Below are 121,896 nucleotides of genomic sequence, written 5' to 3'. Positions count from 1 at the left end.
CCTCTGTGGGGCAGCTGGGCCCCATCAGAGCTTGCGACCTCATCTCCTGAACAACATGTGTGAACCCAGTCTTTATGAAGAGAAGGCATGTGCAATATTCAAGGAAGACCCCACCTTCTTGAGGAGGCCAGTCACTACTCCACACAGAGATAGGTGTGGGGTAGGTACGGCCTTTGTGTTCTGAGACTAGGAGCAATGATCCTGTGAGTCTGTAAGCTCTGCTCTCCTCTTCACCAGTTCATTCTCTTGTTTTGTTAGCAATAATGAATGACCAGAAAACTCCACGAGAAAAGCAGGGCTGGCTCCAATTTGCTGATAGCAACTGCAGACCTGAAAATCCACTGGGACTAGGCTCCAGGTGAACCCAGGGAAATTCTGGGCTGGTTTCTGGAAGAGAGATGCAATTTCCAGCTCTGTGGTTCTCAGACTTATCGATCTTACCAGAAAAATTACACAGTAAATTTGGAGGATTAAGATGTAAATCTTCCAGATAACTCCACCCCCTCCTCACAATTATCCCATGGTTTCATAAAAGCTTAGACTTTTAATCTCAGAAAAGAGGGAAGGCACAGCCTCAATATAGTATTATCCCTTAAAATGGATCAAATTCAGCTTTATGTCTAGTTTATTAAATTATTCTCAGCAGAGACACAAGTGAAAAAAAAATCCAGTGAGAATTGTGAAGAGACAAACTCAAAGCTGTTTGCTTAGAAAACAAGTTTGAAGAATATCCTTATTCAGAAACAGCCAAATAGCATCTTTGGGTTAGGAAAGCTTTTCTTAAACTCTTCCAGGTTCCTCATGGTGATGGCCTGCCTTACACTCACACATGGGATGGGATCTGTTGGCATTCATTGTTTATGTACCTCTAAGCAACTTTGTTAGTTTGTGGGATTATTTGTCACAGGGTCAACTGGATGAAAGATTAATAATTAGCTGCCTACCTACCAATTACCTATCACATTGGTAGAATTTGAGTCCTCAAAGATCTGGGTAGAAAAGTCTCCCTCAATTCTGGAAAGAAAGACTAAACCACAATTTGACTCTAATACTCCTGGTGGCAAGTTTGATTGAGGAAAGGATATCTAGATGCAATTACATTTGTTTGGTGAAGAAGTGAGATACAGTTCACTTGTCTTGTACAAGGCTGAGTGTTTAGTGTGGTTATAATAAAGTCAGTGGTGTCTGATTAACAGCAGTTAAGCCTTCACTCTGGCAAGACCATCCTTTGACTGAATTGATCTCAGTGAATTGTTGGCATATAATAATTCACTGTGTGGAGACCAAGAGGCAGATTATATAATAGAATGACCCATGGCTTGATAGTCAGAGCTGAATTGAGCAGAGCCAGGAATGGGAAGAAATGGCAGTCAGACCGGGGGTGTCACTTCTTGTTGATGGAGTGGCTGAACAAGATTCTAACTGAGTGATTGTGGAAGGCAGATGTTGTCTGGAAGAGCTTCAGATTTTCATGGTGTCACAGGAGCATGGAACAGGAAGGGGACTTGTGTCAGAAACTGTCAACCTTATGGTTATAAGGGGCCTGATACAGACCAGAAGAGCCTATAGAAGCAGGTGAGCCATATGTAGTCATTCACTCATTCACTTAGCAAATCTATAGTTCAAATGACAGGTGCTGGATAAACTGTGGGAAGTGAGTGGTTGAGAGGGGGCAGGCCTCCCTGGGGAGAGATAGTGAGGCTGAGACCTATAGATCTGAGTTGGACTGGCATGTGGGGTCAGGAGAAAATTGTTTTAAAGATGGAGGGTTCTAGTATGTATTTTCATGTTCATGGGAGCTATCTAGTGGAGAGGGACAGAGTACGTGTGTGGGCAGGAGCATCCCTGAAGGAGCAGAGTCCCCGAGAAGGTAAGGTGGCAGTGGGGTGTGGGGTCCAGCTCACAGGAGAAGGGACTGGACAAAATAGATCTGGGGACGCTGCTTCCACTGCATCAGGAAAGAAAGGAAGGGGAGAGGCTGCAGAGGCCGACAGCTTTGTAGATCCAGCCGTGGGAACATTAGAAAGCTCCTAATTAGTGGCTTCTTTTTCATAGTGAAGCATGAGTCAAGGTCCTCTGCACAAAGTGGAAGTGGTAATAAGTAAGAAGGTTGAGGAGTGAGGAACCCAGCCCTTGGGGAGGAAAGAGAGAAACGCAGCATGATGGCTGGGGTCCCACTGGAGGGTGAGGATCTTGAACTTACAGCGGCTCTCTCCTGGGTGACTGGCAAATTTGCTCCAATAATCCTTGTTTTTAGATGCAGGTTCAGGGAAGGTGAAGAATGGGGATCATTTAGAGTTCTAGGGTTGTTTGGGGGAATGTGATAGAGGGTAGAGAGGGTGAGGGGGCCAAGGGCAGTGACAAGAGAAGGATGTTTGTGGAGGGCCATGGAGCCTGAAAGCAGGAGAGAAGAAAATGAAGACAGGAGGGGAAGATGGCAAAGAGGAAATGGTGGAGAGCTGTGGATGAGAGGCTGAGGGACCTGAGGCCTTTTTTTCCAAAAAGCATCTAAGCAAGGGAGCTAGAGCTGTAGTCGGAGTAGGATTCTCAATTCTTGATTTTGGAGACAGGTTTCTGGTGAATTCAAAATCCATGTATGAGGAAGGAGATTCTGATACAGACTACGTGAATGAACATTGAGGACATTATGTTGAGTGAAATAAGCTAGACACAAAAGGATGACCACTGTATGGTTCCTCCTACATTAAGTATTTAGAATAGCCAAGTTCACAGAGACAGAAGGTAGAAGGCTGGTTGTCAGGGCCTGGGGGAGGGCAGGGGAGAGAATGCTTTCTGGGACTGAGTTTTGGTTTGAGGTAGTGAAGGTCCTGGGAATGATTGAAGGGGTGGGCTGCACAGCAATGCGAATGTGCCTAATGCCACTGACCTGGGCACACTTAAAAATGGTTAAAATGGTAAATTTTATATGTGTATTTTACCCCATTAAAAACCCCCAGGTGTGACCTCAGGCTGGGTGGCTGAGGAAAAGGACCTCAGCTATGAGGAGGTGAAGGAAAAATTCAGAGATGGAGGCTCTGAGAATGAGGGGAGAGTGGGGTGGAGAGTGGGAGAGGCTTCAGTCCATGAGTAAGGGGTATGATTGGGAGGCTGGTAGAAACAGCCAGGAAGGAGGGAGTGGTATGGTCAGCTGGGGCGGCTGGGGTGGTTAGTGGTCTGGACAGGACATTGAGGTGGGGGGTGAGGAGGACTCCCACCCCATCTTGGCTCTGAGATGTGTAGCTGGTGAGAGAAGGAACAGTACCAGTTGAGAAGCAGTGGGAGAAAGTCTTGGGGAAAGCCAAGTTGCAGTTCAGGCCAGGAGGCCGAGGGAGCTAAGAGGAGACTGGGAATATGGGGACATCCTAGGACTCATTGGGAAAAAAGGGGTGGTGGGGGTTGTAGAGCAATCGCTTCAATAGGGAGTTCCAGTTTAGGAGACATGCAGGGCATTAGCCCCCACCTCCTAGGGCTGAAGCATGGAGTCGAGAGTTTGCAGCATGATAAGGTCCTGTAAGTAGGGTACGTGCCCTTCCCTACTTGGCTTAGATAAGAACTTGGACACAACACAGATTCCTAGGGAGCCTAACCAAGAATCTATTTACCAGCCCTGACTTAGACCAACCTGCTCATTTTATGGACAAGGAAACTGAGGTTAAGAGAGGACAGATGATTTTCTCAGACCAGTCTCAGGCTGAAAATTCAGATTTCCTGTCTTCCACTACGCTGTGAAATGTCAGTGATCTCAAAGGCTCTCATGAGAAGGACTAAAAGCACACTGAGAGCTGCCCTACGGGGTTGGTAGTAAAGAAGGTGCGGCAGGGAAACAATTGGTGAAAGGAGAAGGGTGGGAATGAGCTGGGGAGCTGAAGAATGGGAGATGAGTGAGAGGCCCAGGGAATCCCAGGCTGGATCAGTGGCCTCTAATTGGCACTTGAGGCTGTGGAACAGGTCAAAAGCTCTGTTCCATTTCCAGTACCAGGGCTCTTTGAAAGTAAAGCAACCCTGTCCTGTTACTATTGCAGAAAGCTCCAAGGCCAACCAGCAAAAGCCAGCTCCTTTCCCTCCTGGTAAGAATCCAGAAACATCAATGTGCTGTTATATGCATAGCAATGCTATTTACAATAGCCAAGTGCTAGAAACAGCCTAAGTGCTCATCAGTAGATAAGTGGATCAAAAAAATGGTGGTACATCTACACAATGGAATACTACGCAGCAGAAAGAACTCTTACCTTTTAGAGACAGCATGGAAAGAACTGGAGAATATTATGCTAAGTGAAATATGTCAGTTGGTGAAAGACAAATATCATATGATCTTACTTATAAGAGGGCTCTAATGAACAAAATAAACTAACCAGCAAAACAGAATTAGGGATGTGGAAACATGGAACAAACTGACAGCTGCCAGAGGGGAGGGAAAAGGAGGATAATGGTGGAAAGAAGGGGAAGGGGACTAGTCTAAGAACATGTATGAATGACCCATGACATGGACAACAGTGTGGGGATTGACTTTGGGAGCAGGGGATGGGCTGGGTGGAGGAGAGCAAAAGGGAAAAAATTGGGGCAACTGTAGTAGAATAACAATAAAAAAAAGAAAAGAAAGAAAAGCCCATGAAGTGAAATATAAGGAAACCTCTCTAGGCGTGTCTTCAGCAGTGGAAGAGAGTATTTAGGACAGGGATACTGGGGAACTATATATATTGCTAAAAAAAGAGACTGCTTTAGGCAATCATGATATGCATATCCTATGCATGGTTGAAAATAAACAGGGCCATATTTGAGACAGATTTTTATAGTCTTTTATGCCATCCAACTCTAAGCAGCTTCTGCAATACTTGGATTTATGAAATATCTTGGTCACTGGTCAGAAACAGCCCTTGGTTTATGTAGTTTAATCCAGGTCCTAAAGAACTCACCCCAAGGGTGGAGGGCCACAGGGAGACACCCCAACCCCTGATCCCAGGGGTGAGCTGGACCAGGGCTCCTCCCCCATCCTCTGTCTTTATTCCATTTGTTTTCCAATTCTGTATGAGTAATCTGAAGAAATCTGGGGGAAAGCTGTAAAGACTCTTCAGGATACAGAGTTGGGATACAGGTACTCTGGATTTTTTGTTGCTCATCTGGCAAATACTAAATACTCCCCATCCAGTGGGGATACCTTCCTTCCAAGGGGCTAGATATGTCCTGTGTCATCCCCTGGTCATGTGTTGTGAGTTGAATTGTTTCTCTTCCAACACCCCAACTCATAAATTAAAGTCCTAACCCTTATCTCAGAATATGACTGTATTTGGAAACAGGGTCTTTAAAGAGATAATTAAGGTAAAATAAGGTCATTAGGGTGGTTCCTCACCCAATGTGATTGATGTTCTTATAAGAAGGGGAGAATAGGGCAAAGGCATGTACAGAGGGAAGACCGTATGAGGACACAGGGAGAAGAGGCTGTCTGTAAGCCAAGGAGAGAGGCCACAGAGGAGACCAACCCTACTGACACCTTGATCTTGGACTTCCACCCTCCATAACTGTGAGAAAATAAATTCTTATTGTTTAAGCTGTGGAAAGTTGACATAAGTTGAGGCCATTTAAAAATAGAACTAGGGAAGCCTTGCATGCCTTACCCCTCCATATTTTGGAGTGTTTGAACTGGGAAAAATAGTTTTTGTACAGGGCCAAGCCAACGTTGTGCTTTGAACAACTGTTTGCAAGCTAATAGGAAGGCAGGCATACTGACTAGTGGACTGAGAAGTAAAGACGTCCTTTAGAATTAGCACCACCAAGCTGAAGGGCAACTTGGCCTATTTGTGCCTTCAGAAATTCCTTCCTTCATTTGTATAATTATTCCCTTTCCCTTTTTTCATAAAACCCCTCACCTACAGCCCCTAATCAAAAAATGACTTGGGCTTGAAGGGGTTCAGAACAGGCCTCCCCAAGATGTGCCACTTTTGCATGTGAATTACTTTGAGCTAAAGGCAAAGGACATGGAGACCCTGTGGTCTCATGAGAAATTCTTACCCCTCCCTTAAAGAATTTAAATGTGTGTCCTTGCCCATAATTACAGCTGCCACCAGGCAACTTTATGATCTATCCATAGGGCAGGGCAAACATCTGATACTGAACATATGCTCTTATTGTTCCCCTGTGAATGACCTTCTCCCCTCTGAAGCCCCAAGGTGCTCTGCCCCATCCTTAGCTCAGAATGCCACATATATAATTTTGTCTTTTTGTCTCTGAACCTTCCATGTATGTGAGGTCTCAGACTCTCCCATGTAGGCAGGGTTCCCATATATATGTATGTAGTTAAATTTGGTTATTTTCTCTTGTTTATTTCATGTCATTTTGGATATTAGACCAGCTGGAAGAATCTAGAATGGCAGAGAAACTTTTCTTCCTCCCCCACAGGTTTCTGTCTGAGTCAGTGTTTCCCAAATAGCTATTCTTTTTGATCTCACACAAATACTTGTTGCCTATCTATTTGGCCCTTTATTTTTAGGTTAACAAAACAAACCAGTCAGTGTATTTTGTTCTGGAAGGTCAAGCAAACTCAAACACCGTGTCTAGAAATACCTTATTAAGTGGGCAAACCGGCTGTTTCCTGGCATATACCCCTCTTTAGGAACCTAGGGCAGGGCGGGTGGCCTGGGAGGGTTGTCTGAATGGAGCTGCCTGAGGAAGGAGACGAGATCTTCGCTGACCCTCCTGATCCACACTAAATGTCCACTTGAAGCCTGTCTCCTGGGACGTGCAAGAAGATGATATGGAAAAGTCAGATTCAGAAACATGTGTTTTGTTCCTAAGCTGCCTCGAGTCCAGTTCTACCAGAGGGGAATGCAGGAATGGCTGCCCTATGGCTGAAATCCTTATATTTGTATCTTTTAAAAAAACGAAAACAAGAAATTTGGCCTTTCAAACCATGTGAAGGCTCTTTACAGCAGAGCTCAGGGATCTCGAGTCCTTCCCGGAGCCACCAGCCACAGACACACAGGGTTTTCCACTAAGCCTACGGGGGACGAATGACTCACACAGGAATGGAGTTTCGGACCCGACCTGAGGAGAGGCCTGAGCCTGCGGGGACACGTCCCTAGCTGAGTCCAGAGCAGCAGTAATCTCGAGGCCTGCCGTCAGTCACCGCAGCTGGCCCACGTCCAGGCGCTGGGCGGAGCGGTGACTAACGGAGCTGCCTCCCGGAGGGAGGAAGCAGGGAAGTCCGGGCGGCTGCAGTCGTCTGGGCGTGGCTGTCCCAGCCGGCGTGGGCTGCGCAGGTCCGGGCCCGGCCGAGGAGCAGAGGAAGGACGGCTGAGCAGGCAGAGCCTTCCAGATGGCTGAGCTAGACCTAATGGCTCCAGGGCCACTGCCCGGGGTCCCCGCTCACTCGCTGGTCACTCTCAGTCCAGACTCTGGGTCCGACAGCCCAGCAGAGGCCGAGGACCGGGGCTCCCTGGAGAGCCCCCCGGGGGAGCCCGAGGGTCTGGGCACCGGCTCTGGCGGCGAGGGGGAGGAGGAGATCCTTTGTGACTTCTGCCTTGGGGCCAGTAGGGTGAGGGCGGTGAAGTCCTGCCTGACCTGCATGGTGAATTACTGCGAGGAGCACCTAAGGCCACACCAGGAGAACAGCAAACTGCACAGCCACCAGCTGGCGGAGCCGGTGAAGGACCGGGACCTGCGCACCTGCCCAACCCACCACAGCCCGCCGGTCGCCTTCTGCTGCACCGACCGCCAGTGTATCTGCCAGGAGTGTGGCCAGGGCGAGCACAAGGGCCACGCCTCAGTCCCCCTGGATGTCGCCCGTAGGGACAAGGAGGCGAGTGCTGGGGCCGCTCTGGGAGAGGAAGGTGGGGAGGTGGTGTGCCCAGGGAGAGGCTGCGCGGTTGCCGCAGCCCCGGGGCTCTTGCCTGCTCTTCTGTACTCCGATTCACCTGAGGGGAACTTTACCCTGGCACCCGGCTCTTTTTCCAGCGTAAATATCCAGTTCCTTTGGCTTGGAAACCTGAAGTAGGTCGCTCTGCCTTATCTCGACCCACTGCCCCTGCGCCATCTCCAGTCGTGTCTGCCTCTCCTCCTGCGGGTAGTTTCCTGCTTTTTCTCCTGCAGCTTTTGGCGATTGTTAGGAGGTCAGGCCTGGGGGCAGAATCCAGGACGGGGCTGAGAGCAGGGATACTTCCCTCTGCCTGGATCTGTGTGGCAATTAATGACGTGTAAACCTTGGCAGAAATTCAAGGGAAAAGAATCAGACCATCCCCCTAATTTCTTTTCTTTCCTCTACCCCCAACAAGAGACCACCAGAAAGTGTGGATTTCGGGGTGAAATCCAAGAGCTTGAAAGGACTAAGATTACATAGAGTTGGAAACCTAGCTCCAGGTACAATGTCAAGGACAGCAAACTAGGGAAAAATAAAAGTTCTTTATCAGATAGTGGTATAAGGAGAGACTGAAAAAAAAACCCCACCATGTGCATAGCCTGTAATATTATTCCCATCAGATAGGGAAGTTGTGTCTAGAACAACTAGCCCTACAGTTGAGAACCCAGAGTTCTTGGGAATGAATTTAGCAGCTCTATATGCTTTGTTTCTCATACTTCAACTTTCCTAGAGCACTTGTTTTATTCTCAGTGCAAACTGCAGGTGACTTTTGTCCCACATTCCTTAGAGTCACACTCCTGGCAGGTCTCCATTTGCATTGTGCATGGGGCATGCAGTCCCACCCTTGGCCCAGGCTTCCTGGGCAGCAAACAGAAGAGGCTTCTGGGAAGGGCAGTTGGCTTGCCAGGGCCCCACCCCCATGTTCCTCCTCAGGCATGGATTTTACCCCATGCTAGTGGGAATTATTTTGGAAAGCTGTGTAGTCCAGATGAGTCCAGTGAGTCATTGTTTCCAACTCTGGAAACCACTTGCTAACTGTTTCTAGGGATTCCAGAGTCAGGGAATACCTCTCCTTTCCCTACTTCTGTTAACCGTGAAGGGGCTCTGCACTAACAAGTAGGCAGATCAAAGGAAAAGTTCTGCATGATTGAGAAAATTGGTCTTCGTTGAGCATTGCTATGTGTTAAATATTTCCCATGGCTTTTCCGTCCCCAGATAACTCCATGAGGTTATGATCTTTTATCTCTACCACGTTTGTCCAAACTCATACACAGGAGTCATGCAGAGAGGAATGAAGGGCTCCAGGAAGCTACCTGCTGGAGGGACACAAGGGAAGGACCCCAAGATCACAGTGTTAGAACTTTACCTTTTTTATTTTTGGCACTAAAAACCTACCAAATGTATAATAGAAATATTAAGGCAAAGTGTACTGCTTTTCCCTTTGGGTATAATATTTGAATTCCATTATACTTAACTGGAAAAGGGATGCATCTACTTGTTGGAAAACAATCTGCACCAGATTATACCAGAAAAAGTTCTCCCTCCCACCTGGATCCCTCATCTTCCCTCCTTGGAGGCAATCACCATCTTCTACACTGTCTCCTGTTTTCTTTAAGAAATGTTCTATGCTTGTAGCAGCATAGAAACACTACAAATTTCAAACACAGCATAAACGGATGCATTACAGAGACTTAGGGTTATTGTGATTCTGAGCAGGAAGACTTGTGCACAGCATGTGTGGAACCCCAGATTCAGTCATCCTAAGAGAGAACTGATAAGGTAAAATCAGGACACCTGGATAAGGGTTCTAGGGTAGTTTTTAGTGCTGAAAAGTGATCATGGTTATACATCTAGTGTGATAGCCCCAGACCCCAGAGTTTTGGAGATGGCCCCAGTTCATGACCTCTGCTTTCTGGTCTGCCTAAGAGTGTCCTTGCCCTTTCCACCCTGGGTTTTTGTTTTCAGCTCAGATGTTAAGTTTACCGTATAAGTGGCAGCCACACTCTAGGTGGCTCTGCCAAATCTTAGGAGCCAAAAAATTTCTTGCCAGGAGCCCAAGAGGATTAGCCCAGCAGACTCAGTGCCCTGATGAGGCTACAGCTGCTACTGGGGTCATTTTGAAAGTTTCGTTAGATACAATGAAGGCTCTAGAAGTCCAGTGTTCCCTTTAGGTGGCCCAGGTCTGCTGGTGTTACTTGATGAAGGTCGCTTTGGATCATGTTAAGGGCTAATTACTCAGGCTGGCACGTGGTGCCTAGAAAACTGCAAATGGCAGGGTCAGCCACAAGGACACCAGGTGGCCAAGATCCTGCACTGGGTCCACAGAGTAACTTATTTCTCAGTTAGCCAAGTGAGCCTTTTCTGGAACTCCCATGGTCTCTAGCTGCGTCAGGGGCAAAAACTCTGAGTTTTGGGAGTTCTGGGTGTTCTTTGATTATTTTTTCTATTCTGTTTGACCCTTCCCAATGGGGAACTCAGCATGTCCCTTTGCTCCAAACCTGCTTCCCAAGCCCCCTTTGTTTCTAAGAGCAGCTGGCCTTGACTTCTCTCACTTCCTCTGAATCTCAGGCTGGCCACTGCCGTGGAAATGGGCCCATGTGTATGCATGTGTTGTAAAACTGGTGCTCCTTCGGACTGCCTTCCCCTTTGTTCTGACTCTCGAAATGCACATGACTCTTGTTTTTCCTCAAGTTTATCAAATATTGTGGAGTGCTTCCTAAGGGCTAAGTGTGAGGCTACAGTGTCTATCCTCAGGGAGCGTGGAGTCTAATCAGGAGCCAAGGCACATTCCATGGCCCTTGGAACACCAAATGGCTGGAGTAACACACTGCCACAGGTCAGAGGCAGGTGCAGTTGTGGTGAGGGGTGAGGTCAGGGCAGGATTTGTGCAGGAGGGAGAGTGATCTGGGCCCTGTCTCTGATCCTGAAGTTCATTAGTGACACGCCATTGCAGTCAACATCAGCATTGGTTCCAGAAGCTTCAGAGCTGAGTGCTGCCCACCAACAGAGTCCCCTTATAGAACAGGAGCCAAGTTCCTGGGAGCCACAGGTGTTTGTGCATCTCAGGGGAGCAGTCAGCCAGCATTGCTTGCAGCCTATTTGCTGGTGTCCAGAAGGTAGGTGATTCAAGGCCACTCAGGAAAAGAATTTCTTATAGAAATTTTGAGAGTGGCCCTGGACTCAGTGTTATGTAATTTGTTTTTTCTTAAACATTCTACCAGGCTGTATGTCTTTCGAGATCATAGAGGATGTCTTATTGTACTGGACTGGCATGTAGTAGGTTCTGACCAACTGAGCAAAGAAGTCAGATGTAAACCAAAGGCAAACACTCGAGAAGGACCGACATCTCATGGTTGGAAATATAAAGGAACTAACACCATCTGGAATTTTCTTCTCTTATCCATGCCTTATGCTCTTCATATGTGCATCTCTAACCTGGTTCCTGGCCACCATACTCTGGGTTGCCACCTTTGCCCTGTAGATAGAAGCAGGGACAATTCTGTTGACAACTGTTGCAGCCCTATGCCAGTTGAGGTGCCAGATGATTTGATAAAGATTGTATAGCCAACGATAGCAGGTCTTCAGGCCCCAAATATGGAGCCTTTTGCACATTTGGCACTCCCCACTGAAGTCAGCAGGACTCCCTGTGCCCATCATCATGGGGCCATCTGTGCTCTTTGATGCCACTGTCCTGCTCGCCCCTGGCCTGAGATTTACGTGGCTGGCCTCTTGGGAAAGCCTGAAGCCAGAGTCGGAGCCACCCTATCATTTCCTAGGAGGAGGAATAACTGGAGATACTGGTTTCCCAAAGTGGCCCCACCTTTTGTGGGAAGCAGGAGTGACTTCCTCTGGGGTGACTCCCTCAGAGAGGTCTCCATTAGACACTTAGGAGCCACCTTCTCCTTTTATGGCAGTTTGCAGAGCTTGGAGAGAAGTCTCTCACTGGAGACTCTCTGGGTGTCCCCCTGTGGCTCAGGATCCTACGAGGGCTGACTGTGTCACCACTTTGTCACATCTGTGCCCATGGTGTGTTGCTGGGGCTGCCTCCACCTTTAAACAAGCAGTTTGTGTTTCCTTCTGCCTCCTCTGGGGCAGGTCACTGTGTAAGCCTTTTAGATTAGGAGTCCACAGTTGTCCTCAAATGGGACCGGCCCTCTCCGCTTCCACTCCCCCTCCTCACTCTGGGCAGCAGGTCTCAAGTGTCAGGGCTGGGAGGCCACTGGGGTTCCATCAGCTCTAGTCAGTGCCCAAGAGCCTGTGCCAACATTACCTGCATTCTGAGAGTGTCCATGTGAGGTGAGTCCCCTGCCTGCCAAGGCTGCCCTCCCTGGGAGGCCCGGAATTCCCTGAATTTTGGTTTCAGTGGGAGAAAAGAGGGACACTCATTTATAACCTCTGAGTTCCATTAGGGCATAATGACTCACAGCTATGAATGCAGACATAACCTATTAAAAGTCATTAGAGCCATTCTTTTTCTTTTTTGCTGTCTCATGCCTTTGTGGAAGGAGGAAAGTGACATGGTCGCTGAAGTTTTCAAAGGCTTAAGTTTCATGTCTCGGGGCACTTTTTGGCAGAAAGTGCTAGGGAGTCCCAGGAGGCAAGAGTGGAGAGGAGTCATAGGGTCATAGTGGGTGCCCACCTTGGCTGGTCCGCTCTGCGGCCCCGGGGTGGACAGGAACATGCGATGGAAAGCAGCCATGCAGCAGTGGGAGTAAGGACAAGGACACAGTGATGGCGATGATGGCATCAATGACATCGATGCAGTACTTCCAGTGCAGCAGTGAAGTTTCTGTTAACACAGTTACCCTACAAATGAGGCACTTTGGTTGTCCCCATTCCACAGGTGAAGAAAAGGAGGTCTGGGTGGAGGAGGTAAGTAGATTTTTCCAAAGTCTCAGCAGCTAAGTAGAAAACCTGGGATCCCCACCATCAGCTCCAAGCCCATGTTCCTTCTTAGCTGATTTTAGGTCAGATGGCCTGGGCTCAACTCCACTGTTGAATGTGTGTGACCTTGGATTAGGTGACTCATTGTATCACCTGTAAAATGGAGATAATGACCTTTACCTAACATGAATGTGGTCAGGACGATAGGAGGTAATTCACATGAATGCTAAAAATGATGACAAGCACAGCACGGTGTATGTGCTCTCCATATTTCAGCCAATTCATGCTGAGTTCAGCTCCAGGAGGTGCAGGAGGTGACCCTTTGCGCCTCCCTTTAGGGTGCTCTCGGCTGCTTCTGAGAGCAGCTTCTGAGGTCGAACTGTCCTTCCCATGGAAGTAAGTGGAGCGTGCTATTGCTCCTGTGAGCATTGGACTCCTCCTCTTAACACTGTCCTTTCCTTTTCTTAGGCTGAGCTTCGGAGCACCCAGTTGGACCTGGAGCGGAAACTCAAGTTGAATGAAAACGCCATTGCCAGGCTCCAAGCTAACCATAAATCCGTTTTGGTAAGACTGGTTTGGGTCACCTGTCAGGCTTTAGGGCTCCTGGGACCTACTGCAGGCTCAGCGTGGCCCAGCAAGGTTTTAAGACATAGGGCTGCAGCCTCCATGTCCACGAGCTACTTGGGGTCCCTCGGCAAATGAGAATTATGGGCGCAGATAGAGTTGGCTACACCATTGGGTGGCCTAAACTTCCCGATGGGATTTGCTATGAAATAAGGTTAAGGTTCAAAATTGGCAAGTGAATTACTTTTTCATACTATAGAATAGAAGCAGACCAGTCCTATAATAACAGCATTCTTATTTTCACATTTGTGTGTGCTTTCTCGACCAGGAGAAAGGGTGCGGGGAAACGAGGGGGGTTAAGATAGAGCGCCCAGAATTATACACAGTCTTGGGTTGCCCAGCTGCATGTGGATGTCACCAGTCGTATGTCCTGGCAGCCAGGAGAGAGTTGAGGACTGCTGGATTTGCAGATAGTGCTGTCGAGGCCAATGGTGTGCCTGGCTACCTAGTTTTAGTCCCTCTGATTTTATGACCACTTTCCACATAAACTCTATGTATACCCCAACAGTCCCACAAATGCTTTTCATTAGTGGCAAACCAATAACCACCACTCAGCGTAGAATGCCATCCACCTACCCCATGGTCGTAAATCAATCAGCAGCATCATTCTTTGCATATCAGGAATGTTTCTGTCCCATCCGTCTGTCCATCCATCCATCCGCCCACCTACCCATATGTAATGCATATATTCATTTCAACTTAAAAATTTTCTCCTTCTTAGTGTTTATTACTAACTAGCTACTGAAGGTTAAATACCTCTTTCTTATATAATCTTATAAAAATAAGAAAAACAGTTACCCATTTAAAGCTTTATAAACCTTCACAGATTGTTGATTTCCAGGCTCAACATAATCTGGTGAATCACACTCAGCACCTTGCCTTTTCCCAGTTCTTTCCTTTTCAGGCACTTTGATCCCTGTGCAGCTCTGTACGTAATTGCATGGTGACTACGGGAGGTAGTTATCACACTGCCACCTGCAGTCAAGGGACGTGTGTACGAGGGACATGAAGACAGAGGGAGGTGATGAGCCTGGGATTGTTGCACCCTTGACCTGAGAGTGACTCAGTACATTGACAGACATGTATACCATCCTCTTTAAACCATTATGGTTGGTACTTGGGTATGTTTGTGGCCATCCTCCCCTTAGTATCTATTTGTCCTCATCTGGGCAGTAAATTATACCCTTTATACACCCTATTTACATGCAAAGAAGAAGTGTTTCTCCCTGGGAAGGCTGAGGAATGAGTGGCTCCACACAGCAGTAGAAGGCCGCCTGTCTACCCCTCTCCCTCAGGAGGACCTCGGGGCAGGGGGAGGGGAGGCATTGGGACCCTGAGTTTTGTCTTTAATCTCTGAGCTTCACGGCATTGTTCTTCTCTGAGGAACCTACATGCCATCAGTACAGGGCGTAAGTGGATTCTGCTTCTTTCTCACAACACCCCTGGCCAAACCAACGTTGCCTTACACACCAGTGTTTGCAAAGCTACCAGACAGCAAACCTCCTAAAACAAGGACTGATGGTTATGGATTCTCTTTCTGAAGACTGAATCAGAAACCAGCCATGTACAGCTAAAGAGTAACTAAGCTTATTAGTACCAATAGAAATTTATTTTTCTTTTATTTATGCAATTATTCCCTTCCTTTCCTCACACAGACCCCTTGCCTTCATTCTGTACTTGGGACACTATTTGGGTTTCTCTCTGAGCTGCAGTTCTTTTTGATTCCAAATAAATGTTTGTTAAAGATAAAGGATATATAAAATGAAGTCTCTTTCAACAAGCTTCTAAAATTATTAACATTTTGAAAGCTGAAGCATGAGGAAATACTGTATTCTTATCTTAAATATCCCGGTAACTTAAATTTTTTTGAACTTTCCACTCCTGTGTCAATGCCTGGACACACATCTAGACACACACCAGACCTCCACATATCCCTCTGATCGCCCCTTGGGGGACTTGCATGTCCAGGCCACCTGGCATCCACGTGACATCTGTTATCCAGATCACTGAATGTCCCAGACTTCCTGGGACTCACCCTCTAGAGCACCTGGCATTCACCATACAGACTAACTAATTTCTGACTGATGACCTTTTTGGACCTATTGTAGGGCTAAGAGCACAACACTAATTATTTGCAAGAATGCAATATTTCTACTGTATTTCAAGAACTCTTAACTACAGTAAAAAAGAAATTTTTACTCTAAGAACTGTCAGCATCAGTACTTAAGAACTACCAAGGAGAAGAGGAAGTCATTTAAAACTTGGACTGATGCTGTAAATATACTCTTGGCTGAACGCATTTACAAAGAATGTTCACCCTGTGAGAGGACAGGGTCCCATGTGCATGAGTGCCATCATGTAAATCCTTAACGTTTTCCATATTGAGTTGTTTTATGTTTTATTTGACTGGAGCATTCCATTCTGTCCAGGTGTGCTCATCCTGCAATGTATGGGTACTGTGGTCACCCACACATACCCTGAACATTTTGTGCCTGGTTGGACTCCATAAACTTACATGTGCTTTTGTCTCTGATGGCCTCAATGGGCAGTTTAACCAGACATAATGACATGCTAAAGAAGCTAATTCATGCTTTGAATTATATGAGGAAGCCAAATTATTAATTGACCACAATAAATATAAGTATCAAGTAGACGGAATACTTGAATTGCCCTAGTAGAAAACTTGGTTTGAGAACCGTAAATAGCACCCCAGCTGTCAGATCTGGAAGGGGTCTCAGACATATACAATGCATTCTCTCATCCAGCGGATGTGAGACTAAGTTAAAGATGGGTAAGTAGCCCTGGCTGGTGTGGCTCAGTGGATTGAGTGTCAGCCTGCAAACCGAAAAGTTGCTGGTTTGATTCCCAGTCAGGGCACATGCCTAGGTTGTGGGCCAGGTTCTCAGTTGAGGGTGTGGGAAAAGCAATTGATCCATGTTTCTCATCATTGATGTTTCTCTTCCTTCCTTCCTTCTCATCTCTCTAAAAATAAATAAGATCTTTAAAGAAAAGATGGGTAAATAAATACTAGCATGCTGGGGAGTCAATATTTTTTCCCAAGAACCCTGGATTCAGATGAGAATAAAAGCTTTCTTTTGTAGTAGAAAATTGCTCCTTAATTTACAGGTTTATCAAGTTTACATTTCTGTGTGTTGAGTTTTGATAAAGTTGGACACCTTGCTAACAGGTTCTTCCTGTGTCCCCCTTACTCCCACCCACCCTGGTGCACCAGGTGTCAGTGTCAGAGGTGAAGATGGTGGCTGAGGAGCAGTTTGGGGAACTCCTTGCTGCTGTGAGGAAGGCCCAGGCTGATGTGATGCTGTTCTTGGAGGAGAAGGAACAAGCCGCCCTGAGCCAGGCCAATGGCATCAAGGCACACCTGGAGCACAGGAGTGCAGAGATGGAGAAGAGCCAGCAGGAGCTGGGGAGGATTGTGGCTATCAGCAACACTGTCCTGTTCCTGGAGGTACGGGTTTCGGGGCAGGGTGGAGGTGCCCATGAAGCTAAGGGCAGGGACCTAACCGGCAGATGCAGGACTAGAACTGCTTTTTGATAGATGGGGTGTATAGGGGGCCTTCTGGACAGAGGGAGCAGGTGTTGATTCCGCAAAGGCAGGAGCACTGGAAGGGTAGGAAAGCCTTCCCAGAATGGCAAGCTGGAGCCAGCTCAGGGCAGATGAGTAATATTAAAAGAGAAGTGTGCTCCAGGAGAGGTTTGAGAGAGCACAACTCATTGGAGGGACTGTGTGCCTTCCCAAGTGATGGGAGATGGGACTGGCCAGGACAGACTGCCTTCTGACGGTGGTAGAAGTTTGCTCTTCATCAGGAAGTCACAGAAGCCAAGGGAGGACTTCTGATGGGGGAGGGGTGAGTTCAGATCCATGTGCTTTGGAAACCACTCTTGACAGCGGGAAGGAGGCTGACCTGGCAAGGTGAAACTGGACACCTGTCCCATGTGGGGGGTTGAGTGAGCAAGGCCCAGCAGAGGAGACAGGACTTCTCATTGCAAGGTACCCTGATGCACTAAGGCACATGCTATTAGGGCTGGGCCAGAGCACATGTAAGGGAAGGACACTGACTTGGGCATTAATCCTGTCATCTTGGATCTGTCTCTAACTAGCTCTGTAGTTTTTAGCAAGTCACTAAACTTCTCTGGGTCTCAAATTCCTCATTTATCAAACAGTCAGGTCAGAGTAAGTAATTAGTTCCTTCAGGCCTAATATTCCTAAATACAGATAATTTTCTTAATAGCATTTTTTTAAAAATTTCCTTCCAGTTACAATGGACATAAATGTTTACTGTGGAAAAACCAGACAGGTATGAAGGAAAACAGTCATGCACCCTCCCACCACAGTTGTAATGAGGGAGAGAGAGAAGCAGAGACAAAATACCGATGGGATGGCTTTCTACCAGTTCCTTGCTTTTCAGTATCAAAATGTGAAGAAAATATGAATAAAAATTGGCTTCCCATGTCATGAGTTCCCCCAGAGTATATAAATAATTTTTCTGTTTTTGTTTTTCCTTTTATAACTTTAACATAAAAACTTTAATATGTACCAAATCTGTTTTAGTATAAGTTAACTTATTTATTTCGGTTAAAGATATCTTCCTTTCCCTGCACTTAGCCAGTTGAAACAACATATATTGGATAATCTATCCGTTCTCCCACTGATTTAAGATGCTTTCATCATGTATAGTACAGAATCTATACAGAGTTTTAAAATGTTTCTCTCTCTCTCTCCCAACAATCTGGTTTGGACTTTTTCTCCCCTCTGCTGATCTGTCTCACCATATTGGTACCACAGTTTTCATCACTAAGTTTTACATGTATCCAGTCTGCTGTTCAGTGCTTCAGTTGCGTTTCAGTCTTGATAATAATGTGTTACATCTGAAAGTAACCTTTTCTGGTCATCACATTGCTTTGAAGTACAATTGGCTTACTGTGATTATCTATGTGGAAACACATTTTGAACTCTAAGTCACAGTAGAAGAATTAGAGAGAGCTGTGATTGACAAGGAAAAGGCAGCAAGTGCTCCTGTCTGAGGACTTGTGTTTAAATTATTTTTTTAAAAAAGTCCTGAGGGTATGCATAGCAGGAATGTTACCTCCATTTGGGCTATTGGCACAGAATGTTTTTGATTTTTGGTCCAGTCTGGGCTGTGTATTGGAGCTGTTCATGGACATCTAGTGTCTCTTGATTTTTAAAAACCCCCTTTCCCAGTTTAAAGAATAAATGTTTTTTATGATGTTAGACCCAGAGCTGGACACATGACATACTTTCTTTGGGAAGTACACATCACACCAACCCATTTTACAGCTGCAGAGAGTGAGTAAAGAGGGCAGCCCAGTTTAGGAGATACAGAAACCAGGGCGGGTGCTGCCATGTTCCCTTCCCTGCAGGAGTACTGCAAGTTTAAGAACACTGAGGACAGCGTCTTCCCTAGTGTTTACATTGGACTCAAGGACAAGCTCTCCGGTATTCGCAAGGTCATCATGGACTCCACTGTGCACCTGGTGCAGTTGCTGCACAACTACAGGAACAAGCTGGAGGAGTTTGCAAGGGAAGGTGAGAAGCCTCCTGTGGGCTGTACTATGTGTGCCTCTCCAAGTGGTCCACGGGGAAGGTGAGAGAAAGAGCCAGGGGAGGAGGGCGAAATCAGGGGCACTTCTCATTTTCAAAGCCATCCTCAGCTAGACTATGTTACTAATGGGCACATCTTGATTTCACTTTATGATTGAGACCCAGGTAGGGTGAGTTAGTCTGGTCTTGCAATTGGCTAGCATTTCTATGTTTGGCTTCTCAGATTGCTAATGCACATACTTTTAAGTGAAATCCAAGTTAGTCTGGGATCTTTTTCAGCCTATTTTGCTTTATCCATGAGAGAAATGCAGCCCAGTGAGCATGGTTCCCTGAGGAGTGACTAGGTTCCAGCCCCACCTTCCTCCAGGAGATCCGGGGAAGCGTGGCTGTGAAGACCCGCTTCTTATGTTCTCCTGACCACCTGAGCAGGTATGCATTCACACCTCTCTGATTTTCTAGAGGAGTATGACATCAGAACTCAAGTGTCAGCTGTTGTTGAACGCAAATATTGGACCTCAAAACCTGAGCCCAGCACCAGGCAACAGTTCCTCCAATGTAAGTTGTGAACAGCTCTCCCTTCTTTAGTTACTGATGTCAGTGTAATGCTTTGCGGAAGCAAGAATACCATCTCGCAGATAGGGTTCAGGTTCTTGCAATCTTGGTCTATCCCTACATGGTACATTTTAAAAAATTTAATTGCAAAAATGTTTAACTTTTCACTTGAAACAATTTCAAACTTACAAAAACATTGCAAAAATAGGACAAAGAATTCCTATGTACTTTTCATCCAACTTCTCTAAATGTTAACACTTTACATAATTACAGCATATTCAGCAAAACCAAGAAATACATGTTGTTGCTACAGTGCTATTAACTAATCTACAGAATTTCACCCAGTGTTCCAACCAATGTCCTTTTTTGGGGCTAAAGTCCGTTCCAGGGTCACAGATATTTCCATGCCTCCTTACTGTCCCCTGTCTGGGCATAGTCCCTGAGTCCCTCTTTGTCTTCCATGACCTTGGCACTTTTGTAGAGCCTGGGAAGTTACCAAATCATTCCCTGCTAAGTCTGGCTTGGGCAGAATTGCATAGCCCATCTTCTTGTCATTATGTGGCATTGAGCTGGTCTGTTAGCATTATTAAAAACACTGTATTTCCAATCGGTACTTCACTATGGTTAACAAGCCAGGGAGATTTCATCTGCCAGTAGGGGAAGGACTGCATCTGTACATTCAAGGCTCATTTTTTATGGCATTTGGCAAGTTCATCTTTTTGGGACATGCATTGCATAATGCTTCTAATTGTTTCTGGAGGTGACTGGTGACTGACAAACCCCGAGGCCACCTTTCCTCTGGTTATTCCATGCAGCCTCAGGTTCTGATGCCAATCTGCTGTTCCTACCACAGCCCTGACTTTCCCAGGACCTCTTGATTTCCAGAGTTTCCATTATTTATTCTTCCCCTCTTCCTGACAGAAGAACATCTATATATCACAAACAGATATAATTAGTACAAGAACACACTTTATTCTTAACATCAAATAAAAATGACATGATATCCTATTATAATCTATTCTTTTTTGAATGATAACTATCTTTTTGTGTATACAGTATTCACTTCTTCTCCTTGAGCATTGTCCTGAAGCTTTAACTTTTTATAGACTCAGATTTTTTCCCTTTTCAACGTTCTGGGGCTCAAATCCCCAACTTGACCAGCTCAGCTGCTTGCTTGTACACTGTCCTCTTTCTCCTTCAAACATTGACATTCTACCCTTGACATCCCTAAAAGTATCATTGCTTGCTGGAATAAACCGAATGTCCCAGACACATCCTGTTTTTTTTTGTTGTTGTTGTTCGAAAACATGGAATCACCTGCCCCCCGGGGAGTCCTGGGTCTCCTGAGTTGAGAGGAATATTATTGCTCAATATCTGCTGCTAAGGATTGCTGCAGGAGCTGGTGGTGGGCGTGGGCACTGTTGGGGCCACTTTTAGTGGTAGCTGCAGGTGGTCCTCCATTTATACTCACTTCTCCTTTTAAATTCTTGGACTGCCTTGTCCTTGTTTTCTTCCAGGATGTGGTCTCATTGACTGCTAAGAATTTCTCTTACCAAAAGAATTTGGAAAGCTCCTGGGTGAATTAAGTTAATTTTTTTAAATTAATGGATTTTGAAACAGCCTTTAATATGCTAATTCATTTGGCAAGGATATTTTGTGCATCTTCTCTGGACTGGAACCCCAGGATAGAGTCCCACATAAATTGTGCATCTTCCAAATAAGAAGGAGGAAAAGCATGAAACAAACACACAAGTAGCTCATTGCAATGCTTTAAAAAGCCAGGGTGCTCAGTGGGAGTGACTCAGATCAGGAAGCCACTCTGAGGACACTGGCTTCCAGCTGCAGCCTCAAAGGACCAGTAGGAACCACCAGGCTCAGGCTGGAACAATGTCGACATTGCAGAGGGAATGGTCTGTGCCAAAGTCCTGAGGTGGGTTCAGTGTTGGGTGGGTCTGAAGTCAGGGTGCTGGAGTGTGGTGATCAAAGGGGAGAGGGCAGGAGACAGGGCTAGCGACACAGGCCATATAGGCCAGGGCGAGGGGTCATTGCTTCATCCTAAGAGCAAGGGGCACCATCAAAGAGCTGTAAGCTGAGTGACATGATTCACCTTCACCTACACCCTGAAACAAGCAACATAGGCTCTGTCATGGGGAAGGTACAAAAGGGGAGCATGGGAGAGCAACATAATCAGTATGGAGCCTATTGCCCTAGTCTGGGTGAGATTGGAGGCGCCTTCTGTGGGAGGTGAAGCAGTGCCCTGGAGAGAAGTGAGTGGAACCTACGGGGCTTGCTGCTGCCTGCGTGTGTGAGGGGGGAAAAGGCAGGGGTGAGGCTGTGGGAAAGAGAAATGTCAAAAGTGGCTTTAGTGAGATTTGAGCAGCTGGGTGCATGGTAGTGCTACTGTTTTCCAGGACAGGGAAGAGAAGATGTGTGGGGATGACTTCAGAGTTCACCTGGCTAAATATTGGTCAGTTTTTAAAGTGGATTAAACATGAGCACATGAAGGCTTGTTCCCCCAAACGCTTGCCAGCACCGGTAGAATGGTGCCTTGTCAGCACGTACTTGTTAAATGAATGAAACAGTGAATCAATAGATTTTATTCCTTGATTCAGTTCAAGAAATAATACAGGAAGTGCCAAACAATTTGATCTTCAGAAAGAAAGGAAGTGAAATGACTTGTTAAAAAGGGAGGAGGTGATTGGGACAACTGTAATAGAATAACAATAAAATATTTAATTAAAGAAAAGGGTCTGGGACCACTTTTAGCATGTGTGGGGGGTTTCCCCAACAAGCAATCCTCCACGGCACCAGCTGGGTGTCCCACAGTTTAACGCAATTCTGCCACTGCCCACAGTTAAGGCCTCGGTCCCAGGAGACTGCCCCACACTTCAGATGCCAGTCACAAGGAGTAGGTTCATCACAACTTCTGTCCAACTCAGCTACACATCAGAGGTTCTCATGACCCCATCCTCGATCACATTAATTTGTTAGAGCAGCTCACAGAACTCATGGATATGTTTACTTATGTTTACCGGTTCATTAAAGGTTATGATAAAGGACACAGGTGAACAGTCAGATGTAAGGATACATAGGGCAAGGTCTGAGAGGGTCTTGAACTCAGGAACTTCTGTCCCTATGGAGTTAGGGTATGTCACTTCCCAAGGTGGATGTATTTACTCACCTGGAAGCTCTTAGAACCCCTTACAAATGGGATTTTTTAATGGAGCTTCTTCATGCAGGCATGATCAGTTAACTCCATTTCCCTCTCCCCTCTCTGGAGAAGTGGGAAGGGGAGGGGCATGGATGGCGCTGAAAACCCCAAGTCTCTAATCAGGGTTTGGTCTTTCTGGTGACCAGCCTGTCCAGAAACCCACCCAGAGTCTGCTCATTAGAACAAAAGACCTTTCTATCACATAGGAAATTACAAAGGTTTTAGGAGTCCTGTGTCAGGAACTAGAGTCAAAGGCCATAGATTATTAGAATAAAGATATTCCTAGCATCTTATCACTTAGGAAATTACAAAGGTTTCAGGAGCTCTGTACCAGGAAGGGGAGGGGGTTAGGGACCAAGTATGTATTTTTCATTATAACTCACAGTATCACATTCGTGTTCCCTGTTTTCTGGTTGTCACCAACCTGGGAAAACTGAGAACAGAAACACGGATATTTTCTTGTACTTTGGAGGCTGGTCAGGTTTGACCTACTCTCTCTGACTCGTGTATCTCCTCAGATGCAAGTGACATCGAGTTTGACCCTGACACAGCACACAGGTACCTCCGGCTGCAGGAGGACAATCGCAAAGTCACCAACACTACGCCCTGGGAGCATCCCTACCCGGACCTCCCCAGCAGGTTCGTGCACTGGCGGCAGGTGCTTTCCCAACAGAGCCTGTACCTGCACAGGTACTACTTCGAGGTTGAGATCTCTGGGGCAGGCACCTACATTGGCCTGACCTGCAAAGGCATTGACCGGAAAGGGAAGGAGCGTAACAGCTGCATTTCTGGAAACAACTTCTCCTGGAGCCTCCACTGGAATGGGAAGGAGTTCTCAGCCTGGCACAGTGACACAGAGACCCCACTCAAAGCCAGCCCCTTCCGGAGGCTGGGGATCTATGTCAACTTCCAGGGAGGGGTCCTCTCCTTCTATGGTGTGGAGCCTGACACCATGACTCTGATTCACACATTTGACTGCAAGTTTTCAGAGCCGGTCTACCCTGCCTTCTGGCTTTCCAAGAAGGAAGACACTGTGCGGATTGTGGATCTGGGAGAGGAGCCTGAGAAGCCAGCATTGACCTCAGGGGAGGCTGCTTCCTAGACTCTGGGATCCACATTCCAAGCTTCGCTAACCACGAGGCAGTGAGTTGCCTTCTGAGGGTGACCTGAGGGCAGAACTCTCTACCAGGGTTCACTGGTTTAGAAATCCTGGGGGTCTGTGAATAAGGAGATGAGCCTCTGGCTTCCTTTGCCTCCATGCTGTGCTGTTCCCCATGTTTGTAGTCATCTTCAGGTGAAGGCCCTCTTGCGTGATGCTTGAGACTCCCATCTTTGATATTCTCCTGTCTGCTCTGGTGAACAGCAGTGCATTGGGCTCAGAATTGCTAACCAGGAATCTTCAGAGATCAAAAAGATCACAGATTAATCATAATAAATTGCTAACTTTATGCATTTCCTACGTCCCAGACACTGTTTTGAGTGCTTCCTGTGAATCTCCCAACCTGACCCTCACACAGTCCCATGGGCTGGTGTTCGTATCAGCCCCAATTTGCAGATGGGGAAACTGTGGCCCAGGGGGGAAGTTAACTTGCTCAAGGTCACTGGAGTCACATGGTGAGTAAGTGACAGAGCTGGGGTTCAAACTTGGAGGCCTGAACTTTTGAACTTGGTGGTCTGACAGTGGACTTTTCACCACTGTACCATGCTGCCTTCCTCATTAGATTGTGGGTGTTGTGTGTGAGGGAATAAACTACATGTTGAACTATTCATGTGGAAGTAGAGCCTCCTCAACTGTCCTCTCAGAGTTTGACAATCTCTCTGCACCCCCCACACCTGATGGGGCGGTGCAGCTGTGCAGCAGCGGAGAGCTCATGCCTCCATTTGGGGGACAGCGAGGATTATAAGAAACGTGCTAGTGCCGTCCAAGTCTTAGTCCTCATGACCTCTGGGAAGGGCCTCATTCCTCTCTTCTGAGGTCACTGGAGTAGATGAGCTTGTCCGATTTCTTGTTCAAAGACCAGTTCTTCGAGTATTGAAGGGCAGTTCTCACAACACATCCTCCTAGGACGTTTTTCACATGGTATTTTCCACTTTTCTTGTTTACACACTGTCTCCCACTTTCCAGATCTCTCACTCTTCTGGTCATTTCATCCTCCTTTCCACAGATGTGCTCCATAAAGTTTGCGGTGAGCATTCAGCTAGCCTTTAGGCAAATGACAAACTGTCTTTAAATTACTTTCTGAGAACATAGCCTGAAGCTCCTGTAGGAAATACAGCTTCTGGTTCTGTGTCAAGGCAAATCTGTTTACCCAGGCCACTGTTCCCCTGGAAAAGGGAAGAATGAGACCCAGAAAGCACAAGTGTGGTATTGTGATTTATAATAAGATATACATCGTTGGTTCCTGCCCCACCCCCTCAAGTTCCTGGCACAGAACTCCTGAAACCTTTGAAATTTCCTAAGTGATAAGAGCACTAGGAGCATCTTTTGTTCTAACACTTGTCTTGCCTTGACCAGTCAGATGTTCCTATCTCCAGAGCCCATTACTTCAGCACTGCTAGATCTAGGCAGGCCTAGGAGGAATGAAAATCATCAGATAAGAAAATGGCACCGTGGGAAGCTGCCTACAGACCCTACCCAGGAAGTTTAGGCTCCGGGGTCGGCTTATCCGGCATAACAGGATGCAGCTTTCACCCAGCAACCAGCTCTAGCCAATCAGACTCTAATACCCCAAACGCAGGTTTTTGCGTTTAAAAACCCTGACCTAAGAACAAGCGAGCAAGTCCCAATATCCTTTGGTTGGCCCCACTTTCCTTTTAACTTCCAGTGGTTGGCTTCACTTTCCCTTTTATTACCTGCTAACAAACCCTGCTCTTGTTAGCTCGCTGCTTCTGTCTGGTTTCTTGAGTGACTCCGACATAACAAGCACCGCTTGAATTGTTGCCAGAGGCCCGTGCTATTATTTGTATGTGAGGATATATGTGGTGTAGGATTTGAACTTCTTACTGAATTTTTTAAAATTTGAGTTTTATTGAATTCATTTTTTGCTTGAATTTTAAATTTTATTACATTATTGCTACTTGCTTAGATAGGGTTTTTTTTTTCATGATTCTATTTCCAATGTATTAGCTGTCCTTCTTGGCCTAGAGTCACCTCCAGAATTGTTAAACTTTTCTGTTTAAGTCTTGATCTTGTTGATATATATATATATTTTTAAAGATTTTATTTATTTATTTTTTTAGAAGGAGAGAAGGGAGGGAGATAGAGAAACATCAATGTGTGGTTGCTGGGGGTCATGGCCAGTAACCCAGGCATGTACCCTGACTGGGAATCAAACCTGCGATACTTTGGTTTGCAGCCTGCGCTCAAACCACTGAGCTACACCAGCCAGGGCTGATATATATATATTGTTTAGGGGAGGGCCAAATATGGAATCTTGCAGCACACACAGCCGGCTGTGGGTTTAATTATTCAGTAAGCTCTGCATCCGTAGAACCGGATAATGAGGTGGCTCCTCTTTTGCCCCTCATCCACTGGACCAGAAGAGGGCCTTTGCAATGGTGAAGATGAAGATCAGCTATGGTTGCTCTCCATTGCTGCCCTGTCTGACAGTGCTCTCCAAAGAGAGAACGAGGGAGGCGTGACCTGCTTGTTTTTATTGAACCCCTGTGGGTTGTTGATGTTCGTCACTTTCTTTTCTAAATACTCACAAAATATTTGATAAACCGTTTTAGAATTCTGCTGTGGGTTAACATCAAGTTTACTAGTCTGTTTTTTTTTCCAGAATCTACCTTCTTTTTCTTTTTAAAAATCAAAACAATTTTCCTGTCCCCATCTACCATTCTCCTCAATTTTCCAAAGAGGAATGCCTGGTGTTTAATCACACTGGTAAATTGTGTCAGTCATGAGATGTCATTTCTTAGACCAGAATATTTGACTCATATAAAAGGACCACTTTGGGTGTCTCCTTGCCTGTTCTGAGCTTTGTTTCCCTGTCAGCTCTTTTGTCTCTTTTCAGTTTCAAGACTTTTCTTCTTGATATAAAAGATCAAAGCAAAATTGAGAGTTAAGAATATTTGCTTTCTTTCTGTCATTGCCTCAACAGATAGGCATAGTTTTTTTTCTTTTTCTTGGCCCACTAACTGAAAATTGCCTAAAATAAAAAGATGTTTAAAGAGAACAGAGGCTGATTTTATACTTTCTGTCACTTCCCCCTGCTCTGTGTCAGCCTTCTGTATTGACCCACATCTTTTCCCTCTTTCATTATGTGGAATCATTTTGGAAAAAAATAATCTGAAGTCATCAAGACCTCCTTTTGGTGCCAGATTATTTTGTTCCATTGCCAGATTATTATTTGTGATTGGAGAGGCAGAATGCAGTTTTAGCTACTACATAAATTTATTCTTGTCAAATTTTTTCTTTTTAAAATCATTTAAATTTTTTTCAATTATAGTTGACATACAATATTATATTCATTTCAGGTATACAACCCAGTAATATAAATGTCAGGTGACATTTATATAGCTTACAAAGGGATCGATCGCTCTGATAAATCTAGAACCCATCTGGCACCATACGTAGTTATTACAATATTATTGACTATATTCCCTATGCTGCACTTTACATCCCCATGAGTATTCTGTAACTAACATTTTGTACTTTTTAATTCCTTTATCTTTTTCACTCATCCCTAAACCTCCTCTCATCTAGCAACCGTCAAAATGTTCTGCTTATTTGTTTATTTTGTTTTTTAGATTCCACATAGAAGTGAATTCACCTGCTGTTTGTCTTTCTCTGCCTGAATTATGTCACTCAGCACAATACTTTCTAGGTCCATCCATGTTGTTGCAGACAGCAAGATTTTATTTGTTTTTTTAGTGGCTCAGTCATATTCCATTGTATATATGTAGTCTGCAGGTGGCTGTTACTTGTACTTTACTCTTTTTTCTCCATCTTCTCTTCTACCATCCTTTCTATTATTCTTTTCTTTGTCCTTTCTCATTTCTTCCATTTATGCTGTTTTAATCTGCTCCTCAAACTGGCCACTGTAACTTTGGGTTTTTTGGGGCCCCATCTCAAGGAAGTGAACTTCCAGCTTTGCCCCAGTCCATTAAGTCCTATTTCCACTGAAATGTATTATTTGTCACACTAGTTTTCATCGTTGTGGCTTTCAGCTTGGGCATTCTACCAGTGGTATTTGGCTGTCTCAAGCATTCTGGGCTTCAGTTTCCCCACATATCAAATGGCAGCGTTAGACTCCCCACATATCTCTTAAAGTCATCCATCCCTAAAAGTTGGCCGTTTTCTTTAATTTTTTAAATTTTTATTGAACTTATTGGGGTGACACTGGTTAATAAAATTATATAGGTTTTAGGTATATAATTCTATAATACATTATCTGTCTGTTGCATCGTGTGTTCACCAACCAAAGTTAAGTCTCCTTCCATCAATATCTTCTTCCCTTTACATTCTCCTACTTTCCCCACCCCACTTTCTCTATGGTAATCACTATACTTTTGTCTGTGTCAAAATCACAGACACTTCATGAATTTCTGTCACTTTTGTGCAGGGGCCATGTTAGTCATCTCTGTACCATTACGATTTCAGTGTATGTGCATCTGAAGCAAGCACAGCCTGGTCCTTTTCTTAGTCACAGAACATCAGTGGCCACTTTTGCACCCTTAGCCAATACATCATATTCAAGTTACTGTGGCATGATTTTTAGGGCCTTTATGAACAAACTAGATGACTGGCACACAGAGGCCCTCACTATCCCTGGCAGCTCCCAAATACAAATAAAAACATGTAAGAGCATATTGAGTTGGTCAGAAATACCAGAGATTCTGGGTCCTGTTTTTCTCTTCAAATCTATCCCTGGCTATTACGTTCCTGTGCTGAAGTTTTGTTGAGGTCCTTAGGTATCCTCTCAAAAGCTTAGATTGTTTTTTAAAGATTAATGAGAAGTAGAAATGGCTTTAGACTTTGGAATAACATGTTTGGATACTATTTCTCACTTTTATCTCATTCAGTCTTTGCAGCCTTGTGAGATAGATAATATTTTCTCTATTTCATGGAATGCAGCATGGAATGGTGACTCAGCAAGGTTAAATAACTCAGTCAAGGACACTCAATAAAAAGTTTTGAAAGAATTAAGCCTTATATTTATTTCTAAAGTGAAGTCATATTTTACAGATACTGAAACACAAGCATAACCTCTCTCTGTGGTTCTCAAAAGTGTGGTTTCCTAACCAGCAGCATCAGCACCACCAGAGAAGTTACTGAAATGCAAATTCTTGGGCTTCATCTAGGATGTACAGACTCAGATGGGGCGCAACCCTGTTTTCATAAAGCCTCCACTGAGGTCCACTTAGGTTTGAGAGTCACTGGTTACATTTAGTCTCTGTCTCCTGTTCTGCTTGTCAACTACCAATAGCAGGTGCCTGCGACTTTTAGTACAAACAGGAAGTTTTTGACTGCCCTAGGGGTACACAGTCTTCTTGGGTTTTTCAACCTTTTTTTTTTTAGCTAGGCTGAGAACTTTTCTGTGTTGTCTTGGTTCTCCCTGTTCATTTCTAGCCAATGCCCTCTTTCCCATGTGCTTCTTTTTCTTCTTTTTTTTTTAAAAAAAATTATTTATTTATTTATTCTTATTTATTTATTTTTAGAGAGAGGGGAAGGGAAGGAAGGGAGGGAAGGAGAGAAGCACCAATGTGTAATTGCCCCTATTGGGGACCTGGCCCACAACCCAGGCATGTGCCCTGACTGAGAATGGAGGAGGCAACCCTTTGATTTGAGCGCTGGAGCTCAATCCACTGAGCCATACCAGCCAGGGCTCCCACGTACTTCTTGCTGTGGACAAAGGACAAACTGGCAACCTGGAAATTCACTGATTTCTCATGGACACAGACTTTTCTCACTTAACTTGGTCATCTAGTATAATATCACATGATCTATGGTTTTGCTTTTTGAAGTTTGTTACCTGCAGTCATCCATAATCCAAAAACATTAAATGGAAATTTCCAGAAATGAGCGATTCATAAGTTATAAATTGGGCATCAATTTGAGTAAAATGATGAAATCTCATGCTGTCCTGCTGCTTCCTGCCTGAGACGTAAATCTTTTACCCAGAATCTTCACATGGTACCCACTCCCTGCCTGTTAGTGACTTAGTCAATTAGTAGCTATCTTGGTTATTGGATCAGTTATCAGCTGCTTTGAGAGACAGAGATCACATAACTTTTTTTCAGTATATTGTTATAATTGTTCTATTTTATTATTATTTATTGTCGTTAACTTATTACTGTGCCTAACTTATAAATTAAACTTTGTCACAGGTATACATGTATAGGGAAATACATGCTAATACAAAGTTCGGCACTATCCAAGATTTTAGGTGTTCACTTGGGGTCTTGGAACTGTACCTCCCACCGATAAGGGGAGACTAATTTTCTTGTATAGGTCTTCACACATTATAAAGTGCTTTTTCTAAAACATCCATTCATTTGACCCTGACACCTGCCTGTGACCTGGGTTGAATTATAATTTCCACCTTACCGAAGGGGAGCAGGCTGAGAATAGAAAGTGTGTTATCCTGTTCTGTAGTGCAGCCTGGTTTCATTCCACAAGCTCCTCCTCTGGACTTTGAGCTCTTCTTGACCTCCTACTGGCTGACCCAGGGCAGGTAGCTTTGGGGGAGAGCCAGAAGAACCTGGGTGCTGTGATAGGCAGGACAGCACAGCAGGGGGTGGGGGGAGCAGCTGTCCTTGCAGGTTTCTCTAAACCACTTGGGAGGGTAGGAAAAGGAATTAGAGATTTGGGGCCATAAGGCAAGAGGATTCAGTCAAAATCGTAAACAAGGAATAACAGAAGGCAGAAAGGAAAGGTAGGGGATGCGTCTTCTGGCTGCTGGTAGCCTGGATATTTGAGAAATATCTACTTCTCAGCCCCAAAGCCTTCTTCTTAGAAAAATGTTTTCCTGTCTGATGAGACCTCTTTGCCTGCCTGCTTGCCTCTTTGAGGATCATAGATGCCACTCTTCTACCCTGGCTTATCCCATCTGGTCATCTAGTTCTGCCCTTCACCAAGGCCACTTTGTAAACTCTACTGCCAGATCCCAAATGGCTTCAACTTTCCTGCTGGAGTGAGATGAGAGGCAGTGTGTGCACACCTGTGTGCGTGCAGAGGTGGGGAGTGGAGTGGAGTAACTATCACACTCATCTACTTGGTTACATTACAACATCGCACAGGCAGGGAGGATCATATGCATCTACAGATAAGGAAATGGGGCCTCAGAGAGGCTGGAGTAACTTGATCATCACCACACTGCTAGTAGGAAGCAGCAGTGGGATTCCACCTAGCCTCTGATTCTCAAGTTTGTGCCCCCCACTGGGCCTCTAAGTGTGAAATAAAGGCTGAACTGGGTTGGCAAGGCTGCTTCCTTGATGTATGTCAGCCTCACAGATTAAAATCCTGATTTATTTGGATCTTTAAAAACAAGCTACTTTTAGTTTGTAGCACCTCTGGGGGTTATATGTCCTTCTCGTTAAGGTACCCAAGCCTCTGCTTTGGGCCTCCCTCCTCCTGGCCACCCTCCTTTGTTCTGCCTCTCTGATGGATTAGATGCTGATCTGCTCTTGCCTTTCAGATACCTCTTCAGAGAGAACAGGCTGCACTGTGAGAACTCTTCTCCTCTCAAGCCTGAGTCTTGTCCCCGACCTGACTCTTGGATGAGCCTGCCATTGCAAACCAACGCTGGCAATGATTTCCAATGCCTTTTTTTAACTGGGCCAGGCCTCCAGATGTGGGTGCTAGAAATGCTCATGACATTTAAACCTTTTGGTTTAATCCGGAGTAATAACAATAATAACAACAGTAGCAGTGACACCGGTCTCACACATTTGATATAATCCTAGAAGGTGTCTCTAATTTTTATTATCCACCTTCACCTCTGCCATCCTCATCAGTAGGGTGAAGAAACTGAGGCTTAGAGAGGCCAGATTACTTACTCAAGATCATAGAGTTCCTACGTAACAGAATCGGTGTTTGAACCTAGCCTTGTCTGAAGTGGAATGGTCTCAGTGTACCTTTGACCTCTTTTCCGGGCTGCCAACATTTGCGAGGGAATTTTGGCTGTGGTGACAAGCTGGGTAGCTGTGGTAGGTAGTAGCCTATTATAGTAATTTTTTTCCCAATTTAGCAGTGTATCTTTATTAGTTATTTTGAAAAATTTCAAACCTACAAAACCCCAGGAGAATGTAACAATAAACACTTACGTACTCTTTGCCACATTCGCCAATTATTAGCATTTTGTTACATTTGCTCTTTCCCTCAGTGTATGAGTTAGTGTATATATTTTTTTACCTTTTGAGAATTATTTGCAGACACTCATCCTGGATATGTCAGCACTTAAGAGTGATTTTTAAATTGTTTTCTGTGCACTTCTGGCACATGGGCACAGGATCATTTCCCTTCTCACAACGAAAGAAGGGGCATTCTTGAGTCTTCAGGTTTGCCACAAGTAGAACCTAGAGTCCACAGAAAGCATTTTGGAAATCACTAATTTAAATTTTGTGGATTTTGAAGCTGATGTAAGACAGTGTCTGTCATCTCTAATGTCAGGTTTAAAGGTTTTGTCTTCATCAGAATAGCTCCATTGTTCTCAATAATTGCCTAGCTAACAAGTAAACTTTTGAATTAATGACATAACTTGGTATTAATGAAATATTATGTTTTTTAATGTTACATGTTGAAAGATATGATTTGCAAATAGGATTTTGCTCTTAGAAACTGTTGGAAAACCCAGTGAGTCCTTGGCCTTTTCCTGGGTCACAGCTGATAGCTGAAGCCTTCTGTGGGGGAGCCCCCATGGCCACGTCCACCCATGTGTTGGCTCTAATGGCCTAAGTTGTCTCTGAATGGATCATAAGACAGGGCTAAAAGGTAAAGATTTCAGGAAATAGGTAAGTCATTTTTCTTTTCAAAACACACACACACACATTACTTCTTTACATGCATCCCAATGTATGACCATACACACATATGAACTTCATAGTGGACATTGTCTGGCTGCTCAGAAGAAAGATCCCAATGACAATGATGATGATGATGATAGGACCATAGTTAGCATTTATTGAGGGCTAAATACATACTAGGCAATCTTCTAAGTGTTTCACATGTTGTGGCTCATCTAATCCTCACAGACTCTATAAAGTAGGCACTATTGTTGTCTCAATTTCACAGAGGAAAAAACTGAGGCAGAGAGGATTAAGTAGTGTGACTGTGTTCACAGAGCTATACCTATAAGTAAGCAGGTGGGCTGGGGTCCAAACCCAGGAGTATGGCCCAGACCTCGTATTCCTCACTCCCAAGCTGTAGCTGTATTGCCTCCCAGACACTCAGGTGAGCATATGATTGAGGCTGGAAGTCCTCCGATACTCTCTTAGACACAGTGAAAACCCTTCCACTAAGGAGTGTCTTCCTAAAGAGGTTTCTGGTTAGCATTCTGAAGCAGTTCAATAACAAATTTACATTAAACATTTGTGTTTTCACTTCGATGATGAGTTAAGAAAGTGAATGTAAATATATTCTGGATCATTAGGATAACTACCTTATAACCAAACAACTATAACCATAAGAAGTTACATGTAATTTTATATTCAGAAATATTTAAAACTCAATAATAATAACTGAAGCTCAATACCAGGCTCCACATATTTTTCCCTTTAAAAGTGGTCTATATGTTACTTAAATTTGATTCACCCTATTCTTGTTCTAGAAATGAAGTGACCACCTCTTTCAGAATATACAGCAACTGCCTCCACATAAGCAGTGCCAGGTTTAGGAGATTTACGGTAGAGTCATGTTTCCTAGGAGGTCAGGACAAAAAGCCAGACTTCTACCGGCAGTTTCTGGGAGAGATAAGCTTTCCATCCATGGTAGAGGTTACCTTTTTCTCTAGGAAATGTTTATAGTAGAAAAGGCTCACTTGGGATATTTATCAGCTTCTCCTGTCCTTCTGCTGTTTGGTAGAATTGACCACAGACAAGGATAAAATGAGCTGGTTACCTCAGGATCATGGAAAACCTGGAATCAAAGCTCAAGAATGCCCCCTATTTTCGTTGTGAGAAGGGAAACGATTCTGTCCCCGTGTGCCAGCGGTGTGACACATGCGTCTTGGCTCAGAAGATCTTCTTTACCAAAGAGTGGTTCCAAAGGATCGGAGAGATATCTCAGAGGAGGTTTCTAGTTAGCATCCTGGAACACTTAGACAGTTTATATTTGTTACACTATTTCCAAACTATCCTTCAGACCACACAGGGGAAGGATTTCATCTATAACAGGTCCAGGATCAACCTCAGCAAGAAGGAGGGGAAAATCGTGAAGTCCTCCTTGAACCAGATGTTGGATAAAACAGTAGAACAGAAGATGAGAGAGGTATTGTGCTGGTTTGGGACCACCACCCACAAGACTAAGGCGAAGTATACACTCTTGCTGCTGCAGATGTGTGACCCCAAGTTACTGCTCACGGCTGCTGCTGTCATCAGGGTCCTGTTTCAGAGAAAGCACAACAATATTTCAGGTACACCGGCCATGGGGGGAGACTGGAAGGCCCCAGGGACCAGGGAGCCAGGCTTTAGGACCTGTACAGAGACCAGAGGTGTGGACAAACTGAGATAGATGGGGACTTCCCAGAAGGCAGCAAAGAATTCTTTGCCCTGACACTTGATCCTGTTTACCAAAGGAGAAATTGCTGAATGTGACTTCCTTCTAGAAAACTGTCAAATGACAAATGCAGAAGGGTGTATAGAACTTTTAACTGTCAAGCATTTAAATTGGATTTCTTCATCCCATTGACTCAGAAATGGGTGGTGTGTGCCTGTGTCCCTATGACTTGAGGCTGGAGTGGTGCAAGATCAGTGAGCTAGACATTAGATTGGCCTTGAGAGGGATATAAGGGGATAGCTATTGAATTGTCTTGCCCTTTACCTTGCGCTGCACAAAAACCAGGCCAACAGGTCAAAACTTAGGGTTTTTTCCCCAATTCATTCCACCATATTCCTTGCTTGCACATAAAATCCAGCCTTGAAGTGCAGTTTATCCAAAGCTGGAGAAAGTGAAAGGGCCAAATAAGACAAGCACTGTAGTTCTCACATTTTAGTTTGTATGTGAATCCCCAGGGGGGTTTATGAAATCCCAGATGGCTGGGCTTGCTCAGGCATCCTGACTCAGCAGACCTAACAAGTGGCATCTCTAACAAGCTCCCAGCTGATGCTTAGGTTGCTGGTTGGCACTTCACTTTGAGAGCCATGGGTCTAGGGTGTCAGTGAAAAGATCTTGGAAATGTTTAGTGCACTCAATCAGGAAAGCAAAAAACAAAAAACAGAAAACAAGACAGGCAAGAGATAGAAGATTCCACAGAGATCTGGGAGTGGAAGGTCCATTGTGGGGAGGCACAGGTTTGGGGGGAGCAGGTAGGAGAAGGCTGGGGGGCAGGCAGTATCAGATGGAGGAGTTTCAGAGTCTTAGGTCCTGAAGGCTGAGAATACTTAATGTCCATGAGGCCTGATTTGTGGGTGTAGTTGTAGATTAATGGAATCCCAAACAAGTTTAAAGCTAGATGACCTATGGGGCAGTTGGATCCCAATGTATGCCGCTTGACTTCTTTGGTGCATTAGGGAGGCAAAAGAACAATAATCTGGAATGAAGGAATGGTGAAAAAAATTAGAGACTCCTACAAATAGATTAGAGGTCAGCCAGGCCAGCTCCTTAATGTTATAGAGAAGGAAGCCAAAGTTCAGGGAATCTGAGTGACTTGAACAAGGCCATCCAGCAAGAGAGTTGAGAACCAAGACTACCCTCCTGAGCATCTCCCACAGTGCAGTGCTGCTCCTCACCCCGGTGGGGCCAGGCTGTAGCAGGCCTGGCTTTCACCCACATACGCATTGTTCCATGGGTCTCTCTCAAAGGCTTTCCTCATTCTCCATAGGAATAATCTACTTACGTTAGAGTCAAATCCAGTTACGGGTTATGCAGTTTTCTCCTTTCCTAAGGAAGCTTCTCTCTTAAAACACTGAATTTTCTATTTTGACCAAAGATTAGTTATGAATATCATTGAAGAAAATTAGGCCAGAGCTTCAGAAGAGCAGTTCATCTTCCAGCTCTTGCCCACAGCTCTCCCACGCTCTCTCCTATATGGAGAGCTCTGATCAACTTTGCACTGTAGGTGGGCTGGCAAAATCTATTTAGGGACTTTCTGTGATTTTTGTGTAGAAATTCAGAAGCCCCAAAGGAAAACAGACATAACTGGTCTGGCCCATTTTGTGCAGAAATAAAAGAAGCAAGTAGAAATGAAACCATTTACCTCTGTCTCTTTCTCCTCCACACACCTGCTTAAAGAACAACCTTGTATTGATCTTTTGTTTTTCAGGGCTCAATCAAGATTCCAACCATATTTTCTTCCCTGAAAAAGACTACAGCCGCCAGTTTGATACTTCACATGTCTACTGGGCTGCCAGAAACAAGAACACATCCTTCCCTTTGTTCAAAATTTCGGGAAAAGAAAGTGCGTTTGAAAAGGTTGGGAGGGAAGCATTGAATACTGGTAAGTCAGCCCTTTGGTGAGAAAGTCAACAGGTATGAGACTGGGAAGTCCCCATGGAGGTGGAGGGGCTGAGACAGCAATAGCATCTGGGGATGACAGCTTTGGGGAATTAACATTCGTTTTTCACCTGTGGTGTGTTGGACCCCCTGATATTTGTTCCGTCATTTAATTGCACATCTGGAAAGGGAAGAAGCAAGGACAAAACCACTCAGGATGACCCAAAAGGCCATGCTTTCACCTTTCCAGTGTTACACCTTTGAGGGACACCTGAAAACACAAATCAGAAAGGAAGCTGTTGTTGAGGGCTTCTTTGGAAATCTCCCTCTGTCCCAGGCCATAGTCCCTTGTCTAGCCCCTGACCTGTGGCACAGTGGGCACCTCTAGAATTCAATCCACTCTTTTTAAAAAACTCAGGGGCTATTTTTGCAGCATTGGATTCCTTGAAGAGGAAATGAGTAGTGGGGAATTTGGACCCTGACCTCAAGGCCATCCTAAGTTGGTTTTCAAAGCAAGATGTGTACATGAAACGGTGACAGGAAACATGACACACGGGTTCTAAAACATTTTCTCTATAGAAAATGTCAGATTCCAAAAGTAGTTAGGTCGGTATAATAACCATTCACATAACCATCACCTCGCTTCAATAATTAACAGAAGAGCAAAGAGCATTGTGTGGTAGTTCAGATTTCTAACTTCTTTTAAAAGCTCAGATGGTCTGTGAGGTTGAGCTCCACAATCTCCCATGGCAATAATTAGCTGCAGCTGAGTGACAACTGGCCCCTTCAGGTGGGAAGTGAACCCTTCATCACGGTCCCATTGTCCCTTACTGTTTATACCATCCACCAGCCTATTCTTATTTAATCCATGCCTCTCTTTTAAAATTGTTTAAAATACTTTCCTGTCAGAGTGATTTAAAGGAAATTTCAGACACCATGGCATTTCACCTGCACAGAGCAAGCTTTGAGGCTACAGACATATCCTTGAGCTGAGAAGGCTAAAAAGTACTCATATGTATAATTAGGGAGTTTCTATTTTCATTTTGGCAGGAAAAAAATGACAAAATCCAGTAGCCTAAGAGCAGACTCTAATGAATTCTACTGGCTTGGAGTTTCCACAGAGACAAATCAACCATGCACCTTTCTCTGGCTTCATTCTAGAGGGACAATGGAAGTGTTCACTCCAGTGTATTTCTGAGATGAATAGGCTATTTCCCCAAAAAGCAGACATGCACAAGACAGGGTGCACCCTCTCCGATCTGTTGGTTGACCTGGATGCTGTCAGAGACCTATCTTCTGGAGTCAGCAAATACCGGGACTTTATCCGTCACCTGCCCATCCACCTCTCCAAGTTTATTCTAAGTATGCTGGGCTGTACTGGAGGATTTCTCAAGAGCCCTCCCATTGCAATCCAGTTTGAAGGTTCCAATGTTTATCTTTTTTTCCCCTCAGGTATGCTCGATAAAAACAGCCTGAACAGATGCACCTCTGTGAGCCAGCACTGGGCCTCACTGGCACAGCAAGTCAAGATGGACCTGTCCATGCACACGTTCATCCAGAACCAGATTATCTTACTGCAGGTACTTTCTGCCTGGGAGGGGTGGCCTGAAGACCTGCTTCCTCACTGAGGCTAGCCTGGCTGTGAGCCTTCCAGTCCACTCAGGAGACCCTTAGTGGGGGGGAGCCTCCTGCTCCCTGTTTGCTGCTTCATAGGTTTCAACAGTCATCTCCTTTTTGTGTGGACTCCCCATTAGTCACCATTCACTATACAATGGTATAGTGCACCCAGCAGGGACAACATGTACAGAAATCTCTTAGGAAGAGAAAGGCAGGGTCTGGAGAAACCTCACAAAGCAGGAAATCCTTCCCCATCCCCTCACTAAGAACTGCATTGTGTTTTATGCAACCAGAAAGCCATTACTATATTTCTAGGTCAGCCTGACCTGGCACACGGATATTTACAAGGCTACAAAGTCTGTTTTTAGGTTAAAACACAATTTTCCATGGTAGTAGCCATTTCTGGCATTTTTTTTGTACTTCTTGCCTGACACCTAACTTGAATCATGGATTCTTGGTAGCTAGGACTTTCCCAGCAGACATCAGTGTGAGAAGAGGGGCAGAGGCAAGCATGGTGAGAACGGCTGCACTCTGGAAAGCTGGAAACGACTGGCTATGTTTTTCTGGTCTCAGTCCAGATTTTTGGCATCATTATTCCCTAACACCAGTCTATGTACCTACTGGCCTACCTGGCCAGGCCCAGGCCTTCCTTAGCCAGAGCTTGCCCATCTTTCAGATTTGCTGAGCACTAGTTTCCCCTCAAGTTGGAGAGTAGGAACCAAGAGTAGCCATTTTCTGTTTTTCACTTCCCAGGGGTCCTACACAAGGGGAATAGATCCTAATTACGCCAGCAAGCTTCATATCCCAGTTCCTAAAATGACAGAGGATGGAAAGCACATGCGTGTGAAAAATCAGAAATGGAAACTGAGAACAAAGGTGGGTTCTGATGGCATCAGGGCAAGTCACTGTGAGTGTTACACTTTTATTGGCCATTGAAGGCTGAAGTCCAGGCTCAGTCCTCACATAAGAGTGTGGACATGGGAGGACATAGGATATAGCATATGGATGTAGGATACTATGTGGGATACTCTGTATGGATATAGAGTTACTCAAAAGGAGGTGACATTCCTTAAGGGAGACCAGAGTTCTGTGCTACATGTTCTTAAGTACGTCACTTCCTTTTGTTAAGCCTTAAATGCCTCACTTGTTAAATGGGTGGATTGATTTAGTTGTCCTCTCATGGTTTGCCCTTACTTCAAATCCCATGGCCATGTCCTATGTCCATGGCACCAAGTCACCTGGTGGGGCACTCAGAACCAGAAGCATGTCAGTGATAGCTGGGCTTTTCCTCTACACCCAACAGTCCATGTATCTAGAGGCTGCCAGAGCCATGGCCTTGGGATGAGAGGCCATGAAAAGAGGGCAGGGCCAGTCCAGAATGTCCAGGCTCCAGGATCAATTAAGCTTTCTCACTTTTCACTTCCACTCACTTTTCACTCTGGGATGGAAGGGGAGAGTTACTCAACCACAGGCCTCCCCACCCAATCTTGGGCAATATTGAAGAGTAGATGGAAGACTCTGAACCCTATGATCTGCCTGTCTAGGCATAGTTCATTTCTAAAACCATTAGATTTCTGCTCCCTACTCTTTGCTCAAGGGCCTTCTATTTTGAAGCTATTCCATGGTCCCCAAAGAATACTTAATGAAAGGTAGTCATTAAGTACTGACTGAAGCTTCCGATAACAAAGCTGTACAGTATAAGTTGTAATTGGAGAAACAGAAGCATCCAGAGAGACCATCCAGTTCATATGTCTGTAAAGGCCAGACAGGTCCCACGAATGAGGGAGGTGGGTGGTATGAACAGTAAGGGATGATGGGACTGTGATGAATTAGAAAGTTCACTTCCAATCTGGAGCTCAACCTCACAGACCATCTGAGCTTTCAAGAGAAGTTAGAAATATGAATTATCATGCAACACTCTTTGCTGTTCTTAAATGCTGGCAACCAATGAAAAAACACTTAAAACAAACTATGCAGGGCCAAGGAAAACATTTGTTTACCTCATGTGACCAGATTTTCTTTTATCTTTGCATTGGCCCATTCACTCAGAAAAAGAAACTGAGGCACAGAGAGTTTCCGGTTTGTAGCCAGCAAACTGACAGAGAACAAGTTAAATGCTGACCTGCTCATTTCAAGCCTGTTTCTCTATTACGTATAGTGAAACAAGCTCACTTCTTCCTTTGGTGATGTAGCTATAATCGCCTGACAAAAGAGGACTACCAGGCAGTTTTTAATATTTTAGAAATGTATAATTTAAGAGCAGAGAGATAAACAGGTAACATGGGATGGAGACCAGAAGAGAACACATGAAGCAGCAAGACTAAGCAGTTAAGGGGTGTGCTAGGAAAAGGTGGAGGTGAGTACCTCTGAGCAGTGCTGATTGCAATGGGTACTGCGCTCAAACAGTGTGCCAGGCATGGTGCCAAGGGTTTGTATACATTCTGTACTTTATCCCCAACATAGGTCGGGTAGAGAGCATTGCTCCCAGTTTATGGGTGTGGAGATGAAGGCTGTGATGTTAGAAAACTTGCCCAAGTTCTCATAGTGTGACAGTGGCACAGCTGGAATTTGAACTCAGGTCTTGTTCTTTTCAATGACTCTACCATGATGCTTCTAGACTCTTTAAACTAAATTGATGAGCAAGAGCCAAGAATTCCAGCCTGGGCTGTGGGAAGCCAGGGAAGCCTTTTTAAATTCAAGGCAGCATATCAGAGTTGCTTGCACTCTGGAGTGGAGAGACTTTTAGGTGGCTATCACCACTCTCTTACCAAGTGGTGATATCCATTAAGATGGAGAGTGAGCTGAAGAAAGCTGGTGTCCTGAGGACGGGTCTACAGGCACGGAGGTGGCTAAGGTTTGGAAGGAGACTTAGGAAGAGATGTGTCCAGGAGGACTCCCAGATGCAAACATGAAGGTGTGGACCTCTTTGCTTTCATGATAAACTCACTCTGTTTGTTTTTGGTTTCTTGGTAGTATGATTATTATTCTCTGCTGTTGGAGGGTGAAGAGTATGGCTGGGAAGAAGATTGGAACTAGGAGTCCAGTCGAGTCATCTATGCCAGAATTTAGCATGCCTGGCATGCCATAGCTGCTCAGAAAGTGTGTGATTAAAGGAGGGAGGGAGGGAAAGAGGAAGGGAAGGAGGATAAAAGAAGAAAGAAAGGAAGGGAGGAAAGAAGGAAGGGATAAAGGAAGAATTGAAAAGGGACAGCAAGCACTTCTGTTGAGATTTGATATATTGATTTCTCCTTTTTGAGGCTCAGATACCTCATCCATAAAATGATGAGACTACTTTGTGGAGTAAATGATGTACTTAGTGAGGCTGCAGTAAGGAGATATTAAGGTTGCAGATGTATGAAAACTTTTAAGTGCAAATGCAGAGTGTGTAGCAGTAATTTTACATATGGCCTGGGTTCCCAGAATATACTTTGTACTGTCAGATTCCTCGATGTAAATGTGAAAGCCCCTCTCTGTGAAGTGGTTGGTTAAAGGGCACCTGTGACTTTAGTTGTGAGCATACCCTTTGTGAGCTCATTTTTAGAAAAGTTGTGCTATCAGGGACATTGAAAGTTCATGGAATCAGGACACACAGGAAACGGAAAGAGGTGGAAGAAGAATTAGGACTCTGGACTCAACACTTTTTAACTCATAGATTACTTTCTTACCTACTCATTGGCCCCTCTGCATCAGCACCATGACAACAGCCTAAAGAAGAAGAATCCATGGGCCCTTGTGTCCTGAGCAGGGGAGACTCTACGGTGTACGTGGGTAAAGTGGCTGCCATACTTTGATTCCAAGCATTTCTTTGTTAGAATGACTACAACCTGTGGACAGCATACCAGAACCAGGAAACGCAGCAGGTCCAGATGGAGGAGAGAAATGTTTTCTGTGGGACTTATAACATCCGTATTCTTTCTGATACGTAAGTACTAAGGTCTGAATCCAGATCTTCAGAGACCCTGAATTGCCCACATGGCATGTTAGGGTTCCCATGACCCTTGTTTACTTGGAAAGGCTCTAGCTCCAAACTACCATGAGAATAGATGCTTGATTTTTGCACCATTATCAGCAGTGTACAGAAGATACTTCCCCTTATAAAATTCGGGTATGCTAGCCAACAAACTTTTGCAAAATTTATGTGCATAAAATCTTTCTTTTTTTGAAATATCTTTAGTGTTTTATTAGAATTTTAGAGGTAATGTATTCTTAGTGGGAAAAAAATCCACCAAATGACAGAAAATGTATAGAGAAAAGCAAAGATCTATAATCTTGTCATCTAGAGATAACCACCATTAATATTGGTATCTGTTCTAGATTTTTTGCATGCATAAACATATTTTAAATAGAAATGAAGTTATGCTTTACATATTTCTATAACCTACTCTAACATAACAGTGTGGATATCTTTCCATGTTAAATATGAAAATGGTGTTTATGATAACTGCATAGTGTGACATCATTTGGATTTATCATAAGAAGACCTTTTAATAATCAACTTTCTGCCATGCTTTAGGCCCAGGACTTCACTCTCCATTCATAAGGTTTGTGAAGACCATCCCTATTTTATTTTTGGCTCTGAATGGTACTAACAAATTGCATCTTGACCAGTTCTTCAGGGAAAGTCAGAACAAAGTGGGGAAAGTCAAATTTGAGTTTTTATGAGTAGTACGGTGATAAGTATTCTTTAGAAGAGAGGATGACTTGTTGAATTCAAAATGTGACAAATGCAATGAGGACAAAATTGCTCATATTTAGAGTGACCATACTTCCCATTTTACTGAAACATTCCTGCTTTACTTGATGGTCCTGGAGTAATTAATGTGTCTCCTTTCACAATAAAAATGTTTGAACAATAAATCATTTGGTCATCCTGCTCATATTTTATCTATTTGCTAATAATATAATTATTGGAAAGTTAACTCAACTCACCCTGTTTTACTGGACCGCAAGCTCATTGAGGGCAAGGTCCACATCCTACTTACCTTTGTATTTCCTTTGGTTCCTATAAGCACAGGACTTTGAACTTAATATGTGGTCATTGGATACTAGTTTAAAAAAAAGAAACAGTGGTATGTGCCGTGGGTATAGGACTTTCCAGCTGTGTTCCTCTGAGGTTTTCCATGAAAAAAGTTTTCTTTGGTTAAATAAGTTTGGGAAATGTTGCTTACTCTGTTCTGTCTTGGGGATGTATCTATCATACATTAATTAGCAGAAGTATTTGGGTAGGTTGCCATTTGTCTTTAGGTTTTAAATCTACTCAAAATGGATTTTTTATTATGGCAGGGCTCTATCAGGATCCATTAATACTAGGCCTTGTCTTCTACTAGTTTCTGGGCTGGAAGGCCTTGAGTTTTCTGTTTCATCTGCCATGAAAGCCACCATGCTAAGTGAGTTCCAGGCAGGGCACTAACTTTTTTTCACAGACCACCCTTTTCCCCGGCAACTCAGGTGGGACAGAAACAGAATCATCCACTATTCTGGGGGAGATATGGTAGCTGTGTCATCCAATCGGAAGATCCAGCTCCTGGACATCCTACAAGTGAAAGAGGTACCCATTGCGTTCCGGGGCCACGCTGGCAGTGTCCGTGCCCTGTTCTTGTGTGAGCAGGAGAACTTCCTTCTGAGCGGCAGTTACGACCTGAGTATCAGGTGAGTGGTCCAAGGAGGCTGTGGTTTCCTCACCCCGCCCAGCGCTGAAAGCTACCCGGTGGAAGAAGCACGCATGCTTTTTCCTTTTTGTATTTATTGGCAAGCTATCCTATGTGATACTAACTTCTAGAATAACCCACAACATTTTTTCTTTTTTGGCAAGGTAAAAACCAAAAATTTGTATATCATCTAAAGTTTGAATGAGATAGATTTATAACAATTATCAAATCTATTTTCTAGTTGAAAACCATGAATCAAAATGTATCTTTTTAGCATTCTTTAGATGAAGGCAAAATTTATATTGTTTTTATGGATTCCTTCAGGGGAAAGTAGTTTTTGTAGGTATGAAATATGAAGTAGAAGCAAAATAATTTTTGAAGTGTACATATACATTTATTTTTAAAGAATATAATAAACAGCCATGCACTTATTACTCAGGCCAAAAAAACAACGCATTATCCTTCACCAAGTCTTACTATGTGCCTTTCCCTTATTGCCTCTTTCTTCTCTCAGCTAGAGGTAATGTTATCCTTAATTTATGCTAATTATTCCTTGGTATTTTTATAAATTTCTTTATAATTTTTCTTTTTATATATCTCCAAATATATTTATTATGTTTGTCCATTTTTGAAATTAATATAGATGGAACTATGTTTTAAATGTTCATGTGAACTTGATTCTTGTACTGAACTACGATGTTGAGATTCATCCATATGATGTAGGTAGCAGTAATTAATTTATTTTCACTGAGATATATAGCATTTTATTGGATGAATGTATCTTAACTCATTTATTTATTCTTTTGTTAATGGATATGTGCATTATTTCTAGTTTTTTTTTTATCATTTCAAGGAGTGCTGCCGTAGATGTTCTTGGATTTGTCTCTGGGTGCCTGTGTATATAAGTTTTTAGAAAAACATTGACATACAACATTTTAGTTCTAGGTGTACAGCAAAATGATTTGACATATGTGTATATTGCAAATGATTACAACAATAAGTTTAGTTATATCCATTACCACACATAGTTATACTTTTTTGTTGTTGTGATGAGAACTTTTAAGATCTCTCTTAGCAACTTTCACATATATGACACAGTCTTGTTAATTGTAGTGTGGATTTTTTAAAGGTATATTCTTAGTAGTGGAATTTCTAGGTAGGAGTGCTAAATTATTTACCAAAGTGCTTGTATTTACTTACAATTCCATGGACAGGGTATGAGAAGACCCCTTCTTATAAGTCCTCAACAGTATTGGCAGTATTAAACATTTTTGCGAATATGATGGGTATTCAATAAATCCTCATTGTAGTTTCAATTTTCACTTCCTTGATTACTAATGAGGTAGAACCTTTTCTCCTATGTGTATTAGTCAGGGTAATATGTATATATACACACATATAAATTACATGAAGTAGATCATGAGATTATGGAGTTCTGAAAAATGGCATCTGTGGGTAGTAGGGGAGAGGAACCCTGCCAGCTGCCCTTTCAGTTCTCCCCCTAAAGCCTTAGGACCTAATCTTTTCTCGAAGGACTCTGCCCACTGTGAGCCATACCCCCTCTGCTGGAGCCCAGGGTTAGTGGCTGTGAACAAGATTTTGTGTGTTGGCCCTTTGAGAGCATGTCTTGGTTTTTGGCAGACTCCCATCTCTTTCTGGCATACAGAATCCCTGCTGATTTTTACAGCCAGATATTATGTGGGCTCCTCTTCTTGGCACTGGTGCTGTGGGCCAGAGAGCCTGGCATGGGGTTGAGACACCATGTTCCTAAGGGGGGACCTTTGCAGCTGAGATATTCTTCCTGATTCTCAGCTGCCAAATGTGGGTGCAGGGTTAGCTCTTTTTTTGCATCTATGTCCTTTCTACCAGTCTCCATGTGCCTTCTGTATATCCTTAGTTACAAGACTTCTGTTACCTAGTGATCAGTTGGTTATTCAGGTTGATTGTTTTACATGTTAGTTGTAATTCCAGTTTGGTCCTGGGAGGAGGTGAGTGTAACTTCCACCTACTTCCCCACTGTCTTGGATCTCCTAAAAATTCTTAACATTGATGTAAAAGAAATATCAGTTTATTGAACTTTTTTCTTTTCTTGGTCTTGTGTCTATGATTCTTCCCAACTCTAGGTGACCAGGTTATTGTTAAACATTTTTTCTATTAACTTTATATTTAAGTTCTTCACTCTATTTTCAGTCAGAGTTTGTATGTGGTATTAGGTAGAATTTCTGCTTATTTATTTATTTTTAAACAAATTGAGCAGTTTTCCCCCACAGTAACTATTAAATAACCTGAAATTCTCCCTCCCCATTGATTTATGGTGTAATTTTTTCACATGTTAATTTCCCATATGTAGGAATTTATGCAGACATTTAAGAATGTATTTGTGAGCTCTCTATTCTAGACCATTGGTTTGTTTTTCTTTCTTTGTAACTATTTTTTTTTAAATTTTAAAGATAGTGTCAATAGAGCAGTTTTAGGTTCACAGCAAATTTGAGGGGAAGGTATTAAGATTCCCTGTATGTTCCTCGCCCTCATGCAGGAATGGACTTCCCTGTTATCAGCAGCCTCCAGCAGAGTTGTGCATTTGATGAACCTACACTGACACATTATAATCACCCAAAGTTCATAGTTTACCTTAGGGTTTACTGTTGGTGTGGTATATTCCATGAATTTTGATGAATATATAATGACTTGTATCCATCGTTATAGTATCATACAGGATATTTTTACTGCCCTAAAAATCCTTTATGATCTGCCTATTTATCCTTCCTCCTTTCCCCAATACCTAGAAACAACTGACATTTTTAATCTCCATAGCTTTCCTTTTCCAGATTGTTTAATAGTTGGAACCATATAGTATGTAGCCTTTTTAGATTTGTTTCTTTCACTTAGTAATATGTGTTTAAGGTTCCTCAATGGCTTTTCATGGCTTGATAAATAATTCCTCTCTCACACTGTGGTATTCCATTGTTTGGATATACCACAGTTTATTTTTCATTCTTCTACTGCAGGACATCTTGATTGCTTCTGAGTTTGGGCAATTATGAATAACACTGCTATACATATCTCTGGATAGGTGTCTGTATGGATATAAGTTGTAAACTCATTTGAGTAAATACTAAGCAGCATGACTGCTGGATCATGTGGTAAAAGCATGTTTAGTTTTGTAAGAAACCACCAAGTGTCTTCCAGTGTGGCTGTCCCATTCTGCAGCTCCATTAGTGACAAATGAGAGTTTCTGTTGCTTCACATTCTTTCTCACTGGCATTTGGTGTTGTCAATATTCTGGATTTGGGCTATTCTAATAGGTTTGTAGTGGTATCTCATTTTTGTTTTAATTTGTATTTCCCTGATTGCCTATGATGTGGAACATCATTTCATGTGCTCATTTGCCGTTCACATATTTTCTTTGATTAAGTGCCTGTCAAGATCTTGATTCATTTTTTGAATTACTTATTTCCTTATTGTTGAGTTTTAAGAGTTTTTATATATTTTGGATAACACTCCATGATCAGGTGTGTTTTTTGCAAATATTTTCTTTCAGTTTATGGCTTGTCTTCTCATTTTCTTGATATTATCTTATGCAGAGAAGACATTTTTTAATTTTAATAAAGTACATACTATCAAATAATTCTTTCATCAGTCATGTCTTTGGTGTTGTACCTAAAAAGTCATTGTCATGCACAATATCATCCAGTGTTCTCCTATGCTGTCTTTTAGAAGTATTATGGTTTGGGGCTTTACATTTAAGTCTATGATCATTTTGAGTTAATTCTGGTGTAAGATGAAGTGTGTAAGGTCTGTGTCTAAATTCAATTTTTAACATGTGGATGTCCAGTCATTCCAGCATCTTTATTGAAAAGACTATTGTAATTCCATTGAATAGCCTTTGCAATCAGTTGATTATGTTTATGGGGATCTCTTTCTGGGCTCTCTATTCTTTTCTGTTGATGTCCTTATTTTTTTTTTTTACCAATACCACAGTGTCTTAAATTATGGTAGCTTTATAGTAAGTCTTTTTTAAAAATAATTTTTAATTTTTCAATTATGGTTGATGTACCCTATTGTGTTAGTTTCAGGTGTTTAACCTAGTGAGTTACATAACTTATAAAGAGATCACCCTGATAAATCTAGTGCCCATCTGACACCATACATAGTTATTACAATATTACTGACCATATTTCCTATGCTGTATTTTACATCCTCATGACTGTTCTGTAACTACCAATTTGTACTTTCTTTAATTTCTTTACCTATTCTCACTCATCCCCCAACCACCTTCCATCTGGCAACTATTAAAATATTCACTGTATCTATGAGTCTATTTCTGTTCTGTTTATTTTGTTTTTTAAATTCCACATATATGTGCATCATCTGGCATTTGTCTTTCTCCATCTGACTTATTTCACCTAGCACAACACCCCATAGGTCCATCCATGTTGTTGCAGATGGCAATATTTTATTTCTTTTTTATGGTTGAGTTATATTCCACTGTATATGTGCACCACTTCTTCTATATCCATTTGTCTATTGATGAACACTTTGGTTATCTTGGCTACTGTAAATAATGCTGCAGTGAATATATGGATGTATATGTTTTTTTGATTTAGTCTTTTTGATTTAGTCTTTAGAGTTTCTTCAGATAAATACCCAGAAGTGGAATTGCTGGGTTCTTCTTTGTCTCTCCTCCTATTATAGCCTTTTTAAAAGTCTATTTTGTTTGGTGTAAGTATTGCTACCCCAGCTTTTTGCGTGTGTGTTTGTTTCCATTTTTACAAAATCTTTTTCCATCCCTTTATTTTCAGTCTGTGTATGTCCTTCAATCTGAAGTGAGTCTTTTTTTTTATTTTATTTTAATCATTGTTCAAGTACAGTTTTCTGCCTTTTACTCCCATTCCAGCCCACCCACCCAGCCTTCCCCACCTCCCTCCCATTTCTAACCCCACCCCTAGTTTTTGTCCATGTGTTCTTTATATTTGTTCCTGTAAACCCTTCTCATTCTCCCCTGAAATTCCCTCTTCTCTCCCCTCTGGTCACTGTCAGCCTGTCCTCTATTTCAGTGTCTTCGACTGTATTTTGCTTGTTTCTGTGTTTTGTTGTTTAGGTTCCTGTTAAAGGTGAGATCATATGGTATTTGTCTTTCACTGCCTGGCTTATTTTGCTTAGCATAATGCTTTCCAGCTCTATCCATGCTGTTGCAAAGGGTAGGAGCTCCTTCTTTCTTTCTGCTGCATAGAATTCCATTGTGTAAATGTACCATGGTTTTTTGATCCACTCATTTACTGATGGGCACCTAGGTTGCTTCCAGCACTTAGCTATTGTAAATTGTGCTGCAAACCTATGCACTGGGTTGCATAGGTTCTTTTGGATTGGTGTTTCAGGATTCTTAGGATATAATCCCAGCAGTGGAATTGCTGGATCAAAAGGAAGATCCATTTTTAGTTTTCAGAGGAAGTTCCATACTGTTTTCCATAGTGGTTGTACCAGTCTGCATTCCAACCAACAGTGCACCAGGGTCCCCTTTTCTCCACAACCTCTCCAACACTTGTTGGTTGCTTTGTTTATGATGGCCATTCTGTCTGGTGTGAAGTGGTATCTCATTGTGGTTTTAATTTGCATCTCTCTGATAGCTAGCAATATTGGCCATCTTTTCAAATGTCTCTGGGCCTTCTGTATGTCCTCCTTGGAGAAGTGTCTGTTCAAGTCCTTTGCCCATTTGTTAATTGAGTTGCTTGTCTTCTTAGAGTGGAGTCATGTAAGTTCTTAATATATTTTGGAGATTAAACCCTTGTCCGAGGTATCATTGGCAAATATGTTTTCCCATACAGTTGGTTCTCTTTTTATTTTAATACTGTTTTTTTTTTAGCTGTGCAGAAGCTTTTTATTTTGATGAGATCCCATTTGTTTATTCTTTCCTTTATGTCCCTTGCTCTAGAGGACATGTCAGTAAAAATGATTCTGCCTGAAATATCTGAGATTTTCCTGCCTATGTTCTCCTTTAGGACTTTAATGGTGTCATGGTTTATATTTAAGTCTTTAATACACCTTGAATTTATTTTTGTGTAAGATGGAAGTTGGTGCTCAAGTTTCATTTTTTTGCACATAGCTGTCCAGTTCTCCCAACACCACTTGAAGAGGTGATTGTTACTCCATTTTATGTTGCTGCCCCCTTCGTCAAATATTAATTGACCATAGAGACTTGGGTTTATTTCTGGGCTCTCTGTTCTGTTCCATTGGTTCATGTGCCTGTTTTTATGCCAGTACCAGGCTGTTTTGATTACAGTGGCCTTGTAATACAGTTTAGTATCAGGTATTGTGATCCCTCCTACTTTACTCTTCTTTCTCAAAATTGCAGCGGCTATTTGGGATCATTTATGGTTCCATATAAATTTTTGAAGTGTTTGTTCTATGTCTGTGAAATAAGCCATTGGTACTTTAATAGGTATTGCATTGAATGTGTAAATTGCTTTGGGTAGTATGGACATTTTGATGATATTCATTCTTCCAATCCATGAACGCGGTATATGTTTCCATTTGTTTGTGTCTTCTGTGATTTTGTTCCTCAGTGTTATGTAGTTTTCTGAATACAGGTCTTTTACCTCTTTGGTTAGGTTTATTCCTAGGTATTTTATTTTTCTTTTTGCTATTTCAAATGGGATTTTTTAAAATTTCTGCTTCTGCTGTTTTATTGGTGGTGTACAGAAATGCCTTTGATTTCTGGATATTGACTTTGTATCCCGCTGTTTTGCCAAATTCATTTATTAGGTCAAGCAGTTTTTTGGCCGAGTCTATAGTATTTTCTATGTATACTATCATGTCATCTGCAAACAGTAACAATTTTGTTTCCTCCTTTCTGATTTGGATGCCTTTTATTTCTTTTTCTTGTCTGATTGCTGTGGCTAAAACTACCAATATATATTGAATAGAAGTGGTTTAAGTGGACAGCCTTGTCTTGTTCGTGATCTTAGTGGAAAAGATTTTAGTATTTGCCCATTGGGTATGATGTTGGCTGTAGGTCTCTCATATATGACCTTTATGATGTTGAGGAATGCTCCCTCTATTCCCACTTGGCAGAGTGTTTTTATCATAAATGGGTGCTGTACCTTATCAAATGCCTTTTTCTGCATCTATTGATATGATCATGTGGTTTTTGTCTTTGCTTTTGTTTATGTGATGTATTACATTTACTGATTTGCGAATATTGTACCATCTTTGCATCCCTGGAATGAATCCCACTTGGTCATGGTGTATGATCTTTTTACTGTATTGTTGGATGTGGTTTGCCAATATTTTGTTGAGGATTTTAGCATCTATGATCAGCAGTGATATTGGCCTGAAGTTTTTTCTTTGTTTTGAGTTTATCTGGTTTTGGGATTAGGATGATATTGTCCTCATAAAAAGAGTTTGGGAGTCTTCCATCTTTTGGGATTTTTTGGAATAGTCTGTGAAGGATAGGGGTTAGCTCTTCCTTAAATGCTTTGTAGAATTCTCCTGTGAAACCATCTGATCCAGGGCTTTTGTGTGTCAGGAGTTTTTTGATTACTGCTTCAATTTTATCTGCTATTACTGGCTTGTTCAGGCTTTCTGCTTCTTTATCATTGAGTTTTGGAAGATTATATTTTTCTAGAAATTTGTCCATTTTACCTAGGTTTTCAAATTTCTTGGCATACAGTTCTTCATAGTAACTTTTACAATCCTTTGTATTTCTGTGGTATCAGTTGTAATCTCTCCTCTTTCATTTCTGATTGTGTTTATTTGGGTGTTTTCTCTTTTTTTCTTGATGAGCCAGCTTAAAGGCTTGTCATTTTTGTTTATATTTTCAAAGAACCAGCTCCTGGATTCATTGGTCCTTGGAATTGTGCTTTTAGTCTCTATGTCATTTAATTCTGCTATGATCTTGGTTATTTCCTTCCTTCTACTTGCTCTGGGCTGTCTTTGTTGTTCTTTGAGGTGGATACTGGCCAGCATTATCCATCTCTGCTGTGGATGCTCATTGAAATACAAGAAAAACATACACAGAGACAACCAGGTCCTGTGGGAAAATAGGGATAGAAGGGCCATTCTCTCTAGTGGGGAGCACGCTTTTCTCGCATTTCAATGAGCATCTGCAGCAGAGATGGATAATGCTGGCCGGTATCCACCACAGTTCCTTGAGTTCTTGTAGATGTAGGGTTAGGTTGTTTGTTTGAAATGTTTCCATCTTTTTTAGGTAGACCTGTATCACTATGAGCTTCCCTCTCAGGACTGCCTTCGCTGTGTCCCATAAGTTTTGGGTTATTGTGAGCTCGTTTTCGTCTGTTTCCAGAAACTTTTTGATTTCTTCCCTAATTTCATTCTTGACCCATTCATTATTTAATAGCATGCTATTCGATCTCCATGATTTTGAATGTTTGGGTTTTTTTCCCTTGGGGTTGTTTCTAGTTTCAATTCCTTGTGGTCAGAGAAAATGCTTGGCATGATTTCAATTTTCTTGAATTTGTTGAGGCTTGTTTTGTGTCCTATCATGTGGTCTATCTTTGAAAATGTTCCATGTACATTTGAAAAGAATGTATGTTTAGCTTCTTTGGGATGAAGGGCTCTGTATATATCAGTTAAGTCCATTTCATCTAGGGTATTGTTCAATGCCACAATATCTTTGTTGATATTTTGTTTGGAAGATCTGTTCATTTTTGACAGTGGGGTGTTAAAATCTCCCACTATAATTGTGTTGCTGTCTGTATCTTTCTTGAAGTCCTCCAAGATTATCTTTATGTATTTGGGTACTCCTATGTTGGATGCATATATATTTACAATGTTTATGTCTTCTTGGTGGATTCTTCCCTTGAATATTATAAAAGCGACCTTCTGGGTCTCTCTTTATGGCCCTTTTTTGGAAGTCTGTTTTGTCTGATACGAGTATTGCTACCTCGGCTTTTTTCCCTGTCTGCTTGCTTGGAAAATTTGTTTCCAGCCCTTCACTTTCAGCCTGTGCATGCCTTTTATCCTGAAGTGGGTCTCTTGAAAGCAGCATATGTGTGGGTCATGTTTTCTTATCCATTCAGCTATTCTATGTCTTTTGATTGGAGCATTTAGTTCATTTACGTTTAAGGTTATTATTGATAGGTACTTATTCATTGCCGTTTATGTACGTGTGTTCCTCTCTCTCTCTCTCTCTCTCTCTGTCTGTCTCTTTTCCTTCCTTACCTTAAAGTAGTCCCTTTAGCATCTCTTGCAGAGCTGGTTTGGTGGAGGTGTATTCTTTTAGACTTCCTTTGTCTGGGAAGCTCCTTATTTGGCCTTCTTTCTTGATTGAGAGCATTGCTGGGTAAAGTAGCCCTAGTTGCAGACCTCTGTTTCACATTACTTGGAATATTTCTTGCCATTCCCTTCTGGTTTGGAGTGTTTCCATTGAGAAATCAGCTGTTAGTCTTATTGGGGCTCCCTTGTATGTTACTTCCTGTTTCTCCCTCACTGCCTTTAAGATTCTCTCTCTGTCTTGAAATTTTGCCATTTTAATTATGATGTGTCTTGAAGTGGGCCTTCTTGGGTTCCTCTTGATTGGGACTCTCTGTGTTTCCTGAATTTGTGTGACTTTTTCTGTCATCAAATTAGGTAAGTTCTCCATCATTACCTTTTCAAATAGTTTTTCTATGCCTTGCTCTTTTTCTTCTTCTGGTATCCCTATTATATGGATATTATTAAGTTTCATGTTGTCTTGCATTTCTCTTAATACCTCTTTATTCTTTCTGAGCCTCTTTCCCTTTTCTTGCTCTTTTTGTGTGTTTTTTTTCTACTTTGTCCTCCCATTTGCTGATCCAGTCTTCTGCTTCATCAGTCCTGCTTTTCATTCCTTCTACTGTGTTCTTCAGTTCAGAAATTCTATTCTTCATTTCCTTTTGGCCCTTGTTGATAATTTCTATTTCCTTTTTCATGTTGATATAGTTTGCAGTGAGTTCATTGCAGTTTCCCTGTAGTTTCTGGTAGCTCATTGTGAGCTCATTGAGCTTCCTGATAACCATTGCTTTGAATTCAATATCTGATAGTTGAGTTGCCTCTATTTCATTTAGCATTCTTTCTTAGGCTTCCTCCTTTCCTTTCATTTGGGAATTGTTTCCTTGTCTTCCCACTGTTTTGTGAGTCTCTTCTTGTTAACCTCAGCTTCTTAAATTGGTCTGTTGTGGCTCCCTGTGTTTATGGTGTGAACTTCTGTGGTAGAATACCTGTGGGATTCAGTGGTGCAGTCTCCTTTATCTCCCTATCTCACTGGTCTTGGACTGTCATTTAAGTTGGCTCTGTATTCGTCTTTGGGTTTTGATTGTTGTTGGGTCTTTCTTTGGTGGGTCCTTCCCACCAGCTAGTTAACTGAGGGTCACTCTGTCCACCACCTCTTGTATTTTGTTGTGCTGGTGAGGGCAGGTTGTGTTGAAGCTGGTTCTTCCATGTGTACAAGGTTTTGAGGATTCTCTCTTGCCCTTGTTCAGTTGTTTGTTCTGGGTAATTTCTCTGCTATTTAGTTATATTTCCAGATAGGCCCTGGATTGAGGTTTGTGTGGTTTCCACTTCCTCCTTCACCTTCTTTTGTTGTTATCTGGTAGTGGTTCTTTTTTCTTGGGTTTCCTCTTCCAGTGGGTATCCTGGTGTTCACTGCTTCCACCTACTCTTTTTTTTTTTTATCATTTGGAGGGGGAAGGCAAAATGATTTAAGACAGCAGGAGAGTATTCTATGATATTTATAGTAGCAGCAAGTAGAGAAGAGATAGGAGATCCTTTGGCTATGTATAATGTTAACCGTGATCTTCCACCCAACTAGCCACTATTTAGAAAGGATGGAAAGAAGATAAGATTCTTTTTGGGGAGGGAAGGATTGTGAGTTGGATCTAGAAAGCAGTGAGGTTGTGGGAGGTCAGATTCTAAGGTAAGGTGAGAGGAAAGAATAGTAAATAGGTGTAGTGTGTGTGAGAATAGAGTTAACCACTACAGTAATAGAGTTCAGGAAACTGTGAAGTGGGCTAAGATCTGGGAGGGGTGTTGTATAGTATTTACAATTGTATGGAACAGCTATTATTTACAATAATATTAGAGCAACAATCATATGACAGAATCTATGTGATCTAGATAACAAGAATAGGGAGTATAGAACCTTGAGTAGTGTGCTAATAGAACACAAGTGAAGTGAAGGACAGTAAATTAGCAAGACACTATGAAAGAGAGAACAGGGGAAACCTGTCAAATAATACAATATGACCAGCCAAGCAAAGCAGATTATACAGAAAGAAGAAGAATACAAAAATACTATTAAAATAAAAGATGTAAGAATAATGAAAAAAATAATAATAATACAAATATGCCATAACTTGCAGGTTCTCTGTAATAGCAAAGTGAAAATTGTCTCAGCTGTTGTGGTGCCCCCTTTTTTTGGTCCAACTCAGGTCCTTTCACTGTTCCAGGGTTTTTTGTTTGTTTGTTTGTTTTTGTCTCACTTTTAGGTATTAAAACAAAAAAAAAGGCAGATGAAGGAAGGAAGAAAAGGTAAACTTGGAAAGAAAGGAAGAAAGAATAAAGAAGGAAAGAAAGAGAGGAAAAAGGAATTGAAGGAGAAATAAATAATAAAAATTAAAAATTAAAAATTATTAAAAAATAAAAATAGAATAAAATAAAAAAGCCTCTTGGTTTCAAAGTGGCCAAATTGGTTTTTTTGGTCTTTCTGGGTGCAGCAGGCTGAGAGGCGATTTGTATGGCTTTTCTTCCTCCCGGATCTGCACTCAGTCGGCTGCTTGTACTCTCCCCGGAGCTATCCTGGCACCTCTCCCCTACGCCTTGCATGTGGGATCCAGGCCTTTCCATGGGGTTATCGATGTGGGATGGGGTGCGGGGATGCATTTGTGTGTACGCTGGGCCAGGCTGCCTCACCCTTCCCAGTGCTATGAGGGTACACGGGGTGTTCTGCACAACCTCCGGATCGCAACCTCCATGTAACCTCCGGATCACTGCCCGGCTGGGTGGCAGGGAGGCCAGAGTGATTGCTACAGGAGAATTCCCCAAACAGTGTCTGTCTTTTCACTTTTTCTTTTTGAAAAATTCCTCCTTCTCAAGCCTGCCACTCCATACAGTGGTTGGCCTCTCCCACAGCCCAATTCTCTAGCCAGACCAGCGACTATCCAGATCAGGGCCTGTCACTGTGCAATTTTCAACTCTGAGGGCGTCCACAGACTCTGTGGGTGCTCACTGCCCCTGTGTGTTTGCTACTTAGTTGTCAGTCCCCTGCCTGTGACTTCAAGCAACCAGGTCTCTCCCAGTGCTGCTCAGACCTTGTTTGGCTGGGGAGGGAGCAGTTGCCCCGGCTCTCTCCCAAGGACCCTGTGGCGGACCTGGCAGTGGGTGCCGAGCCTGTGGCTGCAGCCCCCCTGGACCTCTGGGACCTTATTGTCCTGAAGCACTCTCCTTACCGTCTGGCTTTTCAGTTCCACTACAATTTTTGGTCTCTTATTTTCATATATGCTGAGATACTGTTGGTTGTTTGCTCTTTTACTCCATGGATGGGCTAGGATTTTCTCCCATGTGCAGGGGAAAGTGGAATCTGCTCCCTCCTACCCTGATGCCATCTTCCTCTCTCCCATATCATGCTTTTGGTAATGTAGCTTAGCTATGGTGTATATTTTTTGAGTTATTAGTGTAAGTTTATTGACTCAAGAAAACCTAACTAGTCTTGATTGGGGTTGCATTGAATTCATAGACTGCTTGTTCTTTTTTAGAAATGAAAATGTAAAAAAAAAAAAAATAAAAGGCTTTTGTATTCTTATTTAATACCTAAAACTTTATACTTTTATTGCTGTTGTGAATGGTATCTTTTTTCCTTTGGTTATTGCTGGTGTGGAGAAATGATATCAATTTTCGTAGTTTGATTTTGTGTCCAGCAACCCTGATAACATTCCTTATTAACTCTAAAAGTATGTGTGTTGAGTTGATTTGTCTATGTAGATGATCTTATCAACTGGAAATAATGATAATATATTATGTTCTTTTTTAATAATTATACTACTTTTTCTTTCATTCTAACTTTTCCTAGGCTTCACAGGAAAGCAGTAGCAGTGGGTGTGGCCACCTTTGTCTTGTTCTCCTGTTTGAAGGGCTGAATGTAATTTCAACTCTTTAAGAGTTAAGGAGTAGTTGCATTTATACATTCCTAAAATTATTTCTGCCCTTTGAAGGCAACTGCGAGGCTGATGTGGCCCCTGGTGAAAATGAATTTGACACCCCTGATCTAAAGCTTATGCTTATATTAAGCTTATGCTTGCAGTTATGACTTGGTTTATAAGTTTACTAAATCAAGGAATTTGCTTCTATTCCTGTTACTCTATAAGTGTTATCAAATATATTTTATGCATAAATTAAGAAAAACAATGTGGCTTCATGGTTGACCATGTTGCTAGAAACAATAATTCAAAACATGCTTTTGGTCAGACTACAGGGACATGGCTAAACACATTGTGAATGCATAGTAGGCTCTGACAAACAGGTAAGGTCATAGCACTTTTGGTAACATTAGAAGGGAAAGTTTAACACATTCAAAGAATATGTTATTATTAATTATTATTTTGTGTTATTATTAATCATTTATTATTTGCCAAATCTAATAATAAGTCAATGAAGTAAGCAACACTATTGCTGCCAATTTCAGCTGAGACAACTGAGGAACAGAGTGGTTCAGTAACTTATCCATGATCACACAGCTAGGAAGTGCTGGGCCTGGGGTTGGATCTCGGGCATCCTGGCTTCAGAATCTGCTACCTAAACATTACACTTAGCCCTGTCACAGGAGCAATCTGCCTGAGGTGGAAATCTGTCATAATGAGACCTCAGGCAAGTTTGTTTATTAAAAAACCAGTGCGACTCACACATGTTTCCATATATCTCTTAGATATGTTTTCAGAAATACTCATAAAATATTTTAGATCTAAGTGGCTGTGGTAAATTGTTCTGTCATTCTCATTTGAAGATCAGCTTTACCATCCAATCAATGCCATGAGCCCTAGGCCTGGTGGTCAGTCTCAGGACCCTGTCAACTAACTATGCCAACTAATGCCAACTAACATTTACCAAGCGTTTTCTACACATTGGTCCTGTTCTAATGTCACATGCCTTAATGCAGGGTTTCTCAACATCAGTGGTATTGATGTTTAGGGCTGGAATATTCTTTCTGTGGAGACAGTCCTGTGCATTGTAGGATGTTTAACAGCATCCTTGAACTCTACACACTAGATACCAGAAGCACCTTTCTCCTCGCTTGTGATGACCAAAAATATCTGACAGTGTCAAAAGTTCCCTGGGGTGGAAATAACCCTGGGTTGACAATTACTGCATTCATATGGTAACTACTATTATTATCCCATGTGGTAACTACTATTATCACAAAATCCCATGTGGTAACTACTCACAAAATCCCATGTGGTAACTACTATTATTATCATTTCTGTGTTATCATTGAGGAAATAAAGCTGACACAGAAATTAAGTAATTTCCCCAAAGTTACACCTAATAAGTACTACAACTGAGATTCAAATTGGGCTTCTGAGCTTTACCTGGAAACTTTTGTGCCTTCCAACTGCTTCTTGATCTACAAGAACTCTCTACAGTATGATCCCTTGGGTGCTCAGAAAATGTCAAAAATATTTTTTTTTTGGCTTAATTCCTGCAGATACTGGGATCTGAAAAGTGGGGCGTGTGTACGAATCTTCAACGGCCACCAGGGGACAGTCACATGCATGGATTTATATAAGAACAGGCTTGTATCTGGAGCAAGAGATTGCCAGGTGAAAGGTAAGAAAGAAATGCCCTAAACTTTCAAAGAAGTTTCCCCCAATCCATTGGTTGCTAAAATACATATTTTTCTCATTTCTCAAGGCATCATATTTACTCTTATTCATCCATCTGTCCATCTATTTATCTATTAATCCATCCCTATGACAGCTATTGGTTGACCACCTACAATATGCTAGACACTGTGCTAAGTGTTAAGGGAAAATGAGTATAATATGGCTCTTGCAATATGGCTTTTTATTTCCTCAAGAAGCTCATCATCTCATAATGAAAAAACGTATGTTTATATAATGGGGGATATAATAAAAATGTGAATAATAACAACTGCCATCTATTGAGTACTAACTTTGTGACTGTGATAGGTGCTTTATATGTATTACCTTATTTAACCCTCACAAGAACACTATGAGGTGGTACAGAAGAGGGATCCAAACTAAGAGAGAAAAATAACTTGCTCTAAATTGAATCTGCTAAGTGGTAGAGTGGGGATTTGAACCCAGGGCTGTCTGACTCTAAATCATATTGGTTCCTAAGGAACATGCAGAATTCTAATGGACCACAGAAGTAAGAGCAAGATGTACAGCACCACAGACAGGAAGCTATTTGAGTGTGGTCTTGAGGATAAGGAGATCTACAGGCAGAGGTCCCTTTAACATTTCATATAATAAGGGCTTGGTGGTGATGAATTCCTTTAACTTGACCTTATCTGGGAAACACTTTATCTTCCCTCCCATTCTAAATGATAGCTTTGCTGGATAGAGTCATCTTGGATGTAGGTCCTTGCCTTTCATGACTTGGAATACTTCTTTCCAGCCCCTTCTTGCCTGCAAGGTTTCTTTTGAGAAATCAGCTGAAAGTCTTATGGGAACTCCTTTGTAGGTAACTGTCTCCTTTTCTCTTGCTGCCTTTAAGATTCTCTCCTTATCTTTAATCTTGGATAATGTAATTATGTGCCTTGGGGTGCCTCCTTGGATCCAAATTCTTTGGGACTCTCTGAGCTTCCTGGACTTCCTGAAAGTCTATTTCCTTTGCTGGGGAAGATTGGGGAAGTTCTCCCTCATTAATTTTTCAAATAAATTTTCAATTTCTTGCTCTTCCTCTTCTTCTTCTGGCACCCCTATGATTCAGATGTTGGGGTATTTAAAGTTGTCCCAGAGGTTCCTAAGCCTCTCCTCATTTTTGTGATTTCTTGTTTCTTTATTGTGCTCCGGCTGAACGTTTATTTCTTCCTTCTGCTCCACATTGTTGATTTGAGTCCTGGTTTCCTTTCCTTCACTGTTGGTTTCCTGTACATTTTCCTTTATTTCACTTTTCATAGCCTTCACTTTTTCTTTTATTTTGTGACCATACACAATCATTTCTGTGAGCATTCTGATTACCAATGTTTTGGACTCTGCATCTGATAGGTTGGCTATCTCTTCATGCTTAGTTGTATTTTTTCTGGAGCTGTGTTGCAGTCCTTCAAGGCTGGGAAGGTTCATGGTATTCGTGCAGATGGAAAATGTTCACTGAGCCATTGGGATGTCTGGCATGCCTTTATTCATGGGTGAGTGATCCATGCATGCTGCAAGCTGCATGTCTATCTGCATGGCACATGTCATGGCCCTTGCTCCCCAGCATGGTACCCATTGTGGCACCTGTCCCCTTGCGTGTCTCTCATCATCACCCCCAGCAAGGAGTCCTTACCTGTTCAAGTACTAGTGAAGAACAAAGCCAGAAAACTGCCATAAAATGACATGGCATGACATGACATGACAACATACATAACTAACATAACATAATTCTGTGCATGCGAGCCCACTTCATGCTATGGGAATAGTTTATCAGACCCAGTCTCAAGGCTATGAGAACACTACTTATCAGGTCCATTCAAGGCTGTTGAAATGCTGCTTCCCTTAGTTACCCAGACACCTGGGTGAGGAAACCAGACTGCCTCCATTTATCCTATAAGATCTTTGGTCTGTTCTTTCACTTGGGCCATTTTTTGTTTGTTGGTTTGGCAAGCCTGTTTCATAGTAAGGGATGGAGTCTTAGGTATTCACTAGGCTGGGCAGCACAACCAACAATGCTGTGTTGTGGCACTGTATGTGGGTGAAGGGTCCGAGAGGGAACGATGCCACTTGCTCAGCTTTCAGTGGCTTTCAGTCACTTCCTCTGCTACCCACAAGCAAATTTGGCCCTTCTGGTGCTGATTTCAAGTGGGTGGTTTTGTGTACATTGTAGGACCCTGTAGCTGTCTCCAATGAACTCTCCTGTGAGTTTGGGAGTTTCTCTTGCCACCTGAACCCCCACAGGTTTTTCAGTCATGTTTTTCAGGCTTTATTCCCCCGCACTGGAATCCTGAATTATGTGGGAGTATGTGGTCTGTCTTGCTCCCCAGTTGTTCCTCCCAGTTTATCCACACGCTAATATGGGACCACCTGCTGTGCCAGCTACCACCTCAACCAGTCCACCAGCTGCCACCTTGCCATGAGTCCTCTCCACCCAAGCTACCCATACCTGCCCCTCCTACTGGGCTGGTTGAATGTTTCTTCTTTAACACCTTGGTTGTTGGACTTCCACACAGTTTGATTTTCTGGCAGTTCTGGTTATTTTTTATTTTTAAATTTGTTATTGTCCTTCTGTTGGTTCTGTGAGGAGGCACAATATGTCTACCTATGCCTCTATCTTGGTGGGAAGTCTCAAGTTAAGGAATTTTAAGTGGAGAAATTATCCTGGGTTTTCAGTGTGGACCCATGGGTAGTCACATGGATCCTTAAAAACAAACTTTCTTTTCTGTGATCAAAAGGACATGTGACTGCCATGACTGGTGTGGCCCAGTGGGTTGAACATTGTGCTGCAAACCAAAAGCTCACTGGTTCAAATCCCAGTCATGGCTTATGTCTGGTTTGCAGGCCAGGTTGTGGGCATGCAAGAGGCAACTGATTGATGTTTCTCTCACACATCTGTGTTTCTCTCCCTATCTTTCTCTCTCCTTTCCCCTCTCTAAAAAAATAAATAAAATCTTAAAAAACAAGGATATGTGACTATGAAAGAATGGTCAGAGAGATGCAACACTGCTGGTTTGTAGATGAAAGGAGAGGTTCATGAGCCAAGGGATGTGGGTGACCCCTAAAAGGTGGAAAAGGCAAGGAAATCAAGCTCCAGAGTCTCCATAAATGAACACAGCCTGAACACAGCCCTGTCAACACCTTGATTTTAGCCTTTTGTGGTCAGGTCAGATTTCTGTAAAATAGTTAATTTGTGTTGTCTTCAGTATCTAAGCTTGTGGGAATTTGTTGCAGCAGCAATGGAAAGCTAACAAATTGAGTGTGGGATTCCTGAGACTATCCAGGTGAGAGTTGCAGTGGGAAGATGCAGGTGAGGCTATACTGGTCTGGAGCTCCAGATCTGTCGATCTGGTGGTTTTCAGTTATAATGAAAGATGGAAGCCCCAGTTATGAGTGAGATGTTCTGTGAAAATCAGGAGGAAAGACTGAAGGGAAAAAAACAAGGGACCCAGGAAATGACAGCATGTTAGGGATAGATAGAGGAAAAAATGTGGGAAAGGGAGAATGTGGTGGTGTTATGTTTGCAGATACATGTGCTTAAGATACTCTCTACCTCTTTGTCCTCCTCAGCCTGAATGAAAGTCTCATTGCCATTGTTGCTTTGAGAAGGAAAGCAGAAAGGATGAAAGAGGGAGGGTCTGATGGTGGAAAGGCAGGCAAAGACTCAAGCTTCAGAGAGTCTTGTGGGACCCCAGGTAGGACCATAATAGGGCAAGGGAAGTTAGGCCTTTGCCTCAGGTGTAAAACATCAGGGGGCACCAAAAAGAAAGCCCCTCAGTTATCAAGATACATATTTTAATGCAGTATTTAAGAAGTCAAAACTAATGCACATGATGAGAAAATATCAAAAGATCTCTCTTACCCTAACCCTGGCTCTGGCCACCAGCCTGCCAGCTTCCCCTGGGCTTTTCCTACCTGCTTGGGTTACCAAAATAGAAAGAAAAAGTGACCATTGGAGATCTGAAAGGTAAGTCCCCACTTCTTAAATTCTTTAAACCAGGGCACCTTGTAATGAATATTTTAATTCCTCTTTCAATTTTCACATACCTAATTTGATAAAAGGGCCAATATATATGTAAAAAAGAAAAAAAAACATTCTCAGGTAGTTAAAGTTAATCTACCTGGTTAACTTTACCATGTCAAGGTCAAGGGTATGGCCTTGCATCCAGACTTCCTGGGTTCAAATGCTACCTTAATCTGCTAACCACCTATGTGATCTTGAGCAGGTTGCAGAACCTCTCTATGCCTCAATTTCCTCACCTGTGTAGTGGGAAAGAATAATAGTGGTTGTCTTGTGAAGATGACTTAATACATGTCAAGCACTTTGAATGATGCCTGGCCCATTGTTAGTGTTTATACAAGTATCAGCTGTGGTTATTTTGTCTTAGGTAATACATTCTGTTGCTTGGGAAGTACTTTGGGGGCTGATGAAACTGACTTTAATGTTCTCATCCCTGAATTCTTGGTGACTACTTTCAATATTTGCCTTTAAGCTCTGTTCTCCCACTCACCCATTTACTCTCATATTCACCCAACTTGCAGTGCCCTAGGCCAGAGGTCCCCAACATCTTGTGAGGAACCGGTCTGCACAGCAGGAGCTGAGCAGCGGTAGGCCAAGCCAGCAAAGCTTCACTTAAGTTACTGCCTGACCTTTGCCTCCTGTCTCCCAACACCCCACCACCCTGGTTCATGGAAAAATTGTCTTCCATGAAACCAGTCCTGAGTGCCAAAAAGGTTGGGCACCAGTGCCCTAGGCTGTTGCTCTGTCACCATCTATGTAGAAGCAGCATTAAACCTGCTCCCAGCTGTGACAATCTCTCAATTAGTAAAATCCTAGTCAGATTTGGAAATATTTAAAAATGTGAGTGAAAATAGATAGCTTTCTTTTCTTTAGGCGTAGAAGTGTGGGTCAGAAGCATAGCATCTGGGAAGAATGGTGCCACACAACACAAACCATCATCATTCTCCCAACATCACCATAGCAAGCATTTTTGAGGCTTGAGAAGGAGTCTCATTGGCAATGAGCTGTCTAGCACTTGGACCCTAAGGCTAAGTTCCTTGGTTACACCCAGGGTCTAGGCATTGCTGGCTCTCCCATGAGCAGGAAGCTCTGTGTTGCATGTGGTTGGAGCTGTTGGAGAGCCTGTGGGGTGCCAGCCCAGGCAAAGGCTGTCTGGGGTCTGACTTGATGGGCTCCAATGATCTTAGCTTCTGTAATGGGGTGTAGAACTTCTCTGTAACCTGCCTTCATCCCCTTCTTAACCTCTCCCTCCACCCACCACCTTTCTCTCTCCTTGCTTTCAGAGTGGGATGTAGAGACAGGGAAGTGCCTGAAGACGTTTAAACACAAAGACCCCATCTTGGCCACCAGAATCAATGACACCTACATTGTGAGCAGCTGTGAGCGAGGGATAGTCAAAGTGTGGCACATCGCCATGGCTCAGCTGGTAAAGGTGCGGGCAGTGGGCTGCGGAGGGAATGAGGCCCTGGTGGTGATGGGTTGGAGGAGACTGATGGTCTGCCCCCATGTTGCTCCATAGGCCACCCTGGAGAATCAAGTTATAGTCACCACATGGGCAGCCCAAAAGAGTTGAAAGGGAAGGCCCCCTCCAAAACTGAGCCATTGTGTGTTGGTGGAATGTCAGGGCCCATGTGGTCCTTGGGGTGGTAGTGGAAGGCTATATTCTGACTCGGCATTATGGATGGGCTCAGGATATTTTAGCAGCAATAAAGTACCTTTTATTTTTCCAGAATATTCTACCCTGATTCAGGCATGGGTAAGGGAATGAACAAAGTAACAATTGTTTTTCCCTCTACTCTCTGATGAGAAGAATATTGGCTGTTTTGAAAGTGTTTGAATGTTCACATACACAAAATGTTCTTTCTGGCCTTGAAACCCCCTGGCCCTAGTGGGTGGTGGTGAGGTGTCATTTATGCCAGGAGTGCAAGATCACAGTGAGAAGCCACTGGCAAGGTGGGTAGATTTTTTTCCACCAACCTTGTTGTCACTGTGGTCTAGTTAGAGTTTGCAGGCACAAGGATGCCCAGGTGCCTTCTGGGCCCAGGTAAAGAGCTGGGATGGAATACTCTGCTGGCAGTTGAGGATGATGAATCCTGGGCCTCTTTGGTGCTCTAGGAAGATGGAGCCTGTCTCAGCTGCAGACCAGCCAGAAGCCAGGCTTCTCCCTGATAACATTCTTCTTTCATGGGGGAGAGAACTATGGAGAGACAGAGGCATGGACTCCAGCAGCCTTCTTAGAGCCAAAGCAGTTGGCAAGTTAAATACCCAGTGAGTGGGGGTCATGGATGGGTGCAGTGTGGCTTTGAAATTTATCTGAAGAAGCTTCCAGCTTTGGCCCTTGGAGGAGTCACAGTTGGAGTTGAAGGTGGGCTGAAAACAGAGGCAGCTTTCCTTGCAGACTCTCAGCGGCCACGAGGGAGCTGTGAAGTGCCTGTGCTTTGATGAGTGGCACCTCCTCTCAGGAAGTGCCGATGGCCTGGTCATGGCCTGGAGCATGGTGGGCAAGTACGAGCGATGCCTCATGGCCTACAAGCACCCCAAGTACGTGCCTGCAACGCCCTGTCTGAACAATCAATGCAGTGCTGTCTCCTTTCCCCGTCACAGCTGAGGCCTTGATTCTTGGCAGATCAGTCCCTCCGGCTGCCTACTGACCTGTTGTCCCCTTTGCTCCTCACCCATTTGTTTTTCCTTCTCCCTTGCCTGTTACCAATCCCCCCCCACACCCTGCTCTGTTTGACCAGTCCTCACCCCTCCCCCACACTTGTTTCCCTTAAGAAATAATAATACTCAATGTGGATTTTGAGAAATGTTTAGAAGATTATACTATGACACAGGTAATATACTTATATCTATTACCTACTAAGTATGTGAATATTTGCAGAACTGTTCCAAATAATGCTAATTCCAGTAAACCCAAAATTCTTAGAATTGGCCTTTTCCTGAGGAAGCTTGTGTTATGAAAGTTTAAAATGTTCCAAGTGACAAGATTTAAAAATAACTGAGGGCTTTCTTTGCCTGACCTATTTCACTTATATGTGGAATCTAAAGAACAACATAAATGAACAAATAAAACAAACAAACAAACAAGCAAACACTAGACTCATAGGTGCAGAGAGCAAGTTGTTGGTTACCAGGTGGAAGAGGGGTTCTGGGACTGGGTAAAAAAGGTGAAAGGAGTGAGAAGTGCAAATTGGTAGTTACAGAATAGTTGTGAAGATGTGAAGTACAGCATAGGGAATATAGTCAATAATATTGTAATAACTATGTATGGGGCCAAGTGGGCATTAGACTTACTGTTGGGATCACAAGTTTTATAAATAAATGTCTAAACACTATGTTGTATGCCTGAAACTAATATAAAATAACATTAAATGTCAACTGTAATTGAAAAAAATAACTGAGGGCTTAAAGGAGCTTACTTAAAGTCTGTGGGCTAGATCCTATTCCAGGATAGCAAATGGATTTTATTTTACAATTCCAATCCCAATGTAGTGGTGGTGGCTGCTTAGAGCCATTTGAGAGGTAGTCTGAGGTCACACCTGGGCATATCTGGAAAGGGTATTGTGGTCAGTTAATGATTTTGCTGTGGCCATAGGTTTTATAGGCTTCTCTGTACCATTCCTGTGCTACATGAATGATTCTTCTTCCTATGAGTGCAATACAAACAATTCCAGGGGTTGAAATGCTATCCTGATTGATTAAAACAGTAAATGGCCCTTCCATGGTGATCTACCAGGGGATAATTATTTAGTACAATACATCCCTAAATTTCCTTATACTCTCAAAAGAACCTCTTGAACAGGCACATTGGCTTCGTGGGAGACGGAAGGGGATTTGGGTATCCATGTGTATGTTCTCTGTCTGTGGCATGTAGCTGCTTTCTTGATGGGTGGGTGCTAGGAAGGGCCTGTGTTCAGTGATTTATCCAACCCCTAGGTGATTAGCAGTAACTCGCTTGTATGTCATCTGGATTATCAAACCTTGACCCCAGGAAGGGTGTCAAACCTTATGATTTCATCTGAAAATTGTAATTATATGCTTTTAAAACCTTCCAAGTACAATTCAGTAGGATTTAGTTTAAGTGTTGGAAAGTAATTTGTTTCCAGATAACCCAATGATGAGATCACTATTCCATGAATCCATGATCTTCCCACTCCACTTTAGCTTTGAAATCTCTTTAAACCATCCTCACTCCCACTGAATGACAGCTCCAACATACCACTCACATTGGTCTTGATACCTTGCAAATCCACAGACATCTGGAGGACACGGTCAATACTCTTGTTTATATGACCTCCCCTCCTACTCATGGATTTTAGTCTTGTACATGTATAAATACTCACCAAATGTTTCTAACTGATTTGTGAGGACTAATTTGACAGATTGCCTTCCTGGAGAGTTGTTACAGTGATTGGGCTGATACCCAACTTTTGAATAGACATAGATGACAAAACAGATATAGTTGCTGTCTGTCTTCTTGATCTAAGTTTTCATCCAAAATTAAGGCTATGCATACAGTGTTGGAGAGAATGGATGTGAGAAATACAATCAGAGGATATAAAGTAGGCTGACAGCAATGATGACCTGTAGAGAAGCTTATGCAGTCTGTCTTATCTTTGAAAAATTCCTTGATTCCTTAATGTCTTTTCTATAGCTAATATTATAATAATATCTTTTTTCTTTCAATTTTTAAATTGATATAATTTATATAACATAGAAACAACTATTTTACTGTGCACAATCAATGGCTTTTAGTATACTCATAATGTTGTACAACCATCGCCACTAATTAGAGAACATTTCCAACAGTCATTAGTGATGCCCTATTTCACTTCTAATTTTAGTCATTTCGATTTCCCTCTTATTTTCTTGGTCAGTCTAAGTAAATAATTGTCAATTATCTAGCTTAAGGCTTGTTCAAAGAACCAGCTTTTGGTTACATTAATTTTTCCCTTTTGTTTTTCAAATCTCAAATCCATTGATTTCTGTCCCAAGCTTTATTTTCCTTCCTTCTCTTTGGTTTGAGTTTAGTTTAGAAAAAGAAAAACCTTCTTTTTCTAGTTTTTTAAGGTGAAAGCTTAAGTTACTGGTTGAAGAAATGTAGGCATCTACTGCTATAAATTTTGTTATGAGAAAATTTTCCATATTTTTTCTGTTATTCTTTTTTAAGTTGACTTATTGTAGTTGGAGAACTTTGTATGATTTTAATCTTTCAAAATTTATTGAGACTTTTTGAATGGCCTAGCATAAGCCCTATCCTGGAGACTGTTCCTTGTGCTCTTGAGAGTAATTTGTATTCTCTTGGTATTTGGTGGAATGTTTTGTATATATCTCTTAGGTCTGGTTGGTTACTAATGTTTTTCACATCTTCTGTTTCCTTGCTTATCTTCTGTCTAGTTGATCTATCCATTACTTAAAGTGTGGCATTAAAGTCTTCATCTATGATTGCTGAGTTTTCTATTTCTCCCTTTAGTTAGGTGTTTTGCCTCATGTATTTTGGGGGTACTGGAGTGAGTTAAATATACATTTGTAATTGTTATATCTTTTTGGTGAATTTACCCATTATATAAGTCCTTTATATATGTCCTTGTCACTGTATAATGTCCTTTTTAGTCTCTATTGACAATTTTGTCTGCAAGTCTATTTTGTGTGATGTGAGTATAGCCACTTTAGCTCTTATTTGGTATGGAGTATCTTTTTCCATTCTTTTAACTTTTTTTGTGGTTTTGATTCTAAAATGAGTCTTTTGTAGACAGCATATAGTTGAGTCATGTTGTTTTGAATCTTTTCTTCCAATCTGTCTTTTATTTGAAGAGTTTAATTCACTTACATTTAATGTAAAGAATAACTTATTTTATCATTTTGCAATTTGTTTTCTATAGTCTTATGTATTTTTGGTTCCTCAACTCTTCTATTGTGGCATTCTTTGATCTTAAATTGTTATTTTCTAATATGTTAATTAGAGAGATTGGCCCGTGTTCTCCTCACCTGGTTTTGGTATTAGGGTAATGTTGGCCTCATAATATGAATTAGGGAGTATTCCCTCTTCTTCCAGTTTGATTATTTTAATATGAAAACTCTAGAAATCAAATTCCCTATCTCTAGGGTTTGTTTTTGTTGTTGATTGTTGTGGTTTTTATTTGTTTGGTATGTCTACATTCTTCATCTTGTTTGGTCACTGCAGCCTCCATTTTATTGCCTTGGTGGTATAATAGTGACTGGAAAGAAATTTACTTGAACACCTGGAAATAAAATATCTCCAATTCTTTGCCAAGGTGCTCTGTGCTATTGATGGAAGCCTTCAATGCTCAGCCAGTCTGGTTAAAACTCTTCCTTAGCTCTTACTTCCTGTTTGTGTAGAACATCACAGTCAGCCAATAGTGAGAGCTTAGGGCTTTTTCAGGTCTTTCCCAGGCATGTTCAAAGCCCCAGGAATAGGCATTAGCTTTTTATAGCCCTATGGACATTTTATTCCCCAGATTTTTCTCCCAAGCTTTTTGGTTAGTCAATTGTTTGCCCCAAAAGATATATATTGCCTTAAGCAGCAGTGATAAAAATATTAGCCTAAAATGTTTTCAGTAAGTTCCCTCAGGCAGCAGCTTTAGTACTGGGTGAGTTCCTAGTAAGGTAAAATAAAAAAAATGTTTTTGTTAGTTTTCAGGAAACCGTTAGGCAGGTCAAATAATTCATAATGGATGAGGTTAGTTCTATTTCCTCCAATACCAGGAATGTGGGCTATTTTCATGGCTACCCCTGGACTGGGGAGTTAGGAACAGGACTAGGGTCCATACTGAGTCTAAGCCATCTTTCTTGTCTAAATGCTCCCTGGCTTGTTGTAAGCCTTTGATTATTTTCCAGAGTTCCTAAATATTTGATTCAGACAGGGTTTTTTGCCATTTTTTCACTGCTCTAATGGAAGGGCAGATTTTTTTGAGTTCTTGCCTCCTCCCTTTTCATTGACATCACTCTTTGTAGTGTCTTTTGATAAACAAGGAACAAGGGAGGAGACAAATGACCTATTTCTAGAACAGAGATAAAACCTGAAAGGAGACTGGTCTATGCTAGGATCATAGTAACCACAATTAAGTCGGGTACTGAGCTGTTTTTGAAATACTTTCACTAGTTTAATCCCAACAATAGTTCTCTGAGGCAGAAATCACTGTCCACTCTTCGCAGAAGAGAAAAACTGGAGACTGAGAAGTCACTTTCTCAAGGTTATACCACCAGTTAGTGGTAGAATGAGGTTTTGATCCCAGGTTTCTGATCCCAAAGCCTATGCTTTATATCAGTAGGCTATAATGGCATAGGCTGCACTACCAAATGTCACAGGAACCTGGCATGAGAAATGCAGGCCCAGCTCAACAAGATCAAAGGAGGTATAGAAAGAGGCAAACCCTTCTACCACAAGGCACCTTTCCTAGTGCTGTTCCCCCTACAGGAATCAATAAAGGCACGAATAAAGTTACTGTATTTCCATCTTGGGAAAAACCTAGAACTTTGTTGGACTTTCTTATATTTAATTTATTCTGTCTATCGCCTACCTATCACATGAGGAGGGATTCAAGCCACATTGGCCTCTTTGCTGTTCTTTGAATAGGCTAAATATGCTCCTGCCTTTCAAGTTCTTTGTTATTTCTGTTTTGCCAATGGTAGGGGCCTTGAAAAGTCTTAATCTGGCCATTAGATCTGATCAAGGCTTGCACCAAATGGTATGAAATGGATGTTATTTTTTTCAACACATTGTAGCAATGATCATATTCTGAAACATGAGCTGACACTCACTTTTCAACAAAGATTTATTGAGGGCCTGCTATGGGCTAGGCCCTGTGCTGGGCATGCAAAGATGAACGTGACCTAGGTTGTACCCTAAAGAATCTATCAGTGTACTTAAAGTTTTTGTGTGTGTGTGCATGCGAGTGGTGAGGGGGAGATGGAGATAAGAACTGGTCCTATGGGCCAGGCCATGGATGGACTTAGATGAGTAGAGATGGCAGGGGTGGGTGGACTTGCTTTGTATATAAAATCAATCAAATAAACTGGTGGCATCTGACTCAACTTTTCAGCATCATCAGTAGAAATGGGCTAAGTGCACCTCTCAGAATTGAATACTCCACATATCTGGGGTCCGACTGGGACCCATCTGTTGTGAGGAGCATTTTGTTGGAGGCATCTAAGTCTTCTGCTTCTTTCCCTTTTCTTGCTGGTTGTCACAGAAGGGAACTCATATACCCTGCCTGGGTACAGTTTTCCTTCAGGATGTTTAACTGAAAGAACAAAAGCCACCAATTTAAGAACCAGAAGAAACTGCTCAAATACCAGGTTTTGCTTCATATAAAGATGATCATTTTTACTTGTTTGTTTTCTTTCTTTATCTAATAGTACTATTTGAAAGGGAATCAAAACATTAAATAATTTTCAGAATGACTTTTGTAGAAGTTAATAACTAGGAATCAAATAAAAAAGCAGGATGATCTATAGAACAGACTTCACACAAGTGTACTTGGCCTTGGCCTTGGCCTTGGCCTTGGCTACTTTTGGAACTGTGATCAAATTGCAGGAAGAACTGTAGAATGGGAGGAGGGAGTACAGCCCTGTCTTGAGGGTTACTAGTTTACATACAGAATTCTAAAATGGTGGTCAATGTCACTTCAGGGACTAAAGTGATTAAAACCACTGCCTCCCAACCATACACAAAGTACCCTGGACTACAAAAAATAAAAACAAAAACGAACAAAAAATCCCACAACAACAAACCCAAGCAGTTTACTGCCTATGGCTCTGCTCCCTTCCAGGGAGGTGCTGCACGTGGCCCTTCTCTTCCTCCGGGTCATCAGCGCCTGTGCAGATGGCAAGATTCGCATCTACAATTTCTTAAACGGGAACTGTCTGAAAGTGATGAAAGCCAACGGCAGAGGTGACCCTGTGCTGTCCTTCTTTATTCAGGGCAACAGGTGGGTGGCAGGTGTGGAAGTCGGAGTGGTGAACAATTCTATTTGGATGATCTTTTTCTTCTCCTCTGGGATACCAGCCTCATATTTTCTGGCAGTGGGAGAGAGTAGGTTAAATTGGGCTTTCCTCCAATTTTGGCTGGAGGAGAGTAATAGTCTCATGGGAGACTAAGCGGGCTTTGCACTAGATTAGCAACCAGGGTGCACATCACTCTTAATTTGTTCTGGATATCTGGGCAAATCACACAGTGAGTGCAATATGGCTCTGCTGGGGGGGCCTGCAGTCTGCCAACTGCAGCACCTCCCACCCTCCGCCCCCTGCCCGACTGCTCCCTGAGTGTGCATTCTGCTGCCGGAGAGCTCCAGGAGAGCAACCTTTGACACCTCACTGCTGATGTGGACATGTATGGAGGCTGGGGCAGTGGGGGGTGGGGGTGGTGGCAGGAGGTCCAGTGTACAGTGGGACAGTGCTGAGCAGATGAGTTTACAGAAACCAGAACCATGACTAAACTAACTGTATGTAGAACTGTGTTTGTTATATGCCACATTTAGGGTGATATTATGTGAAAATTCCCAAATAGAATTAACTTTAAATTCTACCAGAGGCTTACTTCAGAAATCAGTTAATCTCCATGAATCATGTTGCCTTCTCTTTAATGAAACACTATGAATACTATTTCTCATCTTAAAAGGACAGGGCTAGTAATAAGTCCCAATAAATAAACACTTCTCAGTCATGAGGCAATAATGTTAAAAAAATCACCTCTGACTTGTTCTCATTCAGGACATTTGAAGACAGACTATTTCTTTTTGGCTTGAATTAAAATAAATCTGAAAGAGACTTCTAATTAGAATGATTCCCCAAGTTTTATTCCAGTGTTTTCAATCAAATCAAGTCACTGTTTTAGAGAGTTAATACAGACAGTTAAGGTCTTGAAATCACAGTCTCCTGCAGCCGAGAGCACCGCGTAGGTGTTTCTGTTTCTTGTCTCTGGTGGCAGGAAGCCTACAGGCCCTGAGCGGGGAAAGCAACTTGATCTATGGACGCTGAGAACAACAGAAACCAATGCTGAGGTGTGAGGTGGTTCCTGGGGCGCCTAGGCTTGGAACTCCTTTCTTACCAGGTCATTGAAATGGGGACTAGGGAGATGGAAGTCATCCTGCTTTATAAAGAAGAAATGTTCTGTCTAAATGTAGAGCAAGCACAGAGTCCCTGGAGTGCAGGGGATGGGCTAGGGGGTCCTGAAGGGAGGGAACTCTCCCCAATAAAATTTTCCACTTCCCCAGCATAGCACTAGAAACATGGCATTTGGATGCTGTGCTTTAAAAAAGAGTGAATTTAAAGTCATCTGGGGGTGGAGAACCTAAGCCTCTACCTTGGGCATCCTAGGTACTTGGCACTCACTCCAAGGCTGGAAATTCTTTTAAAAATATTTGAACTCCAAAAGCAAAGTAATCAGATCATATGTGCCCTGCTCACTTTAATTAACAACAACAATAATAACAACAACAACAACAACAACAAAACAACTACAGAGCCCATGAGCCCTGCTCTGTGGCCTGTTGTGACCCTTCAACAGCCTGCACACCCTATTGGTATGGTCATTTCCCGGGGCATTTTCCCTAGGCCTGAGGGCTGCACAGGAGAGTAGCTGGTGTGCAGATTGGGGTGGGGGTGGGGGCAGGCAGTGGCGGCCTCCAGGCTCCTATTGTGGGCAATCTTGTGGTTCCAGGATGTTGGTCAACACGGAGAGCAATATTCTCATGTTCCAGTTTGAGAATATAAAGTGGCAGTACTCCCAGGAACGGACCAAACAAAAGAAGAACAAGGACAGAGAGGAGGACAAGGAAGAAAACAGCCTCACAGAAGTCCTCTCCAAGGCTAGCACTCAGGCGTACAGCCTGAAGGGCTCCACATCCAGTAAACAGGTGGTGGCCCAGGAGTCCCTGCTAAGTAAACCTCACAGGTCTCGCATTCAGCTGAGGACAGTCAAGTTACCAACAGGTAAGAGAACTGACTCCTGGGTCCCCTTGCTACAGAACAGAGTGGGGGTGGTGGGGGTGGGGGGAGCTGAATGAGATAAAAGACCCTCCTTTTTTCTCTGGAGGTTCATCCCCACCTACTGGGTTTGTTTTGCCCACTGCCTGAGGAAAGATGTCTCTTAATACCAGAGGTCAGTGAAAAGGAAAGGAATTTATTATTTATTTGAAATAATACAAACTAAGGTTCCTCACATATCCTCCTGGCACCCTCTATGTGGCAAAAGGGAGCACTTCCAAAGCCTCATGGTCCCAACCAAGACACCAAAGCCTTGGTCCTAAACAGAAGCGTGGTCCCAAAAAGAGAGATGTCCAGTGGCTGCTGTGCCTCCATTTAAATCCCAGCGCCAATCTTCCTCTGCAGCCCCCTTTCCGGCTCCTCCCACAATTGGCCACAGCTGCCAGCATTCTGGGCAGGTGTGGCCCTCTGGTGTGGAGCCAATTATCTCCAAGCTCTTCTGGATTCTATTACAAATCCCTGTTTGGGGCTCCCCTCTTGGCTGCACCCTGTTACACCCTCAGTGGTAGCCAGTGGGGCAGATGATTGGCTTCCAGACCTAGTTTCTTTGTGAGATATTTTGGCCAGTGATTTTTTGATGGTATAAATTCCGTACATTTAAGGAAGTTGGGAGCAATTCTCTTTGATTTGCCAATCTGTTAGCCAGCTCAAGGGAACTCCCTGATTTTCAAGGCCTGAGTTTTCAGACTTATTGGAATCTTTGTACAGTAGCTAACATTAGCCCTTAGTACTTGCCATTAAAACAAAAAACAAACAAACAACATTCTCTCCCCACACCCCCAAGCCAAACATATAGTACATAATTATTTTTCAGGATAGATGACATATTATTATACTGCAGAAAAGTGTTCAATGCAGAGTGTGTTATCTCTAGAACACGGATTGATAATATGCATACCTGGAAAATAGTAGTTATAAAGTAGGTACCTGTGGGGGGGGGGTGTGCATAGGTGTGGGTGGAGCAGCATGGCTCACACCATTTGTAAGACATCCGAAGAATAAATTGAGGGAGGCTTGAGTAGGCAGACTCCTTTCTTTTATCTGCCCTGTATTTGGCATGTGAAATTGGGCCCACAGGTCAATAGATCACGTCCCAGCATATTACACTACAAGTGGTCAGCTAGGAGAGAGTTTAGAGTTTTAGATAATGCTTACAGCTTAATGCTCAGTAGGAAAAGTGGGTGGGAGGGAAGTCAGGTGATCAAATTCTTAGGCTCCAGGTTTCATATGACAAGCAATAAATGTTGGTTTGGGTGAAAACTAATCAAATGATCAACTATGCTCCCACTCTTCACACCTAACTGGATTATGTATAATTGCTATGGTTTCCACTTCAATCTTTATTTAGCAGTGTCCACAGAAGCACTTCACAGTCAAGGAAAGCCAACATCACCTCGAAGAGACATCAAGAAGGGAGCGAGTCCTGTTTCTAAGGAAGTAAATGGCTTGGATGATGGGCAGGAGAGTTTGGAAGCAAAATCCCTCAAAGGAGATAAGATGAACGGTGATGCTTTACTCTGAAACAGTGGCAAAATCCAAATTTCACTCTCTCCCTTCCACCCCTCCCTTCTCTATTGCTCACTTTGTTCAGTGTAGTTTTTTAGCAGATCGATGCTTTGCTTATCTTTGAGAATTTTGAATGGATAAAATGCCCAGGTTTTCCCTAAGAGTGATTGATTTTACTTAATTGTCTCTTTAGTGACTTGAGGCCACATAGTGAGCACCTTTGTAAGAGCCAAATTTCCAATTTTGGGCTCACAGCCTGCCACCTTTCCCTGCCATGCAGGCTCCTTGCTTCTTGGATAGTGTGTCATCGGCCTGAAGGAGGGAGCACAGAAGAAAGAAGAGGCAGTTGCAGCTGATTTCAGAGGGCATTTTAGGGGATTTCATGAGGAAGGAGATAGATTGGGGATAGGTGCTATGTATGTGAGATACAGAAATAAGAGAGAGATGGGGAAGGGGCTTTTAAGAAGAGTTACTGGACATCACAAATAGGATGTCCCTTTGTTATTTTTGAGAAACTTTGGTAAAGATTTAAAATGCCTTTCAAATAGTTTTGGTTAGTATAATAGTGTTTCTTTGAACAAACTGCCTGCAGAGACTAGTTTCAAGGTGAGGATGAAACAATTACATTTTAGGAGGGCTCTACTAACAGTGAGCATCTTTGTATGTACCTATGTCTGTGTCCTGTGTAGGCATACCTGTAGTGTAAAATCTTAGGGTGGCATTGCTGAGCCAAAGGATGATTTTATTTAAAAACTGGAAAGACACTGCCGTGGTTGTCCTTTGAAAATGATGGATCAATTTACCATCATCAATTACCAAGAATGAATGAGAGCTACCATGGCATCCACGCCAGTGCTGGGTGCTATCCATTGTTTTGTACCTGTTTGTTTGATAAGTAAAAATGGTATTCGCATTTCTTTAAGGATGATCACTAACAAGCTAAATGTCCATTGGTGGCAATGACTAAGTAAATACTGAAAAAATCCACATTATGCCATATTATACAACAGCTAAAATTATTATCATGAGGACCGACATGTATTGGCTTGGAAAGGGATCCACAATACATTGTCCAAAAAAAGACAAGTTAATGAACAATGAGTCATCACAATTCCTTTCCATAAAAGGAGAAAGAACTGTGTGTCTTGTCACACATGTACACACATGTGTGGAGCAGTTTTTCCTGGGTTTGAAAGGGGTGGGGGGAAGATTTGACATCTTAATTTTATTTAGTTTTATTTGTTTTAATAAAATATTATTTAATTCACAAAGTAAAAGTCAGGGAGAAGTTTGAAATTTTATCCCATCCTAGTATGTTCATACAGAAACATCTTGAGATAAAACTATTTGATCAGGGAAAATTATATGCTTAACACACAGCTGCATTTTATTTGCTAGTTATAGATTGGTATAACTTGGGGTACAGACTTTTACTTTTTAGGTTTGGCTAGAAAAATGACTTCTACTTTTCATGACTCAGTTGTTCCTTTTGTAAAATGGGGATAACACTTTCTCCTTTTTAAATATATTTTATTGATTATGCTATTCCAGTTGTCCCATTTCCTCCCTTCACTCCCCTCCACCCTGTACACCCTCTCCCACCCACATTCCCCCCTTTAGTTCATGTCCATGTGTCATACTTATAAGTTCTTTAGCTTCTACATTTCCCATACTGTTCTTACCCTCCCCCTATCTATTTTCAACCTACATTCTATGCTGCTTATTCTCTGTACCTTTTCCCCCTCTCTCCTCCTCCCACTCCCCTGTTGCTAACCCTCCATGTGATCTCCCTTTCAGTGGTTCTGTTCCTGTTCTAGTTGTTTGCTTAGTTTCTTTTGGTTTTGCTTTAGGTGTGGTTGTTAATAATTGTGAGTTTGCTGTCCTTTTACTATACATGTTTTTTCTTTATCTTCTTTTCTTAGATAAGTCCCTTTAACATTTGATAAAGTAAGGGCTTGGTGATGATGAACTCCTTTAACTTGACCTTATCCGAGAAGCACTTTATCTGCCCTTCCATTCTAAATGAAAGCTTTGCTGGATAGAACAATCTTGGATGTATGTAGGTCCTTGCCTTTCATGACTTGGAATCCTTCTTTGCAGCCCCTTCTTGCCTGTAAGGTCTCTTTTGAGAAATCAGCTTGACAGTCTGATGGGTACTCCTTTGTAGGGTACTGTCTCCTTATCTCTTGCTGCTTCTAGGATTCTCTCCTTCATTTTTACCTTGGCTAATGTAATTATGATGTGCCTTGGTGTGTTCCTTCTTGGGTCCAACTTCTTTGGGACTCTCTGAGCTTTCTGGACTTCCTGGCAGTCTATTTCCTTTGCCAGAATGGGGAAGTTCTCCTTTATTATTTGTTCAAATAAGTTTTCAATTTCTAACTCTTCCTCTTCTCCTTCTGGTACCCCTATAATTCGGATGTTGGAACATTTAAAGATGTCCTGGAGGTTCCTAAGCTTCTCCTCATTTTTTTTGAATTATTATTTCTTCATTCTTTCCTGTTTGGTTGTTTCTTTCTTCCTTCTGGTCCACTCTATTGTTTTGAGTCCCAGTTTCCTTCCTATCACTATTGGTTCCCTATGCATCTTCCTTCATCTCTTTTATGGTAACCTGCATTTTTTCATCTAATTTGCATCCAAAATCAACCAATTCTGTGAGCTTCCTGATCACCAGTGTTTTGAACTGTGCATCTGATAGATTGGCTATCTCTTGGTTGCTGAAAAGGGTGAGTCCTGGGGCATTGATCTGTTTTTCTGTTTGAGACATGTCTCTCTCTCTCTCTTTTTTTTTTTTTTTAGTCTGGTTGCTCCTGTTACAGTAAGGGGTGGAGCCTTAGTGTTCACCGGGGCTGGGCACCCCAGTTGCTAGATTGTGACGTTGTATGTGGGGGCGGGGGCACAATGGCGGTAGCTCTGTTCTCTGTGGACCTCAGTCCCTTTTCTGGGATCCTGGGTTGCGTACTCTGCCCTGGTCCATAATTGCCACCTCACTGGGTCTGCCAGCTGCCACTTGCGCACTCAGGGTCCACCAGTTGCAATCTTGTGTGCCCCAGATGCCTTACACGCTCCTGGTTGCCTTATGAATCCAGTTCTCCCTGTTCTCCACGTGCCCTGCGCCCCGCTGCTCCTCTCCGCCCCTTCTACCGGTCTGGATGACTGGGTCTACTTCCATTTCTTGGCTGTCCGACTTCCATTCAGATAAATTCTCTATCAGTTCTGGGTGTTATTCTGCCTCTAAATTGTTGTTGTTCTAATCTTGGTTGTGCGTGGAGGTACAGTGCATCCACCTGTGCCTCCATCTTGCCGGAAGTCCGGGATAACACTTTCAATGTATCCGTGAAGTATTGTAGGGATTGAAGTGACCAAATGAGATATAATAGGTTTGATATAATAGATTGACTCACTTGGGAAGACATCCTTGTAAAGCCAAGGTCTGAGGCAGCTTGGAGGTCTTGAGCATGATGTAGTATGAACAAATGAATCTCTGGTCCTTGTCAGCAGCTTTTGGACCCACTCATATTGTTCAAACATTTGGGAAATGTTCAGGAACTGCCTCAGGTCATGGTGTCATATTTAGCATTTCTCAGGGATGACATTTTTAAGGCAGTTTTGAATTGGGAAAATGTCCAAAGATCATTTGGAATAAAATTTTGTGATTTTCTTTAAAAACAGAGGTATATCACTATACATTTATAAGGCCTGTTTTGTGTGAATCATAAAAGAGGTATAAAGTTTCAAAAATATGGAGCACTGAGATCGCATATGTTCTCTCCAAAATATGTACATCTAGAGCTTAACACACATTTGCACACTAGTGTATTTGTTAAAGAGTTGTATTGAATATGTTGTACTTGCTGGTATCATAGAGGATTTTTGCACACATGATGGCATATCCATCAAGCAACAAAGATCTCAGTTTGCCTAGGTGTTACAATTAATTTAATTTTCATGGATAGTACTTAATGTTTTGATGGTACACTGATTGGTTTTCTATTTTTTTTTTTAAACCAGACGATGTAGAGAAAGTACCAAAACAAGAACAACTGGAAACTCCTGGAGACCTGACCAGTCACTTACATAAAAAGTCCTGGCAAATCTCTATGTTGCCAGATGGGTTCCTCCTGACCATTAATGCCCTCCAGCAAGCCCATAATTCAGGGGAGTTTGCCTATCCCCGTAGGCCTCAGACCCAAGTCATTGATACCTGGGTACCTTCAATTTCGCACCCAAGGAAGGTCCTTAGTTTCAAGGGAAAATCAGTCCAACATGAAGTTTATAGGTTGAGAGCCAGCCACCCTCCCATAGACGTGAAACAAACCAGTATTCCCCTTGAAATCCAGAAAATGCAGCCTAACCTGAAGAAGTCTTTGCACAGTCCCCGAGTCCAGTCTACCATACCCCAGCCCATGATTATCCACACCAGGCTTGCTGGCAGCTTAAGAGGTGAAGACCGAGCAACCAGTTCAACTGACAGGACAGTGCATAGTGTTGGTCCCTTAACCAGCCTGCAGGTCATTAAGCCAAACCGCATGCTGCCTCCACCAGTAAGCACAACAGCCCACTCTGTCAAGAAAGAACGGCCTCATTTCTACACGGCCCTCAATCCTTTTAGAGTGAACACTGAATTCATGCTGTTGACCGTGAGGGAGGAGAAAAAGTATGAGGAAGCGAAGATGAAAGAATATCAGTCCAGAAAGCCCACTGGAGTGGTCAATCCAGAAAAAGCCAGCAAAGCTGCTTGGATCAGGAAGATCAAAGGCCTGCCTATAGATAATTACATGAAGCAAGGGAAAACAGCAGCCCCTGAACTTGGTCCAAATGTATTTATCTGAACCACCCATGGGAAATTACAATGTCTTGCAATAAAAAGGAAACCAACTGGATGTTGGTGTTCAGCTTCTTGTTTTGTTTTTTTTTACTATTCCCTGGCAATTAACGTGGGGACTCTTGATTATCTTCCTATAAGCCAAAGAATTGATATTATCAAAGTAGGAAAACAGAACAAGGCTTGAACAGATTAGCACTTTCATTCCCACTGAAAACCATTCACTGAGACTATGGAAGCCCAGTTTCATGGATGGGGGTGGGGAAGTGATTGTTGGAGATTAAATACCGCTTATCACTATCAATTTTGTAGTATCATTTTTATAACAAATGAACTGATGAGATTGTATCAGAATAACACATTGGAGTTCCTTGGTATTTTTCCATGGGAGCCTGATGAAGCTCAGTGAGTTCAGTTAAGAATCTAATAGCAGAGGTGAAAGCAGACACCCTTATCTTGTTTCTGATCTTAGTGGCAAAGCTTTTAGTTTTTGCCTGTTGAGTGTGATGTTGCCCGAAGGTTTTTTCATATAGGCCTTTATTATGTTGAGGGGGGTAGGATTGAGGGTAGGAGGTAGGGGTGGATGGGTTGGGGGAAAGTGGTGGTGGGAAATGGAGACAACTGTATTTAAACAACAATAAAAACTTTCTTGGAAAAAAAAGGATTATGTATCTAAAAAAAGAATTTGGGTGACAAAACCCTGCCTACATTTGCACACAGATTTCAGAATTTTCAACAAGTGTATCAATTTGCAAATATTTACATTTGGCATATTAAACTCATAGCTCCTTTTTATTGAAGTCTCAAAAAAAAAAAGACTCTAATAGAAGTCCTTGACAGCATTGACCTATTCCAATTGAAAACATTATGTGTGCTTTCCTTATTAGGGCTAATTCCTATGAAAGAAAATTAAACATATTTATCGTGTTTACAAAGAGGGGTCACTAACATAAAATGTGTTGAGGTTTCTACTTGTACCTCCTCAGGATGGTATCAGGGTTCAGGCAGGTAATTTAGAAGAGGGCATCCTACCACAACGGCATGGCCCATTGGGGACCTCAAGTCCCATCCAAAGGGAATAGCTCCTACTCAGTGGCTCAGCATGGCCACAGGATGCTGTGAGATAATAGAAAATATATATTGGCCTCTGCCCCTGGCTCCTGGCCCAGAGCTCCCTAACCCCTTATAAATTCCTAAGTGATAAGAGCAATAGGAGTAACTTTTGTTCTAATGAGGTGACTCTGGGCAGGTTCCTGGATGGGATCTGGTCACCAGCAAGACCAAGTGATAATTAGGAGCTTGACATTTTCAGCCCACCTTCCCATTCTTTAGAGAGGAAAGAGGGGCTGGAAATGGAGTTAATGATTGAACATGTCTGCATGAAGAAGCTCCATAAAATCCTAACAGTAAGGGGTTTGGATAGCTTCCAAGTTGGTGAACCCATTCCCATTCTAGGAGGTTGACATACCCCAATTCCACAGGAACTCCTGCACTCAGGGCCCTTTCAGACCGCACCCTAAATACCTCTTCATCTATCTGCCCATCTGTGTCCTTTATCATAGCCTTTAACAAACTAGTAAATGTAAGCAAATGTGTTCCTGAGTTCTGTGAGCTGCTCTTACAAGTTAATCTCACCTGGGGAGGGGTCCTTGGAACCTCTGAACCACAGCTGGTTGGTCAGAAGCACAGGTGATAACGTGGGTTTATGACTGGGATCTGAATGTGTGGAATGTGTGTGTGTGTGTGTGTGTGTGTGTGTGTGTGAGAGAGAGAGAGAGAGAGAGAGAGAGAGAGAGAGAGAGAGAGAGAGACAGCACCCCTGAGTGAGTCTTTTGTAGGATTGGGCCCTTAACTTACTGAGTGATCTGATGCTATCTCCAGGTACAGTGTCAGAATTTAATGAAATTTAGTAAAGACACACAGGAGAGAAACACAATAGGGAAGAACTGTCTTATTTTTTTTCTTTAGAGATGGTAATGAACTCAAATAGAATACAAAACAAAACAACAAAAATCCCAACCCGACAAAACCCCACAATCTGTACTTTAGACGGGCCACCAAAAACATGGCATGGGCAGTCTAGATGTACAGGTAACCTGTTCACAGACTCTACTTTTCACTTCTAAGTGCAGGAATACAACTGTTTGCCAAATTGAAAAACAAATTTTAATTATTAAGTTTAAAGTAGCATTGGCAAATAGCAATGTAAAAGTAGTGATATTAAGAGAAAGAATCCTCTCAGTTAAGGAATTGTGATAGTACATATTATCCCAGGAGACTTCAACAGCAGTTTGACCCATAAACCATATAGTTAGGATGCTGTTACAATCAGTGTCAAAGATTACTTACAGTCCCTGAATTTCAGGTCCTTCATATGGGCAAGATTGTTACTGAACCAAACCCCAAACCAATTTGGCTTCTTGTTTCCCCAAATAAAAAAAAATTAACTCAGGGACACTGATAGTGAAAATAAGATTTATTTCAGCTCTGCAGAGGGAGGAAACTCTGGGAATCAGAGAGAGTTGTGCCTGTGTGTGTGAGCGCTCAGGCTTTTTATTGGGGTCAGAGGATAGAGGAGGCTCTTGCACTGGCGTGAGTTTCTATGGCTACAGGGTGCTGACCAATGTCATTTTCTCCCCACAGGTGCACCCTGGTCTTGTTTTTCTCCTTCTTCTTCACAGGGCTTAAGCCCTGTGAATAAGCTCAATAAAAGATAGTTGTTTATCTTGTGTTTCTCTTGTGATTTTCAGAACAGGACTGCTGAATTAATGGGTGAGACACGTCTCATTTTCCCTCCCTGCTTTGGTTTACTATCTATCCTGCCTAACATTCTTCTCTTCCCTGGACACCTGTTGTATCTTGCAGCTGCAAGGAGAAGTATTAAAGGAAGTTCCCAGACCAGTGATTTAAGCTATGTATTTTCTGGTCAGGGAGGAGAGGTATAAACCATCAGCTCTCAACTGTCCTTAGGGGAGATAAGGTCTTGCAATTTACCATGCGACTGTAAGTTTCTCAAACTGTTTGGCCTTGTTTCATTTTCTTGTCTGTTTCCCCGTTCCTCTAGCCCAGGAATTTTCCTAGCTTCTCACTATTCTGTCCTCTCACAAGATCACAACATCAGCAGCTAAACTTAAAACAGTAGTAAGAATACCATCTTCAGTTTACTACGTACTTACCTTGTAGGCTACTATTATCAGACCCACTTTACAACTGAGGAAAGATTTACATGGAGATTAGATAATTGGTGAATGTGGAGATGAGAGCCTGTGGAGGGGGGTGGGGCGGACTCAAATCCAGAAGCTCAACTCCAGAGCTAGTTCTCAAACTCTGTTTCTTACTGTTTCCGAGTCTCCCGGTCTCCATTTTCTTCCCGTGGTATAACCCTTCATTATTTACTCAATCCTCCTGCTTTGTACCTCTTAATAACTTTTTACCCCTTCTCAGGACCACATTAACATTTTTCAATTGCTTCTAAAATGTAAAGGTACAAATAGGATACTGTACAGGAAAACATGTCCAGTAAAACGTTCAAACAACATGCAACTATGGAATAATAAAGCCATCCACCCTAGCCCCGCCTTCAGGGACACCGATGCTGGTGGTAATGACAGATCTTAGGGAGCAACAACAGCTCCACGCGACAAACCACGAAGCTTTCACTCTGAAGCCAACAGCGGGACTAAGGATCTCCTCCCAGCTTGGTTTTCCTCGGTCTTTCACCAGCACTCGCCCAGGACCGCACAGCCAGCCTCGATCTCTGGTCGCCCCGCCCACTTTCTCGTCCCGCCCCAGCCCGCACTACGCGACCCTCCACCAGCACCCAGACCTCGAGCTCGGCCCACCCCTGGGTCCCCGCGTCCAGGAGTCGCTCCGCCCACTCGCTTCGTCTAGCCGTGCGCCCCGCCCACACGCTCGCCCAGTCCCCGTTTACGCTCCTCCCGCGAGGCGCCTAGAAGCGGAAGCGGGATCGGGCTGGGGTGTACTTTGGCTCCACCTGGCCTGACGTGGCGCCCGGAAGTGGGGCTGGAGTGGGGTCGTGATGTTGTCGCAGGTGAGGGGGTTTGGCGCGTCGAAAGGGTGGCGGTCCCTGGGGGCTCGCCCTGGAAAGTGGTGTGGCGCAAGTTGGGCGTCCCGGGGCCGTTGAGTCGGCTTCCTGGCTTTCGGCAAGAGTCGGAGGAGGAACGGGGTGGGCGGGAGAGCCAAGGGCTGTTGTCCGGGGGACGTGGCTGGGCGCCCCGAAGCCTCTGGTGGATCGTGACCCAGGTTGTGCTGAGGGACAAGAGATCCCGGTGTGGGAAAGCGCGTTGTCAACCCGCGCGGAGCGCTGGTCGTTTATGTGCCCGCCCGTTTAGACGCCCTCGCGGGAGGTTGCAGTCTTCTCAGCTGTCTGGGGACAGGCGAGTGTGGGGTGGCAGCCTCACCTCTCTGGGTGCGTTGTGATCCTGTAGTAATGGGAGCCTCCGCTTGGGCCTTGCTTTCAAGTTTACGTTGCCAAACTGATCCTGAATTGATGGCGGTTAATGGATTTAATTACAGTCCACAACTTGACAACCAGAGACTAGTATGAATAATTAAATACTCTCTTCCTATTTAAAAAAATATTGTAAAGTGCACTTTCACTTAGATTATCATTGGTGTTTTTTCCCTTGGTGGAGGATTGCTATGGCCCAGACACTACTGTTACTGAGGTCCCCTGTTAGAAACAGTGGCCACTTTTCCATTTTACTCTTGTGGCCTCTGCTTTCATGGCCTCACCACCTTTCCTGACTCCGACCCTCCTGTGTTTCTGTTATCAGGACCATTCTAAGTACATCACTGGGGCCACTTGGATGGCCTCCATCTCAATATCCTTAATTTAATCACTTCTTCGAAATTTGTTTTGCCAAGTAAACGCACATATTCACAAGATCCAGGGATTAGAACTCGGGTTTCTTGGGTAATGTGAGAAGACACATGATTGGGCCTACCACAGTTAATGCACTGGGTGGCCTGAGAAAGTTCATAGAGGTGTGTAGGGGTCAGATCTGGACATGTAGGGACAGGAGTCTGTTTTTTAGCCAAAGTGCTGTGGGTTTTAAACAGGGGAATGACATGACCTACTCTGAAAAGATCACCTTGGCTGCAGGATGGAGATGGCACTCTTTCAATCAAGAGCAGCATACAGTAGATCTCAATCTTGGATGCACATTATCATCACCTAGAGAGCTCTGACAAATCCTGATGCCCAGACCATCCATCTGAACTTTGGGGTGGGGCCCAGGTATCAGGTTTTTAAAATTTTTATTTATTTTTAATGCACGCTGTGTAATTACAGCCTATAGCCAAGGTTGAGAACCATTAATCTCATAGATCTGAATTCATTTTACCTTTCTAGCTTTAGTTCCTACCTTACTTTTTCCACCGTTCACTTACCCTGTGGGCTCCTTGGTCTTTCCCTATACATTTGTGTGTATTCTTGCTTCTGTACCTTTGAAAGTGTACCTAGTCAAGGGACTAGAAGGAGCAGGAGACTGACTTGTTCTGTTGAGGCCCAGCTGATAAACTGTCCTGCAGGAAGCTTCTCCAGAGCCTATTTCCTGTGCTCCCATTTGCACTTATGTTTCTCCTGGCACTGTTCCCAGTCTGCCACATACTACAGGGGATCGCCTCCTCTGTGTTCTTCATGCTTCAACAAACACTACACTGCCTGGCCTGGCGCTTTGCTAGATATGAGGGCTCCTTCCGTAGCGTCTGGATGGAGGTAGGAGTAGGCTTGCAGGAAGGACGTCCAAATGGCAGTTTGTTCAAGTGCTGTGGGAACAGGGGAAATGGTATGCTTGGGGATTTCAGGGAAACTTTCTCTGCTAATTCAGTATTTGAGTTGAAATTTAAAAGATGATTTGGTGTTTGCCTAAAGGTGAGCTGTGTAGGGGGTGGGGAAGGGAAGAGATTTCTGGGTAGAGAAAACATGAAAGGCAGGAGGAGGGGAGAGCATCAAGTTTTCAGAACATTCAGTAACTATCGCTGTACTGTCCAGTGGGAAGGAGTATCAGAAGGTGAGTAGGGGGATCACATCAGGAGATCTATGCTGTGTGTGAAGGAGTAAGTTTTATCCTGTACATGTAGGGATGCCATAGAAGAATTGGGGCAGAGGATAATGTGGTATTATTTCCATGTTGGGAGGTTTACTCAGTAGATAATGAGAGGCTGGAGTAGAGCTGAGCATATGACTAGAAATGGAAGCAGGGAGGCTGGTGACTGGCTGGCACCAGTAAAGGTATAAACAGCAGATATCTTGTGGTTGAAGCTGAAAGTCAATTGCATTGAGTTGAAATGTGAACCATTCTTAGGAGCCTAAAGTTGTGAAAGGAAGGAACACTGTAGGAAGGAAGGTAAGAAGATAGCCCTGGCTGGTGTGGCTCAGTGGATTGAGTGCCAGCCTGTGAACCAAAGGGTTGTTGCTTCCATTCCCAGTTAGGGCACATGTCTGGGTTGTTGGCCAGGTCCCCAGTAGGGGGTGCTCTAGAGGCAAGCACACATTGATGTTTCCCTCCCTCTCTCCCTCCCCCTCTGTCTAAAAACAAATAAATAAAATCTTTAAAAAAAGAAAAAAAGAAAGTAGAAGATAGAAGGAGAGATTCAAGGTTAGGATTTCTTAAATTTTTTTTCATGCTATAACGCCACAGACCCCAACCTTCAGGGACTGGTTTCAGAGAAGGGGGGTGGACAGGATTTGCTCTGCTTGTGGCCCTGTTCCTAACAGACTGTTACTGGTCCAACGCCTGGTGGTTGGGGACCCCTGCTACAGGGGACCCCTGCTACAAGGGACCCCTGCTACAAGGGACCCCTGAAGAATTTTATATGCTAATTAGACCCAGTAAAAACCTTTAAAGGTATAAAAAAGTGTAAATAAAATTGATGGAACAAGCCCCTAAGACAGCAGGAAAAGAAGTGATTCTGAGCACAAATAGATGATTTTGCTTTTGGAGAAAAAGAGAGATTTGTGAGAATGGGTCAGGGAAATAATGCAAGTCAGATGATTCTTGGAAAGAGCCAAAATTACTGAGTTTATCCCCCATAGCCTCAGTGGTCTCTAACTTTGCAGGAGCATCCTCTGCACACTGGTGGTTTTCTCACAGGGCTCAATAGCTTGGGTAGGGATGGAGACAGCAGATACTTGGATTATCATGTGGGGGTTTTGCCAGATGATTTGGATGGGGGTGAAGGAACTGCGCTTTTTCTAGGTTGTGAATTCCAGTTGGCTTTGACCATGTCTTAATCATGTTCTCCATTCTGACTAGCGTGCTGCCTTGCATGCAGTCAGCATGTGCATACTGAATTCATTTTGCTTCATCGCTATTTCATTTTCTTATTAGGATAGTAATGATGACACTGAAGATGTTGCACTGTTTGATGCAGAAGAGGAAGCAGCTGCTAGACCCAGAAAATCCAAAATCAGGTATGAAGGTAATTTCTAAGAGTGGTGTTTATGTCCAGTGCCATTACGCTTGTAGACTGGTGCCAGCTGATTCGGGGAAGACTGGTTGTGATGTACTTGTGAATGTTGTATATCACTAATGTGATCTTAGATCTGAGGCAAAAATGGCATTTCAGATTTTCTTTGGGAATGAGTGGCATATGGAATTTTACTCAACAGTGAGTTTTCAAATCTGCAAATCCAATTAAGTAAACATTAGTGTGTTCATTCTAGCTACTGTGCACTAAGAATGCATCATTTCTTTAGATGGCTTCTGTAGATACATTATGACATTTTGATTTATTGTGCAAATTTCAAAATTACATCTTTTGTATAAACTGACATGAAAATATCAAGGCAAATATTTCTATTTCAAATTTAGTTCTCTCTAAAGAAATTCACTTAATGAAATCAAGTTCTACCTAAACCTTGAAAACGAGAGATGCCAGTCACAAAAAAACACATATTGTACAATTTCATTTATATGAAATGTCCAGAGTAGGCAAATCTATAGAGACAGAAGGTACATTTATGGTTGCCTAGGGCTAGAGAAGGGATGGGGCTGGGATAAATGGGGAGGGACTGCCAGTGGGTATGGGTTCCCTTTGGGACAATGAAAGAGTTCTGAAGTGGATTATGGTGATGGTTGTACAGTCGGTGAATACATAAAACACTATTGAAACATATACTTTAAATAGGTGAATTGTATGGTATATGCATTATATCTCAGTAGAGCTGTTAAAAAAAACGGCTCTTCCTGATGGTTACTTTGTCTAAGGCCTGAAGTGGTTTCTGAAGACCTAGAAATTTTTTTGTCATGATTTTTGGACATAGGAAAATAGGATTTAATCCTGAGAGTATGATTACCATATTTCTCCAAGCTTGGTTAAGTTTCTTCTTATATATTTTGTGAAAGTTTATATTCAATGAGGTATTAACGTCATGTTTACATAGTATATTGACTGTGACAGCAGAGCTTGGTCAAATAATGGGATTACTAAAAAAGAAAAGTACGCGGTTTTCTTCTTCCTTACAGCATCTCTTTTATTTTGACCAAACTGCATGGTTATGCTATGGCTGAAGATTTTTCATCAACATCTGCAGTACCTAAGTGTAATTGCATTTCTTTTTTTATGTTTTGGTTTTCAGACATCCAGTGGCATCATTTTTCCATTTATTCTTTCGAGTCAGTGCAATTGTTGTCTATCTTCTCTGTGAATTGTTGAGCAGCAGCTTTATTGCTTGTATGGTGACAATTATCTTGTTGTTGTCATGTGACTTTTGGGCAGTCAAGGTAGGTTTGATTATTTTTATTTGAAACCATTTAATATGATGAGATTGAATGGCATATAAACAGTAAAAAAGAAACCCCTGAATCTTAGCATTTTGGATTTGCATTAAATTATTTTCTTGTTAAAGTGCCAAGTATATCAGATCACATATAGGTTATTCTACTCACTTGTGTGCGCCTTATGTCAACCTACATCAGCCTTAAAATTAAACAAATAAATATGACCGCAGCTGCTTTACCTGCATATAGTGTCTAATCCAGTTCTTAGGTTTTGCTTCAGGGTCACCTCCAGCTGTGCCATATATGATTTCCAGAAAGACCCCAGGGTAGTTTGTTCACTAATACTTCAGGAGTACCCATCATTTGTGAAGGCTGTAGGGCAGTATTTCTTAACTGGGGCCAGTTTTGCACTCTGGACACATGTCAATGTCTGAGGACATTTTTGGTTACTACGACTGAGGTGGGGGAAGTGTGCTATTTGAAACATCTAGTGGGTAGAGGCTAGGGATGCTTCTAAACATATTAAGATGCACAGATTGGACAGCTCCCCACAACAAAGAATTATGTAGCCCGCAATGTCAGCAGTACTGAAGTTGAGAAACCCTGTTGTGGAGGATAGAGAGGAGTGTAAGAAGTGGTTTCAAACTCAAAAGTGGTAAGTAGAGGGATGGATGGGTACATGGATGAATGGATAGATGATGTAGTAACTTTCAAAATATTAACTATGGACCCTCTGTGTTCAGTGCAAAACTAGACTTATCTATGTGTTTTGAAATTTTCATAGTAAAATGGTAGGGGAAAAATCAAAGAAAAAAAAAGCAAGAGCTAATTTTTGAATTTCAGAGACATGTATATTGATTCAAAGACCAGTAAGATGTTACAAATGTGTTCACATCCACCAACCCAGCCGTTTCAGATCTTTTGATTCTTACAGATATCAGAAGTGATTGGTTTGCTGGCAGCTGGTTTCCATAGGCCACAAAATGCTGAGAATAAAAATTATAAAAGTCTGTTTTCTCTAGGCTTTCCTTTTCTACAGTCTTCTTTGGATTGTTTTTCTTTGAATTTCTTCTGTTGCTTTATGCTCTAAGGTGTTTACTGTATCCTGGTCACAATTTTGTCTTGAGGAATGTATTTTTTGTTGTTCTTGTTCATGTAATTTCTGTTTAGCCACACAGAACATGGCCTTTGCTCAGTTCTTCCTGGTAATTTCCAAGTTCTTAAAACTAAATACTTCTGGGTTTAGGGTTTTAAAAAATGTGGCCCAAAAGTATATTTTCAGATAAGCTGTTTTTTTTTTTAATGAGGGCTTAAAAAATGTCACCTTTTTATCTGCGGCAAAATTATTTACAGATATCCAAACCAATGCTATGTGAAACACAATTAAAAAGTCAAGGTAGGGAGATCGTTAAATGAACTTGGGAAGGGGGTAGGCAGGGTTCCAAACCTAGTTAGAACACAGATGTGTCACAATTATATAAATCTCAGTACAGTTGTCAAAAGAAGAGAGAGAATCATTAAAAAATAAAATAAATAACCCTGGCTGGCGTAGCTCAGTGGATTGAGCGCGGGCTGTGAACCAAAGTGTCGCAGGTTCGATTCCCAGCCAGGGTACATGCCTGGGTTGCAGGCCATAACCCCCAGCAACCACACATTGATGTTTCTCTCACTCTGTGTTTCTCTCGCTCTCTCTATCTCCTTCCCTTCCCTCTCTAAAAATAAATAAATAAAATCTTTAAAAAAATAAAATAAAAAGATAAAATTATTTTTTAAAATTTTAAATTTAAATGTTAATGGTCATATGTTGCTATTATTTTATTCCTTACTCTGATGGGGTAAAAAATGTTAAACAATGGTTTTAAAATTTTAATGATAGCTATTAGTAAAATTTAAAATAAGTTATGTAATTTATTGGAGAAGATAAGAGTAACGAAAACATACTTTATAAAGCAAGATAATATAAGAAAGCACATGTCGAGGAAGCTTAAATATCACAAGACATAGTACAAAGTGATTGATGGAAGTGGTAGCAAATTAGTTACAACAGTAGATGTGATTTGATTAAATTCTCTTCTTAAAGATAAGAATTTTCGGATTGCGTCAAAAATCAAAGTCCAACCAAAAAATTCTAACTAAAATCATGACATTATAAAAAGTGTAAAAAGGCAAAGATAACATCAGACCAGTTCAAACAAAAAGAAATTTGTCATTAGAATATTGCCATTAGACAAAATAGAAATGAGAGTAAGACAGCGTTCAGTGGAACAAAAAAGGTTATTTTATGAGTCACAGTGAGGCTCATTCACAAAATCACATTATGTCAAACTATGTATAGTTAAAAACTTAGGGACACTAGAAGAAGATGGAGGGAACATTATGATAGGGTTCTATTCTAACAAGCCCCTGTCTCTGATTGATCAAAACAACAAAAAACAAATAATGTCTAAAGGACCTGAGTGAAGTAAAAAGGTCCATTTAATAGCAATATTTGAAACTTTTTATGTCCAAGGATAATTTAATGGCAAGAGTTCAGTTCCTGTACAACATTTGTACAAATTAATTGTCACGATAAAGAAAACTGAAATATATTGTTTAAAGCAGGTACATTTTCTAGCCCAGTGCAACAAAATTAGAAATTAATAAAAAGTGATAGTGAAAACTGGAATTTTAAAAAGAGCCAACCTGCTAAATATCTTGGCTTTAAAAGAAAATAAAAAGTATAAATAATAGATTATACCTAAAGATATTTTAAAAGTATAAATAATAGATTATTTATACCTAATGACAATGATCATCTACACATAGACTTTGGGAATGTGTATGAAGCTGAATTCAGAGGAAAAAAAATAGATGAAAAGTTTTTATTATTAGAGGTCCAGAATTTTTTTAAATTAAACTGTTTTCAATCCTCACCTGAGGATGTATTTATTGATTTTAGAGAGGGAGGGGGAACGAGAGAGACATTGATTGGTTGTCTCCCATATAAGCCCTGATGGGGGATTGAACCCACAACCTAGATATGTGCCCTGACCAGAGACTGAACCTGAAACTTTTTGGTGTATGGGAGAACGCTCTAGCCAACTAAGCCAAGCAGCCAGGGCAGGTGCAGAAGTTTTAAAAACAAAAGCAATCAGCTTGAGAGAAATTAGGAAAATTAATATTGATAAAAGTAGAAAGTAAAGAATTAGAAAATGGTAAAATGGAGGAAGAAACATTCTAAGAACTGTTACTTGAAATGCCAATAAAATAGACCTCTGGCTGGTCTTGGTGTTTGCCAGCTCTTCTCTTTTACTTATCCTGTAAATGTTAGCACTTCTACCAAATGAATTATAGTCTTTAAGGCTCCTCCTTTTCTCCTCTATTCTTTTCCTAAGTACTGTCATCTATGCTTCTGATTTCAGATGCGTATCACTAAGCCAGGTTGACTCCCAGATCTGTGTCTCCAGCCCAGGTTTGTCTTTGCTATTCCAGACCTATCCATCTGTCTTTTAAAAAAATATATTTTATTGATTATGCTATTACAGTTGTCCCATTTTCCCCCTTCACTCCCCTCCATCCTGTACACCCTCTCCCACCCACATCCCCCCCCCTTTAGTTCATGTCCATGTGTCATAAGTTCTTTAGCTTCTGCATTTCCCATACTATTCTTGCTCTCCTCCTGTCTATTTTCTGCCTATCTATGCTACTTATTCTCTGTACCTTTTCCTCCTCTCTCCTCCTCCCACTCCCCTGTTGCTAACCCTCCGTGTGATCTCCATTTCTGTGGTTCTGTTCCTGTCCTAGTTGTTTGCTTAGTTTCTTTTGGTTTTGTTTTAGGTGTGGTTGTTAATAATTGTGAGTTTGCTGTCATTTTACTATACATGTTTTTTTTAATCTTCTTTTCTTAGATAAGCCCCTTTAACATTTCATAAAATAAGGGCTTGGTGATGATGAACTCCTTTAACTTGACCTTATCCAAGAAGCACTTTATCTGCCCTTCCATTCTAAATGAAAGCTTTGCTGGATAGAGCAATCTTGGATGTATGTAGGTCCTTGCCTTTCATGACTTGGAATCCTTCTTTGCAGCCCCTTCTTGCCTGTAAGGTCTCTTTTGAGAAATCAGCCTGACAATCTGATGGGAACTCCTTTGTAGGGTACTGCCTCCTTATCTCTTGCTGCTTCTAGGACTCTCTCCTTCATTTTTACCTTGGCTAATGTAATTATGATGTGCCTTGGTGTGTTCCTTCTTGGGTCCAACTTCTTTGGGACTCTCTGAGCTTTCTGGACTTCCTGGCAGTCTATTTCCTTTGCCAGAATGGGGAAGTTCTCCTTTATTATTTGTTCAAATAAGTTTTCAATTTCTAACTCTTCCTCTTCTCCTTCTGGTACCCCTATAATTCAGATGTTGGAACATTTAAAGATGTCCTGGAGGTTCCTAAGCTTCTCCTCATTTTTTTGAATTCTTATTTCTCCATTCTTTCCTCTTTGGTTGTTTCTTTCTTCCTTCTGGTCCACTCTATTGTTTTGAGTCCCAGTTTCCTTCCCATCACTATTGGTTCCCTGTGCATTTTCCTTCATTTCTCTTATCAGAGTCTGCATTTGTTCATCTAATTTGCGACCAAAATCAACCAATTCTGTGAGCATCCTGATCACCAGTGTTTTGAACTGTGCATTTGATAGGTTGGCTATTTCTCGGTCACTTAAAGTGATGGGTTCTGGGGCTTTGATTTGTTCTTCTGTTTGAGCCATCTCTCTTTTTATTTTTTTTGGTCTGGTCTCACCTGTTACAGTAAGGGACGGAGCCTTAGGTGTTCACCAGGGCAGGGTACCCCAGTCACTGGGTTGTGATGTTGTATGTGGGGGTGGGGTCAAGAGGGAACAAGGGTGGTTGCTCTGTTCTCCGTGGGACCTCAGTCCCCTCTGCTGCTTCCCCCAAGCAAACTGGGCCCCTCTGGTGCCAATTCCCCTGTGGTTGGGCTTGTGCATGCCGTGGGACCCTCCAAGGACCTCCCCTGTGAGGCTGGGTGTCTCTCTCCCACAAGTGTCCTCAATCAGTGTCCCGAGGCTCTATTTCCCAGCGCTGTGATTCTGGGTTGTGAGCACTGCTTTGCTTTACAATCGCCTCCTCACTGGGTCTGCTGGCTGCTGGTTGCCACCCCTGGGCTGGGGTCTGCCAGCTGCTGCCTGCACACTCAGGGTCCACCTGCTGTGGTCTTGCGTGCCCTAGATGCCTTATGCGCCTGGTCCCACTGCTCTCTGCTCTCCACGCTGCAACCTGCGCCTGGCTGCTCATCTCCACCCCTCTTACTGGTCTGGATGCTCGGGTCTAATTCAACTTCTTGGTTGTCTGACTTCCATTCAGATCAATTTTCTGTCATTTCTGGATGTTATTCTGTTTCTAAATTGTTGTTGTCCCTATCTTGGTTGTGCGTGGAGGTACGGTGCGTCCACCTATGCCTCCATCTTGTCCGGAAGTCCCTGTCTTCTTGACAATTTTATTTGACTTTCTTGGAGGCACCTCAAATTCAACATGTGTGAAATACTGCTTTTTGTCTTCCAGCCCCCAAGATGCAGCTCTTCCACCAGGGTTCCCTTTCATAGGGCCTTGGATCAACTTTTATTTTTTCTTTTTACGTGAGCAAGCCAAAAATGTATGAGTTGCCTTCTTCATATCCCAATCACCAAGTCTCATGAACCCATAGATTTTACTTTCTTCCTAAGGGCTTCCATGCCTGCTTATCCACCTGGTGGATTGTTCTCATTCACACATTACCTCAACACAGTGATTCCTGATCTGTTTCTGTGCCATGGATTTCTTTGGTAGTCTTATGAAGCTATGAATAGTGTTTTTAAATACAGAAAAGAAAACACATTAAGATTAAATATCACTATGGAAGTCAAAGGAAGTCACTTATATTGAAGTATAATGAAAACATTAAAATGACACATTTTCTGATTTAATGGTATGTACTTTATTTATGTACTAAATAGTAAGACCTAGTATTAGGCCTAATTACTCTGAAAGCAATGATGAACTTAATATTTTGTGATATCTGCAACAAGTATAGTTTAATGTGAAAAGTATCTGTGGTTTTATTGTGATAATACCTCAGGTACTGTTAATTCTACCATGGTTAATTGTCTACATTCATAATTGAAAGATAAACTATATTTTAGCCAGAAGTTAGTGAAAATAAAGATACAGTTTTTCTCCATCCAAGTTCACAGAACCCCTGAACTCTATTAGTGGATGCCACTGATTAAAAATTTCTTGCATTATTGATTCCTACTTATCCTTTACATTTCATTCCCAGTGTTGATTCCTCAGATACAGTGACTAGGTCATTTTTCCCTGTTAGACTTGTGAAGCCCACCCTTCTCTCTCACAGTAGTTAGCATGTTCAGTAATGGAACATACACACATTGGTTGACTGTCTCTCTTCCCCACAGCACTTAAATCTCCAAAAGGATAGGAAACGTACCTGCTATCACCATATTATTACACACTCAGTAAATATTTGTTGAGTAAATAAACATTAGGAATGCTATCAGAGTAATTTGTTATGTTACTAGGGAAGAGAACTTGGTACCTTTGAGGTACTGAGTGAAGGCCAGTACCTGTAACCGTTGTCTTTCTCAGTTGAAAGCTCTCCCTTGATTCTTATAAGAGCACTAATCCCATCCATGAGGGCTCCACCCTCATGACCCCATCTAATCCTCATCACCCCCTAACACCACATGTTGGGGGGTTCTGTATGTTTCAACATACAGAATTGGGGGGAGCATAAACATTCAGCCCATAACAACCATTTTTAGAGATATACAGTTACAAAATACATGTAGCTACAGTCAGGATATATAGGAAAAATAGGTCAGAGTGGCTAATGAGCAAGGGGCTTAGGAACACGTTAGGGAATGGGAGAAAGGACAGGAGTTCAGGAGGGGAAGGGGAGGGTAATGTTGGTGAAGGTGTTTATGCTGTTACCCCCACCCTGCTGGTCCTCCCATTGCCATTTTGTTTCATCTTTTACCCAGGCCTGGTATGTCATGGTATAAAACAGTATTACGGAGGTAAAACAGGCGCTATTTTGTTTATGAAAGGTGACACTGAGGTATGACCTTATGGTAGATCTTTAAATAATGTTTTTAAAGCATATGTATATTAATCTTTACCAGAATGTCACAGGTCGACTAATGGTTGGCCTGCGTTGGTGGAATCATATTGATGAAGATGGAAAAAGTCACTGGGTGTTTGAGTCCAGGAAGGTATGCTCCTCTCTCCTCCTGCTTTGAGTGCCATTCAATAAATTAGTTGTAGATTACATTAGAATATTTATGGGTGAAGTATTTAAGATTGAAAGTACTATCCCAAACATTTGACATGTCCACACTAAACCAGATGGCCCTCTAAATCTATTTATATTTTTCTGACCAGTTCAGACCAGAAACAGTGTGTGTATAGGAAGAATCCTTCGAGGGTGAACTTAACACCGTGTGCTGAGCTTCCTGTTTGGGGCTGCTCTCTGATAAAGGGTCTTTTTCTGATGCCTTCAGCTTTATGTTGCCTGGCCTGGAATAACTGCTTCTCATAGCTTGCTGTGTCCTTGCTCCCATGGTCCTTTTCCATTGTGGGCAGGAAACAGAAATGGAAGGACTGCAGCTGGACAGAAAATCTGAAGTGATCGGAGCAGTCTGTTCTTTAAGTTGGACCTTCAGGGGCTCTAGGGGGGCTCTGGTCTGTTTTGGGTTGGCCTGCTTATCGATACTGAGCTTTGTTTCCCTGTGGAAATCAGTGTGGGTGTCAGAGGACAAAATTCTTAGAGACAATAACAGGGAAATTGCTTGCCTCCTGCTTGGAAGCACCCTGACAGGCATTTCTCACAAAGCAGCAGTATGCTCAGTGAACCCGTGGTCCTTTGTATTGTAAAATCTGCCTAATAAACAACTCACCACTCTTCTAAATGTTGGGTTTTGATAAGATACTCTGGTCATTGTCCAGAATGGCTTAATTCCATTTTCTTCTGGACCGTAACTTGACCTTTTAGGAGGACTATAGCCTTGATTTCCTTGAATTTCCCCTGAGAAAGTATCATTTAAAGCTTCCCTATGAATGAAGAATATAAACACAAGGATAGAATAGAAGCATATCAGACCACCTTAAACTCTGCTCTGCCCTGAGACGACAAATTCTTGATTTGAAACAAAGTATATTAAAACCAGTTCCTAAAATTATAGTAGTGGTAGATCTACTAACTGTTTTTTTGGGGGGGTGGAGGGGGAGTTTCTGACTTAGGACTTGGGATGTCTGTGTTAATTTATTTGAATTTGAGGGTAAGATGTTTTTCATTAAAAGTGTAAAACTTCATACTGATATCACAAAACATTGGTTATTAAATTCATGTTCTTTTACAGGCATCCTCTCAAGAGAATAAAACTGTTTCAGAGGCTGAGTCGAGAATCTTCTGGTTAGGGCTTGTTGCCTGCCCTGTGCTGTGGGTGATATTCGCCTTTAGTGCTCTCTTCTCCTTCAGAGTGAAGTGGTTGGTGAGTATCAGGGCAGAGCTATAGGGAGTAATCCATTAAGGTGCCCGAGGGCTAATCTCAGTAAGCAACCGTCTAGGCCAACTTTCGGGACCTATGTTGAATAGGCAGCTTGATCATGTATTTCCCAAGTTTGATTTCCCAGTCTGCTTTTTAAGTATTGTTGAGCGGAGCTGTGTTAAAGACCTCGCTTCACCAGTTTTCCAGGTGCTCAGCATAATTTTAATTGAACCCACCTTGTAGAGAGATGACTGTATTTATCACATTATCTTGTTGGACGAGATGTTCAGTAAACTCCGAACAAACATTTTTAGCTTAATTTGGAACTAACAGAGTGGTCTTTTTGAAAATATTGCTTGGTAACCTGTTCTGGCTGTCTATTACTTATATAGTAAATCTTGTCAAAACTTAGTGGCTTAAAACATCAACAGTCATTTTATGGTCTCTCACAGTTTCTCTGATTCTTGAGCCTGGATGGCCATCTTCTCCCTGGATCCTCACATGGTCTTCCCTCTGTGCATGTGTCTGTGTCCTCTTTTCCTCTACTTATACGGACATCAGGCGTATGGATTAGGGCCCACTCTGGTGGCCTCATCTTATTTTAATTACCTCTTTCAAGACCCATCTTTAAATGTAATCACATTTGGGAATCCTGGGGGTAGTACTTTAACGTATGCACTTTAGGGGACACGATTCAGCCCATAACAACAGCCTAGCCTCAGAAGTCGGCACAGCACCACTTTGCCACCTATTCATGTTCAAGGGGTTGGGAATTGGGCTTTGCACCTTGATTGGTGGGAGGTGGAGGTAGGTGTTAAAGAGCTTCTAGAAGAGCATGTGGACCAGGAGATATTGTTGCTACCATCTTTGGAAAATGTAATCTGTTACTTGCCCCAGACCGTGAGTCTTATTCTTTTAGTAAAGTTTGTCTCACTTAATTGTTGATAGCAGATATATTTTGGCCTTACTGATGTTTTTTTCTTCTTTTCTTATCTCTGTTTTGCTGTATAGGTTCTCTTTTTCTTTGTATGTACATATACATAAATCTTTTTTTGCAATTTGGAAGGCTTATTGTCTACTTTCAGTTTTTCTAATATTGATCTTAATTACATGTTTGTATCATACAGTCTTTCATGAATTAGAAAGTGCCTCATATCTGATTTCTGGCTGTGGTATGGGGATGGTCAGGTTAACACTCATGGTTTCTCCCACCTTTCCTCCCTGCTTCCACCTCTGTATTTTTGTTGATCATACAGTTGGCCCTTGAACAACATGGGAGTTAGGGGTGCTCACCCCCTGTGCAGTCGAAAATCTGCGTAAAACTTTTTACTCCTCAAAGTTTGACTGTGTAGTTTTATTTTAGTTATTTTAAGCAATACACTTAAACCTGCTTATTGACTTAACAGACTGTTTAGAAAGGAAGTGAAATACTCTTAGGCTCTCTCTTTTGTTTCTTCCCTTTCTATTGTCTGAGTTTTTTTTGTTCGCTTTATTTTTGCTGTCAAGGTTTGTAACAATTACCTTTTGAACTATATTTTGGACTGTTTGTTCAGTCTTTGCCGATAGTATTTTAAAATACATTGATGGAATCTTTTTATTGGAGCTTTTCCTTTTACCTCCTGAATGGTTAGCTACATTTCATTGCTGGGTGATTTTTTTCAAAAAACTTCTAAGTGTTATTTTCCTTTGGCTCTGTCATGTTTAAGAAAATGAGCCTGTTGACTTTATTCTTGAATGACAACATGGCTCGGTGAATATTCTTGGGTCACAGCTTCTTTTGTCATTTAGAAGACATTATTTCATTATTTTCTTCTATCAATTTTTGCAGAGGAATCTGAGGCCAGGCTTACTTAACCTCCATGTAAGTGAGTGAATCATTTTTCTCCCTGGACAAAGAATTTTTTTATTATTCTTAAAGTTTTAAAATATCATAACCAGAATGCCTTTGTGTTTCTTTCTAGATTGATTTTTCTGGAAACTGTGTGCTCCTCTAACATGCAGGTGCAGACTTTGCTTTGAATCAGGAAAATTGTCTTCTGTTAAGTCTTTACATTTATTTATGTTCTATTTTTTGGTTTCTCTGATTCTGAGGTACTGGTTATCTCTGTTGGATCATTTTTGTCTGTTCTCATCTACCATCTGTAATTGCTTTGAGCTCTCAAGTTTTCTTCTCTTTATTCACTTAGCAAATATTTTTATGAGTCTTCTATATGCCAGACCTGTTCTTGGCACTGGGGATATTGTCAGCAGATGGATAAACAAGGAAACTGCTCTGGCAGACCTTATGTTCTCCGGGAGTGTAATGTGGACACCCAGTAAGTAAGGGAGGAGAGGCTCTTTGATAATGATACAAGGTAAGAGTGGAGTGTGCAAGGGAGAGAGTAACGGGCTACTTTGGGTTGGCGAAGGCTTCTTTCTGTATGTCCTTAGCTCTGCCAGCTTCATTATCTTCTCCTCCTGTTATGTTATCTTACCTTCATTCTCTCTGAGTTCTTACTTTCAGATTCTTGCATAGGTCGAAGTATTCCCAGGAATGCTTTTTATTTTGATGGACTGTATTTCTTTCAGAATAGATTCTTAACCTATCTCTTGCACACTATGATCTTTATTTTCACTTATTTGCTATAGTATTTCAGAGACGCCTTTCCCTTTGTCCCTCTCCATTTTGCTCCGGCTTGTAGGCAGCTCTGCCCGGACCTTCTCTTTATGCTGGTTTAGTGTGGGTGATTTCCCCTGACTGCCGTCCCCTGTATCGGAGGTATCTGGGCTCCGCTGTGAGCTAGGCTTCAGGGGTCTGAGGCACGAGCATGAGGAAGAGAACAGAGCCAGGCCTGTGGCTGCCTGGGCTGGCTTGCTTGGGTTTTGCCTCTTTTTATGAAGTGGAGTTCTTGTTTCCTGGTTGGGCATGTGTTCTGTTCTGGGTCTCTTCTGCTTTAGACCCTTTATGAGGCCCCGGAGCCTTAGCATCCATCTGGGAGAGACAGCCCAGTCTTTCTTTTATTTTTTCCTCCTTTATTTTTACTGTTGACTCTCTTGCCGATGTCCCCGTTTTCCTCCCCTTTGCCCTCCCTCTCCCACCCCAGCTCCCCTTTCCCTCTGGCCATCACCACACTGTCGTCTCTCTCCATGGGTCATCATATATGTTTTTTTCTCTAATCCCTTCACCTTCTTTCATACAGTTCACCCCCACCCATCCCCTCTGACAGTTGTCAGTCTGTTCCATGTGTCTATACCTCTGTTTCTGTTTTGTTTGTCATTTAATTTTGTTCATCAGATTCTACATATAAGTGAGATCATATGGTACTTGTCTTTCTCTGACTGGCTTATTTCACTTCACATAACACTCTCCCAGTCCATCCATGCTGTGGCAAACAGTAAGGATTTCTTTTTTATGGCTGTGTAGTATTCCATTGTATAAATGCACCTTTTTTATCCACTCATCTACTGATGGGCACTTGGGCTGTTTCCAGATTTTGGTTATTGTAAATAATGCTGCTATGAACAAAGTGCATATATTCTTTCGAATTGGTGTCTCTTCAATACATGGTGTTAGAAAAATTGGACAAATATATGCAGAAATATGAAACTAGACCACCAACTTATATGTTGCGCATGGGTCACCGGCCAGCAGTGACCACGGAACGCTGTGGATGGCTCGACGATAAACACGCGAGAAAAAACAACACATGCACAGAGACAGACTAGTTTCTGTGGGGAAGTAGGGACGAAATGGCCACCCCCCCTAGTGGGGAGTGCGCCGATTTACCATCCATACCTGCTTTTATTGGGCTCATTTTGCATAATAATTCAGGTAAAGTACAGTACTCATTAGGGGGAAGTAAGGAACCATAGAAAACAAAGAACTCTGCCGGTCTATTGAGTTGGGGGTCAAAGAGCTGTAAGACTGAGGAACAAAATAACTTCCTCCTAAGACCCTTCTCATTCAACTGAGAGCATTCTAAACAAAGGAGGTTTCACAGTAATTTATATGTTCTTTCTTAGGCCTGATCACCCTGGGGAATCCGCACTTCTCAGTACCAAGCTGCACCACCCTGTCATTGTTTCAGGCTTAGGTGGAGCAAGGGAACTAAGGCAACTGGGAGACAAGGAGGTTTTTTTCCCCAGATGCTGAGAACTCAGGCTATGTCAAAGCCGAGGAGCGAGGGTCCATCACCCCCTTTTTGCTGCAGCCCCCCAAGTCCTTCTTTTGGGGGTGCCTCCCAAAGTGATCGTGCCTGTCTTAGGTCGTTCCCCCGTGGGGAATCTTACCCGTCTTTGGCTAACCGACCAAGCTTTTTGGGGGTTCAGTTATGAATAAAGCAGCAGAAGCAGCATTCCTGCCAGGAAGATAAGCTTTTGTCTCCTTGCTGGCTTATGGTTCCAAGGGCGTTCCCTTAGCCTTAGCCTAGGTGGGGGTTTCAGCTTCTGATACCAGTCAGGGCGGTTCCCAACACTTATACCACACATAAAAATAAACTCAAAATGGATAAGAGACCTAAGTGTAAGTCGCCAAGCTATAAAGATCCTACAAGAAAACATAGGTAGTTAAAATCTCAGATGTTTGTGGGAGCATTATTTTTGCCGATATGTCTCCCAGGACAATGGAAACAAAGGGAAAAATGAACAGATGGGACTACATCAGACTAAAAAGCTCAGTCTTTCTTTAGCAGTGTTCTACTTCCCTAAACCCGAGCTGGCGAAGGCAATGAAAAAAGGAGTCTGGGCTCACGTTAAAACCTCGGGGTTGGAAGGTGGCCTCACCCAGGCTCTTCACGAGTCTCTCCCACTTTTTGTTCCCTTAAGGTCTTCCACTTGATGACTGGTGGTCCTTCTGTGCTTCCTCTCCTCCTTGTCCTCCTCTCCCCTACCCCCCAAACAAGGGGGCATCAAATGTCAAGTTGCTGGGACCTTCCTGCCTCAGTTGGGTTGGAAGGGGCTGCTGCTTTCATATCTGTTTCTGCATTTTCTTCTTAGGGTTATCTGTTTCCTCTGGCCTTTTGCCTCTGAGTTTTTAGGCGTGCTGATTATTAGTAAAACTTTTTCTTCAAGCTTCTTTGGACAGTTAGGAGCTATATAGAGCAACACCAAGCTGGCCCTTTCTCTGACAGCCAGCCCTTTTTTATATTTATTGGTACCAGCTTTTGTGCCCTTAAAAAAAGTTTGTTTGCTATTTATATCTTAGTGGGAGGGAGATCTTGTTATCTGGCTTTACTACGCCATTGTAAACCAGAATTCTGCTTGTTTTAACTTAAAAATACATTTTCAGGTCCATTGCCATTGGATAACATTGATGCCTTGGTGCTACTCATACTCAGTCTGTGCACTCAGGGGCCCTGGCATGTTGGTGACACTTACCAGGAGTGTCCCAATTTGAGAACTATGGGAAGTGGAAGGAAATCTGTTTCAATAAAAACATAGTTTTAAGTTTATTTAGGTAACTAGCAACCTTATATAATTCTAATGTGTTTATTTCTGTGAAACATACATTTAAAACAGAAAGTACAACTCTACATACTTCCTTTACTAAAGATTTGAACCTATTCCTTAATTGAAACATTTAAGTCCTCTCATCTCCTTAAAATCACCTGTACAGCCCGTTAAGGACAGTAAGTCTGGATTGGAAAAAGAAGTTCTTTTCAGCTATCTCACTTTTTAAAGGTGTAAATGTTCCCTAGGTAATCCTTTCACTAGCAGACAAATTGGTAACTTGGTTTTTTTCAAGAACATGTTGGCAAATTATGGCCTGCAGGCCAGATTCAGCCCCACTCAGGTTTTTGAAAACTTTCCTTTGGAACAGCATGTTGTCTCTGGCTGCTTTGGGGCTTGAATGGCAGAGCTGAGTGATTGCAACAGAGATTTTATGACCCACAAAATGTTAGTGGCCTGGCCCTTTACAGTAGTGGCGTCAAACTCATTTTCAGTGGGGCCACATCAGCCCAGTGGGGCCATATCAGCCCAACGGGCCAGATGTAATCTTAGGACTGTATAAATGTAACTACTCCTTAACTGTTAAGGAAATGAAATTGCATTGGGCCCTTTGAAGGCAACTGCCAGGCTGATGTGGCCCCCCGGGGAAAATGAATTTGACAGCCCTGCTTTACATGAAAACTTTGCCAGCTCATTCTAGAATATTTAATCATGCGCTCTCCTTACTTTGCCCTAATGAACTTTATTTTCTTAATGTTTAAGAGTAGTATTTTTTCATTCTCAGTCCTGAATGATCTTAGTGGGGTCATTTGTAGGATCCCTGAGGTACCCACCAAGAAACAGCAAGGCTGCCAAAGTGTACTTCCTCCTAGTGCTCCAGCCCCTTCACCCCATCTGCCCCCCTCTCTCAGAAGACAGACACACCTGCTGATGGCGACCCAGAGGCACAGATTTGCTCTCCTGGGAGCCAGCTGAGACACACAGAGTAGAGCAGAGATTCACCTCTGCATGCGCTTAGCTTACTGAATTTGATCTATTTCTTGACCATTCTTATGTAAGTAGTTCTTTAAGGAGTAATTAACATTTGAGCCTCTTCTCAGTCTCATTTACTTTTTTTATATCTTTATACACGGGCCCTTGGAAAATGGAGACAGAATGGCACCCCCACTGCATTCCCGGGGTTGGCCTGGTGCCTTCATACAGCGTATGTGTTTAATAAGTATCTGCTGGGTGGCTGATGTAGTGCCTTGTGCAGAGCATATGTTGGGTCAATCTGCTCTGGCAAGTGAAGCAGTCTTCTTGGAGCAATACCCCCATTGTAGAACTTCCTTTTCTTTTTCCTGTGATACTCTGCCTTGTCTCATGGCATAGAGAAAGGTTAATCAAATTTAGGCCAGTAACCATCCATTGATTATTTTTCTCTTCCCCAGGCAGTGGTTACCATGGGTGTGGTTTTACAAGGTGCCAACCTATATGGCTACATCAGGTGCAAAGTGGGCAGCAGGAAGAATCTGACCAGCATGGCCACATCGTATCTGGGAAAGCAGTTCTTAAGACAAGTAAGTGTTTTCTGGATGGGAGGTGTGAGTTTGATGTGGTCGTGACTAATGCAGTGATTTCTAACTTGTGTAGAGTTTCATTTTTATGAAATGCTTAAAGTTTTTTAAGGTACCTATTTAAGTATGAGATCATGATGATAAAGATGCTTTGATTACTTTTGGGAGGCTTTAGGACATTCTAGAAATGTATTGTCAGTGTCCTGAAAATATTTTAAAACCAGAGAGATAAACTGTCATTGATAACAACTTATTTTTTTTAAAGTATCTTAAGTTCAGTAGCTTTTCATTAATTATAGTGGCTCCAGAAGTTTTGAAGACTGCTGTTGCATGGTTTTAGGGTTTGTATAGTAAGAACGAGTAGAAGCAACATAAGATTAAAGATTGTTTTAAAGAATTTAGATTTTTTTTTTTAGAACATACAGGTCTTATTATAGTTCCTTAATACGACTATTTAAATCAGGGTTTTCAGTGGGATAAGCAGTATTTGTTAAATCTCTTGGGAAAAATGATGGCATCTTGGTTTGCATGTGGTAGGTTAGGCAAGCAGTGTCGTGCTGGACAGTGGTGCTCAGACCTGAGCGTGTATCAGGATCACCTAGAGGCTAAAACACAGATCATTGGGTCACACCTCCCAGCTTCCTTATTCAGTGAATCTGGGAGGGGGGTCTCATAATTTGCATGTCCCCAGTGGGTACTGATGCAGCTGGTCCAAGGACTGTGTTTAGAGAACTAAAGCCCTGAGAGATGAAGTTCCTACTCAAGTATATACAGCTAATAAGTGGTATAAAACTAGGGCTTAATTTGGCTCTCCTCTCTTGAAAGCCATTGTTCTTTTCACTCTACTGTACAGTTTCTCTTGTATAAAGAAGTAGGGAAAACGAATATTCTTGTAGGGACATGATTCTCCTCCCGAGGGTTTTTGCGCAGTCCCAGTATATCTTTGCTGTGGCCCACCTTGTGCTAGTTGTCAAGTGTGTGCTTCAGTGGGGTTTTTCCCTTGGGATTTCCAGTGTTTCTGAAGTGGGGTGGCCGTTGCATACAGGTGAGCCTGACACAACATGTATAGGATTAGTAGGCTTACATGGCACCTGGTGATGCTTTGCTAAAATGAGACTGGCTTGCTGTACATTTGGATGGATCTATTGATTTGCTTCTCTAACATATTTGTAATTTTTAACCTAATTGGGCCATTGAATGTAAGTTAATATAATAGCTAGCTCTGCATACAAATACAGAATATTTTCCTAGTGCTTTGAAGTCTGGTATGTTAAGTAAAATAGCTTTGTTTTTTATTAAGGAGTTCTTACTCTTTTGCAGAACACTGGAGATGATCAGACCTCCTGAGGAGAGAGAGAAAGCCTATGTGTTCTGTTACATTGGGAGAACTGAAGAGATTCTTGACTCGGAACATTTTAGAACTCAGTACATGTTGCAGAGAGGAGTGTTGGGTTTGTTTGTTCATTTTAAAATTTACTTAAAAAAAACCAAAACGTGGTTTTCATATTAGGTTTTTATTTGTAGCATTTGGGGCTTGAAAATATGCTGCTAGAAGCATTATCAGAGGTGGGTTCACGGTGTGCCTGTGCGCACACAGTCATGTAATGTCCATGTATTGCACTTAGTGAAAGTGTTTATGTTCATGTACATATGTAATGAAGACCTTTGCATTTTGATCCGTAGAACATAGAAGGATGTTCTTAATCTCATTTCAAAAGTCTTACGTGTTTATATATTATTTCTGTAGATTATCTTCAGAAGTAAGTTTTGTTTCCATGGTAAGGGTGAGCGCTTTGACTTATGTATAAGTTAGAAATAATTATTAATTTTACAGCTTAATATATACTCATGATGAAATTTCTTATCCTAAGCATTCATAGGCAGATTAAAACCAAATTTGAGTCAGTGGTGTGAAGTAGTTTGTAAAATTTTATTTATTTTTATTTGTAACAAGTCATGTATTTTTGTCCCAATTGATATAAATGAATCTTCACAGTTTGTGTGTAAGGGATGCCTAGAGATTGTTCTAGGCTGTTCTGTTCATTTTTGAGGAAGGGTAGTCAGACTTTACTTGGAACTTCCTGGAAGAGCTTCAGTGGTATTTGGCCTAATGAAATCTGTCTTTTACCACCAAAAGAGTATTATTCTTATGTCATAGTAAGAATAATCATTTAAATATGTGGCATAATAAATGTCTAAAAGACATTTTATTTTATGAATCTTTTTCTTGCTGTAGTAGGGATATTATAAATCATGCATTTGTATTAATATTTCTTAAAAAGCAATATATGTAACAGTCTAGAAGCTTATAGAATCTGTAAATTCTCTTGTAGGTATACTTAAACTTTGCTGGAGTCTTAATCAACAGATTATTTTGTTAGTGTATTTATACATTGTTAAAAATTTGTAAAAGCTGTTTTGTTTAATTGGAGTGCTAGCTTTGAAGGTGCATAACTTTATATTTGTATAAAACTCTACTGTTTACAAAGCACTTTGACACGTGTAGTCTCATCTGATCCTCGTGACAGATCTGTTTTGTGAGACCTTTGTACAGGTGATGAAATGGAGCTTCAGGTTAGTGAGTGACTTGCCCAAGGAAACATGGGTTACAGGAAGATTCATTAGGGTACATTACTGTTTTTAGAGGAAATACTTGTCTCTAATGTCTTTTTATTCTTTCTTAAGATGTGTGAAAGAAATATTGATTGATTGCCTCTCTCATGCCCCCAACCAGGGATCTGGCCCAAAACCTGGGTGTGTGCCCTGATTAGGAATCGAACCAGCAACCTTTTGCTTTGCTGTATGATGCCCAGCCAACTAAGCCACACTGGTTAGGGCTCCTTGGTATTTATTTCAATTTATTTCAAACTTATGTCCACACAAAAACCTTCACATGGATGTTTACGGCAGCTTTCCTCATAGTTGCCCCAAACTGGAAGCAACCAAGATGTCCTACAGTAGGTGAATGAAGAAACTTTAGTCCCTCCAGACAGTGAGATGTTATTCAGCACTAAAAAGAAATGAGCCATCAAGCCATGAAAAGATATGGAGGAACCTTAAATGTATATATTAGTAAGTGAAAGAAGCCAATCTAAAAAGGCTGCATATTGTATGATTTCAGCTGTATGATATTCAGAAAAAGGCAAAACTATGGAGACAGTAAAATTATCATTGGTTGCTAAGAATTGGGGTGGAGAGGGGAATGGAGCATAGAGGATTTTTAGGGCAGTAAGATATTCTGTGTGATATTATAATACTGGGATGATGTCATTATATGTTTGTCCAAATTCACAGAATGTACAGCACCAAGTGTGAACCCTAAGGTACAGCATGGACTTAGTGTGATTATGATGTGTCACTGTAGGTTCACTGATTGTAACTAGTGTTGGGGACGTTGACAACAGGGAAGGCTGTGGATGTATAGAGTGTATGGGAAATTTTGTATCACCCTCTCAATTTTGTTGTGAATCTAAAGTAGTCTAAAAAGTAGTCTTAAAAAATACCAGAAGAGATTTCAGATCAATAGTCTAATCTTTCACCTCAGGAAACTACAAAAAGAAGAGAAAGTAAACCCAAAGGAAAGAAAAGGAAGGAACTGACTAGGAAAAAAGACTAAAATGACTAAAATCAATGAAAGAGGAGACATTGCCACTGAGGAAAAACAATCCTTACTGAATACTTTTGTGAAGTAAATGGTTGTCCCAATAGATCATAAAGCATTTTATACCTATTTTGTGGTGTTAACATTGTCATATAAGCATTCAAACATTGTGCTTTTTCCAAAAAGTTTTTTATGTGGCTCATTTCATCCTCATAGCCTTCTTAGAAAGCAGGAGGTGTTGCATGGAGGAAGATGTGGTCGTGAAGAACTTGTGTTTGAGTCATGCCAACCCTGGTTGTGGATCCAGTTCTGCATCCTGGTTTTGACTTTGAACAAGCTACTCATCCCACCGTTACAGACGAGGCAGTAAGCTGAGAGTCATAAGTAACATTACCTACCCTTTAGTGTGGGGGGTGGAGGGAGAGGTCCCTAAGGATTAAATGAGATAGATAAGCCACGTAAATACTCAGTTTAGTCTCAAACACATGGCAAGCACTTGGTAATGGTAACTCATTCAGAAAGTAGAACAGAATTGCTTAGCTAATTAAAGGTAGGGCCATCAGAAGTCTTCTCTTTAATTTAGACTCACTTCCAATCTATGGCATGGAGAATTCAAAGAGAACAAAGCAGTCAGTTACAGGAAAGCATGTGGATTCTTTTTTATTTCACTTAGAACAAGTTATAGATCATAAGACAATGAGCTGGTAACTTACTGTAACATTCATTTATAATTTTTTTTTAAAGATTTTATTTATTTATTTATTTTTTAGAGAGGGAAGGGAGGGAGATAGAGAGAGAGAAACATCAATGTGCGGTTTCTGGGGGTTATGGCCTGCAACCCAGGAATGTACCCTGGCTGGGAATCAAACCTGGGACACTTTGGTTCCCAGCCTGCGCTCAATCCACTGAGCTATGCCTGCCAGGGCTCATTTATAATTTTTAAATATTTGATACACATCCTGTCATGTTCTTCAGATTATTGAAATTCAACTGTGCTGTGGAATCTTCGTATTTGTAACTTGCACATTGTCCACTAGATGGCAGCACACCAACATAAACTGCATATGAAACAGCTACATTGCTGTACCTTATTTACTTGTCTAATGGGGAATGATGGTTTTCCTGGAAAATTAGCCTGCAAGTAGTGCATGAGGACTAAATCCATGTTTCCTGTTGTGCAGTTAATTAAAATCAGTGCTGATGAATGAACAGATGCTGAATGAATAAATACACTAATATATTTAGTACCCACAATGTACCGGACACTGAGATAGGTACTGCGGACACAGAAATGCAGGAACTATCTGTGATACATGCCAGCCTTCCTCATACCACCAAACACACCCACCCCTTTGAACAAACGAGAACACTGCGGATTAAAGGGCCAGTAGCTTTCCCAGGGTCATACCGCTAGAGAGAGGCGAAGCCAGGACTTGTCAACCAATGGAGGGGTGGGAGTAGAGGGAGAAGATGACTTTGAATTTAAGATATGTTGGGTTTGAAGCCAGTTGTCACAGCCAAGTATCAGAGTGGGATGGAAACCTGGAATTCTACTTAAGCATTGGGAAAAGGTATATATTTGACAGGCATTTCTGTAGAGCAAATTTGAAATAGTAACAATGTATGGAGCTGTCTGTGGCAAAAGTGTCTGTTAAAGAGCAAACAGCTGAAGAGCGGGTAGCAAGGTGATGGGCAGAGGGCGAAGGGTACCCGCACTGGAGGCAGACCCGAGTGTGAATTGTGGCTTCTTACTCACTGGCTGTGTGTTCTTGGCCAAGATACTTAATCCCTTTGACCCTTTGCAATAACCCTATGAGGGACATTTATCTTCATTTACAGATGGGGAATGGAGGCTTTGAGAGTATAGGAACTGGTCAAAGGTCATGGTGTATCTAATACGTGATAGCTCCAAGATTTTGACTTGGGCTTACGCTGTCAAGCACCCACACTGCCTGGAAATTCCTCGTGTGTCTGAGTCTCCTTGTATCAGTTGGGGTTCTTGAGAGAAAAAACCGGCAGGAGAGAGACATACGTATTTACATATCATAGTTATATTTCTTGAAATATATCTATAAAAATGTCCGTATACCTAGCATGTATGCAAACAAACACAAAGAGATTTATGTCAAGGAATAGGCCTGTGCAACTGTGGGAGCTGGCAAGTGCTGTTCAGTCAGGCAGAACCGCAGGCTCGTGCTCTTGGGCAGGCAGTTGGGTGTCCTGCAGTCTCAGGCCACCTTTCTTTTTCCTCAGGGAACAATCCGTTTTGCTTGGGTCTTTTTAAAAAAAATTTGTTTGTTTGTTTATTTATTTTTAATTTTATTTTAATTAAAGATATGAATTAATTAAAATTATTCAAGTACAATTTTATATCTTTTACTCCCATCCCAGCCCACCCACACAGCCCTCCCCACCTCCCTCCCATTTCCACCTCCCCCTAGTTAGTTTTTGTCCTTGTGTCCTTTATACTTGTTCCTGTAAACCCTTCTCCTTTTCCCCTGAAATTCCCCTGAAATTCCCTCCCCCTTGCCCCTCTGGACACTGTCAGCCTGTTCTCTATTTGCTTGGGTCTTTTAACTAATTGTGTTAGACCCACCCATTTTATCTAGAGCGAACACTTTTAGTGAAGGCAACAATTGAAGATGTTAACCACGTGCACAAAGTATCTGCACAGCAACATGTAGGTAACCGAATAAATAACTGGGTACTATAGCCAAACTAGGTCAACACACAAAACTAAGCGCCACAATCCTGCAGCTGTCTACAGGCTCTGCAACAGCAAGAAGCCGAGTTTTCTGGTTTGCCTTTCTGTTCCCAGTGCCTGGCCCAGTGCTGGGCACCAAGTGGCACTCAGTGATCATTTACTGAGTGTAAGTGAACATCTGCATCCTGCTGTCAGCTGTAAACCTGAGCCAGGCTGCAGACTCCGAGTTCCAGATCACACATTCGTTCTCTGGGGCCCCTGCATGGAGCAGTGGGAGGTGACGACGGTGAAGCAGCTGATGGTTGCTGCCTGCTGGGGCCGTGTGCAGGGGCTGCCACCACCAGGAGCTGAGGAGGGGTCCTTGTAGGGCACTGTGCTATGAGTGTGTTCTCTTTGTTTTTTGGTTTCTGTTGGCACCTATTTCTAGCTCCTGAGGCTATTTGCAACTTTGTCTCTTGCGGTGAAGCACAAAGGTTTTCAAGTTGAGTTTAGGTAAGGCGGCACACCCTTGGATCTGTGAGTGCCTGTGGCCACCGAAAGACCAGCCCTGTGAGCATCCTTCTGAGACCCAGCAACCCTTCTGAGAAAAGACAGAGACTGGACAGTGGGCCCACCCAGATGGTGATAACATCGACCAAGAATTAGGCCACAAATGCCCTCCCTTTGGGAGCCCTGAGCATCTGATTTTACATCTCCCTCCGCTTTAAAGAGAATGGCGTCACCTCCTACTTGGTGAAAATTGAAAAACATCTTGGAATGCTTGCTTATCTTTTTTCCTCCATTTTCTAGGATTATATCATACTGCCTTCTAGAATTCTGTCTTTCACCCCCTTCCTTAGATTTATCTACAGGAATAGTCTGGCAACAATCAAACACTCGTCTTGCTATTCTATACCCAGGGCAGAGGTAGACTTGTAGGAAATGTGGAAAGACTTGTACAGATCTCAAAGACCTGCTTACTAAAATAGGACTGGGGAGGTAGAATTCTTGCCAGGACTGACCTGTATAGCCTCCCCCACCCACAATTCATAAGATGAGGCCCTAACCTCCAATGTGACTATTTGGAGATAAGGCTTTTAGGAGGTAATTAAGGTTAAGTGAAGTCATAAGGGTGAGGTCCTAATCTGAAAGGATTGGTGGCATTATAAAAAGAAAAAGAGAGGGGTCTTCTTTTATGAGTGCACACAGAAAGGAAAGGCCACGTGAGGACACAGAGAAGGTGGCTGTCTGCAGGCCAAGGAGAGAGCTGTTATCAGGAGCTGAACCGGCTGGCACTCTGAGCTGGGGCTGCCAGGCTCCAGAACTGGGAGAAATTCTGTTGTTTAAGCCCCACAGTCTGTGGTACTCTGTAAGGGATGCCCGAGCTTACTAATCGTAATGAATTGTGATATTTTAGAGCTTGTCTAATGAACGTAAAATGTGACAGAGAAGCATAAAGGAAGGAAGAACTAATTTCATGAAGTTGGGCATCCTAAGTGAAAGGAACTGCTTATGCAAACGTGTGGACAGTAGCGCGCAGGTGTGCACGCGCACACACGCCCCACACCCCACTGTGTGGCTCGTCCAGGGGAGGCTTCTTGTCCTCCAGTGTGCCTTGTCATGTTCCCTCTGGTCTTTTGTCATGTATAAAGACATCTTTTAAATGGTCTGGATATTTATCCTTTGTGACACCTGTTGAAAATACCTTCTTCAGGTCTACAACTTCAACTTCATTTAGGGGATTTTTGGCTTATACAAGTTTGTTTTTTCTTAAGCTAGTCAAATTTGCCCCTTTTATGACTTCACATTTCAGTATTCATTTGAAACACTATTTCCTTAAGCAGTGCATAATGAACTCTACATTTTCTTTTAAAATGATAAAATGATGCATGTTATCTGTAACTTTTTAAATGATCCAGACTTATTTTGGCATTTTGTGTGAAATGGAGAATGTCATTTTACCTTTTCCCACTTAGGTGGCCAGTTGTTTCAGCACCTTGTACCGAGTGGTTCAGATTTTTCTCACTGATTTGTAATGTCACTTCTGCCAGATACCAAGTTTGCCATGTGTATGAGTCTGTTTTTCTTGTTTACTCAGAAGGGCGCTCTGTGTATTCTGATACTATTCTTTGCCATTGACATTTGTTGTAAATGTTGTATCTCAGTTTGAAATCCTGAGGAACAGACGTTTTAAAATCATAAGGTTGAAATTATCAGTTTTTTATAGTTTCTGTTTTTATGTATCATACTTGGGAATTCCTTTATGACACAAAGGATATAAAGATATTCTCCTAAAAGTTTCATAACTTTGCCTTTTATATATATGTCTTTAAGCCTTTAAGATGAAATATTATGTGTGGTGTGAAGTAGAGAGCTGTAGTACACTTTATGATTCGCTCACAATTCTTTCTTTGCTTCCTGCCCTTGTCTTAGCTTATTGTGGGCAGAATATCCTTCACTCCCCACTGTCTTTGAACATAGCCACGTGACTTGCTTCGGTGAATGGAACATGGGCAGAGGCAGTGTACACCCCACCCAACAAGAAACTTTAAATGTGCTGTGTTGCATAGCATACTCTGTTGGATCCCTTACCATGTTGCATGGGAGGTGCATGTCCCAGGTGGCCACTGCTCCTTCAGCCTGGTTGAGATGAGAGGTACGTGGAACAAACCTGAATCTGAACCACGTATATGCTGTAGCTGACTCCAGATGTGTGTGAGATGTGGGGGGTGCTTGTTGTGCGGCATCACTGCATCAGTGTGGCTGGCCAGCACATGATTTATTTTTAGTTTCAGCGTGGATAACCAACACCGAACTGTCCATCCTTTCCCCTATGATCTCCAGTACAAACACCGTCATTTATGATGTTTCTCTGTGTATGTAGATCTGTTTCTGGGTTCTTTTTCTAGTTTCATTTCTCTATTTGAGTATCCCTGTACCAAGACCACAGTACATCAGTACAGATTTATACATAATAATTCCTAATCTTGTAAGGAACATTCCCCTGAACTGGTTCTTCTTCTTTTTTTTTCTTTTAATCCTACAAGAACATGTTTCCATTGATTTTTACAGAGAGGAAAGGAGAGAGAGAGACATCGATGTGAGAGAGAAACATCAACTGGTTGCCTCCCACATGTGCCTCAACCAGGGACCAAACCCAACACCTAAGCACGTGTCCTGACACTCCAGCCAACGGAGCCACATGGCCAGGGCAGTTCTCAGTGTTTAGGGATATTGCGTTGTTGTTGTTGTTTTTTTGCCTTCTTTTAAATAAATTTCAGAGTCAACTGGTTAAATACCAAGAACCCTATTGAGATTTTAATGTAGACTGAAGGTGCATACCACTTGGGAGAATTCTCATCTTTGCAACATTGAGTCTTCCGATCCATGAACACTGTGTATCTCTATTTCTTCATTTCTCTCAATACAGTTTTTATAATTTTTTCCATAAAAACCTTTTATGTGTCTGTTGGCGTTATTGTTAGGTACTTTTAATTTTTTGTTGTTATAAGTGTTATCTTTTACAATTGTATTTTCTAAATTCTTGTTTTAACTTTACATACTGTAGAATTTTGTGTAGACACTTTGGATTTTTATGGAGACAGTCACTCAGACTGCAAAAAAAAGAGACAAATTTGTTTCTTCATTTCCAATTTTTATATTATCTATTTATGCCATAATACACTGGGTGGGAGCTCCAGTATAATGTTGCAAAGATGTGGTGATAGCACGTACCCCTGCCTGTTCCCGATATTAAAGGAAATGCTTTAAACGTTTTACCACTAAACATGATATTTCCTGTATAATTTTTGTAGACACCATTTACCAAGATAAGGAGGTTCCTATCTAATCCTAGCTCCCTGAGAGATTTTGTCACGAGTGGGTGATGACTGTTATCAAATATTTTTTTCTGCATTCATGTGAAGGTAATTTTGTTTGTCTCTTTTACTGGTGAATTATGTTAAATAATTTTCTAATGTCAAACTAACCCTACAGTCATGGGATAAGCACATATGTTCATGATGCCTTACCATTTTTATGCCTAGCCTAATTGGGTTCACGTTTGTGTTTTAAAGTAATTTCTGCATCTGTGTTTATGAGTGAGATAGATCTAAATTTTTTTCTTGGCTGTCCTGTGGAGGTTTGATATCCTGGGTGTTGTTGCCTCGTGAGCGAGTCGGTGTGCACGCCCTCGTTCCCTAACGCTGCAGAGTTCTCGGTGTGACACTGGAGGTACTGTTTGTGTAATGACTGATGCTGGAGCAAGCTCTTGAGCCTGATGTTTATTTTGTAGGGAGATATCCAGGTTATAGTAGCCTCATAAAATCAGTTTAGGGGATTTCTTCTTTTTTCTTTGCTCCGGGACATGTCGTGCAAAGTGTGGTGTGTTCCTTGAGCATTTGGTAAAACCTCTGTGTGTGTATTAAATTCCTGATTTAGTTAGTTTTATTGTTATTAGTCTGCTCAGGCTTCCTATCCTTTTTCTTTTTTAGTCAATTTGGATTTTTAGGTATGTATTTTAAGAGAGCTGTTTCCTTTGCCTTATTTTAAAACATGAGAGTGCAACATAATCAGGCTGGAGTTTCAGGAAGGCCTTCAGGTCAGGTCCCGTCACGGTCACTAGACATCATGCATTTTTCTATTTAAACTTTGACCTTAGGTGTGTGGTTAGGAGGTTTCGACTCATAGAGGTGAGGCCTGCGTCTCACCTGGCCCTGTCCTCCCAGGGAGGAGTTTGTGGTGGAGATCAAGCTTGTCAGCCAGGGTGGGTCACCGAAGGCGCTGGTGGGCGTGGGGCTTGCTCACTTGTAACCTCACTACTCTCTTTGAGCCTGGTTTCCTCATCTAACAGAAATGAGGATAATAATACCTACCTGATAGAATTGTAAGGATTACATGATAGTATATGTGCCAGTGCCTGGTAATACATAAGATATACAGTCAGACATTCTAAGCCACATCGCTGGTGGGACTCTTAAAATGGCTCAGAATAACTTTTCAAATCGCAAATATGTAGAAAAATATATATATGTTGTGGGACTTCCAGTTCCAGCCATAATGTTGCAACAAAGGCTGGACTCAGTTCCCCACAGAAAGCCATTAGGAAGCTGGAGGAGATGCATAAATAAGGTAACTCTTCCAGGCATTGGACAATAGGTAGTGTGTGACTGATGCCCAAGAAGAGGTAAGTACATGAAGTGAGCCTTGTAACTGCCTGGCTTACTGCCTGGAGGAGGTTTCTGATGATGAGATCAGGAGGGAGGGGCACAAAGAGGGCCTGGCAGCCTCTCTGAGTTGAGATCAAAGGCGACCCAAAGAAGCAAGTTAGGTCACCTGGAAATCAGTGGAGGTCCTGGGTCGTCTGGCAGACAGTGAATGTCCTGGGGCTGTTTACCTGTGAGGAGGGAAGACTCCAGAGGGGCCTGCAGACTGTCTTCAAGGCTTAGGAAGACTGTTAGGTTCAGCAGCAGTTATTCATGTTCTGCATGGCCCTGAAGACAGAATTAAGAGGGCTAGATGGAAGTCAGAGGAAGAGGCTCTGGCTAAGCCCAAGGAAACACTGCAGCCACCGGGGTGGGTCAGGGTCAGGTGGGAGTGGCTGCCTTCCCGGGTGGGCAGGCAGTGGGACTGAGCAGGCACACTAGCTGCTGCCAGAGATATTCCTGCTGCTGGCAAGGGGTGAACCACATGCCCCCAGGGCCCCTTCTCAACATTGGTTATAGTTTGGGTTTTATTGCTTGGCCTCTGTAAGAGGCATGTGATACTAGCTGACTATTTTTGAAGCATACTGAGAAAACTAGAAGTCCCTGAAGACCCCCACCCCACACGAATATTAGAATACGTAGGGTTTTCAAACAGCAATTCTCCCTACACATCACTTGTATTTGTATTTTTCATTTCATTTCTCACCTCTGTGTACCATTTCTTGAAGGTAGGGCCATGACTTAATACACATTTTCATGTCACCCTGTAGAAAACCATATGGATACCAAATGCTTCCTCAATACCTGAGTGAACACAGCAGTTCGGCTTGAAGAAGCGTGGGCAAACACGCGTTATCCTGCCCTGCTCTCCCCCTGGGCTCCTGGCAGACATCACTAGTCAACCTCAGAGTTCCCTCTTTCCCACTGAACTTAGCCTTAGCCATGGTTCTAGACAGTTGCTTCTGGTTCATTACAATGGGTACTGACAGTGTTTAACCATTTGCCATCCTGGGGCTGGAGGGGTGCTTAGGATTCTCTAAGGCTCAGTAACCACCCTTCCTGGTCATGGTCTGTGTCTTTAACCAGCTGCTGGGGGGCCCAGTTGTCATCTGCTCTCCAGATGTAGGAGCTACGTAGGCATAGCCTGCCTGCGGATGGTTTGGCTGGGCACCAAAGGGACACTTTGGGGGCATTGAATGCCAGGGGTGCCTTTTGGGTGATGCAAATGGAAAACCTTCTGAGCCTGGATGTGATGTTGGTACTGTATAGAGGGTTGTAATGGTATAGGGTAGGAGTTGGTCATATCTCAGAACCCCATAATTTTGGGGACAGCCCAATGCTGACTCTTAGTGCCTGTGGGGGCTGCTGCACATAACTGGGGATGTTCTTGGCTGAGAGTTACTGTAAGCCTAACCTGTGGTGTGGAAGAAAGAACGGGTGTGCGACTCTGCTCGGAGTTCACGTCCTGACTCTGCCGCTTCCCAGTGGAGCGGCACATTGCTTGCCTTCACCAAACCTGGCTGCCTGCTCTTGAAGACAGGGATGGCAATACCCGCCTCAAAGAGCTGTTTGGAGATTTAATGGGACCACCTAAGTCGGGGTCGAGTTCACAGTGCATATTACACATCACCGGCACCTACATAATGTTTACTGTGTGCCCTGCACTGCTCTAAGCCCTTTACATATATTAATTCATGTAATGTTCAGACTCTATGAAATAGATACTCTAAGTATCACCTTAATTTGATAAGAAAAGGGAGACAGACACAGAGCGGATGATTCCGCCCAGCGGCTCACAGCTTCACGGAGTCAGGATTCTGACTCAGGGAGCGTGACTGAGGCTGAAGCTCTAGACTGCCCTACTGTGAGCTCGTAGGGGCCAGGCCCTGTCTCGCCTGTGTGACTGTTGACACACATTTATTGGTTGCCTGATCTGTGCAGGCCACTATGTTAGATGATGGGGAAGATACATTATTAATAAGATACATTTAGGAATGACAGTTACATTTAGAAATGGATGTGAAATCAAGTAGAATACAGTTTCTAGGCTGTAGAAACTGTGGGGCTGTGGACAGGGGACAGAAATCCAGTTAGTCAACAAGGAAGGAGTGTCCCATGGAAATGACTGGCACTTATTATCCTTCCAGAAGTCCCTGTGGGAAAATTGTTAAACAGGCACTCTCATTTGCACAGGGGCATGAACTGACTCGCTGGGGCGTGGCCCGTGCTGGGTAAGCGGCATCACCGAGTCTCTGAACTCACATAGCTGGGGTACAGCGCAAGCATCCCTGCCTCACTGCTCATGTCGAAGCTCCCAGTAGGCGTGGAGGCCTCCTGAGTGGAGAGAGGCCAATCCCCTGGGCAGCAAGTTCTCTCTCCTGGTGCCTGGCAAGTGCCTCTTTTTTCTTTTCTCCTTTCCTTTCCTTTCCTTTTCCTTTCCTTTTCCTTTCCTTTCTTTTTAATTTTTTTTTTCAATTTTTAGAGCTAGAGGAAGGGAGGGATAAAGAGAGGGAGAAACATCAGATCGACTGCCTCTGACTGCTTGCCTCCCAGGTGACTTGGAGCCACTGGGCACGAACCTGCAACCCAGGCAGGTGCTCTGACCCGGAGTCAATGGAAAGCAAGAGGGCACCCAACCCACTGAGCCACATGGGTCAGGGCAGCAGGTGCCTCTCTCACCTGGTGCTTGTCAGGGTGGGGGCGGGGGGGGGGTCCGGCTGCCTGAGTGGGCACTGAGATGAGTGTTTGTGGGTCAGCGCATGTCCTGGTACCAGGGGAGTCACCTGCAGGAGTGGGAGAAGAAGCAGAGCAGGAGTGGCTGTGATTTTGGGCTAAGATGTAAGTCAGCAAGGGGAGCTCTGGAGTGTGAGTGAGGCCTAAGTTACAAGTTTGTCCATGGGAGCTAAGGTTAAGGAAACCGGGCTTTCCTCTGTCCTTCCCATCAATCAATCGTTGGCTAAGGGCCACACCCACTCTGCAGGTGGAAATGCCCGCCTCTTCTGGCAGAGGGGCTTCAGCAGCCCAAGGGCAGCCCTTCAAGAGAGTCAAAGCCATGGGTGTTTGGAGGAAAAGCTCCCTAAAACTGGGCAAAGGGTGTACCTGCACAGTGAAAGGGGTCAAGGGGATCGGGGGGCGGGGGGGCCCTGTATGGGTCCACTGCAGGCCCTGTGCACACCTGCGGTTGGAGCCGCCCAGGACCAGGGTTAACTACTGGGACCCCACCCCTCAGTCACTCTATTGTATTTGTCCTGTCTCTTTTTGTTGCCTGTGTATTTCCTGAAGCTGCCATAGTAACTCGGTAGGGGCATCACATGCAGAGTAGAGTGAACCCTATCCAATGTGACAGGATTTCATGCATCATTTGATGTGTTTCACCTTTGACCCCAATGGTTTAAATTGTCCCCAATAGTTCATAAGGCAGAACTCTCAGGTTTACCTTTAACTGCCTGCAGTAGTCTCTTCCATGCTGATGTCAGCTCATCTACTTCTGCATCAGCTGGAATTTTGTGCTCCCTAGCTCCAATGTGTTTTCTTTCCTTCATGCTCTCTGTATTACATGTAGCTTAGCTTTTTGTATATTATTCTTAAAAGTAATAAATGCTACATGAAGTTCTTTAAGCCAGCAAGGAAATCCTTAGACATGTGAACAGATCTTACAGACATTTCAATGTCTGGGACTAAGTTAAGAAGAGGTGATTGTTTTGTGTTACATGTTACAGAATCTTAAGATTTGTTTTTCAAGATTAAGTAAATCAATGTTTAGAAACAGGTGCAGTTCTTTTAAAGTGTCCCCCTCACTTGTCGTTTACCTTGTCAATATGTATATCACAGATACAGCGTTCTTGGGAACATGGAATTTCCGTCTGTCGTGAAAAGCACACCCAGGGGAACCATGGAGGAAACCCCCTCTGTCCCTGTGACAGATAGGGAGTGGCGCTGAACAGGTTTGGGACTCAGACCCCCTGGGGCAGACTCCCTGGTCTCTAGGTTTACTGGCTCTAAGCATCCTCTCGGACAAGTCATTTGAGGACTCAACGCCTTGGTTTGATGATTGTCGAGTGTGGATAGCAGTGGCAGTCGCAGCCAGGGTGTCCTATGGCCCTACCAGCCTGCACAGCCTCCTCCAGATGTCCGTGGCCTCAGGGCCAACTACGCCTGTGGCTGAGTGTCCGCCGACCCCCTTGGTCCTCACCGCCACCCTGGCAGGCACACCCACATGGTGCAGATCGGCATGCATTCATCGAGTGAGCTGGCTGAGAACAGGCAGCCTGACTTCAATTCACCCCTTCCTGGCTGTGTGGCCTCAGGCCAGGCTACAGGGACACTGCAAGGGAGGTGGAGGCCCAAGTCCCAGCCTGAGCCGGGAGAGCCCAGCAGCTCCACCTCAGCCAAAGCAGAATTTATCCGGATCCATAATGACCTCCAAGAGAAAACAGCGGCTTGAACAGACTGGCCTGAGCAGACTGACCACTCGACTGAGCACTGTGGACAGTGGTGACTTTGACACTCGCCTGTCACATCTGTTCCTCTGGCCAGAGCTGGCTCCTGACCACTGCACACCTCCCACCACAGGTAGCTTAGCCACACCTGGCACATCATGCCTCAGACACACCTGGCCCTGGGCACCCTGCCTGCCCCGCCCTGCCCCGCCCTGGGCCACCGTATGGGGAAGGGACTGGCTGAGATGGCTTGCAGGCTCTGGTTGGCAGTCTGCCATCTTCTACCACCTGCACTATATGCTTAGGTGTGTTTCCCTAGATTTCAGCTGGAGTGTGAAGACCATCTTGCTAGTGTGCAGGGTTGGCAATGAAAGGTGGGAATGAGGAACTGTGTGCACTTTCAAGCCTGTCATGCAGCTAGACTTTGGCCAATCTGCTTAAATATCCTAAAATGCTATTTAGTCTTAGATAGCTATTGCCACTCTGCCAAGATTTGGGTCAGCGTGCTCATCTGAGAGGAGTGAGATTGCCAACTGAAACAGAATTAGATGAGAATGAAAGAAAATGCACTGATGCTTCAGTGCTAACTGTGAAGATCTGCCAGAGAGGTGCAGAGCTGCTCCAGGTGCAACTAGTTAGAGAGAGAAGGTTGGTTCCAGATGTTTCATTTTGGCGGGATGCTATCATGCAGAGCTAATTAAGTAAAGCCAGGTGCAGATAATGTGCGTAGAACGCAGGTGGCAAACACAAGGCCCGTGGGCCGAATCCCGCCCTCCACCTTGTTTCATCCACTCGGCACCTTGTTTCTACCTAGCAGCAGTGCCGGGCTTCTTGCCCCTAAAGGAGTAGTTACATGTAAACAGTCCTAAAATTACATTTGGCCCTTTGAAGGCAAGCACGAAACTGATGTGGGCCCTGGTGAAAATGAGTTCGACACCCCTGCTTTAGTGTGAAAGGTTGCAGGGGGTGGGGTGGTGATCCTCAGGTACACATTTCACTTGTTTCAGACTGCTTACAAATCTCTTGCTCAGGTCTCGCTGGGAGAAGGCAAGTAATACCAAGAAATAGTATTTGGCAGATGCTAACTCCTGGTTGAAGAGCACCTTCTGTCCTGCTAGTTGAGGCTGTGAAGAGAATTATCAGCTAGTAGTCAGAAGGAAAAGAGAAAGCATTTTGCCTCTTTGCTTTCAACATGTCAGTTGTTGGAGGGATTTAAAGTTACAAGTCTTGGTTCTCCGGCTAGAATCTTCGGACTGGGTGGCCCTTTGATCCGTGATGTTGGAGCCCCCACCTGAGGCTTGAACCCCCTCTGTAGTTCTTATTGTTTCCAGTAGTGGACATCTAAATAAGGAAAATGCAGAACTGTTTTAAAGAAGAAATGCCCAATTGTTTTCACATGGAAAGTTTTTAAAGCTCAGTTTAAAAATCAGTCCACTCTCAAGATATTTTTAGTCTCTTGAGAATGTTTCAGATCGCTGACTTAGTAAGCCCAGGCTCTTAAAAATGCATGTTTTCTAAACTCCACAATGGAACATTGTGTAAGCTCCCTGCCATTTGAGTCTGACCATACAGCCTGAAGTCTGCCCTGGTTTCCTAGGGGCTGTTCTCCGCCTTTCTGAGCATCCAACACCCCCTAACTCAAATCCGATGATGGCACAAGTTCCTGGCATAACACTGGGAAATGGGGACCAGCAGTGGCATGCTGGAGAACAGAGAGGTACTGTTCACAGCAGTCGGAGCCCAAAGGGCTCCTGAGCCCCTGAATGTTAGCATCCTCACTGTGCAGGAGAGGAACTGAAGACCCAGAAGGAGACGGCCTTGGCCCCTGAGGCCTCATGCTGCCCCTGTCAGTCCCTGCCTCTGCCACTGGAGCAGGAGTGGGAGCAGGGGTGTGCAAGCTTTGTCTCTCTTGATTCGGTGCAGCCCATAATCCATGCGCTTCCTTTGGTACGATTAGGTT

The 121,896-nt window shown here is 42.7% G+C and overlaps 3 protein-coding genes and 1 non-coding gene across 4 annotated transcripts; 3 read left to right on the top strand and 1 right to left on the bottom strand.

The window, feature by feature from the left end:
- Nucleotides 1-7,192: 7,192 nt before the first annotated feature.
- On the top strand, nucleotides 7,193-24,153 carry TRIM16 (tripartite motif containing 16). Its single transcript, XM_045824193.1, has 6 exons — nucleotides 7,193-7,792; nucleotides 13,202-13,297; nucleotides 16,590-16,823; nucleotides 18,758-18,923; nucleotides 19,398-19,493; nucleotides 23,220-24,153. Exons 1-6 carry the CDS (start codon nucleotides 7,310-7,312, stop codon nucleotides 23,801-23,803), a joined length of 1,659 nt encoding a protein of 552 aa, XP_045680149.1. The 5' UTR covers nucleotides 7,193-7,309; the 3' UTR covers nucleotides 23,804-24,153.
- A 4,072-nt stretch (nucleotides 24,154-28,225) lies between these two features.
- On the bottom strand, nucleotides 28,226-28,330 carry LOC123809526. The gene has a single exon (XR_006784006.1). It is a non-coding gene; the product is annotated as a U6 spliceosomal RNA (small nuclear RNA).
- A 5,177-nt stretch (nucleotides 28,331-33,507) lies between these two features.
- Nucleotides 33,508-79,803, top strand: FBXW10B (F-box and WD repeat domain containing 10B). Its single transcript, XM_045824434.1, has 14 exons — nucleotides 33,508-34,277; nucleotides 36,126-36,299; nucleotides 37,457-37,657; nucleotides 37,748-37,875; nucleotides 38,666-38,788; nucleotides 41,725-41,834; nucleotides 43,361-43,561; nucleotides 58,232-58,353; nucleotides 63,708-63,856; nucleotides 64,823-64,965; nucleotides 71,217-71,375; nucleotides 73,106-73,377; nucleotides 74,780-74,935; nucleotides 78,946-79,803. The coding sequence occupies exons 1-14, from the start codon at nucleotides 33,773-33,775 to the stop codon at nucleotides 79,764-79,766; spliced, it is 3,264 nt and encodes a 1,087-aa protein (XP_045680390.1). The 5' UTR covers nucleotides 33,508-33,772; the 3' UTR covers nucleotides 79,767-79,803.
- Nucleotides 79,804-83,664: 3,861 nt separating this feature from the next.
- LOC123809361 (Golgi apparatus membrane protein TVP23 homolog B) lies at nucleotides 83,665-107,795 on the top strand. Its single transcript, XM_045824493.1, has 7 exons — nucleotides 83,665-83,810; nucleotides 87,115-87,197; nucleotides 88,365-88,509; nucleotides 95,662-95,751; nucleotides 96,898-97,029; nucleotides 103,884-104,012; nucleotides 105,330-107,795. Exons 1-7 carry the CDS (start codon nucleotides 83,799-83,801, stop codon nucleotides 105,354-105,356), a joined length of 618 nt encoding a protein of 205 aa, XP_045680449.1. The 5' UTR covers nucleotides 83,665-83,798; the 3' UTR covers nucleotides 105,357-107,795.
- The last annotated feature ends 14,101 nt before the right edge of the window (nucleotides 107,796-121,896 follow it).

Source organism: Phyllostomus hastatus, unplaced genomic scaffold (genome assembly GCF_019186645.2).
Source record: "Phyllostomus hastatus isolate PE091 unplaced genomic scaffold, TTU_PhHast_1.1 phas_scaffold_55, whole genome shotgun sequence".
NCBI classification, from domain to species: domain Eukaryota; kingdom Metazoa; phylum Chordata; class Mammalia; order Chiroptera; family Phyllostomidae; genus Phyllostomus; species Phyllostomus hastatus.
The sequence above is the reverse complement of the archived record's forward strand: the minus strand, read 5'-3'. Positions and strand labels throughout refer to the sequence as shown.

Bases quoted from the DNA above. Each gene is read 5' to 3' on its own strand.
- TRIM16 (XM_045824193.1), top strand. From the start codon at position 7,310: ATGGCTGAGCTAGACCTAATGGCTCCAGGGCCACTGCCCGGGGTCCCC. The intron at 16,824-18,757 runs GTACGGGTTTCG...CCTTCCCTGCAG, and splicing joins ACACTGTCCTGTTCCTGGAG to GAGTACTGCAAGTTTAAGAA. The intron at 18,924-19,397 runs GTGAGAAGCCTC...CTGATTTTCTAG, and splicing joins GGAGGAGTTTGCAAGGGAAG to AGGAGTATGACATCAGAACT.
- FBXW10B (XM_045824434.1), top strand. From the start codon at position 33,773: ATGGAAAACCTGGAATCAAAGCTCAAGAATGCCCCCTATTTTCGTTGT. The intron at 37,658-37,747 runs GTATGCTGGGCT...TTTTCCCCTCAG, and splicing joins CCTCTCCAAGTTTATTCTAA to GTATGCTCGATAAAAACAGC. The intron at 43,562-58,231 runs GTGAGTGGTCCA...TAATTCCTGCAG, and splicing joins AGTTACGACCTGAGTATCAG to ATACTGGGATCTGAAAAGTG.
- LOC123809361 (XM_045824493.1), top strand. The intron at 88,510-95,661 runs GTAGGTTTGATT...AATCTTTACCAG, and splicing joins GTGACTTTTGGGCAGTCAAG to AATGTCACAGGTCGACTAAT. The intron at 104,013-105,329 runs GTAAGTGTTTTC...ACTCTTTTGCAG, and splicing joins GAAAGCAGTTCTTAAGACAA to AACACTGGAGATGATCAGAC.